This window comes from Papio anubis, chromosome 2, assembly GCF_008728515.1.
Source record: "Papio anubis isolate 15944 chromosome 2, Panubis1.0, whole genome shotgun sequence".
In the NCBI taxonomy this organism is placed as follows: Eukaryota; Metazoa; Chordata; class Mammalia; order Primates; family Cercopithecidae; genus Papio; species Papio anubis.
The window spans coordinates 182,845,499-182,988,382 of record NC_044977.1 but is presented as its reverse complement, the minus strand read 5'-3'; the positions used below and the strand labels follow the sequence as shown (position 1 = coordinate 182,988,382).

The 142,884-nt window shown below is 43.4% G+C and overlaps 4 protein-coding genes, 6 non-coding genes and 1 pseudogene across 18 annotated transcripts; 3 read left to right on the top strand and 8 right to left on the bottom strand.

Moving 5' to 3' along the window:
* Positions 1-41,062: 41,062 nt before the first annotated feature.
* On the bottom strand, positions 41,063-53,976 carry ADIPOQ (adiponectin, C1Q and collagen domain containing). 2 transcript variants are annotated; one of them, XM_009201905.3, is made up of 4 exons: positions 53,871-53,889; positions 44,674-44,789; positions 42,628-42,849; positions 41,063-41,706 (listed from the first exon to the last, which is right to left on the bottom strand). In XM_009201905.3, the coding sequence occupies exons 3-4, from the start codon at positions 42,839-42,841 to the stop codon at positions 41,186-41,188; spliced, it is 735 nt and encodes a 244-aa protein (XP_009200169.1). In that variant the 5' UTR covers positions 42,842-42,849; positions 44,674-44,789; positions 53,871-53,889; the 3' UTR covers positions 41,063-41,185. The 2 variants fall into 2 exon arrangements, with proteins under 2 accessions (XP_009200169.1, XP_003895297.3); XM_003895248.4 differs by lacking the exon at positions 44,674-44,789 and having other exon boundaries at positions 53,871-53,976.
* A 14,440-nt stretch (positions 53,977-68,416) lies between these two features.
* On the top strand, positions 68,417-72,988 carry LOC103882461 (translation initiation factor IF-2-like). The gene is made up of 4 exons (XM_009201912.3): positions 68,417-68,468; positions 69,578-70,128; positions 70,239-70,507; positions 71,154-72,988. Exons 1-4 carry the CDS (start codon positions 68,417-68,419, stop codon positions 71,233-71,235), a joined length of 954 nt encoding a protein of 317 aa, XP_009200176.2. The 3' UTR covers positions 71,236-72,988.
* Positions 72,989-86,144: 13,156 nt separating this feature from the next.
* RFC4 (replication factor C subunit 4) lies at positions 86,145-102,291 on the top strand. Of its 4 annotated transcripts, XM_021934967.2 has the most exons (12): positions 86,191-86,256; positions 86,347-86,391; positions 87,968-88,110; positions 91,199-91,277; positions 94,965-95,044; positions 97,836-97,955; positions 99,375-99,518; positions 99,712-99,832; positions 100,473-100,598; positions 101,780-101,860; positions 101,931-102,044; positions 102,122-102,291. In XM_021934967.2, exons 3-12 carry the CDS (start codon positions 87,980-87,982, stop codon positions 102,215-102,217), a joined length of 1,092 nt encoding a protein of 363 aa, XP_021790659.2. In that variant the 5' UTR covers positions 86,191-86,256; positions 86,347-86,391; positions 87,968-87,979; the 3' UTR covers positions 102,218-102,291. The 4 variants fall into 4 exon arrangements, with proteins under 4 accessions (XP_021790658.2, XP_021790659.2, XP_031519721.1 ...); XM_021934966.2 differs by lacking the exon at positions 86,347-86,391 and having other exon boundaries at positions 86,145-86,256; XM_031663861.1 differs by lacking the exons at positions 86,191-86,256; positions 86,347-86,391 and adding an exon at positions 86,435-86,453.
* On the bottom strand, positions 102,286-111,004 carry EIF4A2 (eukaryotic translation initiation factor 4A2). 5 transcript variants are annotated; one of them, XR_644288.4, is made up of 12 exons: positions 108,521-108,612; positions 107,681-107,729; positions 107,462-107,594; positions 107,049-107,188; positions 106,098-106,266; positions 105,888-105,997; positions 105,516-105,659; positions 104,920-105,057; positions 104,604-104,693; positions 104,304-104,383; positions 103,765-103,875; positions 102,286-103,061 (listed from the first exon to the last, which is right to left on the bottom strand). XR_644288.4 is itself a non-coding variant. In XM_003895247.5 (11 exons), exons 1-11 carry the CDS (start codon positions 108,547-108,549, stop codon positions 102,917-102,919), a joined length of 1,224 nt encoding a protein of 407 aa, XP_003895296.1. In that variant the 5' UTR covers positions 108,550-111,004; the 3' UTR covers positions 102,286-102,916. The 5 variants fall into 5 exon arrangements, 3 of the variants coding, with proteins under 3 accessions (XP_003895296.1, XP_009200167.1, XP_009200168.1); XR_644289.4 differs by having other exon boundaries at positions 103,769-103,875; XM_003895247.5 differs by lacking the exon at positions 103,765-103,875 and having other exon boundaries at positions 107,681-107,726; positions 108,521-111,004.
* Positions 104,438-104,576, bottom strand: LOC116274007. Its single transcript, XR_004182490.1, has one exon. It is a non-coding gene; the product is annotated as a small nucleolar RNA SNORA4 (small nucleolar RNA).
* LOC116273990 lies at positions 104,753-104,884 on the bottom strand. The gene has a single exon (XR_004182473.1). It is a non-coding gene; the product is annotated as a small nucleolar RNA SNORA63 (small nucleolar RNA).
* LOC116274058 lies at positions 105,313-105,490 on the bottom strand. Its single transcript, XR_004182535.1, has one exon. It is a non-coding gene; the product is annotated as a small nucleolar RNA SNORA81 (small nucleolar RNA).
* LOC116273991 lies at positions 105,716-105,842 on the bottom strand. Its single transcript, XR_004182474.1, has one exon. It is a non-coding gene; the product is annotated as a small nucleolar RNA SNORA63 (small nucleolar RNA).
* On the bottom strand, positions 107,289-107,357 carry LOC116274061. The gene has a single exon (XR_004182538.1). It is a non-coding gene; the product is annotated as a small nucleolar RNA SNORD2 (small nucleolar RNA).
* Positions 111,005-119,148: 8,144 nt separating the features above from the next.
* Positions 119,149-119,255, top strand: LOC116273947. The gene has a single exon (XR_004182445.1). It is a non-coding gene; the product is annotated as a U6 spliceosomal RNA (small nuclear RNA).
* Positions 119,256-126,595: 7,340 nt separating this feature from the next.
* On the bottom strand, positions 126,596-127,270 carry LOC101013403 (annotated as a pseudogene).
* Positions 127,271-142,884: the final 15,614 nt, after the last annotated feature.

Here is a 142,884-nt window from a genome sequence, read left to right as displayed (position 1 = left end):
ACCATAAAAACCCTAGAAGTAAACCTAGGCAATACCATTTAGGACATAGGCATGGGCAAAGACTTCATGACTAAAACACCAAAAGCAATGGCAACAAAAGCCAACATTGACAAATGGGATCTAATTAAACTAAAGAACTTCTGCACAGCAAAAGAAACTATCATCAGAGTGAACAGGCAACCTACAGAATGGGAGAAAATTTTTGCAATCTATCCATCTGACAAAGGGCTAATATCCAGAATTTACAACGAACTTTAACAAATTTACAAGAAAAAAACAACCCCATCAAAAAGTGGGCAAAGAATATGAGCAGACACTCCTCAAAAGAAGACATTTATGCAGCCAACAAACATATGAAAAAAAGCTCATCATCACTGGTCATTTGAGAAATGCAAATCAAAACCACAATGAGATACCATCTCACACCAATTAGAATGGCAATCATTAAAAAGTCAGGAAACAACAGATGCTGGGGAGGATGTGGAGAAATAGGAATGCTTTTACATTGTTGATGGGAGTGTAAATTAGTTTAACCATTGTGGAAGACAGTGTGGTGGTTCCTGAAGGATTTAGAAGTAGAAAAACTATTTGACCCAGCAATCCCATTACTGGGTATATACCCAAAGGATTATAAATCATTCTACTATGAAGACACATGCACACGTATGTTTATTGTGGCACTGTTCACAATAGCAAAGACTTGGAACTAACCCAAATGCCCATCAATGATAGACTGGATAAAGAAAATGTGGCACATATACACCATGGAATACTATGCAGCCATAAAAAAGGATGAGTTTTCGTCCTTTGTAGGGACATGGATGAAGCTGGAAACCATCATTCTCAGCAACCTAACACAAGAACAGAAAACCAAACACCACATGTTCTCACTCATAAGTGGTAGTTGAACAATGAGAACACATGGACACAGGGAGGGTAACATCACACACTGGGACCTGTCAGGGGTTGCAAGGGGTAAAGGAGGGATAGCATTAGGAGAAATACTTAATGTAGATTATGGGTTGGTGGGTGCAGCAAACCACATGGCACATGTATTACCTATGTAACAAACCTGCACGTTCTGCACATGTACCCCAGAACTTAAAGTATAATAATTTTTAAAAATACAAAAAAAAAAAAATAGCTGGACATGGTGGTGTGTGCCTGTAGTCCCAACTACTTGGGAGGATGAGGCTGGAGATTTGCTTGAACCTGGGAGGTGGAATTTACAGTGAGTCAAGATCATGCCACTGCCCTCTAGCCTGGGCAACAGAGCAAGACTCTGCCTCAAAAAAAAAAAAAAAAATTTTTTTGCTACAATAGAATTGCTACAATAGAATTAAGCCCACGATGGCACGGAAATATAGAGAAGGAAAATCTGCTAATCCTGTTGATGAACCAGGAAGATGATCCAGGATGTCTTCCTGGACGAGGTAACAGAAGTTGACTTTTAAAGAGTAAGTAAAGATTTAGCCAGATAAGAAGTGAGGAGATGAGGGTATTCCTGGCAGGGAGAACAGCATGATGGATTAAGAGAACTGGTCTGGCTGAATTGGAAGACATGTGGAGAATGTGGCTGGAGAATAGGTGGAAAACATAAGTCATTGCTAGACGCAGAGTTTACATCATATGCCCCATGCTAAGGAGTTTGGACCTTAAAGTCAGTGGGAACTCACTGACGGGTATTAAGCAGAAGAATGTTCCACGGATACTTTTCTGAAAGCTCACTCTGGCTGTGTGGAAGACTGATAGAAGGGGACAACTCTGGAGAGAGAGAGAGAGAACTGGCACTATAATAGTCTTCCTAAGAACCGATGAGTCCTAAGGCAGGGGTAGAGTTGGTGGAGAGTTATTTAGGACTGTGGTTATCAAAATGTGGTCTACAGACACTTTCAGGGGGGTCCATGAGGTCACAACTATTTTCACAATTACAGTAAGATCATATTTGGGTTTTTCACTGTATTGATATTTGCACTAATAGTGCGAAAGAAATAATGGGTAAAACTGTTAGTGTCTTAGTACAATGAGGCACTAAAGTCCACTAGTAGTCTTGCGTGCTTCACCACCATCAACTCACAGAGGAAAAAAAAAAGTATTTTAAATATCCTTTATGAAGCAATAAATATTATTTATTTTTATTAAGTCTTGACCTTTGAGTACATATCCATTTTTTTTCTTTTTTTTTTTTTCTGTCATTCCTGAATCCCCAGCCTACTTTTTTTTGTTTGTTTGTTTTTGTTTTTTGGGGTGGGTTTTTGCTCTATTGCTCAGGCTGGAGTGCAGTGGCGTGATCTCCGCTCACTGCAGCTTTGCCTACCTGGGCTCAAGCGATTCTCCCACCTCAGCCTTCCTGGTAGTTGGGGCCACAGGCATGCACCACCAGGCCCAGCTAACTTTTGTTTGTTTGTTTTGTAAAGACAGGGTCTCACTCTGTTGCCCAGATTGGTCTCAAACTCCTGGGCTCAAGTAATCTGCCTGCCTCAGTCTCTCAAAATGCTGGGATTACAGGCGTAAGCCACTGCGCCCACAACCTTTTAATACTCTGTGTGATGCAATATACGAAGGACATACAAGGCATTTTAGTTGCAGAGTAAAATATGATGTTTGTCCCAAGGAAAAGTGCTTTTGTAGTTAAGTTAAGAACTGAACTAACTGTTTTTTTTTTTTCATGGAACATGAAAAAAACTTGTATGTTAAAAGTTTTACCATACTTTTAACTTCTCGTATGGTAAATATGATTTCACCTGAAAGAAAATTACCAGTATAAACTCGGGTTATCAGACTTGCACATTTGGGAGACGTTTTCTTAAAAGTCAACAAAGTGAACCTCTCACTTCAGTAATAACAAATTTTTCTAGTTTTTGTTTTAGTGTTTGTTACCAGTTGTATCTTTTGCCAATGATGAAATCTAAGTTTTGGGGTAAAAATTAGAATTTTGGAAGATTTGTATCCACCCCGTGAATCTGACAGCTTCCCAATTCTTGAACATTTTTCTGATGACACTAATGGTTGCTGTGGGTTGAATTGTGGCTCCAAAAAAGACATGTTGAAGTCCTAATTTTTTATATCTATGATTGTGACCTTGGAAAACAGGGTTTTCAGATACACTTGAGTTACCATGAGGTCACACTGGATTAGAGGAGGCCCCGAATTCTATGAACTGGTGTTATGAGTATAAATTTGGATACAGAGATGTAGCCACACCCAAGGAAGTAGGCCTGTGAAGAGAGAGGCAGAAATTGATGTAATGCAGCTACAAGCCAAGAAATACCAAGCACTTCACGCCACCACCAGAAACTCAGACAGCGGCACGAAGGGATTCTCCTTTGGCCCTTTAAGGAGGAAACCACCCTGCCAATATCTTCATCTCAGACTTCCAGCCTTCGAAAATATGACAGAATACATTTATGTTACTATAAACCACACAATTTGTGGTACTCTGTTATAGCAGCCCTACAAAGCAATACAGTAGTGCAAACATCAAATATGATTATTTGACATTTAGAGAGAAATGGGTCAATGCCAGGAAGATACGCATGACTCAGTGAACAAAATTTCCAAAGCCCAGTACACAATGTCACAAAGTCATGCATTAAGGAGTAAAAGATTCATTCAAAGTATAAAATAACCCAGTAGATTTTAATATAACAGAGTATAAAAAATTCACTGATATGGTTTCAGAATCTACTTTATAGCTAACCTTTAAGAAACTACCACTTGTTGAGCTTTGGGGTAGCAACAAAAGAACTATCTACAATTACCTAAAAAAGATGTTAAAACACCCCTACCTTTTCCATCTACTTATCTGTTTGAGGATGAATTTTTCTCTGTATACTTCAAAAAAATCATTGCATTTTGGTTGCAATTGAACATATTGCAACAGAAGCAGATATTGTAAATCAGTTCCTTCTGTTAAGCAGACATTAAGAGATTTACAAAAATGTAAAACAATGCAACTCTTCTCAGTTTTTTGGTTTTGGAAAATAGTTTTCTAATAGAAATGTTAGTGTTAATGTGTCAGTGTGTGATTCTTATAAATATGTGGTGGATTTATTACTTATGTCAATATGTGATGGGTTTACGTTAATGTGTCAGTGTATGATTCTTATAAACATGTGGTGGGTTTATTACTTATGTCAATATGTGATGGGTTTATTATTTTAAATAAATATTTTAAAATTTTTTATTTTAGTTTCTAGTATGGTAAATATCTATAAATATGGCTCATTTACTTAGAGCCTCTTTGAGATACCCAATGATTTTTAAGAGCGTAAAAGGATTCAGAGACCAAAGTTTGAGACTGACTAGTTTAAAAAGTAGAAATAAGGGCTGGGTGTGGTGGCTCATACCTGTAATGCCAACATTTTGAGAGGCTGAGGTAGGAGGATCCCTCAAGGCCAGGAGTTTGAGACAGCCTGGGCAACATAGCAAGATCACCAGATCACCACACACAACTTTTTTTTTCTTAATTAGCCAGGCCTGGTGGCACACACCTATAGTCCTAGCTACTCTGGAGGCTAAAGCAAGAGGGTCACTTGAGTTTAGGAGTTCAAGGCTGCAGTGAGCTATGACTACACCTCTGCACTCCAGCCTGGGTGACAGACCAAGATGCTATTTCTGAGAGAAAAAAAAAAGTAGAAATAAAAGAATTTGGCAAGAGATTGGTGGAGTTGGGAGAGAGAGAAACCTTGATCCAGTCTTAGGAATTATTCTCCTGACTGGGTTATGTCAGAAAGAACTGGCTCTATCGGAGATGGTATGTTCAACCTTGGAAATGATCACTTTCGGTTGCCTAAAAGACACTCTGGCAGAGCCAACCATTACCCAAAGATCTATGGGTTTGGAGTGTGGTTGTCTCATAGCTGCAGTAACTGAAGCCCCAGTAAAGGAGACAATTACTAAGGTAGAGAATCAAGTGAGAAGAGTGGAGTCCAGAGTTATATCAACATGAAGGCATAGCAAGAAAGCTGGCTAGAAACCAATCTATGGGTCTGAAAAAGAGTACTCAGTGGGAAGAGAAACTCCACAGGGAGTGAGGTCACACAAACCAAATAAGGCAGAATTTTCAACAAGGGAGGGGTCAATATCAGCAAATATTGCAAAGATACCAACTGCGTCATTACTGCCCGACTGGCAGCAGTTTTAGAGGGAGTAAGAGAAGTCATGGAGGGAGCAGGTATGGCCTGCTCTTTAAATAACAAGCTTGAATTGGACAGACATTCATTATTTATTTATTTTTTTATTTTGAGACAGCTGATGCCCAAGCTGGAGTGCAGTGGCGCAATCTCAGCTCACTGCAACCTTCGCCTTCCTGGTTTAAGCAATTCTCATGCCTCAGCCTCCCAGGTAGCTGGGATTACAGGTGTGTGCCACCAAGCCCAGCTAAATTTTGTGTGTGTATATATATATACACACACACACACACACACGTATATACATATATAAAAATAATACATATAAATACAATATATATTATATATATTTAGTAGAGACAGAGTTTCACCATGTTAGCCAGGCTGGTCTCAAACTCGACCTCAGGTGATCTGCCTGCCTCGGCCTCCCAAAGTGCTGGGATTCCAGGTGTGAGCCACTGCCCCCAGCCACACATCAATAATTTAAACACTGCCTAGCAAGAAGAAAGTGTTCAGCCAACTACTGTTACTGCTGAGAGTGAAGGGAAGGGAGAAATGCTGGCATCCATAGCCCATCCAAGTTCCTAGTTGGAGGGGAAAAGCAGAGCTGGCTCCTGCCTGGCATATGACCCTTTTCTGGAGTAGATATGAGAAGCAGGTGGTCCTGCTGGGGTTTAAGGAAGATGGCATCATTCTAAAGTGTAATGATGGGGCACAAACACAAAATTGTTTTCTTTTTGAGTTACTGTCTTCAACCACCCTCTTTCAGATCCCGCATTCTAGTTTATTAAAAGGTAGTTTAAAACCTCAGACTCAGCCAGGTGCGGTGGCTCACACCTGTGATCCCAACACTTTGGGATCCTGAGGCGGGCAGACCACGAGGTCAAGAGATCAAGACGATCCTGGCCAACATGGTGAAATCCCGTCTTTACTAAAAATACAAAAATTAGCTGGGCGTGGTGGTGCGTGCCTGTAGTCCCAGCTACTTAGGAGGCTGAGGCAAGAGAATTGCATGAACCCAGGAGGCGGAGGTTGCAGTGAGCCGAGATCATGGCACTGCACTCCAGCCTGGGCAACAGAATGAGAGACTCTGTCTCAAAAATAAAAAATAAATAAAAACAAAACAACTTCAAACTCACTTATCGAGATTGGGGCTGGAATTCTGATGACAACCGGCACTTTCAGTGAGGGGGTGGACAGGAGAGAAGGGCATGGGGTGAATATCACTATCTAACCAGCCATTGTTGTGATGCTTTCTGTGGTCTCTGTGACCCTCTGGCTAACACAGGCTGGCCCTCTTGCCCTCGCGGTAGCAGGCATTTAGGTGCCCGGTCCGCCATGGTCTCAGGTGAGAGCTCTCCTGGGTGCTCCCAGATGGGAGGTCCACCTCTACTATCCTCCCGCCTTCACTGCTCCCAACCCAATAGTCTGCCCCTCTACTGAGTGGCCTGGCCCAAGGCACAGCCCTCCAGTGTGAGATGCAGCAAGCCATGTCCTGAGGATACTCTGCTGTCTGCCTTGGCCATCCTCCATCACTCTACCACCCTCCCTTCTCGCCAGACTTGGGATGTGGTGAGGGGTGTTTGTGGTGGTTGGTAGGGCATCAGGGCTGTTCTGCTACCTCTTAAAAAGCCCCAGAAAGGTGGTTGTGCCTAAGTTGGCAGCTCTCTTTAGGAGGGGAGAGTACTGTTGTCTACTGTTTTCAGCTGTTGGCTCCGGTGCGTGGAGCCACAGGAGAAGCCCCACTCAGACCATTAAGTAGCAATGGTGAGAAGTGGGAAAGGGGCTGACTGAGCCCAGGGCTGCAAGAGATAAGCTGACAGCAAAGCAAGGTCAGATCTCAAGGCAATGATAATTCAAGTTAAGTCATTTGGGCCTGATCCTGAGGTTTAAGGGGAGTCTTTGGAAGGTTTTATGGAAGAGAATGACATGATCAGATATGGGTTTCAGAAAGATCAGTCTGGTGAAAGACAAGAAGAATTAGAAGACTACAAAATGATTCAGGAGAAACACGGTAAGGGCCTACATCATGATATGATGGGGAAGAGAACACAGTCACAGTAAAGATGCACATTGCCTTTGACAGGCCCCCTGGAGCTGAGCACCATCGGCCCTTCTGTGTACAGCGCTGTGCGTTGCCCGCCAGTTAGAACATCTCTTCCTCAAGCGGGGCCCCAGAGCCGATGTGGGTTAGACTTGGCCGGAGGGACCTCTTCTTTCTATATCTGCAGCTGGGCCTACTCTCCATCCCCTAACCTTGTCATAGGGTGGGTTCTCCATCAGACATTAAAAAGGAGTTTGGGGATACAATACGTTTATGAAGGCTCAGCACCTCTGAAAGGAAAGGAAAGAAGCAGGATCAGGCCCAGAAACAAGTTGAACTGTGATGGGGACCTGACAAAATGCTCAGAAGCCCATAGTGGAGATGAGGGGTAAGGACTGCTTGTCAGCATCTAAGATCAGGTCCCCACTTCACTCGGTCACCAGATGCAGGCTGCCCCAGGAGGGGCATGACTGCGTGTGAGGCCACTTTACAGCTGAGGCAGAGCGCAAATCAGCTAAGCCCTGGAGTCCCTGCAGCTGGGCAGCAAGCCCTCCCTTCCAGGGGAATATAGACAAGACATCTCACTTCTGTCCTGCTCTCGCCTCTGGGCCTCCAGTCAGGCCTGCTCCCGGAGCCTGCCTCACCCACCTCTGCAGCACCTACGGCCCAGGGAGCTTTGCCAGAAGGGCTTTGGAGAAGGAAGCAGGAAGAACCTTAGTCTTTGGAAATGCTATTTATCTGTAATTGTAGCCCCACGCATCCATAATTAGGTGGGTAATTTTACTTTTGAAGAAATTATGTCATGCCTTCCCTGCTAAAGCATACTTGGGGATTTTCTGCTCTTACAGATTGTGTCTGACTCCCTTTCTGCATCAAATAACGTAAAATCAAGAATGCGTTTCATCAGGAAAATAGGGACTTCTTGAGCCTTGGACACCCCTTACTCACCCCGATTTGGGGTTAACACTGACCAGGCCTGTCCTTGTCCAGGAAAACTTGAATTAAACTGGAAATGGGGTTTGAGGAGTAATTTCTGTTAGTCTATAATTCTCCCTGAGGCTCATCTTTAGAATCCAGAGAGTCAAGTCCATTTCTAGGTGCCTAGCAGGAGCATCATTGATATTCATTGAAAGAAACTTCTTTTTTTTTTTTTTTTTTAGACATAGCCTTGCTATGTGGCCCCAGGCTGGAATGCAGTGGCGTGATCTTGGCTCACTGCAACCTCCACCTCCTGAGTTCAAGCGATTCTCCTGCCTCAGCCTCCCAAATAGCTGAGATTACAGGCATGTGCCACCATGCCCGTCTAATTTTGTATTTTTAGTAGAGACGGGCTTTCTCCATATTGGTCAGGCAGGTCTCGAACTCCTGACCTCAGGTGATCTGCCCATCTCAGCCTCCCAAAGTGCTGGGATTACAGGCGTGAGTTACCACGCCCGACGTAGAATCAGAAGAATCAGAAGTTTCTAGGTTGGGCACGGTAACTCACGCCTGTAATCCCAGCACTTTGGGAGGTTGAGATGGGCGGATCGCCTGAGGTCGGGAGTTCAAGACCAGCCTGACCAACATGGTGAAATACTATCACTACTAAAAATACAAAAAGTACCCAGGCATGGTGGCGGGTGCCTGTAATTCCAGGTACTTGGGAGGCTGAGGGAGGAGAATCGCTTGAACCTGGGAGGTAGAGGTTGCGGTGAGCCGAGATCGTGCCATTGCACTCCAGTCTGGGCAATGAGTGAAACTCCATCTCAGGAAAAAAAAGAAAGAAAAAAAAAAAAGAATCTGATTCTAACATGAACTTTATCTGAAGTGAGCACAGCTCTTAGTTAGCCACCCCAGGCATTAAATTCCTCTTAAAAGGAGAAAGCAGATTTTATTTATTTTATTATTATAGACAGGCAGTTAGAGGCTGAGGCAGACGAGGATGAGGGGACAGAGGATCTTCCCAAAGAGTAGTTTCTGACCTCAGTGTGTAATAGAAAGGCATAAATTGTGGTCCCGTGGCAGTGGCTCACGCCTGTAATCCCAGCACTTTGCAAGACCAAGGCAGGTGGATCATTTGAGGCCAGGAGTTAGAGACCGGCCTGGCCAACAGGGCGAAACTCCATCTCTACTAAAAATACAAAACCTAGCTGGGCTTGGTGGCACACTCCTGTGGTCCCAGCTACTCGGGAGGCTGAGGCAGAAGAATCGCTTGAACCCAAGAGGAGGAGGTTGCAGTGAGCCAAGATTGCGCCATTGCACTCCAGTCTGGGTGACAAGAGCAAGACTCTGTCTCAAAAAATAAAGACAGAAAGACAGAAAGGAGGAAAGAAGGAAGAAAGGAAGGAAGGAAGGAAGGAAGGAAGGAAGGAAGGAAGGAAGGAAGGAAGGAAGGAAGGAAAGAAAGAAAGAAAGATTATAGGATAGAGACACACACAGAGGGAAGACCATGTGAAGATACAGGGAGAAGACAGTCATCAACATGCCAAGGAGAGAGGCCTCAGAAGAAACCAACCCTGCTGACAACTCAGTCTCAAATTTCTTTCATCCAGAATTGTGAGAAATAAATTTCTCTTCTTAAGCCACACAGTCTGTAGTATTTTGTTATAGCAACCCTAGCTAACCAGGGCTTCAAAAATGTGTATCTTCACCCAAAGATACATATAAGTGTATATTTTACACTATACACTTATGTATACATTTATGTATATCTTTGGATGAAATATATATATCCCTTTATATTCACAACTTTTAACATATTATAAATACTATCATGCACTTTGCTTTTTTTCATTTTAAACTGCATCTTAGAGATTATTCCAAGTCAGTACATCTAAAACTCCTTTATTTTTTTTAATGACTACAGCGTATTCCATTGTGTGAACGTTTGGTAATTTGTTTGACCTCTCTTTGTTTTTATTTTAGTTTAGTTTAGTTTAGTGTAGTGTAGTTTAGTTTAGTTTTTAGAGACGGAGTCTCACACTGTCGCCCAGGCTGGAGTGCAGTGGGGCAATCTAGACTCACTGCAAGCTCCGCCTCCCACGTTCACGCCATTCTCCTGCCTCAGCCTCCTGAGTAGCTGGGGCTACAGGCGCCTGCTACGAGGCCCTGCTAATTTTTTTTGTATTCTTAATAGAGACAAGGTTTCACCGTGTTAGCCAGGATGGTCTCCATCTCCTGACCTCGTGATCCGCCTGCCTCGGCCTCCCAAAGTGCTGGGATTCCAGGCGTGAGCCACTGCGCCCAGCCTTGATCTCTCTTTATTAATGAATTTCAAGTTGTTTACAAAATTTGCTATTACAAAGAAAAATGCTCCAGTGAGTAACCCTGCATACATGTCATTTCATAGATATGTACGCATACGAGTAAGATATTAAATTCTCATTAGAACTGCTTGGCTAAAAATAAACAGATTTCAAATTTTGACAAATATTGCCAAATTGCCTTTCAAAAACTTTGTACCAATTTACCCTCCCACCAGCAAATGCTTCTGGTTTTGCTTTTGTTTTTGTTTGAGACAAGATCTTGGTCTGTCACCCCGGCTGAAGGGCAGTGTGGCACAATCTTGGCTCACTGCAGCCTTGACTTCACAAACTCAAGCAATCCTCCTACCTCAGCCTCCTGAGTAGCTGGGAATACAGGTGTGTGCCACCACACTCTGGTAATTTTTATATTTTTTTGTAGAAACGGGGTTTCGTCATGTTGCCCAGGCTGGTCTCCAACTCCTGAGCTCAAGAGATCCACCCACCTCAGTCTCCCAAAGTGCTGGGATTATGGGCATGAGCCACCACACCTGTCCAAATGTTTGTTTCTCCATAACATTACCAATATGTTGCTTCATAAAACTTTTTTATTATTACCAATGTAGTTGATGAAAAATAGCATCTTGTACTTAAGGTTCAGTGACTTTCCACATGTTTAAGTTTTTTATCTAACTTGAGGATTGAAATTTTGACATTTTTCGTCTTCCACCCTGCATGGAAGTCCGGGTAGCATAACCACTAACCTGGCCGTAGCTATCTGTTACTCTGTAGTATTTGATGTTTTATCTTCCTGCTAAACACAGTATCGACTATTCTTTTTTTTTTTTTTTTTTGAGACAGAGTCTCACTCTGTTGCCCAGGCTGGAGTGCAGTGGCACGATGGCTCACTGCAACCTCCGCCTCCTGGGTTCAAGTGATTCTCCTGCCTCAGCCTCCCGCGTAGCTGGGACTACAGGTGCGCCACCACGAACAGCTAATTTATGTATTTTTAGTAGAGACAGGGTTTCACCATATTGGTCAGGCTGGTCTTGAACTCCTGACCTCGTGATCTGCCCACCTCAGCCTCCCAAAGTGCTGGGATTACAGGTGTGAGCCACCACACCCAGCCTCAGTATTGACTATTCTTTAATACCACAGTGTGCTTCTTCTGGCTTCTCCACAGTTAAAATCACCATCACCATGGTTGTCACTGAGAAAGTCACAGTCTAGCACATTTAGCAGATGTATAAACAAATATTTGCAATTTTGTGTCTACCTGGTGGAGTCCAGGAAGGTTTTAAAGTGGAGGTGATATTTGAAGTACAGATGAAAGTCAGCCAGATAAGAAGCCATTTTAGGCAGGTAAAAAGGCGTAAAATTCAGAACATTACATACTTGGGACATGAAGTAGTCTGGTAGGACATTGAATGGAAAGCGGGAAAGAATGTGGTTGGATGGCCTCAGCCTCCTTAAAAGGTCTGTAAATGGCAGTGATCACAACTGCTTCTGGCATATAAGCCCAGGCTTTGCTCCAGCACCCACAGGTATGACCCACCCCTACTCCTTTCTGGACTTCCCTCTCTTCAAGCAATGTGCTCTCACAAAGAGAGATAAGAAAAAGCAAAATGACTTTAAATACCTTTATTGATTTTTCTGATTATAATAGAAAACATTGTATAGAAAAGTCGAGCAGTAAAGAACACCATGAAAAAATTTAAAAGAACAAAATACTAACACCCAGAAGTAACCACTGCAAATATTTTGTTAGTAGTCTTTGCAGCGTTCTCCCTAAACATACACCCTAAGCATTACACACACACGTAAAATGTTGATTATATGTATTCACATACTATATATAAATTACATAGTGTCTAAAGGTTTTATGTAATTAATATTTTTCACTAAAAATATAGAAATTTTTCAAGCCAATGAATATAGAACTGCATTACTGCCTACTGCCTCCTGTCTATTGCCTACAGAGCATTGCATTCTAAAGGTACTAGAATTCATTGGCCAATGCTCTATCATGGACATTTAGGCTGTTATACAAACATTGCTACAATGGACAACCTTGAATATTTATGTATAACATCAAAGTTATTATATTTTTGGTGTCATGACATGTTTGATTGATCAGGTGACTGTTGAACTGACCCCAAGCTGGCCAGGTCTTCCTGAGAAAGAACAACTTCTATTCATTGCCTCTTAGACTCCATTCCTCTCGCCATCTTGGTACAAGTTTCAATTTAAGAAGTTTTATTTCAGGCTGGGTGCTGTGGCTCATACCTATAATCCCAGCACTTTGGGAGGCCGAGGCAGGTGGATCACTTGAGGTCAGGAGTTCAAGACCAGCCTGGCCAACATGGTGAAACCCCATCTCTACTAAAAATACAAAAATTAGCTGGGCATGGTGGCACATAACTGTAATCCCAGCTACTCTGGAGGCTGAGGCAAGAGAATTGCTTGAACCCAGGAAGTGGAGGTTGCAGGGAGCTGAGATTGCGCCATTGCACTCCAGCCTGGGCGACTGAGCGAGACTCCATCTCAAAAAAAAAAAAAAAAGAAGAAGAAGTTTATTCCTCACATCTTCCTCAACATCAAGGCTCCCAGATTTGTCCTATGCAGAGTGAGCAGCATATCCCTCTTAGTGAGTGAAAATGGAGATGTGAATGGGATGATCATTGGTATCTTCTCCTTCCCTCTTGTTTTGTGATGTTTTTGTGATGAAGTTAGGATCTGAATGGTTCTCCCTGGGCTCTTAGAAACATGGACATATTATCCTGACCTCCCGAGGACTTGGGCTGCCCTCTAGGTTTGACGTATGTTAGAAAACAGCCCCTTTCATCTGCTACTCCACATAAGTGACTACAGTGCTTCCATTCAGGTTACTTTGCTGTATTGTAGATTCTTGTCATTGGAGAAGGTAACATTGAATGTTTCATCTAGTCACTGAGGATGTCAGATCTATTCAGTGTCACCAATAGCTGACATTTTGTACGTGCCAAGAACTACCCCTATAGTCACTATTCTAATTTGAGCCTCATCTTTTCATTTATAAAATGAGATAGTTGGACAAGAAGATTTCTGAAGTCCCTACAGCACTTGAGGCCATAATAATGAATGGACTAAGCCAAATGGATGAATGAACACATGGCTTAAGGACAATTTTCTTATAATTTAACTGGAAATCAGAGATATAAATCGGTGAAAAGTTCAGCAATTTATCACCTCAATAACAGCTCAGGACCACAGTGAAAAAAGTGTCCCAAGGATATTATGAATAACTATAACAATAAGCACAGTAAGAGGTGACTTTAAGGAGGTAGATATTGAAGCAGGAGGAGGTGGCCAGGGAAGGGAGGCCTCAATCTATTTACAAAGAAGAAATCCTACCCTGAATCCTGTCTCTCCTTACATCTGCAAGGTGTCAGGTTTCCTGTACTCTATTCTTTAGTACCCTGTCCCTAAATCACCCTGTACGTGTTTGAATTACCAGTCTCTTTTCACCCTTCCCCCTGCTTGATGACTCTTCATTCTTACCCCTCCCCTCTGCCCATAACCGGGCTAGAATTCACATGCATACACAGCCGCAATGATATAAATAGAAGTAATAATGGTTCCAAGGAGGAACTGACAATGTCAACATCTGACTGGAAGAGATAAGGGTCTAATGGGGAGATTGTACGCACTGGTGCAGTCCTGTGGGGGGGAGAGCATGATGGTGCATATTCACGTTGATGGCACCATACTTCATATTAAAAACAAAGAGTACCTTAGAAACAAAGCCCTCAAGAAGGAGCACTTAGGACAAAACAATCAATTACCAAAGGGGACGGAATTCTGATTCTCATTAATTCTTTTTTATATATCTATGTATGTGTATATATATATACACACACACACACATATATACACATATATACATATACACATAAATAAGTATATATGCAAATACATATACATATATATTCCTAAATATATATATACTCATATACTCACAGGGTATTATGCTATGTATAATCTATAATTGTCATGCACGTCTGTGTGAAGAGACCACCAAACAGGCTTTGTGTGAGCAGTAAAGCTTTTTAATCACCTGGGTGCAGGTGAGTTGAGTCTGAAAAGAGAGTCAGCGAAGGGAGATGGGGCGGGGCTGTTTTATAGGATTTGGATAGGTAAAGGAAAATTACAGTCAAAGTAGGGGTTGTTCTCTGGCGGGCAGGAGTGGGGGTCGCAAGGTGCTCAGTGGGGGAGCTTTCTGAGCCAGGATGAGCCAGGAAAAGGAATTTCACAAGGTAATGTCATCACTTAAGGCAAAGACCAGCCATTTTCACTTATTTTGTGGTAGAATGTCATCAGTTAAGGCGGGGGCAGGGCATTTTCACTTCTTTTGTGATTCTTCAGTTACTTCAGGCCATCTGGAGTATACGTGCAAGTCACAGGGGATGCGATGGCTTGGCTTAGGCTCAGAAGCCTGACAATCTTTTAGGATTTGCTCTTTTCATTTAATATTATATTGCTAAGATTCATTTATATTACTGCATGTCATTACAGTTCATTCATTTTGACTCCTGTATAATATTTAATTGCATGAATTTCACTAAGTTTATATTGTTCCTTACCCCACTGAGGGATATTTGGATTCTTCAGATGCCTGCTAGTGTGAGGAATGCTGCTATGAACATTCATATACATCTTATATCTCCTGTTGTTCATGGGCAACTATCTTGGGCGTTCACCTACAAAAGGAGCTTGTGTGTTATATAGAGTGTGTGAATGTTCAACTTTAGGAGGTAATGGTCATGATAAACCATTTTCCAAAGTGACTGCACAAATTTATATTTTCACTAGCAGTGTGTGAAAGATTCTGAGGATCTACACCTCTTCTCCCATGTTCATTATTATACTTTAAAATTGTTGCCAAGTAAATGATCAGGGACTAATTTTTACTTTCAAGTTATTGGTTTAAGGACTACCCACCCTGGGAAGCGGGAACCCACACCCTCGATTTCCAGGAGTACTGGGTTTGTGTTGCAAATTCTCGGGAGACTCTTTTTTACCTTTACCCAGACACAGGCTGAGACAAATGAGTTGCTTTGTTTTTTTTTTCTTGGATGGAGGTGGGGTGAACATTGCTTTCTAGTCCACTCTTATTACGTTCTTAATTTTCACTTCATCAGGCCACAAGTTCTTTACTCCTTTCATTGTAATGTGTTAAAAGCCATGCCCCTGGGTTGCTGAGGCCAAGGCCCCAAGACAGCCTTAGCCTGAGCCCATAATGATTGCTCCAGTTATCTCTCTCTCTATTTTTGGCCCCTGGTAATTTTCTTCACATTTCTGTTAGTTCAGCTGTGCATTTAAAAGAATGTTGACTATATTTTATTGAACTCTTTCAGAGGTTTTGAAGAGGGAACTACTTTAGGTTGTCTAGTATGATGTCATTCCCTTGTTTCAAAGCTGCCAGGGCACATATTCCCCAGAATGCAGGAATTCCTGAGGTTTGCTCTCCATCCCCACACTGAGGAGTTTCTGTGCTGGGTTGGTTGCTCTGTACCTGGGCCCCTGTCTCATGGAGAGGGAACCTGCTCCACAGACAGCCCCATGAGTCATGCTCAAGTTCATTCTTACCAAGCTCAGGACAGTACCCTGGGACCCAGTCTATGTCCACTCCTCATCAGTAATAGGAGCCCCTTACCCACCCGGACTTTTCTGATTTGAGGACTGGGTCAGTAATCATCCATAATGATTGCAACTGGAATTTACTAATTAAGTCTATGCTAGTGGGTCAATAAGGATGGGCTGTGGTCTGAGAAACTATGTGTTTCTCAGGGTGGGGCAACATGAATTCATATGGAATTGCAAGGGACCCCAAAGAGTCAAAACAATCTTAAAGAAGAACAAAGTTAAAGGACTCATTTTCTAATTTCACCACTTACTGCTAAGTTACAGTATCAAGACAGAGTAACCCTGACAAAAGGATAGATATGTAGATCAATGGAATAGAACTGAGAGTCTAGAAATAAATCTCACATTTAGAGTCAACTGATTTTCAGCAAAAGTGCTAAGACAATTCAATCAATGGTGCTGAAACAATTGGATATGTACATGCAAAAGAATGAAGCTGGACTCTTACCTCACACCACACACAAAAGTTAACTCAAAATGGATTAAAGACCTAAACATAAGAGGTGAAACCATAAAACTCTTAGCAGGCTGGGAGTGATGGTTCAAACCTGTAATACCAGCGCTTTGGGAGGTCGAGGTGGGCAGATGGCTTGAGCCCAAGAGTTTGAGACCAGCCTGGGCAACGTGGCAAAACCCTGTCTCTACAAAAAATACAAAAATTAGCCAGGCGTGGTGACACACAACTGTAGTCCCAGCTACTAGGGAGGCTGAGGTGGGAGGATTGCTGGAGCCTGGGAAGACAAGGCTGCAGTGATCCGTGATCATGCCATTGCACTCCGGTCTGGGAGACAAAGAGAGACTCTATCTTGAAAACTAACTAAACAAACAAATAAAAGCAAGAAAATTGGCACTTCTGCAAAGAAGATACACAAATGGTCAGTAACCACAAAAATAATGCTCAACGTCATTAGTTCTCAAGGAACTACAAATCAAAACCACATTGAGATACCACTTCACACCCACTAGGATGGTTATAATTTAAAAGACAGATAAGAGCAAATATTGATGAGAATGTAGAGAAACTGAAACTCTCATGCACTGATGCCAGGAAGGTAAAATGGTACAATGCCTGGGTGACAGAGTGGAGAATCTGTCTCAAAGAAAAATAAAAATTTTGAAATTCTGTCTTGTGACTTTGGAAAATAGCCTGGTAGTTCTTCAAAATGTTAAACATGGTTGCCATTCCTAGGTATATACCCAGAGAAATGAAAATATATGCGTACACAAAAACTTGTACCCAAATATTCTTAGCATTATTCATCATGGCCCCAAAGTGGAGAACAACCCAAATGTCCATCAACTAATGAATGGACAAATGTAATGTTGTACAGTAGTGCTTCTTCTTATCCGCAGTTTCACCTTCTGTAGTTTCAGTTACATACAGTCAATTGCAGTGGGAAAATGTGAAATGAAAAATTCCAGAAATAAGGAATTTATAAGTTTTAAATTGTGCGGGCCAGGCGCAGTGGCTCACTCCTGTAATCCCAGCACTTTGGGAGGCCAAGGCAGCCAGATCGCTAAAGGCCCAGAGTTCAAAACCAGCCTAGCCAACATGGTGAAACCTCATCTCTACAAAATACACAAAAAGTAGCCAGGCGTGGTGGCGCATGCCTGTGGTCCCAGCTGCTTGCAGGGCTGAGGCGGGAGGATTGCTTGAACTTGGGAGGCAGAGGTTGCAGTGAGCAGAGACTGAGCCACTGCACTCCAGCCTAGGTGACAGAGTGGAAACGCTGTCTCAAAACAAAACAAAACAAAAGTTTGAAATTGTGCCTTGTTCTGAGTAGCATGATAAAATCTTATGTCATCCCACTCCGTCCTTCCCTGGAAGTGAATCATGCCTTTGTCCTATGCATCTGTGCTGTCTGTAACACCTGCCCATTAGTCACTTAGTAACTTATCGGATTGATAGTTACAGTACCACAGTGCTTGTATTCAAGTCACACATATTTTTCTTGATAATGGCCCCAAAGCACAAAGTAGTGATGCTGGCATGTTTTTATAAATTGTTATATTTAGTTATTGCTGTTGTTAATCTCTTACTGAGCCTAATTTATTTTATTTCTATTTTGTCTTATAATTTATAAATTAAACTTTATTATAGGTATCTATGTATAGGAAAAAGCATAGTATATACAGGATTTGGTGCTATCTATGGTTTCAAGCATCCACTGGAGAACTTGGAACATATGCCCCCCAGATAAGAGGAAACTACTGTGTATCCACATAAGGGAATATTAAGCAATTGACAGAAATAAAGTGCTGGTAAGTGCTACAACATGGATGAGCCTTCAAAACATTATACTAAGTGAAAGAAGCCAGTCATGAAACATCATAGTGTAATGCATTACATGAAATGTCCAGGTTAGGCAATCCATAGGAACAGAAACTAGATTAGGAAAAGCCTAAGACTGGAGGATTTCAGAGGAAATGAGGAGTAACTGCTAATAGGTTTGAGGTTTCCTTTGGGGATGATAAAATTAGTCTAAAATTGGTTGCAGTGATAGTTTCACAATTCTGTATGTAAACTTTATTTCAATAAAGCTGTTACAAGAAAAACAAAAGATGACTATGACATGATTCTTGCTTTGGAAGAGCATGACTCAGACATTTTGAATCCTCTGCATTGCTATAAAAATTTCTGAATTGTTTTAGTGTCTTCCAATGAAAGAGGAAACAGTGGGTACAGAAGAGAATCAATAGAAACATCCCCTAAAATATAAAAAGGATCACAAAATAAAAGAGTTTTACCAACACCCCATGCAATGGGGCTAGAGATTAACATCAGCTCTATTTATAGTCTTTGCACATAATTGCATATGGTTACACATGCCTAAGTTGACTAAAAATTACATCTAGGCTGGGCACAGTGGCTCACACCTATAATCCCAGCACTTTGGGAGGCTGAGGTGGGCGGATCACTTGAGGTCAGGAGTTCGACACCAGCCTGGCCCACATGGTGAAAACCCATCACTACTAAAAATACAAAAATTGGCTGGGTGCAGTGGCTCATGCCTGTAATCCCAGCACTATGGGAGGCCGAGGCTGGCGGATCACGAGGTCAGTAGTTCGAGACCAGCCTGACCAACATGGTGAAACTCCATCTCTACTAAAAATACAAAAATTAGCTGGGTGTGGTGGCAGGCACCTGTAATCCCAGCTACTCAGGAGGCTGAGGTAGGAGAATAGCCTGAACCCAGGAGGCAGAAGTTGCAGTGAGCCAACATTGCACCTCTGCACTCCAGCCTGATGACAGAGCGAGACTTCGTCTCAAAAAAAAAAAATACAAAAAATACAAAAAATACAGAAAGTATCTGGATGTGGCTGCGTGCATCTGTAATTTCAGCTAGTGGGAGGCTGAGGCACAAGAATTGCTTGAACCCAGGAGGCGGAGGCTGCAGTAAGCTGAGATCGCGCCACTGCATTCCAGTCTGGGTGATGGAGACTCTGACTCAAAAAAATTTTAGAAAATTGTAAAAAATTACATCCAGGTCAGTGATTCTCAAACCTTAGTGTGCTTACCTGAAGAGCTGTTAAAAACAGCTGGGCTCCACCCCAAAAACTTCTGATTCAATAGGGTTGGGATAGATCCCAAATTATTTACATTTCTACAAAGTTCCCATGCTGATGCTGCTGGTCTGAGAACCGCTTGGAGAACTACTGACTCAGGCCTTTTCAAGATGTCATTCTCAGCTCATCATCATCTCATTAGGTTAAAGAAGTCCTCTAGATGCTGGGAAGGTCACGATGCACCAGACAGGCTTGCTGACAATGGTAGCTAACACTCTGGCACTCAGAGAGGGCAAACCAGATGCACCACGGCCTCTTGTGCTTGTTAAAACTATATCTTACACCATGTTATTTCCTATTACCACGGTAGCCCATGCAATTTTGTTCATTCTGCCCCATATTGCAACAGTGAAAATTCTTTCTGGAGTACCTTTTTTCTGTTGGCGTTTATTGAGAGTGGAGGAAAATAGTGAAAGCCATCACCCCTAATCAAAAGGCATCAAAGCCTGGTTTTACGGGAATGTTTCTCAGCAAGATTTCCTTGAAGAGAAACCAAGGGTTGGTCGTCATTAGAATTTCACCTCTGAAATCTTACCTCACATCTGCAAATCATTCTCTCTCTCTCTCACTCTCACTATACCTACTTTTTCTCTTTGCATTTCTGTTATGTTGTCTCCTCCTTTCTACCAATCTGTTGAACCTGGGTAGGCCTCCGTGGCTGTACCCCATTGTTGAATACCTAAGCTATTTTCACAGGCCTCCTAGGGTCCAGCACCCTACCTGTCCAGTGCTAAATTAGTGCTATAACCACCACTTTTCCAGGCCTACACCTGAGCCCTTTGTTTTACCCTCTCAATCTTCCACCAGACAAGAGAGGGGCAGTCATCATGCTGCAGGTTTAGTGTAGAATTGAAACCAGCTTGTCTTTTTTAAGCGCAAATTTACTCCTATTGCAAGAGATACTTGGTGCTGCCAATTCCTGAACCTTTCGTGTATTTTGGGAAACATATACAATACTTCTTTCCATTTTCCCTGCCAGCTTAAGAGTAACTTTTTCAGTCTGCTAAATCATTATCATTAGTTATGCCTGAAAGTTGTTATTGCTCCTGTCTACTCTCTTCTTCATTTGCTTTTGTGCAAACAATTATGCTTTTTAAAAAAATTTGCTGTTGTTTTAGTGGAATTTGGAGAAAGAGTAGAGGCAAATATATGTGTTAATTTCAGCATCTTTATCAAAAGTCTCGCATATTTTCTCCTAGAGAGAGAAAGACAGAGAGAGAGAGAGAGAGAGTGTGTGTGTGTGTGTGTGTGTAATGATTGTGAGATTTATCAGACTGACGCTTGTGGTTTTAGGTCATTCAATATTACTGTCTTATAGTATTCTATTGTTTGACAGTATTTTCTAAACAATATTTGTAAGACAATACTATTGTCTTACAGTATACAGTATTCTATATGAAACTTTATTTATTCTCTTTCTGATGTACATTTGGGTTTTTTCCCAAGTTTTGCTCTTACAAAACAATCTGCTATAAAAATTATTGTGTGTGTCTCCTTGTACACCTGCGTGGGATTTTCTCTTAAAATGGTGGAAGAGAGAATGGATTGTAAACTATAAGCCTCTTCAGTTCTACCAGATAATACGAAATGGATTTCCAAAGTGGAAATCCATTGGATGTATCTATCCATGCAAAATCCAATGGATCAACTTACACTCCTACCAGCAATTAATAATGACTTTGCACTTATGTTAACCCTTGGTATTATCAGATTTTTAAAAAATTTTTGCCAATCTAGTAGGTTTAAAAGGAACAAGTGATCATTGGTGGATGCCAAAACTATTGCTTGTAAATTGCAAAAAGAAAAATGTACCACTACAATGGAGAGACATGTCTGTCACCACCTTAGCTGAGTGAGTACATTTGGCATCACTAACAATAAGACTATCTGGCATGATGGGTCTCCTGATGTAATGCAACATTAATTATCCTGGATTTACCTATAGAATAATTCTTGTCAGAAATTATAACCTGAATCAATCAAGCTCCAGGAGAAGCTTCCACTTTACAAGAAGGTAAAGGGAATCAAGTAACAAGGTGAATGTTACTATGAGGAAACAGACAAAGCCAGAATACGAGACTTTCCACATCTGGTGTGGTGACTTTAGAAAATCAGTATCATACGGGAGGAAGGTAACTGTGTTAGATTAAATGAGACTAAAAGGACAAAACAACACATACTTCTTGATTGAATCCTAATTGAGATAGAAGAGAAATTTGGAGATTGGGAAAGTTGGAGCATTGGGCAGGTAAAAGACAATATTAATGAATTATTGTTAATTTATGCAGGTATAAAAATGTAATAGATATTGATAAACTTAATAATTATAATAAATATAATTATAAATTTAATAGTTTATTCCAGTGTATGTGTATATTGTTAAAATTGTACATTGTAAAAATTTTACCATATTTGCTTAATAATGGTTAAATCTAGATAATGCAGAATGGATATAAAGAGAATAATTGTATGGTTCTATTTTTATATCTCTTTCAAATTTTTAATTATATATAATAATTTTTAAAATGTATATCAGGCTGGGCATGGTGGCTCATGCCTGTAATCCCAGCACTTTGGTAGGCCAAGGCAGGCGGATCACCTGAGGTCAGGAGTTGGAGACCTGCCTGGCCAACATAGTGAAACCCTGTCTCTACTAAAATACAAAAATTAGGCAGGCATGGCGGTCTGTGCCTGTAATCCCAGCTACTCAGGAGGCTGAGGCAGGACAATCACTTGAACCCAGCAGGCAGAGGTTGCAGTGAGCCGAGATTGCACCACTGCACTCCAGCCTGGCCGACAGAGCCAGACTCTGTCTCGAAAAAAAAAAGAAAAGAAAAAGAAAAATGTATCTCATTTTTTTTATTGTGGTTAAACATACATAACATACAATTTAGCATTTTAACCACTCAAGTCTCCAGTGGCATTAAGGCATTAAATACACTCACATTGCTGTGTGCCTCATTGTGTTTTTAATTGACCTTACTGAAGTATAATTTACATACAATAAAATACACGTGTTTTAAGCATATGAGGCAGTAAGCTTTGAAAAGTGGAAATTCCCATGTAACCATCACTGCATCAAAATAAAGATTTCCGCCCGTAATCCCAGCACTTTGGGAGGCTGAGGCAGGCGGAACACGAGGTCAAAAGATGGAGACCATCCTGGCCAACATGGTGAAACCCCTGTTTCTACTAAATATACAAAAAGTAGCTGGGCATGGTACCACGTGCCTGTGGTTCCAGCTTGGAAGGCAGAGGCAGGAGAAACTTGAACCCTGGAGGCAGAGGTTGCAGTGAGCCAGGATCGTGCCACTGCACTCCAGCCTGGGCGACAGAACGAGACTCCCTCTCAAAAAAATAGATAGATAGATAGATACATAGATACATAGATAGATATATAGATAGATTTCCGGCCAGGCACAGTGGCTCATGCCTGTAATCCCAGCACTTTGGGAGGCCAAGGTAGGTGGATCACAAGGTCAGAAGTTCAAGAACAGCCTGGCCAATATGATGAAAACCCGTCTCTACTAAAAATACAAAAAAATTAACGGGGCATAGTGGTGCATGCCTGTAATCCAAGCTACCTGGGAGGCTGAGGCAGGAGACTTGGTTGAACCCAGGAGGCAGAGGTTGCAGTGAGCCAAGATGGCACCACTGCACTCCAGCCTGGGCCACAGAGCAAGAACCTGTCTCAAAAAAATATAGATAGATAGATAGATAGATAGATAGATAGATAGATAGATAGATAGATTTCCTTCATGTTCTTTTACAGCCAGTTCCTCCTCACCATCACCACCACCTTATGTGGCAACCACTGATCTTATTTCTAACATCCTACATTTATTCTGCACAATCTACACCTATATATATAAAGGGAATCATACAGTATTTACAATTCTGAATTCAGCTTTCTTTCACCCAATATAACATTTTTTTGATTACTCTGTACTATACTATTTCAAATATCAGAAATGTGGTCCTTTTAATTGCTGAGTGGGTGAATACACAACAGTTTGTTTACTATTTGGCTGTAGATGAAGATTTGGGTTGTTTTTAGAGGCCATTACAAGTGGTGAATAAACCCAGTATGAATATTCATGTACAACTTTTTTACAGACAGATGTTTTCATTTCTCCGGGTTGGGTGGTAAATGTATAACTTTATAAGGAACTATCAAACTGCTTTTCTATAGTGGTTGGCTATTTTACATTTCTAACAACAAAGTAACAGAGTTCCAGTGGTTTCACATTTTCACCAATACTTGGCATAGTCAGACTTTTTAATTTTAGTCATTCTAGTGCTTATGAAGGGTTATTCATGATTTTAATTTACATTTTCCTAATGATTCATAATTTTGAACATATTTTTATTAACTCATTGGACATTCATATATCTTTGTTCATGTTTCTCTTTTTAAAAGTATGGTTATTCGTCTTTTTATTATTGAGTTATTAGTGTTCTAATGTGTAGGTCTAATTCTGGGTTCTCTATTCTTATCTGTTGATCTATATGGCTATTCTCTGCCAATACCATGCACTCTTGATTTCTGTCCCGTAAGTCTCCCAATTTGATTCTTTTTTTTTCCCAAAATTGTTTTGGTTGTTCTAGGTCTTTTGCATTTCCAAGTAAATTTTCTTTTTTTTTTTTTCTTTTTTTTTTTTTTTGAGACGGAGTCTCGCGCTGTCGCCCAGGCTGGAGTGCAGTGGCCGGATCTTAGCTCACTGCAAGCTCCGCCTCCCGGGTTTGCGCCATTCTCCTGCCTCAGCCTCCCGAGTAGGTGGGACTACAGGCGCCCGCCACCTCGCCCGGCTATTTTTTTGTATTTTTTAGTAGAGACGGGGTTTCACTGTGTTAGCCAGGATGGCCAAGTAAATTTTAGAATGAGCTCGTGAAATCCTACCAAAAAAGACTGGTGGGATTTGGACAGGGATTAAATTGAATGTACAGATCAATTTGGGGAGAATTGATTTCTTAGTAATATTGAAACTTTCAGTCCATAAACATGATATATTTTCATTTACTTTGATTTTTTAAAATATCAGCATGTTTTATAGTTTTCAATGTAGATTCTTTAGTTTGATGTTACTATAAATTAAATTTTTTAGATGGTATCTTATTGTGGTTTTAGTTTTAATTTCCTAAATTACTTATAAGAATAGCCATCTTTTTGTACATTAATGACCAATCATGCATCTTTTGATACTTTTATTTAATTTTTAGATGACTGGTTTTTATTCCTTCATGTTTTCTGAATGCTAATTTTTACCAGTGATATGTGGTGCAAATAACTTTCCTCCAATTCGCGGCTTGTCTCTTTCACTTTCTTGAAGATTATTTTCTGATTAACAGAAGTTTTTTGGTTTTTTGTTGTTGTTGTTGTTTTGTTTGTTTGTTTTTGAGACAGAGTCTCGCTCCGTCGCCCAGGCTGGAGTGCAGTGGCCGGATCTCAGCTCACTGCAAGCTCCGCCTCCCGGGTTCTCGCCATTCTCCTGCCTCAGCCTCCCGAGTAGCTGGGACTACAGGCGCCCGCCACCTCGCCCGGCTAATTTTTTTGTGTTTTTTGGTAGAGACGGGGTTTCATCGTGTTAGCCAGGATGGTCTTGATCTCCTGACCTCATGATCCGCCCGCCTTGGCCTCCCAAAGTGCTGGGATTACAGGGTTGAGCCACAGCGCCCGGCCAACAGAAGTTTTTAATGTTACTATATTTTCCTCTATTGTTTATATCTTTTGAGTCATGTTTATAAAATATTTTCTTACCTTCATATTTTCTTTTAAAGTTTTAGCCAAACCTAGTGGCATGTACCTGTAGTCCCAGCCAGTTGGGAAGCTGAGGCTGGAGGATCACTTGTGCCCAGGATTTGAGGCTGTAGTGAGCTACAATTGTGCCACTGTACTCCAGCCTGGGCAACAGAGCAAGACTCTATCTCTAAAATATAAATAAATAAAATGTTAAAGTTTTTATTTAATATTTAAGTATTTAACTTTCTTGGAATTAACTTCTTTGTATGGAGCAAGAAAGGAATTCAACTTCATGGTTTGAAAAATCTATAGAGTCAATGATCCCAGCATCAGTAATTAAATTATCTATAATTTTCCCACTGATCTGTTAAGCAACCTTCATTATGAATTATTTTGCATGAACATGTGAAATAAAATTCTCACATATTCACCGATTCATGTCTGGTTCTATTTATTTTTTTGTCCGTGAACTAAGCTTCATTGTTTTAATTACTATGGCTTTGTAATAAGTCTCATTATCCAGAAGGACAAACTCTCTATCCATGTTCTTTATTTAGAAAAATTTGGCTTTTCTCAGCCCTCTCATCCTTCATAAAAATGTTAGAATCAGCCTGGAAAACTCCATGAAAACTTTGTCGGGATTTAATTAAAATTGTATTGATTGTACGGATTAACTTGGAAGGGTGGAAATGACCTATTTATACTAATGAGTTTTTCTGTCCATGAACTGTGTCTCATTTTCAAACTCATCTTTTGATCTCCATCAACCAACCCAATAACTGGCCCAGAAAAGAAAGAAAAGGAGAAATGGATGATTTGGGAGACCATCAAAACCGTTTTAAAATTTTTTTTTTCTTTAGTCAAAACCAATTTAAACAAAACAAAGGTTTTGTTCAATGTGTTTAATAATCAAAACTGACAGAATCACTTTTATTTCTATTGTTATAGAAAAGGGTCCAAGTAAAGTGTTCGTCTTAACCCCGTGAAAAATTTAGTTTTACAGATTTTCATACATTGCAGTCTTAAGAAAAGATTAGTAAACTTACTGTTTAACATTTACATAAACTAACACAGTTTTCATCATCAGTTCTCCTACGAAGACACCAGTTTATGATACATAATGTAAACAATGTTTTTGTTTATTTTATTTTACAGACAAGAGTCTCACTCTGTCACCCAGGCTGAGGTGCAGTGGTGTGATCATAACTCACTACAGCCTCAAACTCCTGGGCTCAAAAGATCTTCCCACATCGACCTCCCAAGTAGCTGGGGGTGGCATGTGTCACTGTGTTTAGCAAATAATATGAACAATGTAACAAAAACATTTTTTGAAAAAGACATTTGGCATATCAAAAAATAAGCTATTGTTATGGGCTGAATGTATACCCCCAAATTTATGTATTGGAAACTCAATCCCCAATGCAACAGCGTGGGGAGGTAGGGTCTTTTGTAAGTTATTTAAGTCATCCGAGGGCTCTTCCCTAATGAATTCATGAACGCCATTATTATGAAAAGCTTGTTGGAGCAGGTTTCCTGTCTTCTGCTCTTCTGTCACGTGAGGGCAGGCACCGCGTTTCTCCCATCTGAAGGATGCAGCATGCAAGGCGCCATCTTGGAGGCAGAAACCAGCCCCTCACCAAATGCCAGCACCGTGATCTTGGACTGTTCTTTATAAATTACTCGGTCTCAGGTATTCTACTACAGAAGCATGAAATGGACTAAGACAGCTATCAAATTTATGATCACTAGAAGAAAACTCTTCCCCTGATAAAATTGTCAGTGGCTCAAGAAAAAAAATTACGTCATATAAAGGAGGTAGTAGAAATGTATTCACTTTGAAGCATTTTTATCCTGCAACCTTGGATATGAGCGCTAGACTAATTAGAAGCAATCTGACACTCTTAAATGAGAAATGTTTATTTCTAATCTTAGTTAACTTTCATGGAGAGCTTTTTGCCTATCAGTGTCTCCTGTCATGACACACAGCCCTGTGCAGAAGGAAGGGATAGCAGGGTGTGTGCCCTGGATATGGCACCCCTTTCTAATTCTTGAACTTTCCATATCCCAGACAAATTGTAAAACTTCAAATTCTCTCTCCATGGCTGGCCTTACTAATTTCTTCTGCTTGATTTCATGTTTGATTTATGGAAGATTTTGCTCAGAAACAGGAAATCATTAGGAAAGTGCTGATTTGGGGGAAAAAAACAGGGATAAGAAAAGGATGTTTACCCAATCAAGGAGGAAGCCAGACTCAGTGATAAGTTGACAAAGGGAAGTGGTACGTCTGGATTATCTGGCCAACTGACTGCTGTATGCACTTCCTGCCCCTTTCTGAGAAACCATAATTGATCCGAACATTTGCTTGGATAGGCTGAAAAGTAAATCAGAAATACCATCATAATTGGAGAACCAGGCTCTTACTGGTTGTGATCAACCCCTGAAAGGTCTTCATCAAAGGGCTTCCACTAACCTCAGAAGACACTGTCATAAGGCTTATAGTTATATAAATCCTGAGTACCTCACCCCTGACTACTCATAACATCATCCCTCAATGTACAGAGAGCCCTTTGTTAAGACAACTTGCAGAACAGCGTGAAAATCTAAGATGACAAAATAAATGCACTAAAAAGCACTAATTCTCAATACAAAGGTAGCATCCAGAGGACACATTTAATAAAGTGGGCTTCCTAAGAGGAAGCACTCTTCCTGTAATTTCAATTGCTCAGATGTTAGGGAGGTCACAGAGGATTTTCCTGAATGGACTGATATATACACCACTTTCTCAAGAGCACAGGCCCCATCTAATAGGACAGAGATATGTAGCAAACTCTGTGTCTGTTTATTCTCTGAGAGTAGAGGCCAAGTCTTCTACCTCCACCTGACACACACTCATACTTTCACCTGGCTCATACCCACATTCCAATGGAATTAAACAGCAGTGGTCTATTCTTTTATATCCTACCCGTATAATTCTAATACGGACATTTCTCCGGGACTGAGTCTTTAATTCAATTACCTCTGCTTTTGTCTTCATTTACTGGGACCAATAACAAATACCTTCCAGTTATCAGTAACTCCAGCAGGTGACCTCGACATAATGTCAATCTGATCATATTGTGCTCCTGCTTAAAAGTTCTTTGTTGGCCTCCATCATGGAAAGATGAAGTCCAGATCCTTTCTACCCTATCTGCTTTGCTTGGCCATACTCAACTTTATCTCTGACCTTTTGTCTTACATATTGTTTTTCTCAGCCATACTGAACTTCTCACCTTGCCTTATCAACTTATTTATGTTTTGTTTGTTTTTTGACTTTGCATCTGCTCTTCACTATAAATGGAATATCTTCCTTTACTCCTCAGTTTAGCAAGACCTAGTTCAAATGTCATCCCCAACACAAAGACCTTCTGACAATTCCATCACCCTAAAGCATTCCCCCCCTTAACTCCTGTATCATATTTTATAAATTTTTATTAAGTTAAAAGGAAATTACGAGTTTATGTGTCTAGATGCACTAGACAAGCTGGAGGAAAAGGCAGGTTATAATGGTAGCTTCTTTTGCTGTATCTGGGAAATCATGCCATACCACTTAGAGAGATCTTTTTTGCTTTTATTTTTTTCTTTTTAATTTTATTTAACAGAGTGTCAGGCAAGCATCACTTGGAAATACCTTAAATCTCCATCACACCTGAGTTCCGCTCAGTATTCTTTCTTTTTATTACTGAAGAAAGGGGTATGCTAATGCCTGGACTGTGTCACAATTTCCAGTTTCCAGAGAAAACACTCATTGAAAGCAGTTTGGCATGCAGACATTACAGCATTTATAGCAATGATACAGCATTGTTTCATTCCTCACAGAATCATCCATCATGAAATTATTCTGAGAGGAAGTTTTCCAGGGTGGTAAAGCAACTCAGTCAAACTTTGTCTTCAGTTGAATACCAGAATTCATTCTCCTGTTTTACGGCTGTGATTTTTGTCATGGATAAGGAAGACAGTAAGGCCTTTGTGTTTAAGGCTGAGATGTAATGTATTCATATTTACTGAAAGGTATCTGCCAAGTAAGCAAGACTAGGAGTCAGATAATATCTTGCTTCCAATAAGTGAAAAGGAATGTGTGAATCTGAGAAAGGGCTGCTACTTCAACTCTTAACACTGATTTGCCTTTGCCAAACCTCAGCCAGTTAACAGATGTGTGTGTGCAACAGTGGAATATTAAGGAAGTTTTCTACAAGCTCAAATTATACAAAATAGTTGAGCTTTTATAGGTCTGGATTTGATAATTTACTCCATTAATTGCATCACACAAACACATTCATGAGTCTGTGAGGCATTCTCCCCATCTCCCTTTTCCAGTTATGACTAACACTGAGCCAATCGGCTCAGACTGGAGATGTCCAAGTCATTTGGGCTCTGACACTATTCTCCAAAGTAGTCAGACGTTTTGCTCCATCTACATGCACATTGCCGACAAGTCTCATTTCTAGGCATAAACATTGCTCACATAAATCATAGTGACATCCATGTAATGAAACATTATGCATCCACATACAAATCACATTGGAAAGAAATCACATTTGAAAATTATATTTTGTCAGCCATAAAAAAGGATGAGTTCGTGTCCTTTGTAGGGGATGGATGCAGCTGGAAACCATCATTCTCAGCAAACTATCGCAAGAACAGAAAACCAAACACCACACGTTCTCACTGATAGGTGGGAATTGAACAATGAGATCACTTGGACACAGGAAGGGGAACATCACACACCGGGGCCTATTGTGGGGAGGGGTCAGGGGGGAGGGATAGCATTAGGAGATATACCTAATGTAAATGACGAGTTAATGGGTACAGCACACCAACATGGCACATGTATACATATGTAACAAACCTGCACGTTGTGCACATGTACCCTAGAACTTAAAGTATAATAAAAAAAATTAAAAAATAAAAAAAGAAAATTATATTTTGTGATATAGAAAAACATTCAATTCATTTGAAAAGGCAGGGCAAACAATAGATGTTCAGGATGATTCCAATTTTTAAAAAAATTTTTTGTAGAGACAAGGTCTCCCTGTTTCGTCCAGGCTGGCGTCAAACTCCTGAACTCAAGAGATCCTCTCCCTTGCCAAAGCGCTGGGATTACAAGCATGAGATCCCAGTTTTTTAACAAATATATTTTGTAACCCAAGTTTATCATTCCTTCCATTCCTTTGAAAGGATCTGTTTTGTCTAAGAAGAATAATGGGACTGGGCGTGGTGGCTCATGCCTGTAATCCCAGCACTTTGGGAGGCCAAAGTGGGGAGATCAACTGAGGTCAGGAGTTCGAGACCAGCCTGGCCAGCATGGTGAAACCCCGTCTCTACTAAAAATACAAAAATTAGCCGGGCGTGGTGGCGCGCACCTGTAGTCCCAGCTACTCAGGAGGCTGAGGCAGGAAAATCACTTGAATCCAGGAGGTGGAGGTTGCAGTGAGGTGAGATCATGCCATTGCACTCCAGCCTGGGCAATGAGAGCGAAACTCCATCTCAAAAAAAGAAAAATAGGAAAGCCAAAGTTGTGTCTTAGGTCACCCCAAGTGACTTGCACTTACCTCTTGTAAGGGCAGTGGTTCTGCTGCAACTTTTCCCAGCTCAGCCACAGGCTACCTCTTCCCTGCCAACCACTCCTGAACCTAGTCCTCACAATTTACAGCTTCTTCTCCATGAACACTAGAGGTTGACCTAGGGCAAGCCTCACCTTGCTTGCTTGTCTTGTTCCTTTCTTATCCTTAACACCACCACAAAAGAAAAGAAGAAAAAAAAAAAAACCTGTGTCAAAGGACTCCTCTGGTCAAGGAATTTTTAGTACCTCCCGCATTCAGGTTTGATGCCTTGCAATTTTGGCCATTTTTTATAAAGCCCTGAAATTTAAAGTTTTATGTAGTCACATCTATTTATCTTTTCTTCTTTTGCTTCTTCTCTTATTTTAAACTTAGAAGGTCTCCCCTCTGATCTAGAGACTTAGTAGCCATTTTTATATACTTTTAGAGTGGTTTTTTATGAGTTCATTTTTCACCCTTAAGTTAATTTAACTACTTGATTTATTTGCAATATTTTTCTTTTTTTTTTTTTTTTTGGCTGAGGCCAGAGTGTGGCTCTGTCCCCCAGGCTGGAGTGCAGTGGCGCGATCTCGGCTCACTGCAAGCTCCGCCTCCCGGGTTCCCGCCATTCTCCTGCCTCAGCCTCCCGAGTAGCTGGGACTACAGGCGCCCGCCGCCTCGCCCGGCTAGTTTTTTGTATTTTTTAGTAGAGACGGGGTTTCACCGTGTTAGTCAGGATGGTCTCGATCTCCTGACCTCGTGATCCGCCCGTCTCGGCCTCCCAAAGTGCTGGGATTACAGGCTTGAGCCACCGCGCCCGGCTATTTGCAATATTTTTCAAGCATATGTGAGGGAGAGGCCAAGAGTGTTCCTTTATTTCTAAATAACTAAAGTGCATAAATCTTTTATCACATATTAAAGTTCCACATACCTTCAGGTCTAATTCTGGTCACTCTTTCATTAACCTGTCTATCCATTCTTACACTAGGGATACTCTGTTTTGTGGGTTTTGTTTGTTTGTTTGTTTGTTTTTATGAGATGGAGTCTCACTGTTGCCCAGGCTGGAGTACAGCGGCACAGTCTCGGCTTACTGCAGCCTCCACCTCCCAGGTTCAAGCAATTCTCCTGCCTCAGCCTCCCGAGTAGCTGGGACTACACACATGTGCACCATGCCTGGCTAATTTTTTAATTTTTAGTAGAGACGGGGTTTTACCATGTTGGCCAGGCTGATCTCGAACGCCTGACCTCAAGTGATCTGCCCACCTCGCTCTCCCAAAGTGCTGAAGCCACTGCACCTGGCCCAGGATACTCTATTTTAACTGCTATGATTTTGTAATATGTTTCAGTACCTAGCAAGGCTAGCTGCCTATCCCACCTAAATTACTATTTTCAAAAATTCTTATACAATCTCACCTGTGTGCTCTTTTTTATTTTATTTTATTTTATTATACTTTAAGTTCTATGGTACATGTGCACAACATGCAGGTTTGTTACATTACATTAGGTATTTCTCCTAATGCTATCCCTCCCCCTTCCCCCTACCCCACAACAGGCCCCAATGTGTGATGTTCCCCACCCTGTGTCCATGTGTTCTCATTGTTCAGTTCCCATCTATGAGTGAGAACATGCAGTGTTTGGTTTTCTGTCCTGGAGATAGTTTGCTGAGAATGATGATTTCCAGGTTCATCCACATCCCTACAAAGGACATGAACTCATCCTTTTTTTATGGCTGCATAGTATTCCATGGTGTATATGTGCCACCTTTTCTTAATCCAGTCTATCATTGACGGACATTTGGGCTGGTTCCAAGTCTTTGCTATTGTGAATAGTGCCGCAATAAACATACATGTGCATGTGTGTTTATAGCAGTATGATTTATAATCCTTTGGGATATATACCCAGTAATGGGATGGCTGGGTCAAATGATATTTCTAGTTCTAGATCCTTGAGGAATAGCCACACTGTCTTCCACAATGGTTGAACTAGTTTACAATCCCACCAACAGTGTAAAAGCGTTCCTATTTCTCCACATCCTCTCCAGCACCTGTTGTATCCTTGTTTTGTACCAATTTTAATAGGGATTTATTCAGTGTTTTGCTATTAGTTATAATGTTGGATATTATTTACAATTTGTTATTCGTTATCATACTAGGGAAATCGTATTCTACTTTTAAATTATAGTTTTTTGTTTGTTTGTTTTGTTTTGTTTTGTTTTGTTTGAGATGGAGTCTCACTCTGTCGTCCAGGCTGGAGTGCAATGGCACTATCTTGTCTCACAGCAACCTCTGTCTCCCGGGTTCCAGTGATTCTCCTGCCTCAGCCTCCTGAGTAGCTGGGATTATAGGCGCCCGCCAAAAACATGCCCAGTTAGTTTTTGTATTTTTAGTAGAGACAGGGTTTCACCATGTTGCCCAGGCTGGTCTCAAACTCCTGACCTCAAGTGATCCATCAGCCTCTGCCTCTCAGAGTGCTGGGATTACAGGTGTGAGCCACCGCACTTGGACTTAAGTTACAGGATTTTTTTTTTTTTTTTTTGGAGACGGAGTCTCGCTCTGTCGCCCAGGCTGGAGTGCAGTGGCTGGATCTCAGCTCACTGCAAGCTCCGCCTCCCGGGTTCACGCCATTCTGCTGCCTCAGCCTCCCGAGTAGCTGGGACTACAGGCGCCCGCCACCTCGCCCGGCTAGTTTTTTTGTATTTTTTTTTTTTTTTTTAGTAGAGACGGGGTTTCACTGTGTTAGCCAGGATGGTCTCGATCTCCTGACCTCGTGATCCGCCCGTCTCGGCCTCCCAAAGTGCTGGGATTACAGGCTTGAGCCACCGCGCCCGGCCAAGTTACAGAATTTTTTAAACAAAGAAAAGTTGAGCATTAACCTATTTCAGCTGGCATGAACAACTATTTTGGAAGACCCTTATTTTCTTGCACCACACTACGAAGAACCTCAGTGCAGTCCCCAGAACTTGCCCACATGAGTGATTGAGTGAGACATTTCATCATATTTTCTTTAAACAACCAGACTTTCTGCCACATAACAAATTCAATGACTCATTTTACAAAGGCAAGTTCTTCCATTACTGGTATTTACAGGATTGCTAACATTAAGGCTACAGGTTATATAAATGCTCTATCCCCCAATGTCTTGAAACTATAAAGAAAAAAATGTCCAATGAAATTGGGGTTTATTTTTCGTAACAGCATGGCTTTTGGTATCAGGCAGCTCTGACTATGATTCTTTGCTCTACAATTTACTAGCTGCAGCTTTGAGCCAGTTAATTATCTTCTCTAAGCTTCAGTTTTCTTATCTAACAAGGGGGTCAATGGTATTTAATGTACAGGATGTTGTAAGAAGTAAATAAAATAATGTATTTCAAGCAGCTACTTCAAAATGGTAATTATATTATCATTTCTAAGATTATGATGTGCCTAGTACAAAGTAGACAATAAATATTTACTGAATAAATCAATGATCTTTGTAAAGAATTCAAAGATGAAATCCACAGTCTCTGTCCACAAGGGATTTCTAAGCTAGGAGGTTAATTGCTAATAAAATTCATGTAAATGAAGCTAGGGTTTTAGGTTTGACCTTATGAGGGCCTAATGACTTGACTCTATTATCCTGTTGCCAAGTCTTCTCCCTAACTAAGCCTGAGCTTGGTGCCTGGGCACAGTCACAGTATAATTTCTAATCCTGTGTACTTTTTATTTTTATTTATTTATTTTTTTGAGGCAGAGTCTTGCTCTGTTGCCCAGGCTGGAGTGCAGTGGCACTATCTTGGCTCACTGTAACCTCTGTCTCCCAGGTTCAAGTGATTCTCCTGCCTCAGCCTCTCAAGTAGCTGGGATTACAGATGCTCGCCACCACAACCAGCTAATTTTTGTATTTTCAGTTTCACCATGTTGGCCAGGCTTGTCTCAAACTCCTGACCTCAAGTGATCTGCCCACCTTGGCCTTCCAAAATGCTGGTATTACAGGTGTGAGCCACTGAGCTTGACCCACTGTGTACTTTCTAGATGTACATAAAAGAAATAAATTCAAGCTAACTTACATTAAAAGGAGAGATGGCATAAAAATACAGGAACTGGTGTCTTATGGCACCTGTGGCTTGGGATATAGTTAAATCTCAGGTAGGACTGAACCAAAAAGTGGAAACCATCCAAGATATTACTCTTTCTCTCTCTCTCTCTCTCTCTCTCTCTCTCTCTCTCTCACTTTCAATTCTTTTTCTCTCAAAGCCTCTACCTTTCTCACAGCTGGGCCTCTTCTTGTTCCACACTGCAGGGCAGAAGGACCCATGAGTCCTGAATCTGCATGTTTTACGTCCATCCTAATTCATATTCCTGGAGGAATCTGGTCGGCCCAGTATCTTAGCGCATTTTGTGCTTCTATAGCAGAATACCACAGACTGGGTAATTTATAAAGAAAAGAAATTTGTTGGCTCACAGTTCTGAGGGCCAGAAAATCCAGTGGCTCAGACCTATAATCCCAGCACTTTGGGAAGCCAAGGCAGGAGGATTACTTGAGCCCAGAAGTTTGAGACCAGCCTGGACAACATAGCAACATCCCAGTCTCAAAAGTAAAAATAAAAAATGTCTGCAGAAAATGTCCTAAATTTGCTTAAAGATCTGTATTTATAGATTCAAGAAGCTTAATGAACCTTAAAATAGGTGAAACTTGAAAACACCCAGACACATCAAAATCAAATTGTTGAAAATCAGAGGTAAACAAAGCATCTCGAAAGCAGCTGGAAGGAAAAATGATAAATTACACATAAGAGAAAACTGTGACTGCAGGTTACTCATCTGAAACCATAGAACCTTTGAGATAAAGGGAATATATATATATACACACACACACACACACACACACACCCCATGGGTCCCAGAAGACAGAAACATCTTTAAAGCACTGAAAAAAATTAAACTAAATAAAATAAAGTGCTAGAAGAAAGAACTATCCGCTCAGAATTCCATATCCAGCAAAAATATATTTCAGGAATGCAGAAAAGATGAAGGCATTCTCAGATGAAGAAAAACTAAGAGAATTCATCATCAACAGACTTGCTCTAAAATAAATGCTAAATAAAGTTTTTCAGGTTGAGAAATTACACCAGAGAGAAACATAGAACATTAGAAATTAATAAAGAATGAAAGAAATGATTAAGATCCTAATAAGCAAAGTATTTTTCTCCTCTTAAATTCTTTAAAATATATATATAACTGTTGAATGCAAAAATCATAATATTGCCTATAATGTTTCAATGTATATAGATGTAATATATATGATGACTGTAACATAAAAGGAAATGGATAGAAGAACTAATATGATTATAAGCCTTCTATGGTTTACTGGAAGTGGCAAAATATTAACTCTATGTATACTGTGAAAAGTTAAGTACACTGTAATCCCTCAAGCAACCATCAAAAAGTACCACAGAGTTATAGGCAAAAACCCAATAAATAAATTAAGATAAAATATTATGAAATATTTAAATAATCCAAAAGAATTCTGGAAAGAGACTAAAACAGAAGTGGTGAATAGAAAACAAATAAAATGGCTATCCATCTTAAATTCAACAATTTTATTAAGTATAAATTGTTTAAACACCAATTAAAAGACAGATGTTTTTAGACTGGATAAAAATGATACCAACTACATACAGTCTGTAAGAAACACATTTTAAATACAATAATATAGATATATCTAAAGTAACATGATGGAAAAAGATAAACCATGAAAACACTAATCAAAAGAAAGTTAGCTGGGCGTGGTGGTTCATGCCTGTAATCCCAGCACTTTGGAAGGCCAAGGTGGGTGGATCACAAAGTCAGGAGTTTGAGACCAGCCTGACCAATATGGTGAAATCCCATCTCTACTAAAAATACAAAAATTAGCCAGGCACAGTGGCATGTGCCTGTAGTCCCAGCTACTCGGGAGGCTGAGGCAGGAGAATTGCTCATGGAGGAGGTTGCAGTGAGCCAAGATCACATCACTGCACTCCAGCCTGGGCCACAGAATGAGACTCTGTCTCAAAAAAAGAAGGAAAGAAAGAAGGAAGGAAGGAAGGAAGGAAGGAAGGAAGGAAGGAAGGAAGGAAGGAGAAAGAAAAGAAAGTTGAAAAGAAAGGAAAGTCTTATTTTTAGACAAAGTAGACTTCAGAACACAGAAAATTATCAGAGATAAAGGACATTAAGTAATGATAAGAGAGTAAATGCATCAAGAAGACATAATACTAAATGTGTAGGTATCTAACAATAGAGCACTAAAATATATGAAGCAAAACCTGACAGAACTAAAGAGAACTGGACAAATCCACAATTATATCTCAAAGCATCACAGGACCATGAATCCTAAAATCTTGACCTCAGTTTCTCTCAGGCCTCTTTTGGCCTCAGTTGACACTCTCTGTTCCTCTAGTTCCATGAAGGAATAACCCGGCCCCAGAGAATTTAGGGTAACTGTGAAAGCGTATTCTGTGAGGAGCCCACCCCAACCAGATGTGAGACTGTGAGTATGGCCAGACATTAGCTACTTGTTGAAATTTTAGAGAAAATCAATAGGAATTTTCCAGCAATGTCTCTCTGGGAAACTCAGGAAAGCTCAAACACAGCATTAAGAGTTTGTTGTGAGGCCGGGCGCGGTGGCTCAAGCCTGTAATCCCAGCACTTTGGGAGGCCGAGACGGGCGGATCACGAGGTCAGGAGATCGAGACCATCCTGACTAACACGGTGAAACCCCGTCTCTACTAAAAAATTACAAAAAAACTAGCCAGGTGAGGTGGCGGGTGCCTGTGGTCCCAGCTACTCGGGAGGCTGAGGCAGGAGAATGGCGTGAACCCGGGAGGCGGAGCTTGCAGTGAGCCGAGATCCAGCCACTGCACTCCAGCCTGGGTGACAGAGCAAGACTCCGTCTCAAAAAAAAAAAAAAAAAAAAAAAGAGTTTGTTGTGGACAGGTATTATTTTGCTTCTATCATCCATTCTCCCACTTCTGATAACAGTGTTCCAATTTTGCTTTAGGGAAAATACCTCTACATACCCCTAGCTTAAACTGCAATTAAGTCGATATGAATATTTCATCCTCCTGACTCAGTGATTGGTCAGAGACAGGCACACATCTCAGCCAGAGCCAATGAGATGCAAGGTTATACTTGCTGGGGCATCTGGGAAAGAGAGCTTCCTCTCTCTTCTTTGGGCACCACCAGAAAACATGATGTCCATTTAGCCAGATGGTGTGGTGTGGGGATGCGAGAGCTGGGCAGGCCACAGCCTTTTTGATATCAGGAGGGAAACCCTAGAACTATACTGTGTAGTGCCTGAGGGTAAAGCCTACACTGCAGAAGGAAGAGCAGAAGGACATACAAAAAAGGGTCTTGATTGTTCTGAAACTTTGTTTCAAACCTTATCTAAAGACAGAACAACTCTGGTAATTTCTATTATGCAAAGGAATAAATGTTTCCATTTTTCCATTATTTTTCTTGCTTACAATAGTTTGCATAATATTTTGGGTTTTCTGTTGTGAATGACATTCACAACATGAGTCCTGACTAACACAAGGCTTACTCTCACCTCTTCATCCCTCCGAAAAGCTCATATCTATCTTTCTCAAAAAATAAAAACAAAAGTGGAGGCGGGTGGATCATAAGATCAGGAGTTCGAGACCAGCCTGGCCCACATGATGAAACTCCGTCTCTACTAAAAATACAAAAATTAGCTGGTCGTGGTGATAGGCACCTGTGGTCCCAGCTACTCAGGAGGCTGAGGCAGGAAAATCGCTTGAACCTGGGAGGCAAAGATTGCAGTGAGCTGAAATTGCGCCACTGCACTCTAGTCTGGGCGACAGAGTGAGACTCTATCTCAAAGAGAAAAACACAAAAAGTGATGTGCAGCAAGTGTTTTTATGTTTAATGCTGGATAGTATCTTTACTTGTAGAAAATAATATGCGAGGCCGGGCGCAGTGGCTCACGCTTGTAATCCCAGCACTTTGGGAGGCTGAGGTGGGCGGATCATGAGGTCAGGAGATCGAGAACATCCTGGCCAACATGATGAAACCCTGTCTCTACTAAAAGTACAAAAATTAGCCAGGTGTGGTGGCGTGTGCCAGTAGTCCCAGCTACTCGGAAGGCTGAGGCAGGAGAGTCGCTGAGGCAGGAGAGTCGCTTAAACCTGGGAGGTGGAGGTTGCAGTGAGCCAAGATCAAGCCACTGCATTCCAGCCTGGTGACAGAGTGAGACTCCATCTAAAAAAAAGGAAGGAAGGAAGGAAGGAAGGAAGGAAGGAAGGAAGGAAGGAAGGAAGGGAAAGAACGAAAGAGAAAGAAATAAAATAAAATAATATGCAAGCATTTTAAAAGACAAAGCTTTATATGTGGAAAAAATAATACCTTAATGATTAGCAATACACATAAATGAGAGAATTATTATTCAGAATTTAAAACTGTAAGCAAAAAAAAAATAGGTTTTTTAATATATTGATAGAGAATGCTATTAACTCAGTTTTTGCTAAAATCTTTGAAAAGCATCACTGGAATTACTGTCTCCTGAGAGAATGTTTACCACCATCAACTACCTCAACCTGTAATTCCTAAAGAACAAGAATAAATTCAGGAGGCCCAGTCTTCCCTGACCCTGTTGGTACTCAAGGGAAGAATGGCTTCAAAATTCCTCCATGGGTTTTGCATTTCAGGCTCAAGCTACTTTCTTGATGGAAAATTCTTTAAGTGTTCTGAAAATCACAGTCCTCCCTAACTTCAGTGGAAAAGATTCATATTGTCCAGCTGAACAAGGATTGGATACTTAAAACCAGGGATTTCCTAAAATGAAAAAGTTTCTGTGGATAAAACTGGTTACATGCCGAGACTGGAATGGAGTTAATTCTGGGTAGATATGGGATTCAAGAGATTGGTCTTCACGAGGCATTTACAAGGGATTCAGAGGTGGAGGGAGCACAGTCCTTCCTGGGCAGTTGCCTCTAGCCTGGTGGGAGGTGTTCCTCACACCCCGGACTCTCATGCAGGGCAAAAAAAAAAAAAAAAAGTGAGATATTGAGTGGGCACGGTGGCTCACACATGTAATTCCAGCAATTTGGGAGGTCTAGGTGGGTGGATCACCTAGTCCGGGAGTTCCAGACCAGCCTGGCCAACATGGCGAAACCCCAATTCTACCAAAAATACAAAAATTAGCCAGGTGTGGTGGTGTGAGCCTGTAGTCTCAGCTACTCGGGAGGCTGAGGCACCAGAATTGCTTGGACCCAGGAGAAGGAGGCTGCAGGGAGCTGAGATCATGTCACTGTACTCCAGACTGGGTGATAGAGTGAGACTCCATCTCAAACAAAACAAAACAAAACAGTGGCTATCACATCAGAGAAGTGCCTGGCCAGGCAGCCTGGAGGAACAAGGATGAGTTCAGCACGTTGAGATGGAGTTGGCTTTCCCAGTTGGAGGGAAGAGCATGAGAAGGGACATAGGTAAAAGTAGAGTAGTGCAGGGGCCACTGAGTAGTAGTCCTTTCAAGACAGGACTTCATCATAGAACCACTTTCTCTGAGGGAGCTCTGCTGGAGGAGGTTTGCCTTTTGAATTGCAAAACCAGGGTTGATGGTGCCAGCACAGAAAGGGCTGGCACGGTGGAGGGTCTATAATAGAGACCTATAGGAGATAAAGATGGAGTTGAATTTATGGGAGCCTGCCTGTCTGTGGGAGATAGAAGGGGAAAGGCAAATTCAATGAGTCTCAGGTGAGGTGGGCAACAGATACTTACCAACACTCCAAAGAGACCACGTGCTTCTATAAAAGGGCACGGTCTAGTGAGCAAAGCCCACAGCTCTGGGTTTGATTTCTAGCACTGTCACTTAATACTTGTGTGACCTTAGACATTCACTTAACTCTCTCAGCCTCAGGACCCAATCTGTAAAAACAGGAGAAAGCTTGTTCCCTGTGCTTTACAGGATTGATATGAGCATCGGGAGAAACAGTGGGCACAAAAGAGCATTGTCAACTGCTTCTTTCTAGTCAGTTATCTGGTCATGTTTCTGAAACTCCCCAGGACTAGGAACATAGCATATGGTTTTTTTAAAGTTACTTGATGAATGAATGAATACATGAATGAGTGAATGAATGAATAATATTCAAAGGCCTCCAACTAAATAATAGTCTCCTAACTGTACTGAAAGCCTTTAATTGACTTTGGGGCTGTTTGGCCTGGGACAAGGCTCTGAGTTAGTGGTGATCAGTTGGTGTCGTGGTAGAGAAGAAAGCCTGTGAAGGTGGAGTCATTGTCATTATCAGCATAGAGTCCATTACGCTCTCCTTCCCCATACACCTGGAGCCAGACTTGGTCGCCCACCTCCAGATGCAGGAGCACAGAGCCGGAGGCCTGGTCCACGTTATTTTCCTGGTACTGGTCATAGGTGAAGAGCATAGCCTTGTCCTTCTTGAAGAGGCTGACCTTCACATCCTTCATATAGACTGTGATGTGGTAGGCAAAGTAGTACAGCCCAGGAATGTTGCAGTGGAATTTACCAGTGGAGCCATCATAGTGGTTTTGCTGATTGTAGAAGATCTTGGTAAAGCGAATGGGCATGTTGGGGACAGTAACGTAGGTCTCCAATCCCACACTGAATGCTGAGCGGTATACATAGGCACCTTCTCCAGGTTCTCCTTTCCTGCCTTGGATTCCCGGAAAGCCTCGGGGACCTTCAGCCCCGGTTACTCCAGTTTCACCAGTGTCTCCCTTAGGACCAATAAGACCTAAGGAATGAGAAGACCTCAGTGACCACAAAGAATAGAACTCCTGCCTAGGTTGGTTACAGCCTAAATTACCATCCCTGTGGCTCCCACTCACAACCTTCTTGACTTATAGAGCAAGAAACCAATAAGAGAGCCCAAAAGGAGAGAGATGTTACCTCCTCCTTCTATATCTCCCACAGACAGGCAGGCTCCCATAAATTCAACTCCATCTTTATCCCCTATAGGTCTCTATCATAGACCCTCCACCCTGCCAGCCCTTTCTGTGCTGGCACCATCAACCCTGGTTTTGCAACTCTACCCCCTCTATCTAGGATGTCTCTCCTCCTCTATTCTGCCTATCCATCATTCAAGGCCTAGTTGAAGCTCTGCTTCCTCCTTGAAGCTTTCATTCTTCATCCAGGTCCATGGTGAGTACACTTTCTCTATGCTCCATACTTTGAATACTCGTTCACATTCAGTTTGACATTTTTAGAGTAGACTTTCTTGTAGTAACCACCAATAGAGCCTTGCACATTAGACATCTTACCTAGATCAAAAGTTCCCCAAAGGCAGGATTGTGCCCTTCAGGGGGTGTGCAGGTGTGCAGTAAATGTGGTTGAATGCCACTGGATGGAATAGAAGTTAGCTAGACAGAAAGAGGAATCAGAATATGAATGCATTGGGAATAAGGATGAGGGTGAAGATGGGAAAGGGGATGGAAAAGGACATGTAGATGCAGCAAAGTCAAAGTCTTCATTATAGAGGCACCACCTATTCTCATCCTTGGAAGACCAACCTCAAATCCACTTCAAGTCGCTTATGGTTTACATAAAAAATCTTTGCTTTCTCCCTGTGTCTAGGCCTTAGTTAATAACGAATGCCTTCATGTAGTTTATATCAGTTAAGGAGGTATGTGATGAAAGAGGCCAAAAATATTCTTACCTGGATCTCCTTTCTCACCCTTCTCGCCAGGGGTGCCATCTCTGCCATCACGACCTGGGACCCCATTATGGCCTGGATGCCCTGGGATGCCTGCCATCCAACCTGTGCAGGCCCCCTTGGGCAGAGGAAGCAGGACTCCGGGCCCTTGAGTTGTGGTATCCTGGCCATGACTGGGCAGAGCTAATAGCAGTAGAACAGCTCCCAGCAACAACATCCTGAGTCCTGGAATCCACATGTGCACTGTCAGCCATGGAGAGACAGACCCCACACAGCACACCCAGTTGATACCTACACAGGACTCCATCCACCTCAGCAGAGTCCACTTCAAGGAGCTGCTTTCTCAGTATTCAACTCTTTCAGGAAGACTTTTCTGAATATTGCAGCCCACCTTGATCTCTTTCTGCCCCAAAATTTGTAATACTTAACATTATTCCTGTGTGTAGTCTCCTTTCCTCACCAAGATTATGAATTCAGTGATTGCACAGATGACACTCCTCTAATTTTTCCATATCTGAGCACAGGAACAAGCACAGGGAAAGCTCCAAGAGTCAACTTGCCAAGAATCCATCCTTGAGTTTCCCAAGTACGATGACACCGATTGCTCCAATCAGTGCTAACCAGCTTCTCTCCCCTGGCTCCTTTCTTCTTTTTCTTTCCCCTCTTTTCTCTCATTTTCTGTGTCTATTCCTCCTTCTTACTCTCTCATTCTTTCTTCCTCTACCCTTCTCCTGGGGCACCTGTTTGACCATTTGGTATATTACATTAGCACACACACACACACACAGAGAGAGAGAGAGAGAGAGAGAGAGAGAGAGAGACTCATCTTGAGTTAAACAGACAAGAGACACATCATCCCATGAACATATCCGCTGGCCCTTTGTTTGCCTGGGCCACCTTTAGCTGCCCCTCCTCTCCTGTCTAATCTCTATTCCGGACCCAGTTCAGATGTCATCTCTTTCAGGAAGTCCTCCTTCTTCTCCATCTCACTCCTTGGTTTGTTCTTTCACCTCTGTGTTTCTCCAGTGCCCTGGTAATATGGTTTGGGTCTGTGTCCCCACCCAAATATCATGTCGACATGTGTTGGAGAAGGGGCCTGGTGGGAGGCGATAGAATCATGGAGGCTGACTTCCCCCTTGCTGTTCTCATGATAGTAGGTGAATTCTCACAAGATCTGGTTGAAAGTGTGTAGCACTTCCCCTATATGTGCTCTCTCTCTCTCTCTCTCTCCTCTCTCTCACTCTCTCTCCTGCCGCCATATAATGTGCTTGCTTCCCCTTCGCTCTTCCACCATGATTGTAAGTTATCTGAGGGCTCCCCAGCCATGCCCACTGTACCACCTGTGGAAGTGTGAGTCAATTAAACCTCTTTTCTTTATAAATTACACAGTCTCAAGTAGTTTTTCATAGCAGTGTGAGAATGGATTTATACACCTAGCTTAGCTCTATTGCGTTCTATTGCACTCTGCTGTAATTTCTGTTTCGCTCACCCATTTTTCCATTAAACAGCAAGTACCAGGGGGCAAAGACTAACACACTAATAGCAGAGTAAGGACTAAATAAGTACTTTCATAATGAGGAAAAGAAATCATGAGAGAGCCAGAGAAAGGAAGGGGAGGAAGGAAAAGAAGAAAGGAAGAAAAAAGGAAGAGTGGAAGAGGGAAGGAAGGAGGGAGTGGGGAACGTATTTGAAATACGTATTCTGGAGCCCTAGCAAACAACTCAAGTGGCACAGGTAGTCAAAGGACTCCCTGTCTCAAAATCATTCTTCAATATCCCCCTCCCAGAAAAGGGCCCAATACAAGTATAGGGACTTTTGTCCCCTCTCAGAGTCTGCCTCTGATCTTAGGGGGATCTTAGGCCCCCACTTCTGATTGCTGAGATCTTAGTCTTCCCACTCTCACCAAGGAGTTGGGAGAAAGCATCTCACAGAGAGAAACAGGCCCTAGGATCCTGGATTAGAGGCATCACTAAGACCCTCTGTGGGTTAATGTGGTTAATCCCAAGAATCTGATTCTAAACAAAGCGTAGTCCATGTGCTTTATTTTACCTTAAAGATTCACTATTTTTCATCAGTTTGCTTGTCTCTTCTAGATTATATGACGTCTCCAGAATTAGGTTTGTCTTCAGGACAACTGAAGGTTTGTTGAAGACAAACCTATTCCTCTGTGAGGGATGGAAGAAAGACCGTGATTCGCCTGGTATCTGGAATCCCACTCCTATGCTCCATTACCTGGGCGCTATACTGCCCTCTTCACATGGCACAACCAACTCATCTTTCATCTTTATCAAATACATGAGATAAACTTTGTATATACATATAAACTATATGTATATATTACATATATAGTTCATTAAAAATAATAGTTATGTAGTTCTTTGGAAATGACAGAAAAGAAAACAATCCTCAATCCCAAGAATGTCTCTGTTTATTTTTAAACATAGTGGAAATCACACTTTATGTAAAACTTTATTCCTCTATTTTTCCCTTGTCATTTTCTAGTTTTTATAATCACTATTTGTAATGTCTCAGAGTGCTAGTCTAGTAAGTGGATATAATCAATATATATTTGACCATTTATATTTCATCAAACTTTTAGCATATTTTCATTTTTAAATATTATTTTATATTCTTTAAGAAATTATACTTTGATTTTTAAATAATATTTTAAATATCCTTAGGTATATAGCTTTCCCCAAGATTATGATTCTATTATGACAGATTCCCAGAAGGAAAATACTGGACCAAAAGGTATGTACAGTTTTAAGTCTCCTGAAACATAGCACCACATGGCAGTGTATGTTATACATTAGTGTGTGTATAAAAGGGCATACCTTAACTACCCTCATTAGCTTTGGGTATTATAAAAAACATGTGTGTGTTGTCAGTTTAGTGAGCAAAAGAAATAATGGTACCTCACAGCTCTAGTTTGCTTTTTTTTTTTTTTTTTTTTTTTTTTGAGCGAGGGTTTCACTCTGTCACCCAGGCTGAAGTGCAGTGGCACAATCTGGGCTCACTACAGCCTCCACGTCCCGGGTTCAAGCGATTCTTATGCCTTAGCCTCCCAAGTAGCCGAGATTACAGGCATGCACCACCACACTCGGCTAATTTTTGCATGTTTTAGTAGAGACGGGGTTTCACCATGTTGGCCGGGCTACTCTCAAATTCCAGACCTCACGAGATTCTCCTGCCTTGGGCTCCCAAAGTGCTGGGATTAAAGGCATAAGCTACCACACCCAGCCCTTGCCTCTAAGTGTTAAGCAGTTGTTATTCATGCTAAGATTTAGTAAGTATTCAATTTTCTTCCATTTTTTTTCTATTGTTTGATATAGTTAAAGTTTCACTCTTTAATGTAGCTCTGATTTTCTGTTTTGATGTAAGCTGTGACCTAAGGTACTCAAATGATTTCTCCCCACTTGAAGACTAGCTGTTACAACAACTTTAATTGCATTTTTTCCTTCACTATAGATCTGATGCATCATTTATCAAATATCAGGTTCTAATATGATCTTATAAGTAAAGTAACAATTGAGAATGAAATGGCAGAGAGAAGAGAGGCAGAAACAGCAATAGAAACAGGTGCAATCAGACTCAGGTGCTGCCCTTTTAGGTGTCATGAGTCTTTATTTAAGACCCGCTACTATCATTTATATGTACATTTGTCGCCCTCTACTGAATTTGAAGAGTTCAGGAGCGTGTTCTCAATAGCTGCTGGAAATAAAAGGAGAAACAGCTTAGGTCTGACTAGTCTCAAGATAAGAAAAAAGAGGTGAGCTACATGAGAAGCCAAGGAGAGACCAGCAAAGCCCCTTTTGTATTTTAGGAGAATTCTTGTTTTGAGACTTTAAAGATTTCACGCATCTTTAAACTTCCTGACTGCTTGTCACCTCTGCCTTTTCTTATTATGGCTTTGGCAATAAAACTGAGAAGAACTTTGAGCTCCATGCGTGTTTTTCTCCAGAAATGGGAAGAATCTGTGAGGCTCCATCATTTTCCACTGGGAAATAGGAGGAGAGAATCCAGAATATGTGAACGGGTGGAGGCAGCTAAAGAAGGCCCCAGAGATAAAGGGTGAATGGGGGCTTACCCCAAAACCTTGGAGAGAGGACAAACTCAGGGGTCTCTGGAGTTTTCTGGCTCCTCCCCCTTTGATAAAAATAAAGATCCCTTTCTCCTACCTTAAGGGAACACCCTTTGTCCCCACATTTCAGTACTATGGACAGATTTCTCCACTAATAGGTGCAATCAGCCTAGGTTCCATGACAGTGGCATGGGGTAGAGGTGCTGGAAATACAAGAGCAGGATGAGCACAGGAGCCTCGGAAGTTTCCAAGACTAAGAACGGACTCTGATTGAAAAAGAAAGTTGCATTCCAACTTAATTCTGGGTGGGAAATCAGCAATTAATAACAATTGAAGACAAGTGCAAACATGCCTAATTAAAAAAAAAAATTCTTTCAGAATTATTTGTGTTCTTTTTTATTTTACTTATTTATTTATTTGGAGACGGAGTCTTGCTCTGTCGCTAGCATCTTGCCCTCTCCAAGTCTCAGGTTCTCCTACACATTAGAGTCAAAGCAGGGCTTTGGGAAGATTAAGTAGAACAAGTTTTAAAAATACCACATGAAAGGCCGGGCGCGGTGGCTCAACCCTGTAATCCCAGCACTTTGGGAGGCCGAGACGGGCGGATCACGAGGTCAGGAGATCAAGACCATCCTGGCTAACACGGTGAAACCCCGTCTCTACTAAAAAATACAAAAAACTAGCCGGGCGAGGTGGCGGGCGTCTGTAGTCCCAGCTACTCGGGAGGCTGAGGCCGGAGAATGGCGTGAACCCGGGAGGCGGAGCTTGCAGTGAGCCGAGATCCGGCCACTGCACTCCAGCCTGGGCGACAGAGCGAGACTCCGTCTCAAAAAAAAAAAAACAAAAACAAACAAACAAACAAAATACCACATGAAAATTGTACTCCAAGAAACCCTCACCAATGTCAGCGTTCTCATGTTCCTCACCTCACATGATCCCGTTTAGCGGATTAGGAAGCTGACACTAGAAAGTTCTGTGTAATGCTTTCGGAGGCACCGTGATATGATAGAAAGCTCACTGATTTAGAAGTCAGAACAGAGTCTCTCAGCGATCATTTCCTTAATCTCTCAGTTTCCTCATCTCTAAAGTTAGGGTCATATATATAAAATTACAAACATACAAAAATATCTGTTTTTTAAGATATTGCCATTGCTACACTTTGTTTCCCTCCCTCCCTCCCTCCCTCCCTTCCTTCCTTCTTTCCTTCCTTCCTTCTTTCCTTCCTTCCTTCTTTCCTTCCTTCCTTCTTTCCTTCCTTCCTTCCTCTCTCTCTCTCTCTCTCTCTCTTTCTGAGGTGGAGTCTCGCTTTGTGGGCCAGACTGGAGTGCAGTGGCGCCATCTCAGCTAACTGCAACCTCCGCCTCCCGGGTTCAAGCGCCTCCTGCCTCACCCTCTCAAGTAGCTGGGATTACAGGCATCCACAACCACAGCTGGCTAATTTTTTGCATTTTTAGTTGAGATGGGATTTCACCATGTTGGCCGGGCTGGTCTCAAACTCGTGACCTCAAGTGATCCGCCCGCCTCGGCCTCCCAAAGTGCTGGGATTATAGGCGTGAGCCACTGTGCCCAGCCTGTTACACTCTATTTCTATCAGAAAAAAATTATTACTAAGTAATATTGAGTACTATGATCTAAAACTCAATTATGCCTATAAAGAAAACTTTTACATGGATCAAGAAGTTAAATCTCAAGTGTCACAATTCTTTGCCTTTGTAAAATGCTATTTGTTGTGTCCCTGTAGACTTAGCATGGCACCAAAATTCCTAAGTCTCAACTCTGTTATGTGTCCTTCAGTAACTCAGGAATCTGCTTAATTGTTTTTGGTGACAAAGCTTTTGGCAACGAAGGAGTTACACAGCTAAGTGCACCCTTGAAATGTCATTAAAAAGAAATTTGAGGTTTTATGATTAGCTGTACAGTTAGAGCAATAAAAAATCCAGGCAGATCTTCTGATTCACCATAATCAATTTAAGATTTCTTAATATTTCTTTCCTGGCAGCATACAAAAAGGCAAAATTAATAAATAACATAGTTGTTAAATAACAAATTTTGTTACTTTTTATAAAATAAAGGGATCTATTTTATCTGTATTAAAACTAAAAATTTTGCGGACTTTTAAAATTTTTGAAAATGCTGTTTATAAAACCCTTTCCTCACTTGGTATCTCGTTCAATTCTCACAACTATTTTGAGAGACAGGAAATTAAACTCTGGTCTTCAGAACCCAATAGCAGACTCTTAGACATAGTCTAGGAGGAGAAAAGTATTGTGGTCACACATCCTGCCTTTCAATATTCCAACCCATGGGGTGAGGGATACAAGAAAAAAGTAGCATAAAAAGACTTCCACTGTAATCTCAGCACTTTGGGAGGCCGAGGAGGGAGGATCACCTGAGGTCTGGAGTTCGAGACCAGCCTGACCAACATGGTGAAACCCTGTCTCTACTAAAAACACAAAATTAGCCAGGCATGGTGGTACATGCCTATAATCCCAGCTACTCGGGAGGCTGAGGCAGGAGAATTGCTTGAACCTGGGAGGCAGCAGTTGCAGTGATCTGAGATCACACCATTGTACTCCAGCCTGTGCAACAAAAGCAAAACTCTATCTCAATTAAAAAAGAAAATAAATTTGCAGATTATGAAGCAAGTGACCTGGCTTCTAGTCTAGGCTTCACCTAACTCTCAGGGTGAATTTCCAGCCTTCATCCAACCTCCCCAACTTCATGCTCTTTGCCTATACATGTGGGACAGTAATCCTCATTTAACCTATTTCACAATAGCATTGTGAGAACCAACTGATAGAAAGTATGAAGAAGTATTTTATAAACTCATGAAGTGCTCCACACATAAGTGAAGAGAAAGGAAGCAAACAAATATGTATGGACCACTGCTACACAGCCATCACCCCTTTAACCTCAATGTGACCACACAACTCCTGGAGGTAGGATGCAGTTCCCACAGAAGAAATCCGAGGACCAAACAGGTTCAGTAATTTCTGCCCAAAGATATCAAGTAAAAGAGGGCAGAGGTGAGATCTGAAGTCCAAATGGCTGTACTGGTTTTCTCCTGCACTGGCTTTCCTGGCAAACCTCACACAGGCATGGATTCGTCTGTCGTTAAAATTATACAAGGGGATGACCATGATGTTCTCGGGATCCTCAGCGGCCATACTGTGATCATTTATCTTCGTGTTAAAATGTATGAGAAATTTCACTTTGACCTACTGGAATTTCAGTTGCAACAGCAGAATCCTGCAAAATGCAGGGACAGGGTCCCCTCTGGGACTGGCAGGAGGCAGAGCTGTATGGGGGAAAGAGGTCACCAAACCTGGTGCCAATTCTTCCAGCAGAAAAGGGCATTAAAGCACACAAAATTGGCCAGGCACAGTAGCTCACACCTGTAATCTCAGCACTTTGGGAGGCTGAGATGGGTGGGTCACATGAAGTCAGGAGTTCAAGACCAGTCTGGCCAATATGGCAAAACCCCGTCTCTACTGAAAACACACACACACACAAAATAGCTGGGGGTGGTGGCGCCTGCCTGTAATCCCAGGTACTCAGGAGGTTGAGACATAAGAATCGCTTGAGCCTGGGAGGTGGAATTTGAGGTGAGCTGCACCCCAGCCTGGGTGACAGAGCAAGACTCTGTCTCAAAACAAAGCATACAAAATCCTCAAATGTCAGAGTCAAAAGGGGCCCCCAAAATCACTTCCCTCCAGCCTTGCTTTTACAAATGGGAAGGCTGAGGGGAAGGAGTAGGAATGCACTTATTAGAACCTTATAGAAGCCAGCTCCCATGCTAGATTTTACACATTATTTATTTTCATCTTTACAATAACTCCATGAAGGAAGGAAATGACCCCAACTTTAGAGATGAGGAAACTGACAGATTAAGGAAACGCGATCCCTGAGAGACTCCGTTCTGACTTCCAAACCAGTGAGCTTTCCATCACGTCACAGGGCCTCTGAAAGCATTACACGGAGCTTCTCAGACTCAGCTTCCTAATCCACTAAATGTGATCATGTGAGATGAGGAACATGAAAAACTGACGCTGGCGCGAGTTCCTTGGAGTGTAATTTTCATAAGGCATTTTCAAAATTGATTTTACTTAATCTTCCCATAGCCCTGCTTTTGACTCTAACATGTAGGAGAACTGGAGACTTGGAGAGAGAAAGATGCTAGCTAATTCAACCACTGGATTGAATTATATCAAACTCCCATTTTTAAAAGTCAAAATAGGCTGGGCACAGTGACTCATGCCTGTAATCCCAGCACTTTGGGAGGCCAAGGTAGGTGGATCACCTGAGGTCAGCAGTTTCAGACCAGCCTGGCCAACATGGTGAAACCCCGTCTCTACTAAAAACACAAAAATTAGTCGGGCATGGTGGCGGGCGCCTGTAATTCCAGCTACTTGGGAGGCTGAGGCAGGAGAATCATTTGAACCCATGAGGCAGAGGTTGCAGTGAGCCGAGATTGCGCCACTGCACTCCAGCGTAGGCGACAAGAGTGAAACTCTGTCTTAAAAATAAATAAAAATAAAAATAAGAATAAATAAAAGTCAAAGTGTAGAATATTGGCAGTTTCTCACAGTGCAACCCTATAATAAATGGCATAACCAGGAATCAACTCAGCTTTGCCTAGCTACCAGGAGATTTGCCCGAAAGCCTTCACTCAGCCCTGGGAGAGCTGTCAATATCTCCATGCCCAACACACACACATACCCGCCCCCATACACACACCTCCACCTACGCACGTGCACACCCACACACCACACACATATGCACCGCCCCCACACACACATACACACCCATCCACATGAGCGCGCACACACACACACACACACACACACGTACTCTCAAGGAACTAATAAAACAGAGCATCCCCCACCACCACATTTTTAGGATAAGTCTCTCTCCACATGATGGAGTTTCTGATGGAAATTCCTGATTGAAAGCATCTACTCTCCAAAAGACATCACCTCTTGACTTTAGCCGTATGTCTGGGACCACCGGTCCACTGGCTTGACAAGGAGTAGGTGGAAAGTTTGTCCCTACAGCCACCTTAAAAAGAGCAAGGATATAATCCCAGCCCTTTGGGAGGCTGAGATGGGAAGACTGCTGAGCCCAGGAATTTGAGGCCAGCCCAGCCAACATAGTGAGATCCTGTCTCTACAAAAAATTTTTAAAAATTAGGCAGGCATGGTGGCACACACCTGTAGTCCCAGCTACTCAGGAGGCTTAGATGGGAGGGTCACTTGAGCCCAGGAAATTGAGGCTGCAGTGAGCTGTGATTGCACCACTGCACTCTAGCCTGGGTGACACAGTGAGACCCTGTCCCAGAAAAAAAAAAAAAAAAAAAAAAGGAGCCAGTCTTGTGTCTACTCTTTTTTTTTTTTGAGATGTAATTTTGCTCTTTTTACCCAGGCTGGAGTGCAATGCTGTGATCTCAGCTTAAGACTCCTCAGCTGGGCACAGCGGCTCACGCCTGTAATACCAGCACTTTGGGAGGCCAAGGCAGATGGAACATGAGGTCAAGAGATCGAGACCATCCTGGCCAACATGGTGAAACCCCGTCGCTACTAAAAATACAAAAATTAGCTGGGCATGGTGGCGCATGCCTGTAGTCTCAGCTACTTGGGAGACTGAGGCAGGAGAATCGCTTGAACCCGGGAGGTAGAAGTTGCAGTGAGCCTAGATTATGCCCAAAAAACTTCTCAAGACTTAAGGAAGAGTGGCAGCAGGGACTGCTAGGGAAGCTGCAGGACTCCCTGTGTACCACTGGCCCTCCTGAACCAAGCTGACACCATCATGCTCCTTCCGACATATTCTGCTAGCATAAAGGGACCCCCGTCTCCCCAACTGAATTAGGCAGAGCTGGCCTTCCTTCTAGCGGAGTCCCTAGGAGTGAGGTGGTGCCGCCCTTTGCGAGGCTTGATCTAAAAACCAGAACCTCTCCAGACCAGGGATCCACGTCCTCTAACACAAGAGAGGCTGACCTAACCTGTAAAATCCCTCCCACTCTGACCTTCAGCATCTACAGCTCAAACCACCAGGATGCCTCAGAAACAGCACTCCCTGGGGTGACCGGGATTAGGCTGCACAAAAACCAGGTAGATCCAGTTTCTTCTGTCAGAAAATGTTTTTTTAATTATAATTTTTCATAAGTTCCAACTATATGCCAGGCTCTTCTCATTTTATCTCATTCCTTCCTTCCTTCCTTCCTCTCTCTCTCTCTTTCTCTCTTTCTTTCTTTCTTGACACAAAGTCTCGCTCTGTCACCCAGGCTTGAATGCAGTGTCAGGATCTCGCCTCACTGTGACCTCCGCCTCCCAGGTTCAGGCAATTCTCCTGCCTCAGCCTCCCGAGTAGCTGGGATTACAGGCACCTGCCACCACACCCGGCTATTTTTGTATTTTTAGTGGAGGCGGGGTTTCACCATGTTGGTCAGGCTAGTCTGGAACTACTGACCTCAGGTGATCCGCCCGCCTCGGTCTCCCAAAGTGCTGGGATTACAGGTGTGAGCCACCATGCCTGGCCTCATTAGAACCTCTTGATTACCTTGTAAGATATCCCCATACCTACAGATATCCCCAAATCTATAGACAACAACCATGTCACACTCATCATTGTATCTCGTGAACCCAACCCACTGTCTGGACCATAGGATCTGCTCAGTAAATATTTGCTGAATAGAATAAAGTGGCAGAGCTGGATTCCAAATTCCGGCCTGAAGTCAGCACTCAGCTTGACTTTTCTCAAGCTGCCTTCACATATGCTTCTTCCTTTGCCCTACCTGGTCAAGCTAAGAGGCAATGTATTCCCTTATCCCCCTTAATCAAATTGGACTTCATCTGTGGACAAACCCTCCCACCTCACTGACCCTAACTTTTCCTCAATAGGTATCCTGCCACAGAGAGAACTGGGAAAAATTCAGAATGGTTCCAGGCATCTTAGAAGGAATGCCTGAAATAACCCTCTCTCTCTTGGGGTTGTGGGAGAATTGAGGAAGAAGCCCAGTGCATATCTGCCTCCACCAGTGCTGCTCTGACCAGAGTATCCACCTACATCCACTCCCACACTGCTATGGACAGGAAAGCCTGGGTGATCCCAGACAGAGGCTATGCACGCACGCTTCACCCAGCCTGCAACTTCACAGAATTGCTCTTACCCTCTGGTATGGAATCAGAACCACAGACTGCAGTCAGAATGGAAGTGAGGAGGAGATGGCCCAGCCTCAACAGCCTGGTACTCATGGGGGCAGGCAGTCCCCACCTCACAATTGTCCTTTCCCATTGGCCAGCTTAGTGAGGGCCAGAGGCCGGTGGGCAGGCACATGTCCCTGGCAGCTGCCCACAGCCTCCACCCTAGGGAACCTGGTGCAACCCAGCTTGGGCTTGGGAAGCCAAGTGGAGCTTCAGTCAAAACACTTGTGTCTCCAGGCCTTGACCCTTATTTTGCCTCCTACAACAGCAACAGAAGATGAGGCAAAGGTCAAAACCACAGCACGAAAACAAGATTTTTTTTCCTGCAACTGACAGAGAAACATCCTAATGTAAATGAATTGCTCAGTGGTCCAGGAAGCCTCCCCCGCCCATAGATTTGCCCTGAAATAAGTCAGGACACCAATGACCACATCGCAGTCCTGCCCACTGTGTGTAATTAAGTGTAAGACTGCGCAAGTTTAGACAGTGAGTGCTTCAGAAGGGAGCACTCTTAAAGGGTCTGCAATCGGGTAAGAAATAGAGCACATCCTCCACTCTCTGGCCTGGACCCTAGATTTAGGAAAGACCTTGTGTATGAATTCTGAGAACTGGGCTGTGGGGAAGTTCCTGGAGTGGTGTGGGGCTTGGCACGTTAAAAAGCCCCTGAATTCTAAAAGCTTGTGGCCTCAAATCGCAATTTGAATCTAATATAATAGAAAACTTACATAAAATGTGATATTGGAATACCATCTTTCAAGATTTTTTGGTTCCAAAATTCAGGATAAGATTTTGACAGCTACCTTGGATGTGTGTGTGTGTGTGTGTGTGTGTGTGTGTGTGTGTGTGTGAGACAGAGAGAGACAAAGAGACAGAGAGCCTGTTTTGCCAGTTCCTTAAGCATAGATATGCCTATTCTGCCTCTTGTGGAACCCAGCTCTGGCCTAGAAGCGGCCTAGAGAACTGGAAGCTGCCTCCCACTTAGGTGTTCCTAGAAAGTTTAGGCTTGAAGTGGCAACATTCAACACCTCGGACTTCCTTGGCACACTCATGTTTTGTTTTTGAAGGGCAGGATCTGAGCCGGTTCTTGCAAGCCACACATTCTGATGAATTAAATTATGACCCCAGCAAGCGCTTAGGATGTCAGTAACAACTTCAACAAGACATCCAAAACAGAATTTTCTCAGACAGAGGCAGGACAAGTGTCTGTCTGCCCCCCAAATGTCATCTCCACAGTCCACAGAGCGCCTAAAAATCAACCAGTAAAGTCAAGTCCACCATTAAAGAAAAGCAAATATCTGATCTAAAGCCTTGGCTTCCTGCTAATGTCCAAATATTTCAAGAGAAGTCACATTAGGCCATTGAGATTAGAGACACGAGAGACTTTCCAAGGTCCCCTGGCTTAGATAAGTGGCCCATGAAAATGAGGTTCCATATAGTTTAGCAGGCTGACTGAACCAAGAAGACAACAAAGAGAAATAGAAGCAATTCTCAATTATATCACTGCTTTATTTTGTTATGGTGTTTTCCTATTTATTTTGGTTTATGTTACTGTCTGTTGCTACTTATTAGAACGTAAACTTCAGGTCAGGTGCAGTGGATCATGCCTGTAATGCCAGCACTTTGGGAGGCCGAGACAGGCAGATCACCTGAAGTCAAGAGTTTGAGACCAGACTGGCCAACATGGTGAAACTCCGTCTCTACTAAAAATGCAAAAATAGCCGGGCGTGGTGGCACATGCCTGTAGTCCCAGCTACTTGGGAGGCTGAGACAGGAGAATCACTTGAACCCAGAAGGTAGAGGTTGCAGTGAGCCAAGTGCACCATTGCGCTCCAGCCTGGGTGACAAGAGTGAAATTCTGTCTCAAAAAAAAAAAAAAGTAAACTTCAGGAGAGCAGAGATTTTGCCTATTCAAAGTTGTATCCCTTAGTTCCTAGAACAGAACCTGGCACAAAGTAGGCAATAATAAATGTTGAATTAATGAATAAATGAATGATCATATTCAACTTTCCTTTGGAGATAACTATTATTGTCTCTCATTTTACAAATAAGGAATCTAGAGTTCAATGAGGGTAAGTAATTTGTTCAAGGCACAAGTCTAGAATTTGAACCAGATCTGTCTAACTACAAAATCCCTATGCTTTCTAATTCCTCATGTCCTTCACCCCTCCTGATGGACTGTGAGGCCTCAAGGTTGATGTATGTGCTTCAGGGTAGTTTCAGGGCTGGTATAAAAAATATTTTCTTTGGCTGGGCACAGTAGCTCATGCCTGTAATCCCAGCATTTTGGGAGGCTGAGGCGGGTGGATCACTTGAGGTCAGGAGTTTGAGACCAGCCTGACCAACATGGTGAAACCCCGTCTCCCCTAAAAATACAAAAAAAAAATTAGCCGGGTATGGTGGCAGGCACTCGTAATCCCAGCCACTCGGGGAGCTGAGGCATTAGAATCGTTTGAACCCGGGAGGCGGAAGTTGTGGTGAGCTGGAGATCGCACACTCCAATCTGGGTGACAGAGCAAGAATCCATCTCAAAAAAAAAAAAAAAAAATTTTCTTCTAACCTTATAAGAAAGGAGCTGGTTAGAGAAAGCTTTAGCTATTGCACAAGGTGGAATAACTTTAGCCCCACAATCCCATCAAGACTGTGCTGGGCCTGGCCTGGCTGTCGGTCAGCGACATTGTGAAAGCCTAGCATTTTGTGAGGCCTCAGGGAAATCTGCCATCCACCACAAAGGCCGTCATGTGGAAAGAAGCAGTTCTGTGGCATACTGGTTTAAAGACTGTAATTGAAAAATGTTCAATCAGAAATGCCTTGAGGCTAGTCTTTTTCCCAGGACAGAATTATTACTACCTAGACCAAAATAACCAAATAAATGCAATCTTTTCCTCCAGGGTACTGTAGCTACAGGTCAAGCCCCTGTTAGCATGTGAGTTGGGATACTGAAACAGGCCAAATTGCTTAGTTTATCTTAAGTATGGTTAAGTATTGCCATATATTTTTGCCTAATTATGATGTTTTAAAATAATCTTTTTTTTCTCTCTTTTTTTTTTCTGAGACAGAGTCTCACTCTGTCCCCCAGGCTGAAGTACAGTGGCGCGATCTCGGCTCACTGCAACCTCCGCCTCCCGGGTTCACGCCATTCTCCTGCCTCAGCCTCGTGAGTAGCTAGGACTACAGGCGCCCACCACCACTCCTGGCTAATTTTTTGTATTTTCAGTAGAGATGGAGTTTCACCGTGTTAGCCAGGATGGTCTCGATCTCCAGACCTCATGATCCACCAGCCTCGGTTTCCCAAAGTGCTGGGATTACAGGTGTGAGCCACCGCGCCCTGGCAGAAATAATCTTAACTGAAGTAACCAAGCATAAGCACTGTATTTTGAAAAATAAAGATTGGAGCAAGATGGTAGAGTGAGCATGTCCTACAGCAATGTACGCAATCCCCAAACCCCTAGAAATGGCAAGAAACGAGAACATTTTCTTTTTCTTTTTTTCTTTTTCTTTTTTTTTTTGAGACGGCGTTTCACTCTTGTTGTCCAGACTGGAGTACAATGGCATGATCTCAGCTCACCACAACCTCTGCCTCTCTGGTTCAAGCAATTCTTCTGCCTCAGCCTCCCAAGTAGCTGGGATTATGGGCATGTGCCACCATGACTGGCTAATTTTGTATTTTTAGTAGATTTTGTAATTTTTGTAATTTTTGTATTCTCCATGTTGGTCAGGCTGGTCTCGAACTCCCGACCTCAGGTGATCTGCCCGCCTCAGTCTCTCAAAGTGCTGGGATTACAGGTGTGAGCCACCACTCCTGGCCAGGAGAATATTTCTTTATCTCTTCTGAAGACATAGCTACAGCTGTACTTCCTCCAAAGTACCTCAGATGATAATTTAAGTATCTAGTTTACTACTGCATGCTTTGGACTGTCACCTCCTGCCACCAGCCAGAAGGCCATCATGATTCAGGCCCAGTCAATGCAGGCAGGAACCTCTGCATTCATACTTTTTAAAGCCTGTGTCCTTGGACCACTCCCGATACTAAAAAATTGTACTAGGCAAGGGATTTGTTACAATAATTTTAGAAAGGCTAGAGAAAGAAAGAGAGATGGTATTGCCTAAAGACCAGGAATTGGTGACTGTCCCTGGGCCACAGCCTATGAGCCTGCACTTACTGCGTGTCTTGCTAGCTGCTCCACCATTGCCACTGAACAGGAGCCACTGTCACCGCCGTTGCCAAGGGCACCCACTGAAACACAAGAGCTCCTCTCTTCTTCCCCACTTCAATCTTTTCATGGTTGTCTCCCATGAGAACAAGCTAACTGGTACCCATCTGACAAAGGAATGTAGGATGTGTCATTTTAGTCATCAAGCTCCAGGAATACAAAAGGGATTATGGAGAGGTGAATGGATGGCTAAGTACTAATCGACATGATCTGGCATAGGTCACAATGTCAAAAAAAAAGAAGTGACACCCAAGGAAACAAAGCTAATAGAAAAAAGGGGGAAGCTTAAGAATAACTATAATTATTATATTCAAAAAGATGTGATAGGAATAACATACATTAAAATAATTAATGTCTAGTCTGCCCACAGTAGGAGGTGAAAATAAATTTCTGATTTTTTGTCACTAAATTCGTGGTGCTTTGCTATGGCAACCTTAGGAAACCAGTACAAGGATCTAGGGCCAGTGAAGAGTTCTTACATATGACAACAAAAGCACGATCCACTAAAGAAAAAAATGAAAGATGAAATTTCAACAAAACTAAAACTTTTGCTCTGTGAAACATCCTGTTAAGAGGAGGAAAAGGCAATCTATGAATTAGAGGAAAGTATTTGCAAACCATATTTGAGACAAGAGATCTGGATCTAGATTGTATAAAGAAATCTCAAAACTAAATGGTAAAAAAAATTCAATTAGAAAATGGACAAAGGACATGAACAATTATTTCACTGAGTAGGAAACACAAATGACAAACAAGCACATGCAAAGATGTTTAGCATTATTAACCATTATGGAAGCGCAAATTAAAATCACCATGAGATATCACTACATGCCTACTAGAATGGCTAAAATTAAAAATAGGAATACTATAATGATAGATATGTGTGGATACATACAATCGTCAAAACCCATAGAATGTACAACACTAGGCCAGGCACGGTGGCTCATGCCTGTAATCACAGCACTTTGGGAGGCTGAGGCAGGCAGATCACTTGAGGTCAGGAGTTGGAGACCAGCCTGGCCAAAATGGTGAAACCCTATCTCTACTAAAAATACAAAATTAGCTGGGTGTGGTGGCATGCGCCTGTAATCCCAGCTACTTGGGAGGCTGAGGCAGGAGAATCACTTGAACCCAGGAGGTGACGATTTTGGTGAGCCAAGGTCACGCCATTGCACTCAGCCTGGGCAAAAAAGAGAGAAACTCCGTCTCATTTAAAAAAAAAAAAAAGAGAGAGAGAGAAATTGTAAAACACTAAGTTAATCCTAATACAAACTAGGGACTTTAGATGAATAAAAAGAACAAAAAGATGTGGAGAATAGAGAACACAAACTTTTTTTGAACTAAAAATAGTGAGACTGGCCAGGCACAGTGGTGCACGCCTGTAACCCCAGCACTTTGGGAGGCAGAGGCAGGTGGATCGGTTGAGGTCAAGAGTTTGAGACCAGCCTGGGCAACATGGTGGAACTCCACCTCTATTAAGAATACAAAAAAAATTAGCCACGGGTGGTAGCACTCACCTGTAGTCTCAGCTACTCAGGACGCTGAGATGTGAGGATCGCTTGAGCCTGGGAGTCAGGGGTTGCAGTGAGCCGAGATAGTGCCACTTCCAGCCTGGGCAACTGAATGAGACTCTGCCAAAAAAAAAAAAAAAAAAAGGTGAAAATACTAAATTTGGGAAAGAATGCATAAAAATAGATTACTCATACTTTGCTGATGGGAATGGAAAATAATGCAGCCACTCTGAAAAATAGTTTGGCAGTTTATTTGAAGATTAAATAGCAGTAACACTCCTGGGCATTTATCCCAAAGAACTAAAAATTATATCCATATGGCCGGGCTCAGTGGCACACGCCTGTAATCCCAGCACTTTGGGAGGCCGAGACGGGCAAATCACCTGAGGCCAGGAGTTCGAGACCAGCCTGGCCAACATGGTGAAACTCTATCTCTACTAAAAATATAAAAACGACTCGGGTGTGGTGGTGCATGCCTGTAATCCCAGCTACTTGAGTCTGAGGCAGGAGAATTGCTTGAACCCGGGAGGCAGAGGTTGCAGTGAGCCGAGATCACGCCACTGCACTCCAGCCTGGGCGACAGAGTGAGACTCCATCTAAAAAAAAAAAAAAAAAAAAACACACACAAAAAACTACGTCCATACAAAAATCTGTACATAAAAATCTGAACACCCCTGTACATATATGTCTCTGCTCATTTGTAAGTAAATATTTATGATAAATTTCTAGAAGTGGCATTGCAGGGTAAAGAGATATGCACATCTTAAATTGATACTTATTGTAAACTGAATCTCAAGAATCCACTGTTGATTTATATTTCTCCCAGTGTAGGATGAGAGTACCCATTTCTCTATATCCTCACCAGTACCCAATTCTGTCAAACTTAAATATCTGGTATTCTAATAGATTGTGTTAAAAGTGCCTCATTTTTATTTGTATTTCTTCTATTATATGTGATTAAATGCATCACATATTTATTGATTATTTGTATTTTTTCCTGGAATTGTGTGTTTCTATCCTTGTCCATTTTCCTTATTGAATTATTCTTATTAATTTTGAAAATATTTTTATTAACACATAATGTACATATTTTTGGGATACATGTAATAATTTGGCACATTCATATGATGTGTAAAGATCTAAAGAGGTCGGGTACGGTAGCTAACGCTTGTCATCCCAGCACTTTGGGAGGCCGAGGTGGGTGGATCACCTGAGATCAGGAGTTCCAGACCAGTCTGACCAACATGGTGAAATCCCATTCCTGCTAAAAATACCGGCATGGCGGTGGGCACCTGTAATCCCAGCTACTCGGGAGGGTGAGACAGGAGAATCACTGGAACCCAGGAGGCGGAGGTTGCAGTGAGCCAAAATTACACCACTGCACTTTAGCCTGGGCAACAGAATGAGACTCTGTCTGGGAAAAAATAAAAAAGTAATTAGGATATTCATCACCTGCAATATTTATCTTGTTTAATGCTAGGAACATTTGAATTGTTCTCTTCTAGCTATTTTGACAGGTACAATAGATGATCTTGAACTATGGTCACCCTACTGATCTACAAAACACTAGGTCTTATTCTTCTACCTAACTATATTTGTACCCATTTCAACCTCTCATTGAATTATTCTTATTAACTTTTAAAAGATCATTGTATACCAAGGAAATTAATTCTTTGTGATTTGTTTTGAAAATGTTTCTGTCGGCCGGGCGCGGTGGCTCAAGCCTGTAATCCCAGCACTTTGGGAGGCCGAGACGGGCGGATCACGAGGTCAGGAGATCGAGACCATCCTGGCTAACACGGTGAAACCCCGTCTCTACTAAAAATACAAAAAACTAGCCGAGCGCGGTGGCGGGCGCCTGTAGTCCCAACTACTCGGGAGGCTGAGACAGGAGAATGGCGTGAACTCGGGAGGCGGAGCTTGCAGTGAGCTGAGATCCGGCCACTGCACTCCAGCCTGGGCAGCAGAGCGAGACTCCGTCTCAAAAAAAAAAAAAAAAAAAAAGAAAATGTTTCTGTCTTTTCACTTTTAAAAATGTTTCATATAAAATTTTTGGCTTGCTATGCAGCCTAACTTATTAACATTTTGCTTTTGTCTTCTGGATCTCATGTTTTGTCTGAAAAGACTCCTCCCATTGCAAGGGTGTGGCTTGTTTTTTTTTTCAACTTTTATTTTAGATTTGGGGTGGGGTACATGTGCAGGTTTGTTACAAGGGTATATTGCATGATGCTGAAGTTTAGATATGATTGGACCCATCACTCAAGTACTGAGCATAGCACCCAACAGGTAGTTTTTCAGTCCTTGTCCCCCTCCCTTCTCTTGTAGTCCCCAGTGTCTATTGTTCCCATTTTATGTCCATGTGTACTCACTTGGTTCCCACTTGTAAGTGAGAACATGTGGTATTTGCTTTTCTGTTTCTGTGTTAGTTTACTTAGGATACTGGTCCTAGCTGCATCCATGTTGCTGCAAAGGCCATGATTTCATTCTTTTTTCTGACTGCGTAGTATTCCATGGTGTATATGTACCACATTTTCTTTATCCACTCCTCTGTTGATTAACACCTTGGTTGTTTCCATGTATTTGCTATTGTGAATAGTGCTGTGATGAACCTACAGGTGCATGTGTCTTTTTGATAGAACAATTTATTTTCCTTTGGATGTATATCTAGTAATGGGATTGTTGGTTTGAATGATATTTTTAGTTCTTTGAGAAATCTCCTGCTTTCCACAGTAGCTAAATGAATTTATGTTCCCCCCAACAGTGCATAAGCAATCCCTTTTCTCGGCAGCACTGCCAACATCTGTTATGTTTAGTAATAGCCATTTTGAATGGTGTGTGATGATATTTCATTGTGGTTTTGACTTGCTTGTCTCTGATGATTAGTGATGATAAGCATTTTTTCATATGATCGTTTGTCACTTGGATGACAAAAATTCTCTTTTGAGAATTGTCCAAAAAGTAAGCAAAGGACATAAATGGGGTTATTTGTTTTTTTGCTTGTTGATTTAAGTTCCTTATAGATTCAGAATATTAGACCTTAGTCAGATACATAGTTTGTGCATGTTGTCTTCCATTCTGTAGGTTGTCTGCTTACTCTGTTGATAGTTTCTTTTGCTGTGCAGTCAAGGTTACTTTTTAAAATATGTTTTCTTTTTCAGCAGTAAAGCTCAAATAAAAGTTTTCCTCTAGAATGTCCATGATTTCTTTTTCTTTTAATTATTTTATTTGACCAAACTTTAATTATTTTCTTTGACAGACAAAATAGAATTAATCAAAGGCTGTTTACTCAAAACTTACTGTTATAAGATAGTCAGCTACCATCACAGTAGAGGTTGGAAGGGATTTGAAAGAAGAGTAAGTTTTTTTTTGTTTTATTGTTTGTTTGTTTGTTTGTTTGTTTTGAGATGGAATCTCACTCTGTTGCCCAGGCTGGAGTGCAGTGGCACGATCTCAGCTTACTACAAGCTCCGCCTCGCGGGTTGAAGCGATTCTCCTGCCTCAGCCTCCCGAGTAGCTGGGACTACAGGCGCCCACCACCACTCCCAGCTAATTTTTGTATTTTTAGTAGAGACGGGGTTTCACCATGTTTGCCAGGCTGGTCTCAAACTCCTGACCTCAGGTGATCCACCTGCCTTGGCCTCCCAAAGTGCTCGGATTACAGGCATGAGCCACTGTGCTCAATCTAGAAGAGTAAGTTTTACAGACTACAAGGAGGAAGACTTAAGCCAATCTTTGGTGAGTGCTCTTTTAGGGTGAGATATTCTAGTTCCAATAGGGTAAAAGATACTTGGAATGAGGGAGTCTTTCTGGTTGCCTTTAAAGTGTATATAGTAGTCTTTGATTGCTTCACAATCTATTGGTACATAAGTGGGGGGCTTTCCAGGCTGCATGACAACTGAAAGACAATCTGCTTCTCAGCTTTGGAGTCTTGCATAAGCAATTCCTTGTTCAAGAGGGAACTGAAGGGAAATCTAGCATTATTTGATTAGTTAGTTAGTGGACCCAACACCCTCCTTTTTAATGCACATTTAGCTTTTTGGTTATATTTTTTAAATGACCTTTTTATATACCCATTTTTCAAATGCATTGGGATCTCTTTCAGGATTCTCTACTCTGTTCATTATATGTGTTAATCCCTCACCAAGAATATGTATATTCTTGGCAAATGAAAGGAGCATCGTGCAAAGCTATCAGATAATTTGGGATAGCTTTACGAAACTATCTGAACGTTTATCCATTAACAAAGCTTGATACTAGAGTAAATATGTAATTAGGGGGTTCTGTTTTGTAAGACTTTCCACTCTCATACTAACATAGAGCTTGGCACACAGGAGGACTCCATATATGTCGGCTGAACACAGTCAGTCAGTCCTCACTTAATGTCATCAATAGGTTCTTGGAAATTTGGACTTCAAGCAAAACTTTGTAAGCAGATCCTCAAATAATGTTACTTAGTTACAACACTGATGAGAAATTTCAAAATTGATTTCATTATACATGATTTCACTTAAAATTGCAGTTTCCAAGAACCTGCTGATAACATTGAGGACTTACTGTACAGAAATACTAGTGTGGTAATGGGAACTCTGAACTAGGAGTTGGAAGACCTGGCTTCTAGCCCCTGCTCTGTTGCAGGCTGCTGGGGCAACCATGATACACATTAACAGACTTGTAGCTGTCAGAAATCATGTAGAAATATCTCCCCATTAGGGACCATAATTCCTACCCCTCCTTGATAATTCCCACCCCTCCTTGAAGTGAGGAGTGGTCACATGACTAAGTTTTCACTAATGGAATGTGAGAGAAGGTGATGTGTGCCACTTCCAGGTTGAGTCTTAAAATACTGCACACGTAATCCTCAGTCTCTTTCCCCTACCTGTGAACACAGATATGCACGTAACTCAGTTTGGACCATACAGATAAAGACACTGTTCTAGGACATGATGGAAAACCCAGATGGAAGAAGTTTGCAAATCCTGAATAACTGTGTGGGGCAAGCAGCTTCCTATCTGCCCTGGACTGTGACATGAGACAAAAGTAAACTTATTATTTAAGTCATTATATGGCTGAGTCTCTGGTGTAGCACCTTACTAACATACATGCCATGTGGCATTCCACCATGATTTCTGGGTTCAAAGAGTTTGGGAAATGATGTGGTTATCATAAGTATGCAGACTTCCTTCCTGTAGAATTTCTTTGAGCCTGGGTAATTTTTTTTTTCCCTATAGAACAACTTGAGGGAGAAAACTGCTGATCTCTTGTATTCTCTTGCTTGGTCTGAAAAACACTCTGGAAATGCTGATTTGGATGATTTCTACTTCCTTTAAATATTGCATAATGCACAGCTAGTGTTTAGCTTGTATTCAGAACACCACCAAATTGTACAGAATCAAAGCTGCCTTTAGTCCCACCATTCCATCCAAAGCATGGTACCTGAGCCCCTTTGGGGGACAATAGCAAAATTATAACACTATAGAGGACATGAACAATTTTTCCAAAAGTTTTTGGAGACTTTAATCTCATTATTCTGTGTTCTTTCTCATGTAAACAAGTGGAAAGATGACCAAAGTTTTACCCACAGAAGAGTCATTCTTTTTTTTCTCACTTTCAAAGAGTTTTAAGAATGTACCACAACAATTCATTTCGCAACTATTTCCTGAGCAGCTACAGTGAACAAGGGCCTGAAGAAGAAGACACAATATCCACTGGACTGGAATGGAAAGACAGAGTAGACAGAGTAGATATGGTCCATAGCACCTGAGGACAGCACCCCAGAAACATCCAGCAATCACTGGTATTGGAATGGCTCCTCTGGTCACCCACCTGCCATCTAAGATTTGCAGAGGGTTCATCCTATGAAGCATGGGAGGTTTGGGCACTTCACACTCTGCCAGCATCATCCAGTATGGACATTTTCATAGATCCAGAAAAGGGCTGAGGTCCAAAAGGTTGAGAATGCTTTGGGCTGTGTTTCCATAGTGAGTGGCTGGCTATTCAGTGGTCAAATGTGTTTGACAGGATCCAAGTGATGTGCTTCCTGAGGCAAGTGGCCAGAACCCAGGAGACTCCTCTGTTCAGCTACAGCATGAAACATCTGAAATTCTTACATATTCTCACACAGAAATAGATTATCATAGAGAAATGGATATATTGTGATAGGATAATCAGAGATGCTGTCGTAGCCCATTTGAGCTGCTATAAGAAAATACTATAAACTGGGTGGTTTATAAACAACAGAAACTGGCCAGGCACAGTGGCTCACACCGGTAATCCCAGCACTTTGGGAGGCCAAGGTGGGCAGACCACTTGAGGTCAGGAGTTCAAGACCAGCCTGGCCAACATGGTGAAACCTTGTCTTTACTAAAAATACAAAAATTAGCCAGGCGTGGTAGCGTGCACCCGTAATCCCAGCTAACTGGGAGGCTGAGGCATGAGAATCACTTGAACCTGGGAGGCAGAGGTTGCAGTGAGCCGAGATTGTACCACTGCACTCCAGCCTGGGCGATAAAGTGAGACTCAGTCTCAGAAAAAGAAAAAAAAAAAAAAAAAAAAAAAACCCAGAAACTTATTGCTTACAGTTCTGGAGGCTGGGAAGTCCAAGATCAAGACACCAGGAGATTTGCATCTAGCAAGGGCCTTTTTTCTGGTCCATAGGTGGTGCCTTCTCACTGTGTCCTTACACAGTGGAAGGGGCAAGGGAGTCTCTCTCTCAGGCCCCCTTTATAAGGATAATAATCCCATTCATGAAATCTCTGCCCTCATGACCTGATCACCTCCCTATGTCCCCACCTTCTAACACCATCATCACTGGGGGGGTTAGGATTTCAACAAGTTAATTTGGGGGGAACATAAACATTCAGACCATAGCAGAGGCCAAAACAGAGAAGTCTGCTGGAAAACTTTTTAATGCATTGTAATGCATTCAGTGTGTTTAGTCTCACACACACTCACACACACACAAGACTGAATGCATAGATGTGTATTATAAAAAGTGTGAAAACATACCACCGCGGATTGTGTAGGACCGTGTGTGTGTGTGTGTGTTTACTTGGTAGACATGTCCATTGTTGTTAGTGCAGCGAAGGGCTCTGTGTGCTTTTAAAAATTCCAGTCTGTTACATTCACAAGCCTGGGTTGGATCTAAAGCAGTTTCCGCCTTTGGGAAAGGCATCCTCATGACCTTACAATGGTTGCTGAATACAGTTGGAGGCAGTCATGGTTGGTGATGTCCGCAGCCCACTCCCCACCGTGTTGGTCTGAAGAACTTCTGCACACCATTCCCACAAGCAGGTCTCCTCTCCTCTGCTCTTCTCCACCTCCCTTTTCAGCTAAAGTCTCCTGTGCTTCACACCTTGCTGGTCTCAACCCTCCTCCATCTCTACATATGTTTAAGAAGCAGGAATCAAAAGGAAGGAAGGAGGAACTCATCTTCAATAGACAAATGAAAATAAGGATGGGAGAAGGAGAAAGTTGGGAAGGCGCTTAAGATACCCAGAAATGTAAACTGTGTTAGGAGAAGCATGGGACTCCTGAGGTTGCTCCCTACTATCTTGCAGACTTGCTGCAGGAACAAATGAGGCAAGATCTGTCAAGCAACAGGGTCAGCCCTTAAGCTTAGTGCCTTTCTGAACCCTGTGACCCAGCAGTCCCCATCAACTCGTCCCACCTGCCATGCACAGCTCCTCTGTGCCCCTGTACCTGAGCTCATGCTATTCCCTCTGCCAGGGTGCCCTTCTCCTTCTCCACCGGGAGAAGACACTTGCCTGTAAGACCCAGTTCCAGTGTCACCCCTTTCTGACTGTATCAGGAAGAGTCAGTGACGGTGTTTTGTGCTCCCAGAGAATTTGCCACATTGTGTTGTGATTCTGTTTCCACATCTGCCTCCCCCACTGGACTGAATGCTTCAGTCATCTTCATACCTCCCTGGTCTCTACCTGGTGCCAGACCCATCCTCAGGGCAGGGGAGTGCTCAGGAAATAGGTATTGAATAAAGGGAGTGCATACATACATACATACATACGTACATACATATGTAAATGTTCTGATGGTCAAATGGAACAATGTGGGCTGAAGGATAATGCAGGTAGAAGAACCTAAGATTACACATTATTGATTTGGGAGGAACTTTGTTTTATTGCACAAACAATCTACAGCTTCAAAACAAGAAAGGCACTGTGTAGTTAGGAAGGGCAGTGGGAGAGGGTGGCCCCACAAAACAGCGTAAAGTTCTAAAGAATTTGAAAGAGGAACACTCTGCAGGACACTGTTCCAAGGACCCTTCCCTGAGAGTCTGTCTCTTATTGGGAGGAACTTTATTTTATTGTGCAAACAATCAAAAAACAGTCTACAACTTCAAAGCAAGAAAGTCACTGTTGTTAGGAACGGGAGTGGGAGAGGGTGGCCCCACAAAACAGCATAAAATTCTAAAGAATTTGAAAGAGGAACACTCTGCAGGACACTGTTCCAAGGGCCCCTCCCTAAGAGTCTGTCCCTTAGGCTCTGCCCCTTTTTGGCCACTTTGTCAAAGGGCTTCTTTATGAACCAAGTGAAACACGTTATTTTAGTTTTCTTGAATTCTAAAGTGATCGTCTTAAGTTTCCTGGGACAGACTCCTATGGGGTGTTCGTGACCCACTCCATTCCAGAAACAAGACCAGGAGACTGAAGGCTCCGCCAGATCCCGCATGTAGTGAAAAAGTGAAATCAAATCACCCCTAACAATTCCAAAACTAACTGAATCGTAACGGAGCTCTAAGTAACTCCAAAGCTAAGTGTGCTGGATAGTTAAGCCATGGTCCTCAGCTTTTACACCCCCTACCCCCCACCCCTGCCCCTGCTCTGTGGTGCAGGGTCACGATGGGATCCTTCTTGTGCTCCTGGGCTCCTGTCAGCATTCTTTTAGCAATGGGTCTCCAGCCTGAGAATGACAGTTGGTGTCAGTAGCAGCAGTTGGTTCCAGCTTGCCTTTTCCCAGCACTTCCATAACCAGCCTGATGATGGCCATTCAGAGACACCAGCATGGGCTGGGCATGTTCCCGTCCGAGTTCTGCATCCAGCTCCCAGACCCGGGCTCTGAGCAGTGTCTCCTCCTCAGAGAACAACCCCCAGCCCTGGGCCATCTTCAGACTTCTGAGTTTTGATCATTTCAACTTCTTCTTGTTCCCTTAGCTCTTCAGGTAGTAGCTGCTTCTGGCAGTTGAAATCTTCATGATATCTCAACATCATCCTTTTCTTTTTTCTTTTTTCTCTTTTTCTTTTTTTTTTCTTTTGCCTTTTTGGTTTTCCAATAGTTGGGTAACAATTCCTTACATTAAATTTCTGTTAAAATAATTGGTGTGGAGTCCATTTCAGTGATTGGACCCTGACATTGGACCCTGACTGACAGCAATGTTAAACCTAAGAAATTCTGAAAGTAAATACACCTTAAAACTACATAAGTAAAAATTAAAATCAGAAAAGTTAATTTGCAACTTAAAAAAAAAAAAGGAAACCTGACAAGTCTGAAAATAAATAAAAAACTAAATAGGTGCAAACCTCTGACGAAAATTTCTGAAAATCGGCAGGTCCCGGTGGCTCACACCTGTAATCCCAGCACTGTGGGAAGCCGAGGCGGGAGGATTACGTGAGGTCAGTAGTTCGAGACCAGCCTGGTCAACATGGTGAAACCCTGTCTCTACTAAAAATACAAAAATCAGCCTGGCGTGATGGCACATGCCTGTAATCCCAGCTTCTCGGGAGGCTGAGGCAGGAGAATTGCGTGAACATGTGAGGAGGAGGTTGCAGTGAACCAAGATCATGCCACTGCACTCCAGCCTGGGCGACAGGTAGAGACTGTCTCAAAGAAATAAACAAACAACTGGAAAACTAATTTTTAAACTAACAAATCTAAACGTAAATCTCTCAGCAGTTACTTTGGAACTACCCCCTTTGAATTAACCTGTCAGGTGCTAAGTGGCTTGCACACCCGGTCCACTGCGAGGCCGCGCCCCGGCGCTGGCGGGTGGGAGCAGCCCCGAGCCAGCTCCGGCTCCTCCTAGGCTCGGCCGAGCCCTAGGAGGCGTGGCCTCCGCGAGCGCCTGCCTCCGCCCGCCGCGCTCGCGCAGGCGCACTGGGGGTCCCGGTCCCGCGAGGTCCTTCGCTGGCGGGTGGGCGGGGGAAGAGTGGGCTCTGCAGGCCGGAGCTAGACGAGCACCCGGCGCACCGCTCGGGCTCCCGGGAGGTGGCCCTGGGCGTCTCCTTTCTGCCACCGCCGCGGCGCCGGCTGCTTTCTGCGTAGCTGGGCAGGCCCCGGGCCCCCACACCGCCTCTCCCGGCAATGCGGGCGCTCTGGAGCCGAAGAGCGGGGGCGTCCGCAAGGAGGTCAGCTCTCCGGGGCGGAGGTCCTCGGGCGCAGCGCCCTCGTCTGGAAACCAGCCGTCGCCCCCGCAGGAGCCAGCCGGCCCGTGGACGCCCCAGCGCGCTCCTTCTCGGTGCTGCCGGTCGTCCTGCAGTTCCGCGAGGAAGGTCAGAGACGCGGTGGCCCACAGAGGCGCTTAGTCTTTCCTCGCTCACGCTCACGGTTCCTCCTCATCGCGTTCTTCTTTTTCTCCCTGCGTTCTTTCTCCCCTCTCCAGGAAAGCGGATTTGGAGGAACAGGTTTCGTGACTGTCATCAGACTGGAAAAGGCCCCGCGAGCTGGGAGGGAGGGGACGGGGGCACCCTCAGAGTTACTGCTGGAGGCTGTGGCCAGGCCGGGCAAGGTGGTGACTCCCGCTGGCAGGCTGCAGCCCCCCCCCAACCCTCCCACCTGCGCCACGGGGCTCCAGGCGGGAACCCCAGTTATGACCGGACACCAGCGCACCGCCAAGGAGACAGCCACGTGGGGACACGCCGGGCTAGCAGGGTCAGAGCCACTTTGAGGACTTGTGACCTCGGCTCCCTGGCTTAGCCAGGTCCTTCTGGGGGAGAATCCGGAGGAGGGGGAGAGGGGTTGGGGGAGAGGGACAGGAGGCAGGAGGAGATGATGAGTAGGAAGGAGGAAGAAGATGAAAGAAACAAGAAAGAAATTACATTCAGAGCGCTGCTCGCCTTTTACATGTCTTCTGCACCCTCATAACCTTCAAAGGTGTCCATGGAGCTAAACTCCCTGCTGGAGCAGCCTTGGGGAGAGAAAGGGAAGGATGGGGCCTCTGTGGGGTGGGAGCACAGCCCCTCTGCCCGTGGCAGGGTGTAGCAGGCAGTGCCTGTTGCAGGCACGGTCCTCTCTAACTCCTGCTCTCCCAGGGCCTGTACGTCCCTGGTCTGTGAAGGGGATCTGTGATTTTCAGGCTTATTCCAGCGCTGAAATGCCATAATTCACTGAGAAGAAGCGTCCACTTGCTGTTCATGGCCCTACGTCCTTGTTCCTCCAAGAAAACAGTCGTCTTTATTGCTTGCCAGTCTTCTAACCATGCCTCCTTCCTTTCTTCCTCCCCTGTCTCTTTCTCACCCTCTTCCTCTTCTTGCTTCACTTTCCCGTAATTAATGTCAATTTCCCATCTCCCTGGCAGCCTTTGCCAAGTATCACTGCTCCGCATAAGGGAAAATCAGAGGAACAAGCAAGTGCATCCATCCTGCCTCTCTCCCCAGTGAACTGATAAACCCATCAGTCTTGTCCGTGGTGCACGTGTTACATCCCCGGGCGATGCTGGACGCTGTGGGGAACAGCAGCCACCGCCAAATACTCAGCGACTGCCCTGTGCCTGGTGGGTGGTAGGCGTTTGTCAGACTTTAAGCCTCACAACCCTGTAAGGGTCTCAGCCCCCTTTACAGTTGGGGAAACAGACAGCAATGGTCACTTGGCCAAGTCCTCTTGGCCTGTGGCAGGGCAGCTGGCTTCTCCAGCACCCCTGCTCTTTACCCTCGCTCTGAGTGAGATGCAGTTTCTGCACTACACGGCTCACAGGCCAGGGTAGGGAGCCGAGCATCTGCATAAAGGTGCCAGCACAGGGCAGCCCCAGACTGAGGCTCAACTGAGTCATCCATGCGGCGGGAATCGTGCAGGAGAGTGTCTGCTCAGGCGAGAATTCAGGGAGATTTGGGCAGGCCTTGAGGGTCGGGCAGGACTGGAGAGGGAGGGCATTCTGGACAGAGGCATGGCCGGAGGGTGATAGGCGGCAGTGGAGGAAGCTGCAGTTATCTGGGTGAGCAGGCGGTGAACAAGTGGTATCTCCCGGCCTGCTGCCCCAGGCCCCCCTAGAAGCCGCGTTCTGGGCCCTGAGCCCTCCCCAGAGTAGATCAGTGGGGGCTGTGTGAGCAACACGGGGGGCAATTGGGCAGCGCCTCCCTGGAGGTCCCTCTGAAATCCCACCGGACGCTGGCAGGCTCCAAGGGGGCTGGACACCATCCTGTCAGGTTGAAGCAAGTCCTGGCTGAGTTCCTAGTGCAGGAACTCAGGAGGGGCAAGGGGTGGAGGGCAGAGGAGAAACTGCGTCAGCGATGTGCCCCCCACCTTCATCCTCCAGACAGGACTTGGGAGCGTCTGCGGGACCCCAAGAGATTCCTCTTTAGGGAAGTTATCCAGCCCTGGGGTCCCTTTATGCCAGGAGCAAACAGTGAGGACAGAAGAATGACCATCTATCTTGTTGAAAGCTCCTTGAGGGAGGAACGGAAGGAGCTGCATCCTTGACCATCCCCTGAGTGTCCATGGCCTCTGTGCCCCGGATGATGCTGGGGCTGCCAGGGACCACAGAGCCACCCACTGGGAGGCGGGGGGGTTGGCCTGGCTCAGGGGCCTTTGTCAGCCGTGGACACCCACAACATGTGGTGGGAAGGGCTGGGAGGTAACACAGGAACCGAAAAACCTAAGAAGTTCCAGCCACTCTGTAGGGTAAGTTGCTCCTGGGGTAAAATGATTATGTGGTTCCAGCCCCTCTGCAGGGTAAGTGGCACCTGGGGTAAAATAACTGCCTGGAGCCGGCAGCTGCTTTCTCTGCTCTCCCCAGGGCCCTGCAGAGAAGCGCGGGAAAGTGGCACAGGGCTGGACCCAGAGGAGCTCTCACATGCTGAACTGGACTGTCAGGGGTCATCTAGTCCATTCCCCGCCTCCAGGTGAGGATTTGCCTGAGCCTGAAGGATTCTCCCAGCACTGTCAAGCCCCAGATTCCAACTCCCTGTGGGTGGACTGTCAGCACAGGCCCTGACAACACAGAGAAAGACACAGGACCCAGCTGGGCCAGTGACAGCAGTAGCTCCTGGTGTCACAGGTGAGGGTGGGGATGCCTGGAGCACCATGGGGGTCCTTGTTTAGTCTACAGCAGGGTCTTGAAATAGGATATAAGTGTTACATCTTGACACAGTGTATACATGCTGACACACATATTAAAACAAATTTTACACAACAGTATTATCCTGAGTATGAGTGATGCCTTTTAACGAGTTTATATTCTATTCACTTTAAAATGCTGGTCTACATCCACTGAATTGATTTTATGACCTACTAATAATGTGTTATAACCCACAATTAGAAAGGCATCGTTCTAGGGCAGGACAGAGGAAGACAGAAAAGAAAGAGAAGCAGAAAGGAAATAATAAGGACAAAGGGAAGGAAGAACAGAGAAAGTGAGGACAGAGTGGAGGAGGGTGTTTTGTGGGAGGTCACACAAATGCCTGCCATGATGTCCCTTCAGGCTTCTCCTAACATAAACTACATCCCATTCTGTGTCTGCCCTTAAGTCTTTTCCATTGGACCCTGGATTTATATTCTATTAATATAAAAGAACATATTTTTGGTGGAAGGGATATATAATAGAATATATAATATAGATAAGATATATATAATAGAATATATGTTTGGTGGAAGGACTATCTTTTCCACCTCTGTAAACCCACAGCTTCTAGCAGAAGAATTAGAATCAGGCAGAAAGCTTAGCGAACACCCCACCCCTAAGTCAAAAAATTCTCCATTTTGCAGGAATGGAAATTGTGACTCATAATGGTCAGCCAGACAGTCAATGATTATCCCCACCAGGCCCTGGTGCATCAAGATTTGCTAGTAGGTGGTCATAAGCATCTGTTTTTTTAAATCTAAAGTGAAGACAATGATATCTACTTTGGAGATTTGGTGGAAGGATTAGCAAAATGTACACCAAGAACAGGGTCTGGCCCGGGCAGGGTGGCTCACGCCTGTAATCCCAGCCTTGGGAGGCTGAGGCAAATGGATCACCAGAGGTTAGGAGTTCAAGACCAGCCTGGCCAACATGGTGAAACCCTGTGTCTACTAAAAAAATACAAAAATTAGCTGGGCGCAGAGGTGGGAACCTATAAATCTAGCTACTTGGGAAGCTGAGACAGGAGAATCGCTTGAACCTGGGAGGTGGAGGTTGCAATGAGCCGAGATTGTGCCGTTGCACTCCAGTCTGGGAGATAAAGCGAGACTCCATCTTGGGAAAAAAAAAAAAAAAAACAACCACCGGTTCTGGTACACCATAGAAGCTCAATAAATAACATTTGCTAGTAATAAGAGTAATAACCAGCCAGGTATGTTGGCTCACACCTGTAATCCTAACACTTTGGGAGGTCAAGGCAAGAGGATCTCTTGAGCCCAGGAGTTTCAGACCAGCCTGGGTAACATAGGGAGACCCCGTGTCTAAAAAAACTTTAAAAATTAGCTGGGTATGGTGGCCCATGCTGTAATCCTAGCACATTGGGAGGCCGAGCCAGGAGGATTGCTTGAGCCTGGGACGTCGAGGCTGCAGTGAGCCAAAATCATGTCATCACACTCAGCCTGGGTGACAGAGCAAGACTCTGTTTCAAAAAAGAGTAACAGCCTCAGAATAAAACCAGTCACTTCAGGTATGCTGCTGTTATTAACTTTTCAGGGAGTTTTGGCTGCCAATGTCTTCATCCTAGACAATGGAAATCATCACAAATACCCAGATAATGTCCACGGAAATCAAAACAAAGGAAACACATGCATACATACACCAGCAAAAAATGAATTCAAGCACACAGGCCTTAACAAATGCCTTGGTTACATAAACTTTTTTGTTGAGACGAAGTCTCACTGTGTCACCAGACTGGAGTGCAGTGGCACGATCTCAGCTCACAGCAACCTCCGCCTCCCCGGTTCAAGCAATTCTCTTGCTTCAGCCTCCTGAGTAGCTGGGACTACAGGCATGCACCACCATGCCCAGCTAATTTTTTGTATTTTTGGTAGAGACAGGGTTTCACCATGTTAGCCAGGATAGTCTCAATCTCTTGACCTTGTGATCCACCTGCCTCAGCCTCCCAAAGTGCTGGGATTACAGGCTTGAGCCACCGCACCTGGATACATCAACATTTCAAGTGAGTGTACGTTTTTGAAAAATGAATGGAATGATCTTATTCCTCCACTGATTTTGCTCAGTATTTTGGGAAAGACATAATCCTCAGGGACTTTGGGCTACTCCCAGGCTATGTGCCAAAATAAGCATAAAGAGTATGTGGAGAAATGGATGATATAAGCGGGAAAGGGAGGGGCAGGAAAATTATGAGAATAAGAACTCAAGAATGTTCTCTCTTTCCTCTGCAGATCTTTGAAATTCATAGTTTATAAATATAAATATTTTGGAAAATTTAGTTTTAGTGCTTAGTGTTTAGAATACTGTGTGGTTTTTTCTTTACAAAGTGAATCTATTAACAAGCAAATGTAGTAGATAATTTAAATTATGCTAATCAGAAAACACAGCCTGCTGCTGCGGTTCATGCCTGTAATCCCAGTGACTGGAAGGTTGAAGTGGGAGGATCACTTCAGCCCAGGAGCTCCAGGCTGTTGAGCTATGACCACACTGCTTGCACTCCAGCCTAGGTAACAGAGCAAGACCCCAACTTTAAAACACAGAAAACAAAAGAACACACTTTTTTGTAAATTAAAGATGGAAGTATTTTGGTCTAAATTTGTCTTTTCCCTTCCACTAGATGGCAGAATGGAGCCACTCTAGATAGTGCTAGCAAGGCAGCAGCTCTTCTCCCAACATTTTAAATGGTCAAACTGTATTTTTGTTTTGGTTCCCTCTCTCGTTTAATGAAAAAGAAAGGTAAACATTGCGTATGCAAATTTCAGGACCATTTCATTTTGACTGAAAGAGCTGGAGTTGCCTTAAGGAAACTTCGTGGTCCACGCGGTGGCTCATGCCTGTAATCCCAGCACTTTGGGAGGCCCAGGCGGGCGGATCAGGAGGTCAGGAGAACGAGACCATCCTGGCTAACACAGTGAAACCCCGTCTCTTCTAAAAAATACAAAAAATTAGCTGGGCGTGGTGGCGGGCGCCTGTAGTCCCAGCTACTCGGGAGGCTGAGGAAGGAGAATGGCGTGAAACTGGGAGGCTGAGCTTGCAGTGAGGCTGAGCTTGCAGTGACCCGAGATTGCGCCACTGCACTCCAGCCTGGGTGTCAGAGTGATACGTTTCTCAAAAAGAAAAAATCTTAAATTAAAAAAAATTTAAAAATACCTTGTAGTAAGCTTAGAAAATCAGTAATCTGCTTGAACTCTCAAAACATTTTGCTGAGGCAGGAGGGTTGCTTGAGCTCAGGAGTTCGAGGCTGTAATACGCTATGATTGTATCACTGCACTGGGCAACAGAGTAAGACCCTGTCTCTAAAATGTGTGTGTGTGTGTGTGTGTGTGTACTGTCTACCCAAGCCAGCAATTTTTGCATGTTTCACACAAAGACTTATTTCAGGTTGAAAGGAAAAAATCAGCACTGAAATGGAAAACAATTTTAACTTACTTTATATATACACCTATTTGAGTAAGCAAGTATTAAAGGAATTAGGCCACCACACATAAAATGCTGTTACCACGTATTTACATGTATATATTTGGTCTTCTTTTCTCTTTCATACATTCAGAAAAAGTTGCTTCAGTCCCTGGCTCACTTGGTTCTGGCATCCTCTCCCACTTCTCCAGCCCATCCTGGTGAGTTCCCTGCATGCCTTGATTAGGGGCCAACCAAGTTTTAACAGCCAGTTCCGTTAATATTGAGTTAGGCAGTATCAGTATGCCCACCAAATTCTCCTATCTTCTCTGTTGCAAAGGGAACAGAGATGAGCCCAAACCATGTAAGTTTGTGGAGGAAAACTCACACATCCCCAGGACAGTGATCATATTCTTTGCTCGCGTTTTCGTGTGTTGTCTCAGGTCTACAAAGAAAGCCATGTGTGAGCTCAGCCTCCAGGGGCTCCGCATTGCCTGCCACAGCACAAAAGCCAAACCCTTCAGCCCAATATTTGAGGCCTACCTGCCCCCAGTCTTATTTCCATCCACCCTATCCCTGACTCTCCCAGACTGGGCTCCAGATCATCACTGAATGTGCTCATTTCGAGGCAGCTCTGTGATTTTCAAGGTTCCTGGGCCCACCTTTTACTACCGATGTGACTGGTATGTGTTGCCCAGTTGCTAGGATGGGACAGTGGCCTTGATTTCTGCCAGGACTGGGGCTTTGCCTTGTTTCCCACCCTCTCTGCTGCCTGCCCCTGCACTCTTCTGGGTGGGGCCTGACCTTTCCCTGCAGTCTCCCTGCACCTCCTGATCACAGGTAGTCATGCCACAGCTGAGGAGCTTGTCCCAAACCTCAGTGCCTGCCTCTCTCCTCGACTTCTTGTGCTGCTGTGTCTCACCCATCAGTGACACTCTTCTCTTCCCTGCCCAAGCCCTAGCTGACTCCATACACCTGGTACAATGTCCTCTTCAGCCTGGTTGTCTCCGAGAGGCCCTCTCTCTACACCCCTCATTGGCTCCCAGTGTTCTTCTTCTCACCCATGGCCCTGAGGTCCCTGTATGCTTTGCCCAGTGATAGGATTATTATGCTTAACAATTCCCAAAGGTTAATAGGTATTGTAGGGTGGTGTAAGAATGAACTGAGGTGATAATATTTATATGTTAGAGCTTTGTAAAGTGCTAGACAGATGTGAGGTACTGCTATTCCCAGTATTTCTGATCTTGGAATCTTGGACACCACCCTCCCACCATTGCCTGGATACCCCTGAGTCTGCATTCTGCTCCTAGAGTCTCATCCCCTTTTAGGCACTGGCTCCTGCTCCCTCACCATCCACTGTGGATCCTGGCTGAGTTCTTAGAGCCCTCGCTGTTTGCATCACTCACCATGACATATCAGACCCTGCTAGTGCACCAGGCACAGGAGACTCAGCTCTGCTGTCAACAAGTTGTATGAAGTTGACGCCCTGTCTGCACTTCTGTAAAAGAAAGGGACTGGGACAATACCTCTGGGCCTTTTAGTTACAATGATTTATGTGCAGTAGCCCCCTCTTATCTGCAGTTCACTTTCTGCAGATTTAATTACCCTCAGTGAACTGCAGTTCAAAAATACTAAATTACAGGCAGTGGCTCATGCCTGTAATTCTAGCACTTTGGGAGGCCGAAGCGGGTGGATCATCTGAGGTCAGGAGTTCAAGACCAGCCTGGCCAACATGGTGAAACCCCATTTCTACTAAAAATACAAAAATTAGCCTGGTGTGATAGTGCACACCTGTAATTCCAGCTTCTAGGGAGGCTGAGGCAGGAGAATTTCTTGAAACCAGGAGGTAGAGGTTGCAGTGAGCCAAGGTCGCGCCATTGCACTCCAGCCTGGGCAACAGAGCGAAACTCCATCTCAAAACAGACAAAAAATATTAACTGGACAGTACAGTAAAGATATTTTGAGAGAGAGGCCACATTCACAGAACTTTTATTACAGGATGTTGTTATGATTGTTCTGTTTTATTGTTGTTGTTAATCTGTTACTGTGCCTAATTTCTAAATTACACTTTATCAGAGGTATGTATGTATAGGAAACAACATAGCATATGCAGCGTTCAGTACTAGCCATGGTTTCAGCATCCACTGAGGGTCTTGGAACACATCCCCCACAGATAATGGGGGACTACCATGTATCGATTTTTATTTTCCTCTTCATCTAAACGTCATGCTGTTGATTTCTACCCACAACCTAGAGCACAATGCCAGGCTCACATGGGACCCTGTAAATGAGGTTCTGTGTTGGTAACGGAACAGTGGATTTGTGCAACTGATACAGTTTGGACATTGGTCCCTGCCCACATCTGATGTTGAAATGTAATCCCCAGCGTCGGAGGTGGGGCCAGGCCAGAAGTGTCTGGGTCATGGGGGCAGATTCCTCCTGGCTTGGTGCTGTCTTCACAATAGCGAGTGAGTTCTCATAAAATCTAGTTGTGTGGCACCTCCCCCCGCCAACCCAATCCCCTTGCTGCTGCTTTCACCACGTGAGATGCCAGCTTTCCCTTTGCCTTCTGCCATGAGTAAAAGCTCCCTGAGGCTTCCCCAGAAGTGAAACAAATCCTGCTGCCATGCTTCCTGTATAGCCTGCAGAACTGTGAGCCAGTTCACCTCTTTGCTTTATAAATTACTCCATCTCAGCTATTTCTTGATGGCAATGCAAGCATATCACCTACTGATATGTAAGGTGATTTTTCAACACACCAACTGATATGTAAGGTGATTTTTCAACACACCTACTGATATGTAAGGTGATTTTTCCATTTGCCTACACCTAACTTATATTTTCTTTTTTTTTTTTTTTTTTTTTGAGAAGGAGTCTCGCTCTGTCGTCCCGGCTGGAGTGCAGTGGCCGGATCTCAGCTCACTGCAAGCTCCGCCTCCCGGGTTTACGCCATTCTCCTGCCTCAGCCTCCCGAGTAGCTGGGACCACAGGCGCCCGCCACCTCGCCTGGCTAGTTTTTTGTATATTTTAGTAGAGACGGGGTTTCACCGTGTTAGCCAGGATGGTCTCGATCTCCTGACCTCGTGATCCGCCTGTCTCGGCCTCCCAAAGTGCTGGGATTACAGGCTTGAGCCACCGCGCCCGGCCATATTTTCATTTTTTATCTCGTAACAACCGAATTGTTTTCTGGGAGAAATTTAGTTAGAATATTGAATAGCGTTGTGAAAGGCCACTCTCTTAGTCCATTTTGTGCTGCTATAAGAGATCAGGTTCTGATTCATTTTGTCTAGGCGGGAACTGGAAATCTGCACTTGTAACAAGCCCGGGAAGTGTTCTGTTGTGGTGGCCCTAAACCATTATTTGAGAAACACTAGGAAGTGAGGATTTTTTAAAACAATCTGGAGAGCAGAATTTTGTTTTCGGAGGAAACAACTAAATTTTTCTTTCTCTGTGGAAAAGGTTGGTTGATCTCGTTGAGGGGTGATGCCACAGAGGGAGAGGAGTGCTCATCACTGGCTTCTGTATATGTTACAATTTTCAGCAGTGAAAGTTCTTTTTTTTTTTTTTTTCGAGATTCTCTGTCGCCCAGGTTAGAGTTCAGTGGCGTGATCTCGGCTCACTGTGACGTCCGTCTCCTGGGTTCAGGTAATTCTCTTGCCTCAGCTTCCCCAGTGGCTGGGATTACAGGCGTGTGCTACCATGCCCAGCTAATTTTTTTTTCTTTTTTTCTTTTTTGAGACGGAGTTTCACTCTTGTTGCCCAGGCTGGAGTGCAATGACACGATCTCAGCTCACTGCAACCTTTGCTTCCCAGGTTCAAGCGATTCTCCTGCCTCAGCCTCCCGAGTAGCTGGGATTACAGGGGTCTGCCACCATACTCGGCTAATTTTGTAATTTTTGTAGGGAAGGGGTTTCTCTATGTTGGTCAGGCTGGTCTCGAACACCCAACCTCAGGTGATTCACCCACCTCAGCCTTCCAAAGTGCTGGGATTACAGGCGTGAACCATTGCACCTGACCATATTTTTGTATTTTTAGTAGAGACGGGGTTTCACCATGTTGGCCAGGCTGGTCTCAAACTCCTGACCTCAAGTGATCCACCCACCTCGGCCTCTCAGAGTTCTGGGATTGCAGGTATGAGCCACCGTGCCTGGCTAGCAGTGAAAGTTCTAACATATACAGTCTAAACTTTTGTCAGGTTAGACTATCAGTAGTGCAGTAGCTATAACAATTCATGCTGTTGGATTCATGTATAGTGTCCATCTTTGCCACCATGACTACCGTGTTCATGAACTTATTATGCCAACACTAGGGCAGCTGAGGGAAGAAGGTGGCTGAGAATAACTGGAAAAGTCATTCTGTTTCATTGCTTGATGAGTGTCTCCTTCATAGGAAATGCTGTCTGCTGGGTGTTAACATATGTTACAAAGATGTTCACATTCCATTCCCGCTGCCTTAGTACACTTGCCACGCACCTCTTCCCCAGACACCTTCATCCCTGATCTTCCAATCTTCCTCCTTTCAAGTCCCTGACCAACTGGCCAAGTTACTCACTCTGCCCATAAGTCTTCTGTATGTCTTTGCCTCAGGCCCCTTCTCTGCCTTCACAAAGTGTATGAATAGATGCACTGTGTGATGCTCTGTCCATTAGGAGAACATTCCTTCACTGCTGTCCCTGAGGTCTACCCTTAAGTGAAGCTGGTAGCACAGCAGCTGCCCATTTTTGTCTGATACCTACGGACCAACGGCCCATCCATGAACCAGGCTTAGCCTTTTTCTCCTCCGTCAGCCGGTCATAGGAATCCTCCATGTATTCTGCACCAGGCGGACTCTAGAGTGGCTCCCATGGTCCCTGCCTCCAGGTGTTCACACTTGTGGGTAATCACCTCCCCTTCAGTGGTGGTGGAGTGGAGAAGAGGGTGAAAAGATGGCAGATGAGTGGAGATATGTGTTGTCTTACAAAGCAGAAGCTTGTACATATATCCTTAAGAGAGGAACATCAGCACTTAACAGAGAGGAATGGGCTACTTCTGTAGATCAACAGCATTCAGAGGAATCTGGAAATTTAAGATTTTCAAATGCATTGACCCAGCTGGCCCCATTTCAAATCTCAGCATCTCAGTTTTTGGTTTTTTTTTCCCCCCCAATCAGGGTCTTGAACTTGGTGTGGTAGATTTACTGGAGTTAAGAATTTAACCTTCTCTCAAACCCTGCCACTAATATAATTGATTTTTGGGGTCTGGCTCATAAATTGTTTTCCCCTCTGGTTGTAGGATATGTTATTAAGTTTATATGCTGCCAAGTTTATATGCTGACTTTTTCTTTTTCTTTTTTTTTTTTTTTTTTTTTTTTTGAGACAGTTTCGCTCTTGTCGCCCAGGCTGGAGTGCAATAGCGTGATCTCGGCTCACTGCATCCTCCGCCTCCCAGGTTCTAGTGATTCTCATGCCTCAGCCTCCTGAGTAGCTGGGATTACAGGCACACGCCACCACACCAAGCTAATTTTTGTGTTTTTAGTAGAGTCAAGGTTTCACCAGGTTGGCCAGGGTGGTCTCAAACTCCTGACCTCAGGTGATCCACCCACTTCAGCCTCCCAAAGTGCTGAGATTACAAGTGTAAGCCACCACTCCTTGCCAGGCTTTCATCCTTGGTCTCATTGGCAATTGGTGACACTCGACCCTTCATTATCTTTAAGGAATTAATAACATCCCCACCAGCCATGTCCACCCAATTCCAAAGTTCTTATAATTACTCTTTCTTACAACCCCTGAGATATTACATCTGCTATGCATTTCCTTCCACTGGCACCCCCTTCCAGTTTGCCACTGATGAACGTTTTAACAATTGCCATAGGATGCCAGGGACTATGGGAGCTCCACCACCACCAGCGATGGGGTTTCCCTTGCCAACAGGTTGGGAGGGGATACAGCTTCACAAATCCCATCTTAGAGCCTTTTTCAAGGACCACTTCTGCATTGGATTCCTTAGGAAACAGATTTTGCGATTTGCCTGCAGGCTTTTAACGGTGTGGTACTCTAAGAAACAATGCATGAGAGGGATGACGGAGGCAGGACTGGGCAGAAGAAGTTGTATTGTGATGCAGGTGCAGTGAAGATCTGGAGCTGGAATAACGCATAAGAACGGTGCCACCTTAAGACAAGGGCTAAACCTTTATACCCCTCTGTCTTTGTCCATTTTGTCGCTATTACAGACTGTTAGGCTGGGTCATTTATTAAGAACAGAGATTTCTTTAGCTCACAATTCTGGTAGCTGCAAAGTCCAAGAGCATGGTGCCAGGCTGTTCAGCTTCTGGTGAGGGCCTCAGGCTGCCTCATAACATGGAGGAGAAGCAGAAAGGTGAGCCGGCATGTGCTGAGTGAGGGGACCAAGGAGGCTGACCCACTTCATAACAACTTGCTCTCTCAGGAGCTAATCCGTTTCCGTGAGAACGAATCCAGTCTCCCAGGAACAAGAACTCACTACCTTGAGAATGACACCAATCTATTCATGAGGGATCCACCCCAGGGAGCCAAACACCTCGCACTAGGCCCCGCCTCCAACACTACCACACTGGCAATTAAACTTCAACATGAGTTTGGGCGGGAACAAACCACATCCAAACTATAGCATCCTCCTAGACTAGCCCTTGGAGGTGGGCTGCCTCCACGAAAGGAATGCAATTTTTGATAAAGTGGTTTTGTTGGCTGGACAGGGACTCGTTCGGGAGTTGTTGACTGGCAACCGTCCCAGCAGCTGGGGGAGTGAATATGTCAGTCCTGAAAGGTAGCATACCAGAGCATCCAGTACACCTGCATTTTCTGATTTTTTTTCTATTTTATTTATTTGTTATTTTTGTAGAGATGGGGGTCTCAGGTGTGTTGCCCAGACTGGTCTCAAACTCCTGCGCTCAGGTGATCCTCCCACCTTGGCCTATCAAAGGATTATAGGCATGAACTACTGTACTCAGCCTGCATTTTCTGATTTCAAAATGACACTATCATCCACTATCTGATCTTTCCCACTTCTGGCAGCTCCCTTTTTTCATTTGCTACCCAAGTCTTTTCCTTTCCTAGTGACCTTATAAAATATCATCCAGGCCAGGCACAGTGGCTCACGCCTGTAATCCCAGCACTTTAGGAGGCTGAGGCGGGAGAATCACCTGAGGTCAGGAGTTTTGAGACCAGCTTGAACAACGTGGTAAAACCCTGTCTCCACTAAAAATACAAAAGTTAGCCCTGTGTGGCGGCATGTGTCTGTAATTGAGTGGCTGAGGCATGAGAATCACTTGAATCCAAAAGGTGGAGGTTGCAGTGAGCTGAGTTAGTGCCACTGCACTCCAGCCTGAGCAACAGGGTGAGACTCTGTCTCAAAAATTTTTAAAGAAAACATAATCCAGGGCTGGAGGCAGTGGCTCACACCTGTAATCCCAGTACTTTGGGAGGCTGAGGTGGGCGGATACCTTGAGCCAAGGAGTTCAAGACTAAACATAGGGAGATCTCTCTCTCTTTCTCTCATTCTCTCTCTCTCTTCAATTCTTCAACTACCTGGCTTAGGATGCTGCCTATAGTTGTGTACAATAACGGAGTAGTCAGCTGAGGGGGCAAGTGGAGATAGAAATCCAGCCCAATCTCTTATCAAGTCTTTCACCCCACCAAGGGCTGAATGTACCTGGAGAAAGATGGCACTTTTTAAAAAACCAATTGCCAACACAAGATACCAGTCAGGTCTCTCTTTTCTATCTAACATTAAGGCATCTCTATGCCAGCCCTGAACCTGCCCAGTGACTGATCACAAGCTATGAGTCTGGAGTCAGACAGTCCAAGATGTGGATTATGGCTTTGCCACTTATTTGCTATTAACCTTTGTTGTAGTCTGAATGTTTGTCCCCACACCCCCAAGTTATAGTTATTGAAATTATAACTCCCAAGGTGATGATATCAGGAGGTGGAGCCTTTGGGAGGTGACTGAGTCATTAGAGTGGAACCCTCATGAATGGGAGAAATGCCTTTATAAAGGAGATGGATGGAGAAAACTAGTTAGCCCTTTCCACCACATGAGGTTACAGCAGTAAGACAGCTGTCAGTGAGGAAGTGAACCCTCACCAGTCAATGAATCTTACGGTGCCTTGATCTTGGACTTCCCAGCCACTAAAACTGTGAGAAATAAATTTATGATGTTTATAAGCCACCCAATCTATGATATTTTGCTATAGCAGCCAAAATGGACAAAGACCACTTATCCATCAGCTTGTCTGTTTTGTTCGTTTTTGAGATGGAGTTTTGCTCTGTCACTCAGGCTGGAATGCAATGGCGCAATCTTGGCTCACTGCAACCTCCACCTCCCGTGTTCAAGTGATTCTCCTGCCTCAGCCTCCCAAGTAGCTGAGATTATAGGCCCCCGCCATCATACCTGGCTAATTTTTGTATTTTTGTAGAGATGGAATTTCACCATGTTGTCCAGGCTGGTCTTGAACTCCTGACCTCAGGCGATCCGCTGGCTTCGACCTCCCAAAGTGCTGTGATTACAGGCGTGAGCCACCGCACCCAGCCCAGCTTGTCTGTTAAATGAGATCATAACATCCCCCTCTCTGTGATTGTGCTGTTCGTTCAGGTAGCAAATGAATACTATCTATTTTCACAGATCTTTGTTTTATCAACTGTATTGTGGTATAATTTACATAAAATGTACAAGCATTAAGTATACAGTTTGATGAGTTACGGTAATGTAAACCAGTGACCAGATAGGTAACCTGTGTGCTTTTTATACTGTCCAGAGATTGTATCAGACCCTGCGGAAGTTACAAATAGCATAAAGCATCCTTACTCTGGTTAAACCCTTGATTGGGTTAGGCCTGGGATGTAAGTTCTCACAGCCCCCTACTTCCTCTGTATAACCACACATCACATTGTCTGTCACTTTCCTAGTCTGTAAAGCTACTTGAGGGCATCTTCTAGCGTTTTCCCTGCTGTATCTGCAGGCATCTAGCACAGTGCGTGGACATTCCGTAAGCATTTGTTGCAAGATAAATGAAAAAAACGTGCAGTTAACAATGGATATCATGCTGAGTTTGTGCCAAACAAAACAGTCATTTGAAGAAGACCCGGATCAACCTTATGGGTTAGTAGTTAGTAAAGGCCTGTAGAGAAGGCGGCCTTTGAGAAGGGTCAGGTTTTAGGATTAAGAAGCATTTCAGACTAAACCAAGTACTTGGAAGAGAGAAAAGCAGTGGTGTCAGACACCTGCCTAGAAGCCACAGTGCATGAACCGTGGTGGGGCTACACATGATTATCGATCTTTTAACTTTTATTGAACGCCTGCACTTCCAGATTTCTAAGTGGGGCTCAGGAATTATAATAGATGTCCACAGCTGCATGGTCTTCCCTCTCCACAACAGGCAGACAGAAGTAAAAGCCACGTGCCCTCAAGAGGGCAAGGCAAGGCATCTTCAGATGTCTCTGCCCTTAAAGCACACGCGTTCTGCTCTGCGACGAAGCAGGACAAGGATAGGGACCTGCACCTCCGGAGGCCCGCACCTACGAAGATAGCGGGCTCGGGACCTTCGGTGGACCCGCAGGGCTCCAGAGGCCCGCGCACCGCTGCCCCGCCCCCATTGCTGAGCCTGCCAGGTAAGCGGCCCCAGCGCCGTGCCCGCGCGACCTTCGGGGAGGGTCGCGCTCACGTCTCAAGTGGGAGCAATGCACCGGGACAGGGACACCTCCTAGGTCATGCCTGTTCCAGTCCAGTTCTCCCTGAAAGTCCAGCTGGCTCATTACCTGCTTAAATAAAACCATATACGTGCAAACTCTCACCGCTGGCAGCGCGCCCCAGGACCGGAAGTGACGCGTTACGTGCCCGCCTATTCCTACCGGCGTATTCCCGGCCTGCTTTTCGCTTGCCGTTCCGTGGCGGGAACTGAGGCGACTGTGGGGACGGCGGTGATCGTAAGTCTCCTGGGCCCGTTATTCTCAGATTAGGGAACGGAACTAAGACTTTGAGACCATCTTGTCCTTTTTGTATCCCGGAAACCTCAGGAACTAGCCGGCGGCGGTGACCTGCACGAGAAGCCAGGCTGACCGGTAACCGGCTGGAGGAATTGCAAGCCCGCTTCGCCTTCCCCACTCCTGCCCTTGATGCCCCTGTGAGGTCTTCCACGTCCTTCGGGGCCCCAACCTAGCCGCGCTTTCATGCCCTGGCCGCGCCCTCTGGTGAAATGGTGGTTCCGGACAGCATCCTGCAGACCCCGGCTTTGGGCTGTATTCGTGTTTAACAGCCCGAGGCAGGGATGGACTAATCCAATAACGTTATAAAAACCTTGGCTGCCAATAGATATTAACAATTTATTTTATTTTATTGAGTATATCCCCATATTCCAAGCAAGGAACTATGTATTTGCATACATTATTTTATTTAACTCGGTTGTCCTATGGAATAGGCCTTAGCTCCTTTAACAGAAAAGGAAACCGGGTGTCATAGATGGTAATTCATTCACTAAATATTATGGGGCATCTACCATGTACCAGGCACTGTTCTCGGCACCAGGGCTTGTAGCAATGAAAAAAAATAGAATTAACTGGGGATTTTTCAGGCAAGCTAATGACGCTTTTATCCCTGAAAACACCCTGGGAGAATGTTTACCTGCATGTTAGAAATAGTTACCTTCTGGGTGGGATTTTGTATTACTCTTTAAAATCCCTCATGCTTTTCTGCATTGTTTTGATTTCTTCAAGTGAGTGTGTTATGAGAAAAACAGCTGTTTCTATTTTAACAACAGAGTCCCCCACCTTCCTTTCCCCACAGAAAGTCTCTGAAGGTAGGTGGGCATTGACTCTGCCATTAAAATAGGTCCCTGGCCAGGCGTGATGGCTCACACCTGTAATCTCAGCACTTTGGGAGGCCGGGGCAAGAGGATTACTTGAGCCCAGGAGTTCCAGACTAGCCTGGGCAACATGGTGAAACCCTGTCTCTACCAAAAATTAAAAAAATTAGCCGGGGATGGTGGCGTGCACCTGTTGTCCTAGCTACTGGGGAGGCTGAATGGGAAGATCACAGGAGCCTGGGATGTCGAGGCTGCAGTGAGCCATGATTGTGACACTGCACTCCATCCTAGGCAAAACAGTGAGACCCTGTCTCAAAGAAAACAACAACCAATAAAGGTCTTTGAGTGAGTTCTGACAAGGAAAGGAGTGAAGGTTCTCATTTGTGATGCAAGCACAGCACCTTTAATTGCTGAAGAGTCCATTTCAGGGTCTGAGCTAAAGCTAGGCGCATGACTGTGAAAGAAACCATGGAGGCCCATGTGGTTTGGTCATTAGCGACATCATATTTATCAATGCATTTGGAACTCATTAAACATTTTTGTGACATACGATCTTTGTTCTATAACTCCTGCACTATAAATAGATTCTAAGTTCCCTAAGGACTTTGACCACTTTTCTGTCCTTGTAGCCCTCAGTACAGTGCATTCAGAGTGTTCTAGGTCATGGGGTGATGTCCTTTATTATGTAACACCTTTGCACAAGGCTAAGTATGTTTTCAGGCTGTACTTTCTCATAATGGTTCTCCCCCCCACCCCACTTTCCTATGGTGCTGATTCTGAAAATGGTTTTGATAAAAGCTTTTTTTTTTTTTTTTTCCTGTCTTGCACCTGACCAGGGTGAAGTAACCATGCAGGCATTTCTTAAAGGCACATCCATCAGTACTAAATCCCTGCTGACCAAGGATCGAGGAGTAGCTGCCACTGCGGGAAGTAGTGGAGAGAACAAGAAAGCCAAACCCGTTCCCTGGGTGGAAAAATAGTAAGAACACTTGTGTCTTTGTTAAAATAATTAATAAATTGTCTCTCTAACCAGTTCTGATCACTTTTTTTTTAAACTTATGGAGGAATACTGTGTTCTGTTTAGAAGTTGTCTTTGAAAAAATCACCTGATTATATAAGTCATAGAACCCTGGAACTGAAGTTACTTGAGAATAATCTAGTTTAATTCCCTTATTTTATAGATAAACTGAGATCTCTACAAGCAGAGGCTTCCATTGTAGGGACTGGGATACAAAAGTGAAGAAAACAAGTTTCAGTAAACTGGCTATAAATACTTGGTCAGGAGTTCTACTTTTTTTTTTTTGAGTCGGAGTCTCACTCTGTCACTCAGGCTGGAGTGCAATGGCACAATCTCTGGCTCAATGTAACCTCCGCCTCCCGGGTTCAAGCAGTTCTCCTGCCTCAGCCTCCTGAGTAGCTGGGATTACAGGCACACGCCACCATACCCGGCTATTTTTGTATTTTTAGTAGAGACAGGTTTTCACCATATTGGCCAGGCTGGTCTCAAACTCCTGACCTCATGATCCACCCGCCTCAGCCTCCCAAAGTGCTGGGATTACAGGCTTGAGCCACTATGCCCAGCCAGGAGTTCTACTTAAATCCAAATATGTAATCTGTTCCCCGTTTTCATTACAATAGGTGGAGATTATTACTATTATTACTATTTTTGAGATGGAGTCTCACTCTGTTGCCCAGGCTGGAGTGCAGTGGCGTGATCTTGACTCACTGCACCCTCTGCCTCCTGGGTTCAGGCGATTATCCTGCCTCAGCCTCCCGAGTAGCTGGGATTACAGGTGCCCACCACCACACCTGGCTAATTTTTTGTATTTTTAGTAGAGAGGGGGTTTCAGCCAGCCCTGGAAATTCAGTTTTGGTTAGCTCATACATTTTTGTCCAAACAACACTTGAATTGGCATTTAAATTGTCAGTCACTACCTAGCACGGTGGCTTACGCCTGTAATCCTGTAATCCCAGCAATTTGGGAGGCCAAGGTGGGAGGATCACTTGAGGCCAGGAGTTCCAGACCAGCTTGGCCAACATGGTGAAACCCCCTCTCTACTAAAAAAAAAAAAAAAAAAAAAATTAGCCAGGTGTGTTGGCGGGCACCTGTAATCCCAGCTACCTAGGAGGCTGAGGCACGAGAATCACTTGAACCTGGGAGGCAGAAATTGCAGTGAGCTGAGGTCACGCCACTGCATTCCAGCCTGGGTGACAGAGCAAGACTCTGTTTCAAATAAATAAATAATGTCAGTCATCTAAGTGATACTACCACAAGTAATTGTAACTATTGGTTGAACGTAGCCTCAGTAATTACCAATGTTTACAGATTATTTATAGGCCGAGTAAGGCCCTCCTATGTTTTTTGTGTTTTTGTTTTTTTTTCTTGAGGCTGATTCTCGCTTTGTCGCCCAGGCTGGAGTGCAGCAGCGTTATCTCAGCTCACTGCAACCTCTGCCTCCCAGGTTCAAGTGATTCTCCTGCCTCAGCCTCCCGAGTAGCTGGGATTACAGACATGCGCCACCACACTGAGCTAATTTTTGTATTTTTAGTAGAGATGAGGTTTTACCATGTTGGCCAGGCTGGTCTTCACTCCTGACCTCAGGTGATCTGCCTGCCTTGGCCTCCCAAAGTGCTGGGATTACAGGCGTGAGCTACGCATCCAACCAATATTAATGCTTTCTAAGCAGGTGTTCACTTTAATTTTTTTTTTTTTTTTTTTGAGATGAAGTTTCGCTCTTGTTGCCCAGGTTGGAGTTCAGTGATACGATCTCGGCTCACTGCAACCTCTGCGTCTGGGATTCAAGCGATTCTCCTGCGTCAGCCTCCCGAGTAACTGGGATTACAGGCATGTGCCACCATGCCCAGCTAATTTTGTATTTTTAGTAGAGACAGGGTTTCTCCATGTTGGTCAGTCTGATCTCGAACTCCTGACCTCAGGTGATCCACCTGCTTTAGCCTCCCTAAGTGTTGGTATTACAGGTGTGAGCCACCACACCCAGCCCCACTTTAATTTCTTTTTTTTTTTTTTTTTTTTTTGAGACTAAGTCTCTCTTTGTCGCCCAGGCTGGAGTGCAGTGGCGCAGTCTCGACTCACTGCAGGCTCTGCCTCCTGGGTTCCACATTGTTCTCCTGCCTCAGCCTCCTGGTGGCTTCGCCTGAAGCGCCTGCCACCATGCCCAGCTAATTTTTTTTTTTTTTTTTTTCGAGACAGGAGTCTTGCTGGCGTCGCCCAGGCTGGAGTGTAGTGGGCGCTTAATCTCAGCTCTTTTTCAAGCTCTGGTTCTGGAGTTTCACACATTCTCCTGCCTCAGCCTCCCAAGTAGCTGGGACAACAGGCACCAGCCACCGCCCAGCTAATTTTTTGTATTTTTAGTAGAGGCAGTTTCACCATGTTAGCCAGGATGGTCTCGTCTCCTGACTGCCTCATGATCCCACCCGCCTCGGCCTCCCAAAGTGCTGGGATTACAGTGAGCACTTGCGTGCCTGGCCTGGCCTGGCTAATTTTATATTTTTTATTAAGATGGGGTTTCAGGCGGTGGCTCAGCCTCAGCACTGGGAGGCGAGATGGGTGGATCACGAGGTCAGAGGTCAGGCTGCTATGCTATGGCTCCCGTCTCTAAAAATAAAAAACTAACTGGTGGTGAAGCGGCTGTAATCCCAGGCCAGAAAAACTGTTTGCTCCAGTGCAGTGAGGCTGAGATCACGTACGCCAGCCTGAAAAAAGATGAGAGACTCACCGTGTTATGGGATGGTCTCAATCCCCCACTTTAATTTCTAATTAGTGTTTGTAGTGGATAAAATAAAATCCTTTTGCTTAATTTTTGTGGGTATAACAGAGTCAAGTAATGCAGATAGGAAGTAAAACATTATTTCACTCTTTCAGGGTGTGTTTGCTTATGGTAACAACAAATGGGGTTTCCACCTATTTCCAATTATGAAAAAGTTTCTCATTTCATTGCTGATGTTTGAGAATTGTCATTAGTATTTTAGTAGAAAGAACACTTGAGAGTTGTCTGTGGTTACTATAATATACTAAATAACCTCTTTCCTCCTCCCCACCCTGCAAGTCGCCCAAAATGTGTGGATGAAGTTGCTTTCCAGGAAGAAGTGGTTGCAGTGCTGAAAAAGTCTTTAGAAGGAGCCGATGTGAGTTGCAAATGGTGTTTAATGTCATTGGGATATTTAAGACTTAATTTATTCACCCTCTTTCTTCCTTTGTAACTTCTAGCCTTCATTAAATATCATGCTCTATGTACAGTAGGTCCTTGATAACTATGATACTTAGTACTTATGATAATTACTACAATGATAATTAGTTCAAATATTTATTGAGCATCTCCTATTTAATCTTACATAGCAGTGTTACATAGTATTCAAGTAAAAGTCATAGTAATTAAGACAGGCTATGAAACATAGACGTAGAACAAGACATAAAACATAGAACAAGACGAACTATGCCCCTTTTTCATGGGTTTTTATTGGTAAGAGGGAATAAACAAGTAAACCAATAAATAATTCTAGGTAGTAATATGTGCTATAAAGAAGAGCCAGAGATTCCTCTAAAGTATAATTGCTTACTAACTTTAGGATTTGGATTGACCTATAATACAAAAAAAAAAAAACCAAACAAAACAGGGCTTTGAATTCTGCTTATAGCACTCTCTTCTGCTGTGATATGGGGGATAAAATATCCATGAATGGTTTGCACTGTAAATTATTCTGAGATAAGATAAACCCATGTGGAGAATTAGCAACTTAAAGTTGTGTTACAATGAATGCTCGAAGTGCTTCAACAGCTCAGTAAAGTGGTGAAGTGAGATGTAGTTTTTGCTTTAGTTTCAAGATTTGCTTCCTTCCTCTCAATCTGGCTGCTTTTAATTAGAGGTTCTTTTGGGTTTTGCTGCCATCATTCTCTTGCTGAAATTATATTACTACAGGACACATTTTGAAAGAAGTTAAATTTATAAAACTATTTAGAATCTTTTTCTTTACCAGTATGTGTTTTGATTTGATTCGTATACTCATACCTTTTTGGCCAGGCACAGTGGCTTACGCCTGTAATCCCAGCGCTTTGGGAGGCTGAGATGGGAAGATCACTTGAGGTTAGGAGTTCGAGACCAGCCTGGCCAACATGGTGAAACCCCATCTCTACCAAAAATTAGAAAAAGCAGCCAGGCGTGGTGGCACACACCTGTAGTCCCAGCTACTCAGGATGCTAAAGCAGGAGAATCACTTGAAACTGGGAGGCAGAGGTTGCAGTGAGCCAAGATCGTGCCACTGTACTCCAGCCTGGGTGACAGAGTGAGACTCTGGTCTCAAAAATAAATAAATAAATAATAAAAAAATAAGTAACACAAATACTCTTACACCTTTTAATTCTATCATAGTATGCCATTTTATTTTTTGATATATTCTGCTTGTATATCTTGGTAACAGTATATACCATTTTAATTGCAGTTGCGTAGTAATTACACAGATTGCAGGATAATACCTAATTTAATTACTAGTATCTTCAGCAAATGTAGTGAGATTAAGATCCAGTTCTTTTTTTTTTTTTTTTCAATTGAGACAGAGTCTTGATCTGTCACCCAGGCTGGAATGCAGTGGTGTGGTATCAACTCACTGCACCCTCTGCCTCCCAGGCTCAAGTGATCCTCCCACCTCAGCCTCCCGAGTAGCTGGGACGACAGGCATGCACTACCACACACAGCTCATTTTTGTGTTTTTAATAGAGACAGTGTTTAGCCATGTCAAGTGACCTGCCCACTTTGGCCTCCTAAAATGCTGGGATTACAGGTGTGAGCCATCATGCCCAACCTAAGATCTGGTTCTTGACTTTATGCCATGTAATTTATGAGGCTGAAGTAAGAACTTCAGTTTAATATTTTGTGCATCTTTTCAGACTAACTTTTGTAAAGAGGTGAAATAGTTTTTTTAATTCAAAAGAGTAAAGGAAAACAATTCATTCAATTTACTTTGAAAGGTTTTACTGTAGTCCCAGCTACTTGGGAGGCTGAGGTAGGAGAATGGCATGAACCCGGGAGGCGGAGCTTGCAGTGAGCCGAGATGGTGCCACTGTACTCCAGCCTGGGCAACAGAGCAAGACTCGTCTCAAAAAAAAAAAAAAAAAAAAGAAAAGAAAAAGAAAGGTTTGAAAGAATTATAAGAAGATAATTTTTTCAGAAATTGATTTTCTTTTAAGAACTGGTATTCCACATACAGTTCTTGAATGTACTATATATATATTAGACTAGTGTATAATGTAAGGTTTAATAAGTTTACCCTGTTTCAAAGAATTTAAATTATTGTATCTGATAGTTAACCTGGATGAATTACTACATTGTTAAGGGACGCACAGATCAAAATAATAGTTGTAGACCTTAATTACTAAGAAGCCTAGGAGGTTTTTAGGTTATGAATCTCATAGTTTGTACTATAAGCTATATGTTATGAATGTAACAGTAATAGTCTTCTAATTAACATATTTGTCTATGTATTGGTTTATTCATTCATTTGGCCAACATTGACTACTGTAGTAGATGCTAGGATACAGATGTGAGTAGAACAAATAAGTTTCTTGGTCTTTTAATGAAGTAGGCAGGCATTTTACAATTAAGCCCCACAGTTAAATAGCAATAAACCAATGCAAAATGCAACAAATACTAATGAGATAATAGGAGAGACCTACTTTAGACTGAATGGTTTCTGATTTGTAATGCATTAGGAGTTGGCCAGGCAGAAAGAAGAGGATCAGAGTCCAGGTCATGGGAACAACATATGTTAGGGCCAGAAAGTGCCAGGCTGTTAGAGGCCATTGTAAGCTGGAGCCTGGAAGGTGAAGGGGGTGGTAGGCAGATCATGGAAGTCCTTTAGGCCATGGTAAAAAGCTGAGGGTTTTTTTGTTTGTTTTTGTTTTTCTAAGTGGAATAGTTTTAAGTAGCAAGCAGAGTGGTATCTGATTTAGGTGAAGAATGAATGGGCGGGAAGAGGGAGGGTTAGGCAAGAGTGGAAACAAACTCTAATGCCTAGTTTCCTGTGTACAGTGATTTCCTTATGTGAAAGGACATACTGAAGAATGTACAGTTTCATAGCAGAGCTCATTAGAATTTAGTTGACTTATTAATTTTCACCTCAGATCAGTCAACTGCTTGATAGGAGCCAAACTATCTAGATATAAGGTATAAAAGAAGGTAGCTAGTTATTTAATCTTATCCTTTCCTCTTCTAATGAATTGTCCCTGATACATGCAAGCATCCTTACAGAGTACATAATCATGATGTGGGACAGTGCCTAGCACTTAATGTATGTCTAGTTTTGTATTTTTTGTTACTATTTCTGTTCTTGGTACTTCTGCTCATTCAAAGCCCTGATTATGTCTTTTTTAGTCCTTTTTCCTCAGTTTTGGCCAAATCCCATTACTCTTTTGATCTGCTTCCCCTTTGAAGCAGCTGATGTTTTGTGTAATATAAAGTCTTACCTAATCTTGAGCATAGAGGTGGGATAGGAAACTGAGATTCCCTTTAGAAATAAAAGGTTTCTCATTCCAGCTTTGAAAATTTCACCTAAGTGGATTAACTATAGAGCAAACATAAATATTGGTTCAGCCTAAGAGATTAAAAAGACACTTGGGGAAAAAAGTGGTAGTATATGAAAAAGCAGGATTTAGATCTGTCAACACTATGATGTCAGTTATATTAAGAAATCTTTATACTTAGAAGTTACGTGCCCTATTAGAGAAGTTGTTGCACTGTTCCACAGACAGTTTTTTCAATCTTCCTTTTCATCTATTTGTGCCAGAATACCATTTATTAAAAACAAATTTAATTTCTACAGCTTCCTAATCTCTTGTTTTATGGACCACCTGGAACTGGAAAAACATCCACTATTTTGGCAGCAGCTAGAGAACTCTTTGGGTACGTTGAAATCAGTCTGTTTTTCTTTTTTAAAAGATTTGACACCAAAATTCTCTGATACTGCTTTTTTTTCCTCTAAAAATTTGCATTTCATTTTCTGTAGGACAGTTTTCTTTCTATTTCTGATTTTTAAAAATCCCATGAGCCCATTTTGTTCCTCCCTCACTCCCCTGAAGAAATCAGCTTGCCTGCATCTTTTGTAACCTTCATTCTGAATCTTGTTCACGTGTTTGAATGTACTACAACACTGGGAGCCTATGATTTTTTCCATCACTTTCTTTAAATTTTCCGTTATAATTTTGGAGTCCAGAGGGTCCAACTTAATGTTCAATTGTGCTGATAGTTTTATAACCCTCTTAATGATTGTGTTCACATCTGTGTGGCTGTATGATAGAATCTGCTGTTTCTGATGGTACTATTTGCACCATCCATTCTTGAGTCCTGCTCTAGACTTCCTAGGCTGTGACTCTGGAGTGGCCAGGCCAGCTCCTTGCCTCAGGTCTCCTGAGCATAAGTGGTATTTGATGTAGTATGATTCCAGGTACACCAGAAAATCTTCCTGTGAGTCACCTTCTTAGGTTCCTCTTCCTAGATTGACCATCTTGGCTTAACCAGCCATTCTAGAGGAGCCCTTTACCTAGAGTTGAAAGATGTGTAGTGGGCTGGGTCTGATATACATGAAACATGCACCAACATAACAAAGGCTGTCTTGAGTTTTTCCAGAATTAATATTAGACATACAACTGATAAAAATATCTGAAATCCTACATATGAAAATAGGCCAGGCGCGGTGGCTCACATCTGTAATCCCAGCACTTTGGGAGGCCAAGGCGGGTGAATCACCTGGGGTGAGGAGTTCCAATCCAGCCTGGCCAACATGGTGAAACCCCATCTCTACTAAAAATACAAAAATTTGCCAGGCATGGTGGCATGCGCCTGTAGTCCCAGTTACTCGGGAGGCTGAGGCAGGAGAATCGCTTGAACCGGGGAGGTGGAGGTTGCAGTGAGCCGAGATCACGCCACTGCACTCCAGCCTGGGTGACAGAGTGAGACTCTGTCTCAAAAAAAAAAAAAAAGATGCCACTGAAATCACCAAATGTGTAAGGATTATTAGTTATGTCAAAATGTAAAAGACAAACGGAGAAGTTGCTGTGTACCTAATATTTTATTTGACAGCAACTTTTGATGCTCAGTAAAATTATAAAAGAACTTTTTTGATTATTCCACAACTCAGTCAGATAGAACGAATCTGAATCAGCCTTAACAGTTGTTTATTATTACTTAGAGTAGGTCAGTCCAGATTATACAACTTTTTCTATATTCTTTGTAAAATAGTGTTTGTCTTTAAAGAACTTACTTTAACAGTGAATTTCATATTTAATATTGTGGTTTTAAAATAGAAAATAGATGCATGTAAATGTTTATGTCCATAAGCATGCTTAGGATACCATGCTGATTAGGAAAAATAGAGATGAAACTAAATCACAACTCTTGTTTTTTATTTAAAAATATGTGTGTGTGTGTGTGTGTGTGTGTAAAAGACTAGAGGGAAGTTTCAAAACAGTGCTTTGACAGTGTGCCCTTTTTTTTTCTTTTGATTTATCAGATTTCTCTATAGTAAGCATATATTACTTTTAGTAATTTTTATTAAAACTCACTTTAAAAATCTGCTCATGTTTTAATCCATTAATTTTCCTTAATCTAGTAAGTTTCCTTATTGCAAACTACCCTTTGGAATTTATTTATTTATTTGTTTGTTTATTTACTTATTTTTGAGACGGTGTCTTGCTCTGTCACCCAGGCTGGAGTGCAGTGGTGCGATCTTGACTCACTGCAATCTCTGCATCCCGGGTTCAAGTGATTCTCCTGCCTCAGCCTCCTGAGTAGCTGGGACTGCAGGTGCCTGTCACCACGCCCAGCTAATTTTTGTATTTTTAGTAGAGACAGGGTTTCACCATGTTGGTCAGGCTGGTCTCGAACTCCTGACCTCATGATCCACCTGCTTCGGCCTCCCAAAGTGCTGGGATTACAGGCATGAGCCACTACACTCGTCCGGAAATAATTTAAAATGTGCTATATTCTAACATTGTTTAAAATTACAACATTTAATACTGTCTAGATTCTAACAATAGAAGAATGTTAAGTAAATGATGGTACAGTCATAAGATGGAATATCATACGACTGTTAAAATGTTATTTACAGTGGTTTTGATAATATGCCGAGATACTTATTATAAATGCGAAGTGGAAAATCGATTTAGAATTTTATATGTGGGGCCAGGTGTGGTGCCTCACACCTGTAATCCCAACATTTTGGGAGGCCAAAGTCGAAGGATCACTTGAGACCAGCATGGCAACATAATGAGTCCCTGCCTCTACAAAAAGTAAACAAAATTAGCCAGGTGTGATGGCATGTGCCTATAGTCCCAGCTAGTTGGGAGGCTAAGGTGGGAGGATCACTTGAGCCCAGGAGTGCAAGGCTGCAGTGAGCCATCATCATGCCGTTGTTCTCCAGCCTGGGTGACAGAGCAAGACCTTGTCTCCAAAAAAATAAAAAGGAAAGAAATTGTATATTTTATGTAATAATGTCTACATTTTTTTTAAATGCATGGAAAAAAGCCAAAATGGTAACTGCAGCACTCTACCGAGAGAGAATACAAAAGTGATTGTGTGCCTTCAATCCATATTGTTTACTAAGTGGATTTTAAACATCTGCAAATTGTGCAAATGTTAAAATGTGATTTAAGCCTACTTGTGCTCTATGTTTCATATTTGTTTCATTTTGAGATAGACCTGAACTTTTCCGATTAAGAGTTCTTGAGTTAAATGCATCTGATGAACGTGGAATACAAGTAGTTCGAGAGAAAGTGAAAAATTTTGCTCAGTTAACTGTGTCGGGAAGTCGTTCAGAGTAAGTAAATTTGCCCTGCCTCCTCCATAGCATGTATTATTTTAAATATGTGTTTCTGCCATCGCTCCTCAGCCTTTTGGCTAAGATCAAGTGTATTTTTGCCAAATTGTCAACTCCCTTTTCATGTTAGAAGACTATCCTGCCTGAGGTAAACTGATTTAGTCAACTATTTATGCTCCTTAGGTGGCAAAGGTCCAGGATTACATTGGTGGTACCTAAACATATATGTAAAATTTACATGAGCACATTTCAAAATTTATGAAAGTGAATGACTAATTTTTGATATCCACCTTGAATTGATGGTGCAGTTAGTCACAACCTCTATAGCACCTAATTTATTTTTATGTGAAATGAAGACTGGGAGGTGGACTAAAAGACTCTGAGATCCCTTCTACCATTAATACTTGAAATCTGTTTTCTTGGTATAATTTTCATATAATTATGTTAATGCCACTTTTGGTGGGAGAAAAATTTTAATGGCAGATTACCAAAAATCAATGTGCAGAAGGTAATAACCCACAAAATGGGAGAAAATACGAATCATATATCTAAAAAGTACTTACGTCTAGAACATATGAAGAACTTTAAAAACTCAGTAATAAAAACAAATAACCCAATTAAAAAATGGGCAAAGGATCTGCATAGACATTTCTCCAAAGAATATATGCATGCCTAATAAGCACATGAGAAGATGCTCATCAACATCATTATCCATTTGGGAAATGAAAATCAAAACCACACTGAAATACCAGGTAACTCCCACTAGGATGGCTATGATAAAAAAAATACAGAAAATAACAAGCATTGACAAGGATGTGGAGAAATGGTAAACCTCATACATTGCTGTTTGGAATGTAAAATAAAATGGTGCAGCCTCTTGGAAAACATATCTGCTCAAAAACGTACACAAATGTTCACAGCAGTGTTAGTCCTAATAGCCAAAACATGGAGACAACCCAAATGTCCAACTGATTAATGGATGAATAAATGTGGCATATCCGTTTGCCATAGTATTTGACAATACAAAGGAATGAAGCAAACACATGCTACAACATGGATGAATCTTTAAAATATGTTAAGTGAAAGAAGTCAGCCACAGAAGACTGCATATTATATGGTTCCATTCATACAATGTCCAGAATAGGCAAATCTGTAGAGACGAAAGTAGACTAGTGATTGCCTAGAGCTGGGAAAGACTGGGGGAAGAAGAGTGACTCCTAATAGGTACAAAGTTTCTTTTAGTGATAAAAATGTTCTAAAATTAGATTGTGGTAGTGGTTGCACAACTTCGTGAATATACAGAAAAACACTGAATTGTACATTTTAAATGGGTGAATTGTATGGTATGTATATTTCAACAAAGCTGTTGAAACCAATAGACCTATTAATGTTCAACTCTTACGTGTTTCTCTGAATCAGTGGGAAGCCGTGTCCACCTTTTAAGATTGTGATTCTGGATGAAGCAGATTCTATGACCTCAGCTGCTCAGGCAGCTTTAAGACGTACCATGGAGAAAGAGTCTAAAACCACCCGATTCTGTCTTATCTGTAACTATGTCAGTCGGTATGTATATTGCCCTGAAGACAGATGCTAGGCAGCCTCATTTTCATAACCCAATTAGGGGAAGGAAATTTAGAATTTTCAAGGCTACGTTAATTTTTCCTCCATCAAATCTTGATTTGTTCTTGATAAAAATGAGTTCTTTTGGGGAAATTCTTTCTTTAGACACCAACTTTGTTTTTCTCATCTTCCACAGAATAATTGAACCTCTGACCTCTAGATGTTCAAAATTCCGCTTCAAGCCTCTGTCAGATAAAATTCAACAGCAGCGATTACTAGACATTGCTGAGAAGGAAAATGTCAAAATTAGTGATGAGGTAATTACTAATTATTACAATTATTAGAGTTACTAATTCCTTCAATGAATGCATCTAAAGAGACCCTGAAGGATTTAAATATGTGTTGCCTCAATCCTGATGCCAGTTCTTCAGACAGACTTAAGCTAAAGGGGCAACAATTGAAATGTGTAGGAATTACAAGGTTTAGCTTTTCTATTACTTTTTGAGTTAATTACTTTTAATATATCAAAGACCCAAAACTGAGGTGGATTTCATACATATAATGCAAATTCTGCAATATAAATCTCTTCATGCTGACAAGATTTTAGTCTTCTAGCTCATACTTCAGTACTTCCCTAAAATTGATAGAAACATAAGGCCCTTATTAATTATAACAGAATTTAAGCATAATTTGAATTTGCTTTATGTGAGCAAGAAAATGGGATAAATATGGAACATTTTTTCATCTCTGCAGATTTATTTCAGAAGCAAGACATCTCTATCCTTCCATCGTACCCGGCCTCTAGACTGATAAGATTTTATTCCAAAACACACATGGGTGTTCTCATTAACTCTAGACTAAAACATAGGGCTTTTCACTTTTATTAAACATTTTAAAATTAAAGTTATAAATCCTTAATTGGCCATCATAGGTTAAAAACAACTTTTTTGTCTTCAGGGAATAGCTTATCTTGTTAAAGTGTCAGAAGGAGACTTAAGAAAAGCCATTACATTTCTTCAAAGCGCTACTCGATTAACAGGTGGAAAGGAGATCACAGAGAGAGTGATCACAGACATTGCTGGGGTAAGAGTACTGGATATTCCAAATTTCTTTTTAGTTGGCTTTTTTGTGGCTTTTAGGAAATTTTCATCCAACAAATACTGAATGTTTAGTAAGTGCCAAGTACTGCACTAGGAGGTATAAGGGAATAACCTGGGAGTATCAGAGTGTTTCAGGTGAGGAGATGACACTTACTTTTCAGTTTGTCAGGCATGTAATAGACATTTCAGGAAAGAAAAGGACACTTTCAGTTCTTAAATTTTCTTTTTTTTTTTGAGACGGAGTCTTGATCTGTTGCCCAGGCTGGAGTGCAGTGACGCAATACTAGCTCACTGCAACCTCTGCCTCCCACCTCACCCTCCCAAGTAGCTGGGATTACAGGCACCTGCCACCATGCCCAGCTTATTTTTGTATTTTTAATAGAGATGGGGTTTCACGATGTCGGTTGGCCAGGCTGGTCTTGAATTCCTGACCTCAGGTGATCTGCCCCGGTTAGCCTTCCAAAGTGCTGGGATTACAGGCGGGAGCCACAGTGCCCAGCCTTCAGTTTTTAGATTTTTTTAAGAGATGCCTTTGGCAGTTACATCAATTTTAGCAGATGTTCTTATACATGAAAACTATTTTACCAGTTGTATATAAACAAAAGGCATATCCAACTTACAGTAATCGTTAAAGAGAATGGAGTACCCCACCTGTCTTTGGATACTCCTATGTCAAAACTCACCTCAGAACCACTACTACTTAAAAACTTTTTTCTATGACATTTTTCACCTTCACGGTAGGCCTTCCATATGACAAGACTGGTACCACTCATCATCTTAAATTTTCTGGATATTGTGGACTTTTTAAACCAATCTCATTAGTGGCATATTTACATGGATTTTTAGAGAAAGGGCACTTCCCCTTTAAAGAAATCAGTCTCTTTGGCTGATCTTGGCCACTAGTCTTCATCCACTGACCAGAACAAGCTATAACCCATGTGTGTCCAAACTTGGGCTTTTAAAAGCACAACTGTTAGCACCTTGGTTACTTTAGTGGTGACTGGAGTTACTCTGGCTGTTCTCCCAAAGCCTTCCCAACTTTACAGGGTTATCACAACATTAGCTAAGTATGGAACTTAGGTGTGGAACAGAAAGGACTGGGGGGAGTGCATGTGTCAGTCTCACCTAGAAACATCTTTAAATACTGAATGTTCAATTACCTAGGTAATACCAGCTGAGAAAATGGATGGAGTATTTGCTGCCTGTCAGAGTGGCTCTTTTGACAAACTAGAAGCTGTGGTCAAGGTAAAGTCAGCTTACTAACTTTGGGGAAAGGAATATTAAATGATCATACCAAAAGTTTTTTTTTTAATAGGACTTAATAGATGAGGGTCATGCAGCAACTCAGTTCGTCAGTCAACTCCATGATGTGGTTGTAGAGAATAATTTATCTGATAAACAGAAGTCCATTATTACAGAAAAACTTGCCGTAAGTAGGTACTTTGCACATGTCAATTAAACATTTAACTACCTGAAGGATGCTAATTTCTTCAATTTTTCTTGTAGGAAGTTGACAAATGCCTTGCAGATGGTGCTGATGAACATTTGCAACTCATCAGCCTTTGTGCAACTGTGATGCAGCAATTATCTCAGAATTGTTAAAAAGTGAATATATTTTGATGTGGGGTTTTGTAAATAAGGGGGTTGTAATAAAAATGACCAAAAGCACCTTTAAAGTGAATATACAATTTATTTAACATTCAAACTTCATTAAGACATGTGCAATATGGCAATTTTACTGGGGATTAAACCCTACCTAGGATGATTGCTTGCTGGGGCTTAGCAACAGGGTCCAGTTCACACTTAGCACTAATTAAATACTTTATTGAATAAATACAATACCAAACAAAATGCATTCAAATGCTTTCTAAAAAAATTTTAAAGGCCTTTCTACTCAGGCTAATGACAAACACAATAAAGGCAGATATGCTAGTTTAACATAATTGGCTGATTTTATACAGCACTTATATCTTTTAGTCCACAAGTATATTATTAAATGATAGAGAACATCTAATACAACCATTTCTACAGAACTAGGAAATAAATTTCTAAGAAAGAAAGATTTTACAGACCCCATCTTTTATACCCACCCCAACAGTCTAACTCTAAAGAGGATAAAGCCAATGACTTTCCTCACAAGAGCTCACGACTAATGTCGCTTTGCTATCAAAATCTGTATTTCTGATCCGTTATGAGCATTGAGACAAGATTCAAATATTCCCAAAGAAAGAAGCACAATGCACGTTGTGATCGCCTATTCAGCAACAGCGAGCACTGCATCCAAAACTCTCATCCCAGGAATTAAATAAGGTCAGCCACATTCATGGGCATCTCCTCCACTGTAGTATTGTAGAAAGTCTCAATGTCACGAAGAATCCTCTTGTCTTCTTCAGTAACAAAGTTTATAGCCACACCTTTCCTCCCAAATCGACCCCCTCTGCCAATTCTGTGTAAGAAAAAAACAATCAGAATGTTACTTCTCACATAATTTACGAACTACTGAACATGACGATCCACTTGTTAACCATCAGCTGCTGTTTACTTATCAAGGTTATAGTTCGTGCTTCTAACTGGAGCACTAGCTGCTAATGCATATCTAGAGAAAAAAATCTTCCTTTGCAGTTAGTGCCAAAAGGATTCAAGGCTTGTCTGGCTGCAAAATGAGATTTTTATCAGGCATCTTGAGCATTATTATAAAGCAGATGACAGTATTGTGTTTGGGGTAGTGAAATTAAAGCCCATACCAAAGTGGGCCAGCCAAGAGCAGGTGTCAGCCTGGGACAGATGTAAACACCAGGAATAAAAGAGCAGTTATGTAATCCATTTCGACGCACTTCTGGAACTGTAAACTGTAAACAAATGCTGCAAAGGTTAACTATTTTCTAAAACTTACTTTTTTCCAGTGGGAAAACAAATATTTGGTATGGTAACCCAAACTTATCACTGCTTTTTTGCTCAGTTTCACACGTTGTAACTCAAATTACTCAAAACGTGTTTAACCGCCAAACAGCTACCTTCATGTTAGAAACCAGACAATACAAACCACCTAGTAAGAAAAGTTCCCTAACAGAAATACTAATACGAAAAATGCCTCAGCTGGAGCAACTTAAAATAAATAATCATGACAAAAGAAAAACAAATATAAATACCGACTCGCTCTTTATTCAAACAGTGTGCTGTTTCGCTTATGATTCCACGTCCTAAATTACGTCAACGCCGTTTCTGAGTGCCATCTCGTCATCAACTGCTGCTATCGACTCCTGTATTTTTTAAAAAGTCTTTTTTTACATCACATAACAAAGTACGATTCAATTTATTTAGGGATAAAGCCACTATAACTAAACCAGGGTTCACTCAAATTGCTACCAGGCGACACCAAGAAAATCCCAACTATGGAAAAAATCAAGAAAAAGCACATGGACACAAGAACATCACTAAAAGCTCAAGCATAAGCTAAGACCAATTGCGGGGGAAAAAAAAACCTATGCCCACAATCTGAGCAATGTTTACGAGTTTTCCCACTTTGTTCTCGTCAGCCTTCCCCTAGTACAAATTTAATTACATCATCTTACTGAACACTACTGACTTGACTGAATCTATTCCTTGATTTGATGTTACCTTCCATACAAATCACAGTAGAAAAATGTATGAATTTTTTTTCAATACATCCAAGATGCTGGCTTCTCACCTGTGAATATAGTTTTCACGATTGGTAGGTAGATCATAATTTATAACCAAAGACACTTGTTGCACATCAATCCCGCGAGCCTGAAACACAATGGCATATGTTAAAAATTCTAATTCAAAAAACGTGATACCTGTCATGTAGGCCACAAAATAGTAGCGAACTATACTAAGTGGTATAGCCCACTGTGGAGTGTGGTCCTTTTACTCTTCCAAATAGCCCAAGTTGGCAAAGGTTACTTAAAAACCTTCCCCCCAAAAAGCTAACTTTTGGTAGATTTTTAAAAAGCATTAAGAGACTTACCAACAAGTCAGTGGTGATCAGAACACGACTTGACCCTGACCGGAATTCCCTCATGATAACATCTCTCTCCTTCTGGTCCATGTCACCATGCTGCAAATTAATAAACCTTAATTCAAGAATCACCAGTCAGGTCAGTAATTTTAATCAACATGTATGAGACCAAGCGTCCCTGGCTGCTACAGGAATATAGCAGACAGGTATAGTTAAGAAACAACTTTATTTTGAGCAGGGGGAACGACAACACAGCACTTAGCAGCTATATTGTAGTCTGAATCCTGCTTTAGTGGAAATCCAGAGATTTTAGAACACCTCTTACCAGAGCAGAAACTGTGAAGTCTCTGGCATGCATTTTCTCAGTGAGCCAGTCCACCTTGCGCCTTGTATTGAGAAAAATAACAGCTTGCGTAATGGTCAGTGTCTCGTACAAGTCACAAAGTGTATCCAACTTCCATTCCTATGTTTAGAAGAGAAAGTTAACAGTCATTTAGCTTTTCCAACTTTCTTCAGTTAAAAATACATTCTGGGCCAGGCACAGTGCTTATGCCCATAATCCCAGCACTTTGGGATCCCAACACTTCAGCCCAGGAGTTCCAACCAGTTTCCAGATAGTGAAACCCTGTCTCTACCCAAAATACCAAAATTGGCCCCTCTTAGCCAGTCTCAAAATGTAGAAATTATAAAAATTAACTTCATTCTATTAGGTCTAATGAGATATTGCACCAAATCTTAAGACAAAGGACATTGGACATTAAGAAAGAGGTCCACCCCAGTCTTTACAATCTAGTGCTGTTACTTTTCTTCTTGTGTGTACTCTGCTAGCATTATTGCAAAAACCAAGACATAGTCCTAGTGTCTGCAATTTTAGCACAGTGCTTATACAAGAAGGTAAAAGAATGTCTAACAATCAGTTACCTCTCTCTCAACATTAATATAAAACTGTTTGATTCCTTCAAGGGTCAATTCTTCCTTTTTCACCAGAATTCGAATTGGATCTCTCATGAATTTTTTGGTCACTTCCAACACATCAGTTGGCATTGTGGCAGAAAGCAACACAACCTTGAAAAGAGAAAATTATGTTGTAGCACAACTTACACAGTAATACCCAAGGGAAAATGTTTGAAGCCAAGCGTCTCTGTCTTACTACAGAATGGAGTTAGACAGAGATAGTTATGCATCAAGTGCTTTAAGCAGGGGGAACGACAATAAAACACGTCAGTTGTATTGTAACAGTACCTGCATTAAACCCCATCTCTACCTTTAAGAGGGGAGTGAAGTAATGCTTACCTGAATACTTGTGTTTAGTTTTTGGAAAATCTCATAGATTTGATCCTTAAACCCACGGCTCAACATTTCATCTGCTTCATCCAAAACAAACATTTTGATCCATTTTGGAGCTGTTAGAAACAAAGTCATACTGTCACTTCTAGATCTACTCAGTAATATGACTTTTCAACAGTAAAAAAAAAAAAATACTCTTTTAAAGACAATACTTACAAAGATATCTTCTGTTTAACATATCAAAAACTCTCCCAGGTGTACCAACAACAATATGTGGTGCTTCGGCCTGCAGTTTTTGCATTTCATTTCGAACATTTGTTCCACCAATGCAGGCATGACAAGTTGCTCCCATATAGTCTCCAAGTGCCAGAATTACCTTTTGGATCTAAAAACCAAGCCTTAATTATTATCCTGAAGAACTCCAGGATTAATGACTACTTTTTAAAGCATAATGGCAAATTTAAACTGGTCTGCCAACAGCTTTTATGCATGCACAGCACGAAACTACTTCCAAGCTTAAAACGCAGACTGACCTAACTGCTTCAAGGTAAAACTCCCTTAATGTCTTTCTTCTGCCTTGTCAAACTTGGGATGCTGCTGCCCCACGTATCAGCTAGACAATTCAAGAATAACATTTCCTACATTATTCTTCACTGTGTGTAGGGAGTACATAGTGAAATATATGTTCTGTAATTACAGCTAGGGCAAATAATTTTTTTCCCCCAGAGGGTATTGTGCTTTATATAATCTTGACCTCAATAAAGCCTCCAGCTTTATTAGGAAGGTTTACTTCAAAGCCAATATAGCAGTGAGCTTTGAAAACATAGCATGCAACAGATGCATCACAAACTACGGAGACAGTCAAATGGTAACATGTCACTGCAGTTTTCATGTTGCACAACTGCATTCAAACTTAAAAAATGGGGACAGATCTACTACATCCAAGAGAGTGTTTCGGATTCTCAATCTATTAGTATACAACCCTACAAACCATACCTGCATACCCAGTTCTTTTAAAGCTTTCAACAAAAACTCCCTGCATGCATGGACAATTAAAAGGAAGGATCTGGTAGGACCAATTTATACTAAGTTTTAAATTCTTCACAGTTGTGAAACCTGAAACCTATGCAACACGCAAGCAGTTTTTTTGAACTACACTATCAATACCTGTTGAGCCAGTTCTCTGGTGGGGGCCAATACTAGTGCTTGGGTCTCCTTGAACTCAATCTCCAACTGTTGCAGGATGGAAATAGCAAATGTGGCTGTCTTGCCAGTACCTGACTGAGCTTGAGCAATCACATCATACCCTAAAAAAAGTAGGATACATATTTACCGATCCCACATCAAATTGTCACTTCTACTTCACACCATGTATTCCATTTGGAACACGAATTATGCCCAAATAATAAGTGATCAGCAATGAGTATTCTCTTCATTTCAGGTCAGTCCCGAAAGATGATTGCCATCATTTCACTTTAAGGAATACAAACAGGTGCTAGTCCCCCAGAGGTTACTTTCCCTTTTACGGTCCATGACTATGTAGAATAAAGTCATTTCCTAAAAATTCCAGTTTCTTTTACCTTTAATACAGGGAATAATAGCTCTCTGCTGAATAGCGGAAGGCTTCTCAAAACCGTAAGCATAGATGCCACGAAGAAGAGACTCCTTCAAATTCATATCATCAAAGTTATCAACAATCTCATTCCAGTTGCTCTGTAAGTTAGAAAAAATAATGCACGCATGAATGAGATGAACACATTCACCTTTTCAAAGCTTCAACATCCACAACCGTTTCTTACCTCGATGACACCATCGGGGTCCATTCCCTCTGGGCCGCCATGTTCTCTGCTGACAAGAATACTGCAGTCAGACATCCCTTCCAAGCCACCTTAACTGCATCTTAAAGGGATAGCCCTTTGCAACCCGTCTCAGCACATTAGCCTCCCCTGCACAAGTTAAAGCAGCTGCTGCAGGACGAATATCACACTGCGCGCCTTCCCTAAAGGTTGGGGGCCGCGGATGTCCGGAAAGGCAGCCCCCCAGGCCCCAGCGCACGGGGATCCCGTTTCGGCGGCGGAGCGTCTCGCGAGAGCTCGGGGCGACGAGCTCCGCCCCCAACAATGCGCAAGCCGGGTGATTGACGCGGGCGGAGCGGCCTGGCGAGAGCGATGCCAACGGTTCGCCGGCACCCGTGCCGGTCCGGTCCCATCGCCTCCGCGCCGTGGCCGAGTGGAGACCGCTGCCTCCAACCCTTCCCCAACTGAAGCCAAGGACCCCCAACTCCTGTGGTTGACCAAAAATAAAGCTTCGGGTCCTGGTTACACTGTTCCGAAGGCGGACTGCGCCACGGCTGTTTACTGCATGTTTCCCGTGCTCTACACTGGGAGGGGAAGCAGCCAAAATTCCGTAATGTCTTAGGAAGGAGAAACGCCCTTTAGCCACTGCTTTCGCACCATCGTCCTGTCTCCCCACAATCCGGGCCCTACCCATCATGGAAGCTTCTGGAAGGGCACAGGGGTGCTGTACCCTAAGGAAACGTGCACTAAGTTGGAGTTTTTGCCTCCATGCCATCCACTATAATCTCTCCTGGCGCCCTACGACCTTCACTACAGACCGCGACCGCCAACAGACCGCCATACCTGTTATAATCCGCGGAGCCACCAGACATGATCCGAAAAACCACTCAGCGCCCGACTGAAAAGACAGCAGCGCCCCGCCACCCGTTTTTTATAGGCTCGTGGCCGGAACCCGTTTCTTGCGGAGGAATTTTCTCGCCGTGCTTCGGTCAGCCACAAAATTGTGATCCTGGGGTCGTTACGTCGGATAAAATCCTAAGCAAGCCGGTTGGAAAATCCAAATGTGGTAATTTCTCGATATTATAGGGTCGCTGGGAATCCTAGGGCCCGGGGTTGGGTTGGGACTCTTTACCTCGCGGCGGAAGAATATCGCTGCGGCGTTAGTCAAACACCACTTTCCCCGCCCGCCCTGCTCCTACGGGGTTTTCGCGTCCCTGACGCAGAGGCGGGCCGGGGGAGTGGAGCCGGAGCCGGAGCCGGAGGCGGAAGCCGGAGAGGCTGCCCGTCGGGCGTGTGGGGCTTCCCGCGTGCGAGGGGTCCCGACTCGCGGCTCGCTGCCGGCGCTCAGGTGCGGGAGGGGAACTCGGTTATTCCACTTGCTCCGACCGCTGTTTAGTTTGACAGTGAAGACCTGCCTGGCATTTAGCCCGACCATTAACATCCATTCAGATCTTGGAAACGTAAAATTCCTGCTAGGGAAAATGTCGGCCACCCAGCGAGTCCCGGAAAGTTTGGTTTACCGGTACATTTTGCAGCGAGAGAAAAAAAATGGAGTGTCATTTGCAGATGTCTCTGGAGTAGCCAATTCTATTCTCATATCGTTTCCGGTCTCTCGCTTTCTTTTTAAAAGAGTGTTAATGATTTTAACCTAACAGGTGTGAGGAATGCCTGAAAAAAATCATAAACTTTTGCAAATGGATAGAAGCTAAGGAGCAGTAATTTTCCGTGGAACGCACGAATTTAAATGGACGCTTTGGCAGATACAGACAGCTCTGTGCCGCTTTGGGACTACATCGGTGTTGATTCCGTCTATATTGGTCATTTTTTAAGGGCTTTGAGCTTTACCGATATATAGTGAAATGTTGATTTATTGAAATTCAGAGCAATAATATCCTTGCTGCGTAAACTGCACGAGTCTTTAAGCTCCAGATGTTTTCAATTAGCCCCATCTCAGGTCCCTTCACAGCAACAAAAAAACAATATATGTAGTCATTTAACTTTAAAATACAACCCTACCCATGGTGCAAAATATCATCGAGAATATCTGGAAACATTTTATCATATTTCAGAAGGCCAACTTAAAGAATCATTACTGGGAAAGCTGACTCAATTTTCTGTATTATTGAAGATATTTGGTTCTAAATACTATTTTAATACGAAAATTATTTATTCATTTGAAAATTCTTATCGTGCCAGGAATTGGGACAAAGATGAAGAATACCAAAATGGCAAAGTGGGCCTGGCCCTCAGTCTATTGGTACGGCTCCTCATTCATTCCTCTGTAATGTTCGAAAGCCATATTTGAGGTGATGCCAGACATTTTCTGAGAATGATGGTTGTCAGAGATCCTTGTTGTCTCATCCAAAATCTACTAAAACTATCCTGAGATCTAAAAAATTGAAAAATATACTAAATAAAAAAAGTGACCAACCGTTTGGTTTCACTTGGGTGAAAACAGTTGGTCACAGGGTGATACCAATCAACAATTAACACTTAATTGTTGGTTGTTTTCTTTAGGATTAGCACTACACTAGATGCTGTGGAGGATTTTCAAGCCTCTTAAGAAGTAGTAAGGGCTAAACTCTGTGGTATAGGTTTGCAAGTGCTGAGTAAGTTTCAAGGTAAGAAAACTTCAAATACAGTCAAAATCCACACCCACACTGCCTGTAACCTTACAGTGTATTCCTAATAAGTGCAGTGCTTACCACATTTGCCTGTGCTTACTAAATAGTAAACATTAGTAACTAATAAATGAATTAAAGATCAAAACGTATACTTTAACAAAGTTTTGCATATCAACACAGCGTGCTCTTTTAAATTTAAGTAATTCTGCTTACCTGGAATCTGAAATTAGATAGCCTTCTCAGTGGACTATAAATGCTTCTTTGTCAAACTTTGGTGTTTGAAACCATTTATACTGCAAATAATCCTAAAGCTCAGATTATTTCCATATCTAAGCCAACTAAGGTAGTTTCGTTTTGCTCTTCAAGAGCATCAGCTAACAATTCTAAAGCCAATTAGCAACCAGAGAAGCAAAGAATTAGTACAAATCTGTCAGTGCTACATGGAAAAACAATAACAAAACCTTAAAAGAATATGCATTCAACCAGGCGCGGTGGTTCATGCCTGTAATCCCAGCACTTTGGGAGGCTGAGATGGGCAGATCACGAGGTCAGGAGATGGAGATCATCCTGGCCAACATGGTGAAACCCCGTCTCTACTGAAAGTACAAAAATTAGCCAGGTGTGGTGGCGGGCGCCTGTAGTCCCAGCTACTCTGGAGGCTGAGGCAGGAGAATCGCTTGAACACGGGAGGTGGAGATTGCACTCCAGCCTGAACCCGGGAGGCGGAGGTTGCCGTGAGCAGAGATGGTGCCACTGCACTCCAGCCTGGGTGACAGAGCAAGACTCCACCGGGAGGAAGGAAGGAAGGGAGGGAGGGAGGGAGGAAAAAGAAAGAAAAAAGAAAAGAAAAAAGAACTGCCTGGAGCTGGATGGAGATGTTGGTGCTACTCACCTCTTTTTTTTTTTTTTCTTTTCCTTTTTGGCAAACCCGGGATAATCTCTGTAACTTCTTTTTATTACACAGTTTTTGAGGAAATTAGAGGCTAGGTTCTGCTTGCCTGTGACCCCTGACGCAATTTGGAGGGTGGCATTTACTGCCGTGTTCTTACACTATAACTTAGAAAACATTTGTGGTTGGGTGTGATGGCTCACGCCTGTGATCCCAGCACTTTAGAAGGCCGAGGTGAGCCGAACAACCGAGATTAGGAGTTCGAGACCAGCCTGGCATACATGGGAGAAATCCAGTCTCTACTAAAAATATAAAAATTAGGCCAGGCGTGGTGGATCACACCTAATCCCAACACTTTGGGAGGCCAAGGCGGGCAGGTCACTTGAGGTCAGGAGTTCGTGGCCAGCCTGGCCAACCCGGTGAAACTCCCTCTCTAGTAAAAATACAAAAATCAATCTGACGTGGTGGCGTGCGCCTGTAATCCAGCTACTCGGGAGGCTGAGGCAGGAGAATTGCTTGAACCCGGGAGGCGGAGGTTGCGGTGAGCCGAGATTGTGCCACTGCACTCTAGCCTGGGTGACAGAGCGAGACTCCGTCTCGGGGAAAAAAATATATATATATGTATATACAAAAATTAGCCAGTTGTGGCAGCGCACACCTGTAATCCCAAGTACTCAGGCAAGAGAATCACTTGAATTCGGGAGGCGGAGGTTGCAGTGAGCTGGGATCCCACCACTGCACTCCAACCTAGGCGACAGAGAAAGATTATGTCTCAAAATAATAATAATAATAATTTGCATGAAGATAGGTAAAGATATTAACAGAGTTGAAGAAAATGGAGAAAACTGAGGAGGACCACGGAAGGACTTTTAAACTAGCTAAGAACTAGGTTTGAATCCACTGATCCAAGGTTATTAAACTCTATTGTGTAGCCAAGATACAGAAGTTTTTCTACCTTTATAGAGGAAGACTGAAATAAAAGTACATTGCTGTACTTCAAATCAGGTGATCAGAAACTGTGGTATGCATAAAAATCAATGGGAACATCTATTTGAAATGCAGATACTTGTGGACTCTGCCCTCTCACCCAGATTCACTGGATCTGAACTGAGGTGGGGCCAGCTTTTTATTTTGAAAAATTAAGGTTGGGAGCAGTGGCTCATGCCTGTAATTCCAGCCCTCTGGGAGGCCGAGGTGGGCGGATCACTTGATATTAGCAGTTTGAGACCAGCAAGGCCAACATGGTGAAACCCCACCTCTCCAAAAATACAAAAATTAGCTGGGCATGGTGGCACACACCTGTGGTCCCAGCTACTCGGGAGGCTGAGGCAGGAAAACAGGATAATCACTTGAATCTGGGAGACAGAGGGTACAATGGCATGATTGTGGCACTCCAGCCTGGGCAACATCTTTATTTTACCTCAAAGATTCAATATTTTGGCCAGGCATGGTGACTCACACCTGTAATCCCAGCACTTTGGGAGGCCAAATGGCTTGAACTCAGGAGGTGGAGGTTGCAGTTTGAGGAGATCACGCCACTGCATTCCAGCCTGGGTCTTGCTCTTTGAGACAGAGCAAGACTCTGTCTCAAAGAAAAAAAAAATCACTGTTTTTCATCGATTTGCATGTCTCTTCTAGATTACATGAAGTCTCCAGGATTAGGTTTGTCCTCAGAACAAACCTACACCTCTGTGAGGGATGGAAGAAAGACCTTGATTGGCAATCTCACCCCTAAAATGTAGGCCTGGTATCTGGAATCCCACTCCTATGCCCCATTACCTGGGGCTCTATACTGCCCTCTTCATGTGACACAACCAACTCACCTTTCATGCTTGTTTGTTTTCTTTTTGAGACAGTTTCGCTCTTGTTGCCCAGGCTGGAGTACAGTGGTGCAATCTCGGCTCACCTCAGCCTCTGCCTCCCGGGTTCAAGCGATTCTCCTGCCTCAGCCTCCCGAGTAGCTGTGATTACAGGCATCCACCACCATGCCCAGCTAATTTTGTATTTTTAGTAGAGACGGGGTTTCTCCATGTTGATCAGACTGGTCTCAAACTCCTGACCTCAGGTGATCTGCCTGCCTCGGCCTCCCAAAGTGCTGCAATATAGGCGTGAGTCACCATGCCCGGTCAAGAATTTATCTCTTTTAATTCTCATAACACGCCTGGCCTCATCTTTCATCTTTACCATATATATGAGATAAAGTTTATATATATGTATATATAAACTATATATATTCCTATATAGTTCATTAAAAGTAATACTTATATTGTTTTTTGGAAATGACAGAAAAGAAAACAATCACCAATCCCAAGAATGTCTGTTTATTTTTAAACATAATGGAAATCATACTTTATTTAGGTAAAAAGTTTTTCCTCTATTTTTTTTTCTTTTCTCTTTTTGTTTGTTTGTTTGTTTGTTTTTGTTTTTTGAGACAGAGTCTCTCTCTGTTGCCCAGGCTGGAGTGCAAATGGTGCGATTTGACTCACTGCAACCTCCACCTCCCAGATTCAAGTGGTTCTCCTGTTTCATCCTCCCAAGTAGCTGGGATTACAGGTGCACGCCACCACACCCAGCTAATTTTTGTATTTTAGTAGAGATGGGGTTGCAGCATGTTGGCCGGGCTGGTCTCAAACTCCTGAGTTCAGGTGATCCACCTGCCTCGGCCTCCCAAAGTGCTGGGATTACAGGCATGAGTCACCGCACCCAGCCCTTCATTATTTTAGTAGGAAAAAAAAACCTATTGAAATAATAAAACTATAAACAACCTAAATGGCTGTCAAAAGGAGATGGGTTAGTAAATTGTATGCTGTGTGTATTAGTCATTAAAAACAATGAGGTCTACTTCTACTTCTAGAAAGATGGAGTAGACAAAATTTTTCCTGTTCCTCCTACTAAGTGCAACTAAACACCCTGGACGTTACATATAAAGCAAACACGAGAAGACTCTGGGAGGTGGGGAAAAGAAGGCAGATAGGTAGGAACCTCAAGATACACATGATAGTGAATTCCCTGGGTTTTCTTCTTGCTTCACCCATCCTGAGTTGAAACTGAAGAAGCTAGCAACCCAGAAAAGCCAACAGGCATAGACAAGAAAAGCCCCAGCAAAAGGCTGCTTTCTCTACCCAGGGCAGAGGCATTCTAGGAAGATAGAAAAGTTTTAGACAGTAATTCCATTGTTTCAGCTAAATACCACAGAAACAGCTGTGGTCCTACCCACACCCATGCCAGCAAAAGCCAACTGAAGAGCCCATGATTCTACCCTTAGGAGGCTGTAATGAGGTTCTCTTGACAACCTCCACCCCCAGAGCCCCGCCACTACCACTACCACATTGTCAGAGGAGACCACGGAGTAGTTTCAACTTCCAGGCCCACCGGGCAGGAACAAAGGTGATCCTTCAGATCCCACTAAGGTGGTGTCATAGAAGGCCTGCTGGGAAATCAGGACTTTATCGCACAGTCGTCATGAGACCACCTCATTGTAGTGTCGGTGGAGACCACATGAGGAACTCCAGCCCCCACCCAGCAGTAACAAGGATCATCCCCTCTGGTGTGAGTGAGAAATCTGGACTTCCACCCCCTGCTGGCAGTAGGGAGGCCGTGCTGTCCTTCCCCTGCCAGAGCGGCATCAGAGAAAGCCAGCAAGAGCCAGAGATTGAAGTAAGATCTAATGAGCATGTGAAAAATGCTCAGTACCACTAATCATTAGAGGAATGCAAATCAAAACCACGATGAGATACCACTTCACACCCATTAAGATGACTATTATTATTTTAAATAGAGAAGGGGTGGGAAGGGTTGGGAGGCGAGTCTCAATATGTTGCTCAGGCTGATTGTGAACTCCTAGGCTTAAGCGATCCTCCTGCCTCGGCCTCCCAAAGTGCTGGGATTACAGGGGCGAGCCAGCTTGGCTGACCAAAATGACTATTTTTTTTTTTTTTTAAATAGAAAATAACAATTGTTCGTGTGGATGTGGAAAACCAAAATCCTTGTCCATTGCTGGTAGAAATGTAAAATGTAGCCACTATGAACAGTATGGCAGTGACTCCAAAAATTACAAAATTACCATATGATCTACCAATTCCACTTCTGAGTATATACCTAAAATAATTGAGAGCAGGGATGCAAACAGATATTTGTACACCAGTGTTCATAGCAGCATTATTCACAATAGCCAAAAGGTGACAGCAACCCAAGCATCCATTGATGGATTAGTAGATAAAACAAATGTGGCTGGGCGCGGTGGTTCACGCCTGTAATTTCAGCACTCTGGGAGGCTGAGACATGAAGATCCATTGAACCTGGAAGTTTGAGACCAGCCTGGGTGACATAGGAAGACCCCATCTCTACAAAAAAATCAAATAATTAGCCAGGTGTGGTGGCATGTGCCTGTGGTCCCAGCTACTCAGGGAAGGCTGAGGCAGGAGGCTTGCTTGAGCCTGGGAGGTGAAGGCAGCAGTGAGCCATGATCACGCCACCGCACTCAAGCCCGGGGGCAACAGAACAATATCCTGTCTCCAAAAAACAAACAACACAAAAAATCAAATTGTGCTTTATACATCAATGGAATATTATTCAGCCTTAAAAAGGAATTAAATTCCGATCAATCCTACAGTACGAATGCACCTTTGAAGACATTATGCTAACTGAAATAAGCCACACACAGAAGGACAAGTAGTATATGATTCCATTTATATGAGCATAGAAACAGAAAGTAGGAGGGTTACCAGGGACTGGGGGAGGAGGAATGGGGAGTTACTGTTTAATGTGTACAGAGTTCCAGTTTGGGGAGAAAGGTTTGCAGATGAATACCCGTCATGGTTGTATCAAATCATGAATGTGTGCAATGCTACTGATGTCTACACTTAAAAATGGTTAAAATGGGCCGGGCGCAGTGGCTCATGCCTGTAATCCCAGCACTTTGGGAGGCCGAGGTGGGCAGATCACAAGGCCAGGAGATCAAGACCATCCTGGCTAAAACGGTGAAACCCTGTCTCTACTAAAAATACAAAAAATTAGTGCGGTGTGGTGGCGGGCACCTGTAGTCCCAGCTACTCGGGAGGCTGAGGCAGGAGAATGGCGTGAACCCAGCAGGCGGAGCTTGCAGTGAGCCGAGATCGCGCCACTGCACTCCAGCCTGGACAACAGAGTGATACTCCATCTCAAAAAAAAAAAAAAAAAAAAAGGTTAAAATGGTACCTTTTATGTGTTATGCCTATTTTACCAAAATAAAAATATATTCCTAGCCAGATAATCTAGTTAGAATGAAGTTAATCCATTAGAATATTTTCCCACCTACTTGTAGTTGTTAGTCTACTGATTTAAAAAACAGGCTGGGCACGGTGGTGGCAGTTCACGCCTGTAATCCCAAGACTTTGGGAGGCTGAGGTGGGTGGACCACTTGAGGTCAGGAGTTCGAGACCAGCGTGGCCAACATGGTGAAATCCCATCTTCACTAAAAATACAAAAATTATCCGGGCTTGATGTCACGCGCCTGTAATCCCAGCTAGTTGGGAGGCTGAGGCAGGAGAATCACTTGAACCCGGGAGGCGGAGGTTGCAGTGAGTTGAGATCGTGCCATTGCACTCCAGACTGGGTGACTGAGTGAGACTCCATCTCAAAAAACAAAGAGAAGAGAAGAGAAGAGAAGAAGGAGGGAGGGAGGGAAGAAAGAAACACAGAGAGAAAAAAAAGATCTTGAGTCACATAACAATACAGAAGTCTCCAGAGTTCAATAGAAAATCACTTAAGCCAAAAATTGTGGCCGGGCGTGGTGTTTCACACCTGTAATGTCAGCACTTTGGGAAACCGAAGTGGGAGGATCACCTGAGGTCAGGAGTTCAAGACCAGCCTAGCCAACGTGGTGAAACCCCATCTCCACAAAAATACCAAAAAAATTGGCCGGACATGATGCCTGGTGCCTGTAATCCCAGCTACTCGGGAGGCTGAGGTGGGAGAATCGCTTGAACCCAGGAGGTGGAAGTTGCAGTGAGCCGAGATTGTGCCATTGCACTCCAGTCTGGGTGACAGAGGGAGACTCCGTCTCAAAAACAAAACAAAACAAAACAAAACAAAACATGAAGATTTCAAACTGAATGAAAAAGACAATGGATGCCAACTCTGAGATAGAAATGTTGGAATTATGTGGTCAAGGTTGTAAAGCAGCCATAACGAAAATTCTTCGGTGACCAATTATGAACATGCTTGAGACAAATGAAAAAATAAAAAGGAAAAATTGATAAATTGGACTTATCCTGAAAACCCTTTGCTCTCTTCTTCATTCCTCCTCCTTCTCTATCTCCTCCTTTTCCTTCTCCTTCTCCCAATGGCAAGTAGATTATATTGGCCTTGGACTGGAACACTCAGAGGGGGAACCCACACCCACGGTGCGTGTGTGGGCAGGGCGAGATTGAAGCTATCTCATGGTCACTTGCAGCCTAACAGGTTCTGGCTGTGCTGGATGATGAGTCGCTGAGGGCCTGGTTGGTTGATAGCTGCAAAGCCCAGACGTTCCTGCTGGCGGCATCTTCACGGGAGCTGGGATTAGGCAAGGAGTCTAGGGCCTGGATGCAGAGCCTGGGGATGTATGGGGGTCAGGGAGGATGGACCAGAGAAACCTGTGTGCTGGCTAGCATGGTCTATCTGCGGTTTCAAAGACAGAGCACCACCAGAGGAGGAACCCTGTTTGGGTGTGCTGAAAGTGGCCCAGCAGATCATAAGGCTGTGGCTGGCACATTTATGCACCTCAGGGAGCACTGAACTGCTCTGAGCTGCTGACTAGGGCCATAGGCTAGCTATGTGGGTCCGTACTGAGGTGGGGGCTGAGCAGTCCCAGCGGCACCGCCCAGGCTGCCTGCTCTGGGGTCCCTGCAAAAGCCGCCGCTGAGCCCACGGACTTCCGGGTCGCAAGTACGTGGGGTCTGAAAATCTGCTTGGCTGGGTCAGCTGCTATGACAATGCCCGGGCGATCGTGCCCTCCAGCGCTGCCTGCTGCCCGCACGCGGTGGAGGAGGCGAGTCCCCGCCTGAATAATCGGGCTCTGCCGGCCCACAGCGGATGTCAGAAGATCAGGTCGCTCTGCTCCTTTCGCCTCGGTTTTTCTTCCTCATGGAAACTTTCTAGATCTGCAGAAAAAGCTGGTCCTTCTCTTTCTGCCGGGCCCACAGCTTCTCCTGCAGCGTCAGAATTTGTTCCTTCCGTCTCCTCTGGTGACATTCTCCCTTCCATCTCCTTTCTCTTCCTTCGTCTGCTCTTCCTCCATCTTCTCGCCATCACCTTATCCGCCTCCTCCTCTTCCTCCTCGCCCCGCAGCCTGCGCTCCCGCTGGGGGCGCTCCGGGCACACTGCCTGCGCGACCCCCCGCTGGACCCGGCGCAGGCCAGCTCGTCCCGTCGGCCACAGGGCCTGGGGGCACCCGCCACCAGCCCAGCTGGCAGCCACAGCTCCTCCGAGTGCACAGGAAAACCTTGGCTTTTGAAAGACCCTGTTAAAATAAGGATGAAAAGATAAGCTATAGAGGAGAAAATATGTGCAAACCACGTATCTGGCAAAGTACTGGTATCTACAATAGATAAAAACTCGCACAAAACTCAACAGTAAAAAAACAACAGTTTTGGCCGGGCGCGGTGGCTCACGCCTCTAATCCCAGCACTTTGGGAGCCTGAGGTGGGCAGATGGCCTGAGGTTTGGGAGTTCGAGACCAGCCTGGCCAGCATGGTGAAATCCCGTCTCTAATAAAAATACAAAAATTAGCCGGGCATGGTGGCAGACGCCTGTAATCCCAGCTACTGGGGAAGCCGAGGCAGGAGAATCTCTTGAACCCGGGAGACGGAAGTTGCAATGAGCCCAGATCCAGCCACTGCACTCCTGCCTGGGCAACAGAGCGAGAGACTCTGTCTCAAAAACAAAAACAAAAACAAAACAGTCCTAATACAGCATGAGCGAAAGATTTGAAAAACACTCTGTGCTCACTTCTGCACACATACACTAAAAAATCGGAACGATAGAGAGGTTAGCATGGGCCCTGCACATAGATGACATGCAAATTCATGAAGTGTTGCATATTTTTAACAAATTAAACAAAATTTAAAAAGGAAAACAAACATTTCACTGAGGAGGATATACAGATGGCAAAGAAGCACACAAAAAGATGTTTAACACTATTAGCCATTTGAGAAATGCAAATAAAAACCATAATGAAATATTGCTATACACCTATTAGAATGGCTAAAATAACAGTGACAACAAATTCTGACAAGGAAGCAGAGAAACTGAATCTGTCGTCCTCTGCTGGTGGAAATGTAAAATGAAGTGTAGCCACCTGGAAAGCAGTAATAGTTTCTTTTCTTTTCTTTCTTTCTTTCTTTTTTTTTTTATATGGAATTTTGCTCTGTTGCCCAGGCTGGAGTGCAGTTTCATGGTCTTCGCTCACTGCAACCTCCACCTCCCAGGCTCCAGTGATTCTCCTGTCTCAGCCTCCCGAGTAGCTGGGATTACAGGAACCTGCCACCATGCCTGGCTAATTTTTGTATTTTTAGTAGAGACAGGGTTTCACCATATTGGCCAGGCTGGTCTCAAACTCCCGACCTCAGATAATCCACCCGCCTTGGCCTCCCAAACTGCTGGGATTACAGATGTGAGCCACTGCACCTGGCCACAGTAATAGTTTCTTAAAAAGCTAAACAGGTAACCACCACCATACCATGTGATCCAGCAATTTCACTCGGGCATTTAGATGAGAGAAATGGAGACTTATGTTCTCACAAAGACTCTGATATGAATGCTCGTAGCAGCTTTATTTATAATAGGCAGAAACTGAAAACAATCCAGATGTCTTTCAATGGATGAATGGTTAAACCGTGACATATTCATACTGTGGAATACTACTCAGGAATAAAAAGAAAGGGTCTATTTATTATTACATATCACAACTTGCATGAATCTCCAGAATTATGCTGAATTTTAAGTCCATGCTAAAAAGTTACCCCCTGGCCGGGCGCGGTACCTCATGCCTGTAATCCCAGCACTTTGGGAGGCCTAGGCAGGTTGATCACTTGAGGTCAAGAGTTTGAGACCAGCCTGGCCAACATGAGGAAACCCCATTTCTACTAAAAATACAAAAATTAGCCAGGCATGGTGGCACATGACTGTAATCCCAGCTACTCTGGAGGCTGAGGCAAGAGAATTGCTTGAACCCAGGAGGTGGAGGTTGCAGTGAGCCAAGATCATGCCACTGCACTCCAGCCTGGGTGATAGAGTGAGACTCTGTCTCTAAATAAATAAATAAATAGTTACCTCCTGCATGATATAACATTTTTGAAAAGACAAAATTATAGAAATAGAAAACAGTAGTGGTTGTTAGGGGTTAAGGAGAGAATGGGGGCAGGAGAGAGATGAACTGTGGCTATTAAAGGGCAACATGGGCCAGGCCCGGTGGCTCACGCCTGTAATCCCAGCACTTTGGGAGGCTGAGGCGGGTGGATCACAGGTCAAGAGATCGAGACCATCCTGGCCAACATGGTGAAACCCTGTCTCTACTAAAAATACAAAAAATTAGCTGGGTGTGGTGGCACGTGCCTGTAGTCCCAGCTACTCCAGAGCTGAGGCAGGAGAATCCCTTGAGCCGGAGGCAGAGGTTGCAGTGAGCCCGAGATGGCGCCCACTAAGCCCAGCCTGAAGTGACAGAGAGAGACTCAATTAAAAAAAAGTACTTATCTTACTCCTGGGTGCAGTGGCTCACATTTGCAGTCCAAACTACTCAGGAGGCTGAGGTGAGTGGATAGCAGGCTCAGAGAGGCAGGCTGCAGTGAGCGAGGTCTGAGTGAATGCTTGAATTGGGAGGTGGAGCTGCAGTATGTGAGCAGAGATCCGCCTGCCTCTTGCTGGGTGAGCAGGCCGAGACCATGTCCCCAAAAGAAAAAGAAAATTTACATTATCCTTTTAGATCAGCTCAAAAACCTCCTCCTCCACTATGAATAACCCTAGAAACAGTGATTTCTTTCCTTTGGACTCCCACAGCCGTGCACTGCTGCTTTTATCACTTCACCATGTTTCTAGCTTGGCCCCAGTTTTTTTTTAGGGCCCCAGGTCTGGCTCATGCTTCCATTTCTAGATGCAGTGGCGGATCTCAGCTCACTGCAAGCTCCATGCCCTCGGGTTTACGCCATTCTCCTGCCTCAACCTCCAGGCTCCTACACTCCCGACTAGTTTTTTTGTATTTTTTGTAGAGGCGGGGGCCCCTACCCGTCGATAGCAGGATGGTCGATCTCTGACAGCAAATCCATCCGTCTCAACCCCAAAGTGCTGCTGGGATTACAGGCTTGACCACCCGCGCTGACTCTAGCTTATTTAGTATTGTTTGCGTCTCTTACAAGTATCCACGAGAGGTAGATTATGTTTTATTAATCTTTGTGTGTCTCACAATATAAAGCCCAGTGCCTTGGTGCTTGTATTAGTTTTCTGTTGCTGCTGTAACTAAAACTGCTAATTCAGTGACTTAAAAACAACACAAATTTAGTATCTTTTTTTTTTTTTGAGATAGAGTTTCACTCTGTCACCTAGGCTGGAGTGCAGTGGCATGATCTCGGCTCACTGCAACCTCTGCCTCCCGGGTTCAAGCGATTCTTCTGCCTCAGCCTCCCAAATAGCTGAGATTACAGGCGCCCGACACCACGGCCGGCTAATTTTTGTTTTTTTAGTAGAGACGGGGTTTCACCATGTTGGTCTCGAACTCCTGACCTCAGGTGATCCACCCGCCTTGGCCTCCCAAAGGGCTGGGATTACAGGTGTGAGCCACTGCACCCCGGCTGCAAATTTAGTATCTTACAGCTCTGGATATTAAACATCTGAAATGGTCTCCTTGAAGTCTGAATATTTAGTTAAAAAAACCCAAAGATCTGAAATGGGTCTCACAGCTAAAATCAAGCAGTAGGCAGAGATGTGTTCCTTCTGGAGACTCCAGGGCAGGCCTTTTTCATTATCTAGAGACTGCCTGCATTTCTTGGCTCCTAGTCACATCACTCTGACCTCTGCTTTCATCATTGTTACACCTTTGACTCTGACCCTCCTGCCTCCTTCTTTTTTTTTTTTTTTTTTTTTTGAGACGGAGTCTTGCTCTGTCACCCAGGTTGGAGTACAGTGATGCGATCTCAGCTCACTGCAAGCTACACCTCCTGGTTCATGCCATTCTCCTGACTCAGCCTCCTAAGTAGCCAGGACTAGCAGGCACCTGCCACCTCGCCCGGCTAATATTTTGTATTTTTAGTAGAGACAGGGTTTCTCTGTGTTAGCCAGGCTGGCCTCAATCTCCTGACCTCACGATCCGCCTGCCTCGGCCTCCCAATGTCCTGCCTCCCTCTTATAAGGACTTTGTGATTCCACTGGACCCACTTGAATAATCCAGGATAATCTTTCCATCTGAAGATTGTTTTTTTTTTTTTTTTTTTTTGAGACAGAGTCTCACTCTGTTACATAGGCTGGAGTGCACTGGCACCATCTCGGCTCACTGCAACCTCTGCTTTCTGGGCTCGAGTGATCCTCCTGCCTCAGCCCTGCAAGTAGCAGGGAGGCACAAGCCACCATGCCTGGCTAATTTTTGTACTTTTAGTAGAGATGGGGTTTTACCATGTTGGCCAGGCTGGTCTCGAACTCCTGACCTCAAGCAATCCACCTACCTCAGACTCCCAAAGTGCTGGGATTATAGGTGTGAGCCACCGCACCCAGCCTGTGTGTGGGGTTTTTTTTTTTTTGAGACAGGGTCTTGCTCTGTCGCCCAGGCTGGAGTTCAGTGGCACCATCTCCCCTCACTGCTACCTCTGCCTCCTACTATATTAAGGAACCAAGCTCAGGGTGACAGAATAGTTCGTCCTATTTACTCCCGCATGAGTTGTTTTGTTTGTTACTTCTGCTGATACTATCTGTAGACTTTGTATGGTGTTTGCCCAAATTCAAAGCTGAGCCTATGTCATGGGTTGGTAAGGGTGCCCCTTAAATGTAGTCCCTGCATCTAAGGCTGAGGTGCAGCCAACTCAGAAGCAAAGCAGCAGTTTACAGACCTTATTTTTGTTGCTATAAATCCAGTCATTCTTCAGTTATTCAGGCTTCATAATTTTTGCTATACCTGAATACTCTTTGACATATTTACCTAATTTTTCTTTTTTTCTTTCCTTTTTTTTTTTTTTCTTAAGAGATGAGGTCTTACCCAGGCTGGTCTCAAACTCCTGGCCTCAAGCAATCCTCCCACCTCAGCCTCCCAAAGTGCTGGGATGGCTAATTTTTCTTAACAAATTATTGTAACTATAAGTTACAATTTACATTTACTTAGCTTCAGTGAAATCACAGGTTTAATTTGTTATCTTTTTTCAATGCTGATTAAAATAATCAGATAAGTATCAAAATGAATACTCTATCTGAAATCTTCTGACTGTTTGGGATATGCTGGTACTGACAGATTGTAGCCTACTGGAATCTGTAGTCATTAGCCAAATCATGGCAGAGCCAAAGGTAAATTTTTTTTTTTTTTTTTTGAGACAGAGCCTAGCTCTGTCTCCCAGGCTAGAGTGCAATGGCGCGATCTTAGCTCACTGCAACCTCCACCTCCCAGGTTTAAGCAATTCTCCTGCCTCAGCCTCCCTAGTAGCTGAGATTACAGGCACCCACCACCATACCTGGCTAATTTTTTGTATTTTTAGTAGAGACGGGGTTTCTCCATGTTAGCCAGGCTGGTCTCAAACTCCCGACCTCAGGTGATCTGCCTGCCTCGGCCTCCCAAAGTGCTGGGATTATAGGCGTGAGCCACCTCACCCAGCTAGATATTGTTTTCTAAATAGTGGGACTGCTGAAGTCTGTAACTAGCCACATAAGTATTTTCAGTTGTTGCTGGTGAAGATTATTTTTGATTATGCTACTAGGATTTGGGGGAAAAAATATCTCCTAGAACCACCACTATGCCACTTTCCTGTCTGTCCCCATTGAAACACTTGAAGTGATGTATAAGTCGCTGGTACTTTCTGATACTATCTCCTAGAAGATCTTTGAGTCTTCCCTAAAGAGAGAAAAGAGTCAGGGGTAGTGCCCTTTCATTTTTATTTTCCTTTAAAATTTTGGGCTTAGCCTTGATCTAAACGAAAGAAACTGTAAGTTACAATATCACTTAATATGCGTTGTAAGAAAGCTATTATGTCAAGTACTTCAAATTTTCAAAGTATTCACCATTACTTTGTTATCCTCCACTGCACTCCAGCCTGGGTGACAGAGTGAGACCCTGTCTCAAAAAAAAAAAAAATAAACAAAACAATACATAAATAAAATAAAATAAATAAAAAGAAAGGGTGAGGAATATGTATAGTCTGGTGAGATCAGGATTAAAGGAAACAGATTGGTGAAGAAAAACTTCATTATAATTTATCAGGCTTGGGATTTTTTTTCTTTCAACATTTTATTTTTTAGTTTCCGAAATACAAATCAAAATACATTTTTGTTACATATCATTTTAACAAGCTTAACATTCTTTTCAATACAAGATTACTCGATATAGGTATTTTAAAACTTCCTTTTTAAAAAAGTCATACATTTTATTTTAGAGTAAATAGCTCATCAAAAAAATACGTGGGTACATGGCCTATTATTGTTTATTATTTTAGAGCACTCCCTCCAACTTAAAATTTGGTCCACTAAATGTGTAAATGTTCATCTGGGCACAGTGGCTCACGCCTGTAATCCCAGCACTTTGGGAAACCAAGGCAGGTGGATCACCTGAAGTCAGGAGTTCAAGACCAGCCTGGCCAACATGGTGAAACCCTGTCTCTACTAAAAATACAAAAAAAGATTAGCCATGCATGGTGGCACATGCCTGTAGTCCCAGCTACCTGGGAGGCTGAGGCAGGAGAATCACTTGAACCCGGGAGGCAGAGGTTTCAGTGAGCTGAGATCACGCCATTGCACTCCAGCCTGGGTGACAAGAGTGAAACTCCATCTCAAAAAAAAGAAATGTTCCTCCTATCACAGAAATAAATTAAATCTCATGGCTGAACAAAACAGAAATGTGGCCGGGCACAGTGGCTCACATCTGTAATCCCAGCACTTTGGGAGGCGGAGGCTGGCAGATCATGAGGTCAGGAGTTCAAGACCAGCCTGACCAACGTGGTGAAAAACCATCTCTACTAAAAATACAAAAACTAGCCAGGCGTGGTGGCACGCGCCTATAATTCCAGCTACTTAGCAGGCTGAGGCAAGAGAATTGTTTGAACCCGGGAGGAAGGGTTGCAGTGAGCCGAGATCACGCCACTGCACTCCTGCCTGGGTGACAGAGCGAGACTCCGTCTCAAAAAACAAAACAATAGCCGGGCGCGGTGGCTCACGCCTGTAATCCCAGCACTTTGGGAGGCCGAGGCAGGCGGATCACCTGAGGTCAGGAGTTCGAGACCAGCCTGACCAATATGATGAAACCCCGTCTCTACTTAAAATACAAAAATTAGCTGGGCGTGGTGTCATGTGCCTGTAATCCCAGCTACTTAGGAGGCTGAGACAGGAGAATTGCTTGAACCCAGGAGGCAGAGGTTGCAATGAGCTGAGATCGCACCATTGCACTCTAGCCTGGGCAACAAAAGTGAAACTCCAAAAAACAAAAACAAAAACAAAAGAACAAAACCAGAAATGTTGGCGTAGGCCTGAGTAAGCGTGAACAACAAGTTATGGTGTTTTAACTGTATGGAGGCACATTACAGAATCCACATAGAAACATCTGGCAGAACCGCTGGCTTATTTCTATTGGAGCTGTTTCAAAAAGGGATATAAGGTACATGGGAGGGTGCTGAAAACCCACAACAGCCACAGAATTAGTTACTCAAAATTAACCAGAATTCAATACACAAGAATATATGACAGCAGTAGAGCAATCTCAACAGTTACTCGATGCCTGGAAAGCAGGCTGTAACCTTAGAACAAGTAACTCAGCGGGTCAACGTGTTTATACGACTTTGAAGGTGAGAAAACTTTATCGTTCGTAGATGATGTCTTGTGCACAAGTACATTAGTTTCCAGGACACTGGGAACAACAACAACACAACATACAAAGTAAGAATAGGGCCGGGCACGGTGGCTCATGCCTGTAATCCCAGCACTTTGGGAGGCCGAGGCAGCCAGATCACTTGAGGTCAGGAGTTCGAGACCAGCCTGGCCAAGATGGTGAAAGCCTGTCTCTACTAAAAATACAAAAAATTAGCCGGGCGTGGTGGCACATGCCTGTAGTCCCAGCTACTCAGGAGGCTGAGGCAGGAGAATTGCTTGAACCCGGGAGGCGGAGGTTGCAGTGAGCCGAGATTGTGCCACTGCACTCCAGTCTGGGTGACAGAGCAAGACACTATCTCCTGCCTCAGCATCCTGAGTAGGTTAAAAAAAAATCCAAGCTGTTTAACCTTCCACCATTCTCTTGAGTATTAAACCCAGGCCACCTTTGGCCGCTCGCAGGGGTGTCTTTTCTTCTTCTCAGTGTAAATACTCGCTCCTTGGGACACCAGCAGTTTTGCTTCTTCCAGTCTCTCCTTATCACAGGCTAAGTGTAGAGGAGTGTTACCCTCAGTGTCTGGATGTTCGTGGATGTTCTGTAGTACAGAAGGATGGGAATCATCTTCAAGTTACCTTTGGCTGCTGCACGGTGCATTGCTGTAGCCTCACAACGGTCCTCAGCAGCTGAATCAGCCCCGCCTTCTAGTAACACGACAGCAATCTCATGCCTGTGTTTGGAAGCTGTATAATGTAGGGGAATACAGCCATTTTGACTGACAGCATTTACTTGAGCACATTTTCCCAGAAGGGCTTTTACAATCTCATCCTGCCCAGCGGAAGCCGCAGTATGAAGAGGAGACCAACCTGCATCGCCTTTATCATTCACTGGCACTCCAAGTTGCAACAAAAATTCAACAATTTCTGCCTGTCTGGCTGAGCATGCCCAGTGCAATGCAGTTCTGCTGTTCTGGTCAGTTCTACTAGCCAGGAATTAATAGCCCAGAATACTCTCCTTCAACTCTTCCAGCTTCCTCTGTAGGCCAGGTTGCAGACCATTAGGTTAGACACACACCCATCCATTTTGCTTTCCCAGGAACTTGTGATACTATTTTGTGTGTGTGTGTGTGTGTGTGTGTGTGTGTGTGTGTGTATGTGTGTGTTTTATTTACTTATTTATTTATTTTTAGAGATGAGGTCTCACTATGTTACCCAGGCTGTTCTAGAACTCCTGAGCTCGAGTGATCCTCCCACCTCAGCCTCCCAAAGTGCTATGGGATTACAGTCGTGAGCCACAGCACCTGGCCAATATATGCGTTTTCATCCATGGTTCGTGACTTATAACTCCCATAGCCCATGTCACAGTAAACAGACTCTCTCTCTTTGACCTTCTCTCGCCTTCTTTCACTTGCCTGACACAGGACTCTAATTGTGAGTCATAAAACTCTCCATTCCAGAGGAAGTTCTGCCTCATAACCTGGAGGTAAGAATGCTGCACTGAAGAGCCAAGAAGAATCTGAACAGACAGGCCTTGCTGGGTTTAGATCATTCCCTTTTTGTCCAATCACATTTCAACATGGTTGTCCATGCTTCGGTCATGCCTATCCAAGAAGTCTCCATGAAAGGCCCAAGAGGACAGGGTTTAGGGAGTTCTGGAGACCTGAACACATGGAGGCTGACAGGAAGGTGAATAAGAACTTGTTGAACAGCCAGGCGCGGTGGCTCGTGCCCTTAATCCCAACACTTTCGGAGGCCGAGGCGGGTGTATCACCTGAGGTGGGGGTTCGAGACCAGCATGGAGAAACCTCGTCTCTACTAAGAATACAAAATTAGGTCGGCGTGGTGGTGGGTGCCTGTAATCCCATCTACTCAGGAGGCTGAGGCAGGAGAATTGCCTGAATCTGGGAGGCAGAGGTTGCAGTGAGCTGAAATCACGCCATTGCACTCCAGTCTGGGCAACAAGAGCGAAACTCCATCTCAAAAAAAAAAAATAAAAAGAACTATTTCAACCAACTTTTCAGGCACAGAAGTTCCTGTGCTCAGGACCCTTCCAGACCTCTCAGTATGTAGGTTTGTATGTAGGTATGTATCAATATCTCTTCATCTGTTTATTCATATTTTTAAAAAATCCTTATAATAAACCAGTAAACTTAAATGTTTCCTTGAGTTGTATGAGCCACTTTAGCAAATTAATCAAACCCAAAGAGGAGTTTGTGGGAACCCCAACCTGAAGCTTGTTGGTCAGAAGTTCCTGAGGCATGGACTTGTGAATGGTGAGAAGGGGCAGTGCAGACTTGCAGGACTGAGCCCTCAACCTGTGGTTTCTGAGGCTATCCAGGAAGATAACGTCAGAATTGAATTAAACTGGAAGACACTCAGCTGGTGTCCTCTGCTTGGTGTGTGGGGGGACATCTCCACATGTCTGGTGACAGAAGTCTTCTGTGTTGATTGTTGTAGCGAGACATTAGAGAAAAAAAGTTTTGTTTGTTTGTTTGTTTGTTTTCTAACACAAGGCTCTGTCTCTCATTATATATGATAAGAAATACTGAAACTTCCTGAGCTGTTCCCTCTGCCCCCTGGGCTCAAGTGATCCTCTCACGTCAGCCTCCCAAGTAGTTGGGATTACAGGCACATGCCATCATGTCTGGTCTTTTTTTTTTTTTTTTTTTTTTTTTTTGAAGACAGGGTCTCACTCTGTGGCCCAGGTTGGAGTGCAGTGGCATGATCGTGGCTCACTGGGCTCAAGCCATCCTCCTGCCTCAGCACCCCTGCCCCCAGTAGCTGGGACTACAGGCACGTACTACCACACCCAGCTAATTTTGGTATTTTTTGTAGAGACAGGGTTTTGCCACGTTGTCCAGGCTGGTCTCAAACTCCTGTTCTCAAGCTGCCTGGCCTAGGGTGCTTCTAATATGAACACAGCTCAAAACTTGGTTTTCGGATAAGGCTGGTGCTGTGATAAACCCAGTTGGCAAACTCCCTGCAGAAAGCAAAGGAGATGCTCCCAGTCTGAACTCCCTCATTCCAGAATAAGTAAAAGGCAAAAGATCCTTTGGAGTTCTTCAACGGGAACTTCATGATTTTCCTGCCTTCAACTGTTGAATCTATTAGATTCACTGAAGTAGATATTGAAAGGAAAATCTATTGAAAGTGAACTAACTAAGTATGGCCTGGCACGGTGGCTCACGCCTGTAATCCCAGCACTTTGGGAGGCTGAGGCGGGCGGATCACCTGAGGTCCGGAGTTCAAGACCAGCCTGACCACATGGAGAAACACTGTCTCTACCAAAAATACAAAAAATTAGCCAGGCATGGTGATACATGCCTGTAATCCCAGCTACTCAGGAGACTGAGGCAGGAGAATCACTTGAATCTGGGAGGCGGAGGTTGCGGTGAGCTGAGATCATGCCATTGCACTCCATCCTGGGCAACAAGAGCGGAACCCCATTTCAAAAAATAAAAAAATAAAGTGAACTGAGTAGGCCAGGCACGGTGGCTCACGCCTGTAATCCCAGCACTCTGGGAGTCCAAAGCAGGTGGATCACTGGAGGCCGGAGTTTGAGACCAGCCTGGCCAACATAGCGAAACCCTGGCTCCACTGAAAATACAAAAAAGTTAGCCAGGTGTGGTGGCAGGCGCCTGTAATCCTAGCTACTCTGGAGGCTGAGGTACAAACATTGCTTGAATCCGGGAATTGAAGGTTGCAGTGAACCGAGATCGCAGCATTGCACTCCAGCTTGGGCAACAGAGTGAAACCCTGTTTCAAAAAAAAAAAAGAGAACCTAGTGATGTTCCAGGTTTCAAAAGCAGAGTCAGGGCATGCATTTCTGTAAGTATATGGCAATTTAGATTAATCAGATCTAAGTCAGTCTGATAAAATAGAGGTACTCAATCTCTATTTGATCTCTCAGCTGTGTTTGTAGACAGTGAGGAATCATTAGGAATGGATGTTCAACAGGGTACACCTGAGGCATAATTACTAAATGTGCCTTCGGGGCACCTGTTTTCCAACTTTGGCGCTTTCTTTGCAGTCCCCTTGGTTCTTATAAGTAAAAGGCCTGGAAAGGGTTGGATTGTATGGATATTAAAGGATTTATCTCAAGATAGTTGCTTAAGTGCTGTGCTTGAGTGAACCGAAATGTGAGTTCCCCAGGGCAATCCTGTAGGCTAATTAGTGAGAACTGAGGTTTCAGGGCTTCCCAGGGAACTCTGAATAGTGTGTGGATCTAGGTGGATTTCGAGGCTCCCAGGGGCTCCCATGGCCCTACCTTCGCTCCTTCTTGCCCTTCCTCTTCAAACGGGATTTCGTCTCTATGGATTACAGTCTTGAATTTTGGTTAAAATCACATGTACCCTAGAACTCAAAGTACAATAATAAAAAAAAAAAAAAAAGAAAAAAAAATCGGAAGATTGCTATTTAGCTTCTACTCTCTCCTGAAAGCTCACTAAAGTACAGTAAAAAGTGTTATTAAAAAGGACTTAAAGGCCGGGCATGGTGGCTCACATCTGTAATCCCAGCACCTTGGGAGGCTGATGCAGGTGGATGCCTTGAACCCAGGAGTTTGAAACTAGCCTAGGCAACATGACGAAACCCCGCCTCTACAAAAACAAAAACAAAAACAAAAAAACAAAAAAACAAAAAGTGAGTTGGGTGTGGTATTACAGGTGGGAAGATCACCTGAGTCCGGGGAGGTGGAGGCTGCTGTCAGTCAAGATCATGCCACTGCATTCCTGCCTGGGTGACAGAGAAAAACCCTGTCTCAAAAAAAAAAAAAAGACTTAAACACTAAAGAAAATTGGAAAAGAGACAACAGCCCACAAAGCTGCTTAAATTGGAAAGCAAATGGGAAAACGATGACGAAACTAGCAGATGGGAGAAAGCTTAGTCCTAAAAGGGAAGTGAGGAAAGCTGACAAGCAACTTCATCTAAGCTGCGGAAAGACCCAAAGACCAGGAACTGGTGGCACCAGGCGCCTTTGGACATGGGGACGTGAGAGTAAAACACAGATGCTGGTTGAAAATCTGTTGAAAATGCAGTGGAACTTCAGGAATTTCTCCCCCTGCCCCAGGTAATTAGGCAACTTTCCCTCCTCCACTCTGGCTAGAGGTTTATTCTCCAAAAATAGTGAATAAAAAGACCTCTGGATTGAGGGCCCTCATGAAGGTACACCTGACATTTGGTGATTATGTAGAGAACTGTTTTTTTTTTTCTGTGTCATATTGTTAGACTTGGGGAGGGCCATGTGTGCACTCAAAAGCCTGCCTAGTATCCCACGAAGAGGTTTTTGCTATGCCATAGATTTACTTCTCTCTTCTGTTTGCTGCTATTGTTGACACCAAACTGAGAATTTTGTTTGGGTCATATTAAGTCTGACACTCAAACAGGGATGTTGAGTGGGCAGTTATATAAAGTTGTATATGTAAGCCTGCAACAGGGATTGGGAGTGAGAAATCAGGTTGGAAGATCTCAGTGTGGGAGTCATTGACATATATATGGCATTGAAAATCACTGGACTGGTTGGGATCAAATAGAGAATGAGCATAGAATTATGAGACTGGATAGAGGACTGAGTCCAGAAATATTCAACATTTATTTTTATTTATTTAATTTTTTTGAGATGCAGTTTCACTCTTGTTGCCCAGGCTGGAGTGCGATGGCAAGGTCTTGGCTCACTGCAACCTCCGCCTCCGGGGTTCAAGTGATTCTCTTGCCTCAGCCTCTCGAGTAGCTGGGATTACAGGTGCCTGTGACCATGCCTGGCTAATTTTTGTATTTTTAGTAGAGACAGGGTTTCACCTTGTTGGCCAGACTGGTCTCGAACTCCTGACCTCAGGTGATCTGCCCATCTCGGCCTCCCAAAGTGCAGGGATTACAGGCGTGAGCCAACGCGCCCGGCCATATTCAACATTTAAAGGTCAGCAAAGGAGTATGAGTCCACAGAGAAGACCTAGGAGAGGTAGGAAAAAGAAGAGAGTGTGACAAACCAAGAGAATATGGAGTTTCAAGGAGGGATTTCTCGAAGGTTTAAATGCTGATGAAATATTAATATGACTACTAAGAAATGACCACTGGATTTTCAAGATGGATGCTGTTGGTAATGTTGACTAGAACAAATTCAGTGGTAGGGATGAAAGCTTGATTAGTGCCGGTTAAAGAGAAAATGTGGAATTAAGGCTATGTGTAGTGAATTAATATGACCTGATAACTTTCACAAATACTAGATAAATTATGACACAATTTTTCTTTTTCAGAGGCAGGGTCTTGGCCTGTTGCCCAGGTTGGAGTGCAGTGGTGCAATCGTAGCTCACCACAGCCTCAAACTCCTGGGCTCAAGCTATAGTCTCACCTTAGTCTCCTGGGTAGCTGGGACTACAGGCATGTGCCACCACACCTGGCTAATTTTTTAAGAAATGGGGATCTTGCTATATTGCCTAGACTGGTCTTGAATTCCTGATCTCAAGCAATCCTCCTGTCTCAGCTTCCTGAGTCACTGGGATTACAGATGTGAGCCACTGAACCTGGTGAACACAAATTATTTTAAATTCATAGCTGAGCGTGCAAGGCAAAAGGACTATTGGCAGATATATCAAATGAGGAGGAAAGTGAAGACCAACAAGGATATAAGCTGACTCTGACTACTGTAAGCCAAAAGGTATCTGAGACAGGTCTCATTCAATTTAGAAACTTCATTTTGTCAAGGTTAAGGATGCACCTGTGACACAGCCTCAGGATATCCTGACAACAGGTGCCCCAAGGTGGTTTGGGTACAGTTTGGCTTTATACAATTTAGGGAGGCATGAGACATGTCAGATGTACATTGTAAGATGTACGTTGGTTCAGTCCAGAAAGGCGGGACAACTCGAAGCAAGGAGGAGGTTTTCAGGTCATAGGTAGATAAGAGACAAATGTTTTCTTTTGAGTTTCTGATTAGCCTTTCACTGAAGGCACAATTTACCAGAATAGTCACTTATGTCTTACTCTGGCTTGGTGAAACAGCAGGGCAAAGGAAGCAATCAGATATGCATTTGTCTTATGTGAGCAGAGCGATGACTTTGAGTTCAGCCTGTACTTTGTCCGCAGGGAATTTCCTGGTGGGCAGATTGTGAGGGAGGTATGTAGCTTTTTAAACTCTTTGTAGCTATCTTATTTAGGAATGGAATGGGAGGCAGGTTTGCCCTACGCAGTTCCCAGCTTGACTTTGATTTTGGGGAGATTTATTTTCCTTCCAAACGACCTAAGGGTTGAATTGGCTTTAGTAATCTAGGGGCTTCATTAAAAAAAAAAATATATATATATATATATATGTGTGTGTGTGTGTGTGTGTGTGTGTGTGTACATATGCATACATATATGAGACAGAGTCTCACTTTGTCGCCCCAGCTGAAGTGCAGTGGCACAATCTCAGCTCCCTGCAACCTTTGCCTCCCAGATTCAAGCAATTCTCCTGCCTCAGCCTCCCGAGTAGCTGGGATTACAGGCATACGCCATCACACCCGGCTAATTTTTGTATTTTTGGTAGAGATGGGGTTTCACCATGGTGGCCAGGCTGGTCTCAAACTCCGGATCTCAAGTGGTTCACCCTCCTCGGCCTCCCGAAGTGCTGGGATTACAGGCATGAGCCACTGTGCCTGGCCTAAAAAATACTTTTTATTTTGGAATAACTGTAAGTTTGCAGAAAAGCTACAGGTAGTACACAGAGTTTCTCCATATTCGTTTCACCCGTGTTCCCTCACTGTTAACATCTCAGAGTTTAGTTTCTCATAGGGGTTTAGAGTTTGAATTTTTTTTACCTATGTGGTACCCCAAACTCTAATATGAGAACTTATAGAAATGTGTACAAGCCCAGTGACGTTCCAAGACTCTCGGAAGAAGTCAACAGAGAACAGACATGCCAGGACTCTTTCTCACGATGAATTCTCTCAGGAAAAAGCAAGCCCTGCTACTGATGAACTTATGCTCCAGACATACATGGAACCTGCTCACCATGCCTGTGAGTCAGTCCCAACAACAAACAGCCAGGTGCATGGTCGTGAATTTCGGATTATGGAAAGATTATCTGAAAAAGTACATGCAATGAGCACATTTAAAATGACTAAAATACGCTGGGCACAGTGGCTCATGCCTGTAATCCCAGCACTTTGGGAGGCTGAGGCAGGAGGATTTCCTGAGCTCAGGAGTTAGAGAACAACCTGAGCAATACAGCAAAAACCCATCTCTGTTAAAAATATAATAATAAAAATAAAAAATAATAAAAAAAGACTAAGACATAGAAGAATTGAATCCCTAAGATAGTAATTATATACTACACAAAAAAGAAAACGTGGGCCAGGCGCGGTGGCTCACACCTGTAATCCTAGCGCTTTGGAAGGCCAAGGCGGGCAGATCACCTGAGGTTGGGAGTTTGAGACCAGCCTGACCAACATGGAGACACCCCATCTCTACTAAAAATACAAAATTAGCCGGTCGTGGTGGCGCATGCCTGTAATCCCAGCTACTCAGGAGGCTGAGGCAGGAGAATCGCTTGAACCTGGGAGGCAAATGTTGCAGTGAGCTGAAATTGTGCCGATGCAGTGAGCTGAAATTGTGCCGTTGCACTGCAACCTGGGCAACAAGAGTGGAACTCTGTCTAAAAAATAAAAATAAAAAAATAAAAAAATTGATCCCAAGCATGATGACTCAAGCCTGTAATCCCCACACTTTGAGATACCCAGGTGACCAGATTACTTGAGGCCAAGAGTTTGAGACCAGCCTGGGCAACATAGCAGAGACCTCGTCTCTACAAAAATACAAAAATTAGCCAGGCGTGGTGGCACATGTCTGTAGCCCCAGCTACTCAGGAGGCTACGATGGGAGGATCGCTTGAGCCCAGGAGAGGTCAAGGCTCCAGAATGAGACCCTGTCTCAAGAGAAGAAAAAGGAAAAAACATGGAAGTGAGAGTCTTCCCCTTTCTCTCTCCTTTCTCCTCCATTCCTTCTTTTTAACCAACATAAATGTGAGAGAAGCACCAAAAATCCTTTTCTGGCTTAATTAAGAAAATTCACAAGTATTTCTATGTTTTAGAAAAAAGACAATGATTTAAATATTATTATAAGATCAATTACTTATTAAGAATATCAACCAAGAGGAAATAAAACTTTAAAGGTAATGCATATAAGACACAACAATTTCTGAACTAACATATTCCCAATTTAATATACAATTTGTCAACCCCTAATTCCCTGAAAGCCTATTGATCTAGGTTCCAGCTCTCTGAGTAGTACAATTTGACAACTTATTTTTGCTTACAAGGTTTTATCTTTTGTGTTTTCAATGCTGTGAAGTCTGAGGGATCTCTTTAATGTGAAGTTTTTCTGCAGACATCACTTTCTCTGGGACATCTTTATCCTTTTTCTCACAATCATGTTCCACATTTATGTCGATAAATTCCCCTTCACAAAATTCCTCTGGCTTCATATCTTATCTCAAGAATGACAGCAGGATCAACATTTCCCAAGTGGGGTATCTTCTACTCACATCCAATTCCACTTCTAACAATATCACTTTTTCTTTCTTTGCTTCACTTTCATCTTCATTGAGCAATTCCTTCTTTTTTTTTTTGACTCTGTCATCCAGGCTGGAGTGCAGTGGTGCAATCTTGGCTCACTGCAACCTCTGCCTCCCGGGTTCAAGTGATTCTCCTGCCTCAGCCTCCTGAGTAGCTGGGATTACAGGTGCCCGCCACCATTCCTGGCTAATGAGCAGTACCCTCTTTTTAAATTAAAAAAAATTTTTTTAATACTGTTTTTTTGTTTTTGTTTTTGTTTTTTGCAGTCAGGGTTTCACTGTTTTGCCCAGGCTGCTCTCTAACTCGGGCTCAAGTGATCCTCCCACCTCAGCCTCCCCAGTAGCTGGGATTACAGGTGCTAGTCACCACCCAGCTCCTCCCTTTTTTGATGACCTATTTTTGCAAACTGTCATGTGCATTTATCACTCGGAGACAAAGAAGCAACTACATACTCTGCTAGACTGTGGATGAACCAAATAACAAATGCACAGTGACTTATCAATACACTTTGAAAGAATTGATGTGACTGGTAACTGCTCACAACACACATCTGTTATTTGAAGACAGTGAAATTTGTACTTTATGTAAGTGGTTACAGATAAATGTACTTTGGTAACTGCAATTTGCATTGTGTGGTGGGAGGACTGGTCATATCTATGTGAAATTTTTGCATATTGGAACCATGCAAAGAGAGGATTGCCTACATTGATTTCTTTTTTCTTTCTTTCTTTCTTTTTTTTTTTTTTTCTGGTGAGACGTAGTCTCCTCTGTCGCCCAGGCTGGACTGCAGTGGCACGATCTCGGCTCACTGCAAGCTCCACCTTCCCAGGTTGACGCCATTCTCCTGCCTCAGCCTCCCGAGTAGCTGGGACTACAGGCACCCGCCACCATGCCCAGCTAATTTTTTTGTATTTTTAGTAGAGACAGGGTTTCACCATGTTAGTTAGGATGGTCTTGATCTCCTGACCTTGTGATCCGCCCGCCTTGGCCTCCCAAAGTGCTGGGATTACAGGCATGAGCCACTGTGCCCGACCTGCCTACATTGATTTCTTGACAAGAAAATGATCAAATTGGTTTCTGGCAGAAGAGGCTATCAATATATTAGGTGTATGTAAATTGTTTTGTTGTTTTTGGAAACAGTTCACTCAGGTCAAAGGTGGCCAAGTCCAAACCTTGCTGTGTCACAAAGGTGAATCTGTACTTACGAGAAACAAAGTACAATCTAAATTTTTTTTGCAGACGGAGTCTCGCTCTGTAGCCCAGGCTGGAGTGCAGTGGCCGGATCTCAGCTCACTGCAAGCTCCGCCTCCCGGGTTCACGCCATTCTCCGGCCTCAGCCTTCCGAGTAGCTGGGAATACAGGCGCCCGCCACCTCGCCCGGCTATTTTTTGTATTTCTTAGTAGAGACGGGGTTTCACCGTGTTAGCCAGGATGGTCTCGATCTCCTGACCTCGTGATCCGCCCATCTCGGCCTCCCAAAGTGCTGGGACTACAGGCTTGAGCCACCGCGCCCGGCCCAGTTTTTAAAATTTTCTAAGACGAAGTATCACTCTATTGCCCAGGCTGGAGTGCCGTGGTGCGATCTCGGCTCACTGCAACCTCCGACTCCTGGGTTCAAGCAGTTCTCCTGTCTCAGCCTCCCAAGTAGTTGGGACTACAGGTACATGCCACCACGCCTAGCTAATTTTTGTATTTTCAGTAGAGATGGAGTTTCATCACCATGTTGGCCAGGATGGTCTCGAACTCCTGACCTTGTGATCCACCTGTCTCCAGCTGCACTCCAACCTGGGTGACAGAGCGAGACTCTGTCTCAAAAAAAAAAAAAAAAAAAAAAAAGAAGAAATCAATGTAGGCAATTTTCTCTTCGCATGGTTCCAATATGCAAAAATTTCAGGTAGACATGACCAGTCCTCCCACAACACAGTGCAAATTTCAGTTACCAAAGTACATTTATCTGTAACCACTTACATAAAGTACAAATTACACTGTCCTCAAAGTGCTGGGATTACAGGCGTGAGTCACTGCGGCCAGCCGGTACAATCTAAGTTATTAAAAACAAAGTCTGAAACAAGACTTTCCTGTTAACAGTCAGCTTGAATGTCCCATTGGAATTTTTTTTTTTTTTTTTTTTGAGACGGAGTCTTACTCTGGCGCCCAGGCTGGAGTGCAGTGGCGTGATCAAGGCTTACTGCAACCTTCGCCTCCTGGGTTCAAGTGATTCTTCTGCCTCAGCCTCCTGAGTAGCTGGGGCTATAGGTACGTGCCACCATGCCCAGCTAGGTTTTGTATTTTTAGTAGAGACGGTGTTTCACCATGTTGGTCAGGCTGGTCTCGAACTCCTGACCTCGTGATCTGCCCGCCTCGGCCTCCCAAAGCGCTGGGATTACAGGCGTGAGCCACCGCGCCCCGCCAGTACAATCTAAATTCTTAAAAACAAAGTGTGAAACAGACCTTCCTGTTAACAGGTTGAATGTCCCATTGGAATTTTTTTTCTTTTAGTCTCTTCTTCCCCTCACCTCCCTTTGTCATCAAGACAACTCTCTAAATTAGAAATTCTTAAATTTTCGCCTTCAGAATCACCCAATTCTGTTAAAACATAGGTTGCTGGGAATTTGCATTTCTAACAAGTTCCCAGAGAATTGTGCTGCTGATCTGAGGACTACACTTTGAGAACCGCTGTTTTTGATGAGAGACTTAGGAATGGAATCTTTACAATTAAGTGGATAATTATGTTTTCTTGCTTTCAAAACCTTGTGATTGGCCGGGCACAGCAGCTCATGCCTTTAATCCCAACACTTTGGGAGGCCAAGGCGGTAGGATCCCTTGAGGCCAGGAGTTCAAGACCAGCCTGGACAACAGAGTGAGACTTTGTTTCTACAAAAAAAAAAAAAAAAAATTAGCTGGACACAGTGGCACTTGCCTATAGTCCCAGTTGCTTGGGAGGCTGAAGTAGGAAGATCAAGTTTGGGACTGCAGTGAGCTATCGTCACACCACTGTAATCCAGCCTGGGCTGCAGACTGAGGTCTTGTCTCTGAAAGCAGAAAAAGAAAAAGAAAAAAACCCACCTTGTGATCAAGTGACAAAAGAGATAAAAGTCTTTCTCAGGTGATAATCTAAGGGATCCTTTAAGCCAAACTCCTAATTTTATAGTGTGCCACTTTTTCCAATATAAATTGTATGTTTTATTGTTTACATATATGAAAATTTAAAAATCTTCAGAATATCATCTAGTATTTTAAACATTTGCAAAAATATTTGTGATAGAAAGTTAAAATTTAAATACAAAATCTGTACAACTCCCAACCTCGGGTGATCTGCCTGCCTCGGCCTCCCACAGGGCTGGGATTACAGGCATGAGCCGCTGCACCCAACCAAGTAGGTTTTAAAGCATAACTTAAAAGCTCACAGGAAATTAACTGTGTGTGGTGGTGCACACCTGTAATCCCAGCTACTCTGGAGGCTGAAGCATGAACATCACTTGAACCCAGGAGGCAGAGGTTAGAGTGTGCCAAGATCGCAGCACTTCAGCCAGTCTGGGTGACACAGCAAGACTCTGTCTCAAAAATAAAAATAAAAATAGGCTGGGCACTGTGGCTTATGCCTGTAATTCCAACACTTTGGGAGAACGAGGTGGGCGGATCACCTGAGGTCAGCAATTCAAGACCAGCCTGGCCAACATGGTGAAACCCTGTCTCTACTAAAATTACAAAAATTAGCTGGGCATGGTGGCACACACCTGTAGTCCCAGCTACTCAGGAGGCTGAGGCGGGAGAATCCCTTGAACCTGGGAGGTGGAGGTTGCAGTGAGCTGAGATGGCACCATTGCACGCCAGACTGGGTAACAAAGCAAGACGCTGTCTCAATAATAATAATAATAATAATAAAATAAAATGAATAGAAGCTCACTGGGAACCAGAATAAAATCTGTAGTTTTGTTAATAGCATTGCGCCAATGTTAATATCTTAGTTTTGATCATTGTACTCTGATCCTGTAAGGTGTTAACATTAAGAGAAGCTACTGGGGGAGCTGAGAAGGGAGGATTACTTGAACCTGGGAGGTCGAGGCTGTAGTCAGGCTGCTCTCTAACTCCCGACCTCAGGTGATCCGCTCGCCTCGGCCACCCAAAGTGCTGGGACTACAGGTATGAGCCACCACACCTGGCCAATTTATATCTTTTAAATATTATTTTGGTCAGATATAGTTTTTACTCTCATCTGAACTTAAGTTTTTCCTCTTGGAAATAATGTTTTCCTAGTCAAAATTTTTGTTTGCTTTTTCACCACAGGTTCTAAAGTAATCTTTAGATTTTAAAAAGAAAAAATATACATTAAAAAAAGTTTAAAAAAATTTTTTTACTTTTTATTTATTTATTTATTTGAGACAGAGTCTCTCGGTGACACCCAGGCTAGAGTGCAATGGTGCGATCTCCACTCACTATACTCTCCGCCTCCTGGGTTCAAGAGATTCTCTTGCCTCAGCCTTCCGAGTAGCTGGGACTACCAGTGCCCACTACCACACCTGGCTAATTTTTGTATTTTTGGTAGAGATGGGGTTTCACCATATTGGCCAGGCTGGTCTTGAACTCCTAACCTTAAGTTATCTGCCTGCCTCAGCCTCCCAAAGTGCTGGAATTAACAGGCGTGAGCCATAGCGCCCGGCCTAAATAAAGTTTTTTAAAGTTTTCATCTTCTGAAAACCAGCATGTACTGGATGCATTTCCATAAGGCATAGAGTGTAATTTACTGCTGGGCTCCTATAGACAAGGTAACAGAAGAGCATTTACCTTTTCCTTTCAGGTTTTATTATTCACTTTTTTTTTTTTGAGATGGGGTATGCTCTGTCGCCCAGGCTGGAGTGCAGTGGTATAATCTTGGCTCACTGCAAACTCCCCCTACCAGGTTCAAGCGATTCTCCTCCTGCCTCAGCCTCCTGAGTAGCTGGGATGATAGACGTGCACCACCATGCCCGGCTAGTTTTTGTGCTTTTTAGTGGAGACGGGGTTTCGTCATGTTGGCCAGGCTGGTCTCGAACTCCTGACCTCAGGTGATCTGCCTGCCTCAGCCTCCCAAAGTGTTGGGACTAGAGGCATGAGCCACCGTGCCCGGCCAATGACTCACTCTTCTTGGGAATCTTTTTTTTTTTTTTTTTTTTTTTTGAGACAGAGTCTCCCTCCGTCACCCAGGCTGCGTGCAATGACACTATCTTGGCTCACTGCAGCCTCTACCTCCCAGGTTCAAGCAATTCTCCTGCCTCAGCTTCCCAGGTAGCTGGGATTACAGGTGCCCGCCACCACGCCCAGCTTATTTGTTTATTTATTGTATTTTATTAGAGACGGGATTTCACCATGTTGGCCAGCCTGGTCTCAAACTCCTGACCTCAGGTATCCACCTGCCTCAGCCTCCCGAAGTGCTGGGATTACAGGCATGAGCCACTATGCCTGGCCTCTTCTTGATAATCTTTACGACTGTTTTTCTTAGATATGTATAATGTCTTAGTGGTCTTTTGAAAACAATTATAAAAGCCCCCTCGAATTTAGGTACTTTACTGGACTTGACTTTCTCATTTTTCCATGGGTGAGTTATTCTATACTTAAGTCAAAGGCCTCTCTCGAAGGAGGCTCCTGCCTCTGTTATTTGTGACATATCCACAGCAATTCTCCAGGAATAGAAAGCTTTTACTACTGAAGTCTTCAGAAAGGGTGGAGTCCCTTTTGGAGTCACAGGTCCTCCCGGATATATATGGGCTTCAGGAAAAAAAAAAAAAAAAAAATCACAGGCACATAACAAAAGAAATTAGAAAACTCTTGGGTAAACTGAAATTACACAGAAACCCTGTAAGAACAAGAAAAAGAAAGGAGGGAAATGCATTCATTAAGAAGGGAAACACATTCAGTGGCCACGGGCTTCGCATTAAGACCTTCACTGTGCATTTATCCTCTGGGAGGCAGCAGTTCCCTGCGAAGGAGGAAAGGTAACCTTGGGAAGGGAGTTCTGCATTGAGTCCCTCCATTTCCTATTTTACTAGCAACGAGGAAAAGCACTCTACCAGTGCTCCAAGTTCACAATCCTTACTCACTCGAACAAGATTAAAAATGTAAGTTGAATCACCTCTCAAAGGTAGAAACACCTATTCAGAGAGTAAACATTGTTGGTTCCTCTTGAGTCAGCTACTAATGACTCACAGATGAATCTCCACCTATTTTATGGATCCACACTTCATGACGGCAGCCTCAGGACAGTACAATAATAGCAATGACAAATACCGTACTGACTGACTTTTCTTACCCACTGCAGTTTTCCGGCAGTGCATCATTATTAAAAGGTATTCACGGCCAGGCGCGGTGGCTCACACCTGTAATCCCAGCACTTTGGGAGGCCGAGGCAGGTGGATCACAAGGTCAGGAGATCGAGACCATCCTGGCTAACATGGTGAAACCCCGTCTCTACTAAAAATACAAAAAATTAGCTGGGCTTGGTGGCAGGCGCCTGTAGTCCCAGTTACTTGGGAGAGTGAAACAGAAGGATGGCGTGAACCCGGGAGGCAGAGCTTGCAGTGAGCCGAGATTGTGCCACTGCACTCCAGCCTGGGCAACAGAGAGAGACTCCATCTCAAAAAAAAAAAAAAAGAATTCACATATTTATAATTATAAAATAATTTATAGAAGTTAAATCTAAAGACTTAAAAAAGATCACAATATATCAAGTGAAAAATAGAGATTACATATTGTATTTACAGCCTGATTCCATTTTTGGAATACATACATACACTTGGAGAAAACATTTCTGAAAGTCATAACCAAAATTTATTTTTTTTTAAATTTAGTTTTTAATTAATTAATTAATTTTTTTTTGAGATGGAGTTTCACCCTTGGTATCCAGGCTGAAGTGCAATGGCATGATCTCCGCTCACTGACCCTCCTCCTTCCAGGTTCAAATGATTCTCCTGCCTCAGCCTCCTGAGTAGCTGGGATTATAGGTGCTCACCACCACACCCAACTAATTTTTGTATTTTTAGTAGAAACGGGGTTTCACCATGTTGGCCAGGCTGATCTTGAACTCCTGACCTCAGTTGATCCACATGCCTCAGCCTCCCAAAGTGCTGGGATTACAGGTATGAGCCACCATGCCTGGCCTTATTTATTTATTTATTT

Bases quoted from the DNA above. Each gene is read 5' to 3' on its own strand.
- EIF4A2 (XM_009201903.3), bottom strand. From the start codon at position 108,549: ATGTCTGGTGGCTCCGCGGATTATAACAG. The intron at 105,660-105,887 runs GTAAGCATTACT...TCTCTTTTCAAG, and splicing joins AACTAAACACAAGTATTCAG to GTTGTGTTGCTTTCTGCCAC. The intron at 105,058-105,515 runs GTAACTGATTGT...TTCTAAACATAG, and splicing joins ATATTAATGTTGAGAGAGAG to GAATGGAAGTTGGATACACT.
- ADIPOQ (XM_003895248.4), bottom strand. From the start codon at position 53,955: ATGAGTACCAGGCTGTTGAGGCTGGGCCATCTCCTCCTCACTTCCATT. The intron at 42,850-53,870 runs GTAAGAGCAATT...TGTGGATTCCAG, and splicing joins TTCTGATTCCATACCAGAGG to GACTCAGGATGTTGTTGCTG. The intron at 41,707-42,627 runs GTAAGAATATTT...CTCATTCCTTAG, and splicing joins GGGTGAGAAAGGAGATCCAG to GTCTTATTGGTCCTAAGGGA.
- RFC4 (XM_021934965.2), top strand. The intron at 101,861-101,930 runs GTAAAGTCAGCT...TTTTTTTAATAG, and splicing joins AACTAGAAGCTGTGGTCAAG to GACTTAATAGATGAGGGTCA. The intron at 102,045-102,121 runs GTAAGTAGGTAC...TTTTTCTTGTAG, and splicing joins TTATTACAGAAAAACTTGCC to GAAGTTGACAAATGCCTTGC.
- LOC103882461 (XM_009201912.3), top strand. From the start codon at position 68,417: ATGGTCCTCAGCTTTTACACCCCCTACCCCCCACCCCTGCCCCTGCTC. The intron at 70,129-70,238 runs GTCAGAGACGCG...TCCCCTCTCCAG, and splicing joins CCTGCAGTTCCGCGAGGAAG to GAAAGCGGATTTGGAGGAAC. The intron at 70,508-71,153 runs GTCAGAGCCACT...TCTCCCTGGCAG, and splicing joins GGACACGCCGGGCTAGCAGG to CCTTTGCCAAGTATCACTGC.